This window comes from Talpa occidentalis, unplaced genomic scaffold (genome assembly GCF_014898055.3).
Source record: "Talpa occidentalis isolate TD23 unplaced genomic scaffold, MPIMG_talOcc4v2.1, whole genome shotgun sequence".
NCBI lineage: Eukaryota > Metazoa > Chordata > Mammalia > Eulipotyphla > Talpidae > Talpa > Talpa occidentalis.
In genome coordinates this window covers 62,335,776-62,474,440 of record NW_026555331.1, presented here as the reverse complement: position 1 = coordinate 62,474,440, position 138,665 = coordinate 62,335,776, and the positions used below count along the sequence as shown (strand labels likewise).

The 138,665-nt window shown below is 37.7% G+C and overlaps 2 protein-coding genes across 5 annotated transcripts; one reads left to right on the top strand and one right to left on the bottom strand.

Moving 5' to 3' along the window:
• Positions 1-27,966: 27,966 nt before the first annotated feature.
• SDCBP (syndecan binding protein) lies at positions 27,967-65,120 on the top strand. 4 transcript variants are annotated; one of them, XM_037506346.2, is made up of 9 exons: positions 27,967-28,081; positions 41,134-41,199; positions 45,943-46,021; positions 49,519-49,628; positions 54,103-54,261; positions 56,489-56,664; positions 58,953-59,124; positions 61,236-61,327; positions 63,962-65,120. In XM_037506346.2, the coding sequence occupies exons 2-9, from the start codon at positions 41,149-41,151 to the stop codon at positions 64,014-64,016; spliced, it is 894 nt and encodes a 297-aa protein (XP_037362243.1). In that variant the 5' UTR covers positions 27,967-28,081; positions 41,134-41,148; the 3' UTR covers positions 64,017-65,120. The 4 variants fall into 4 exon arrangements, with proteins under 4 accessions (XP_037362243.1, XP_037362237.1, XP_054548230.1 ...); XM_037506340.2 differs by having other exon boundaries at positions 54,100-54,261; positions 63,962-65,119; XM_054692255.1 differs by lacking the exon at positions 27,967-28,081 and adding an exon at positions 35,003-35,115.
• A 626-nt stretch (positions 65,121-65,746) lies between these two features.
• On the bottom strand, positions 65,747-132,709 carry NSMAF (neutral sphingomyelinase activation associated factor). Its single transcript, XM_054692253.1, has 31 exons — positions 132,611-132,709; positions 114,227-114,316; positions 108,984-109,062; positions 108,834-108,901; positions 108,711-108,747; positions 103,423-103,473; positions 98,367-98,438; positions 97,992-98,039; positions 97,837-97,889; positions 90,142-90,271; positions 87,940-88,011; positions 86,360-86,468; positions 83,914-84,090; positions 81,937-82,016; positions 81,254-81,344; positions 81,096-81,159; positions 80,195-80,246; positions 79,978-80,098; positions 79,490-79,621; positions 78,439-78,481; positions 77,972-78,135; positions 76,437-76,545; positions 74,632-74,690; positions 71,802-71,869; positions 70,953-71,020; positions 70,158-70,281; positions 69,215-69,298; positions 68,132-68,282; positions 67,636-67,738; positions 67,396-67,505; positions 65,747-66,422 (listed from the first exon to the last, which is right to left on the bottom strand). The coding sequence occupies exons 1-31, from the start codon at positions 132,667-132,669 to the stop codon at positions 66,328-66,330; spliced, it is 2,763 nt and encodes a 920-aa protein (XP_054548228.1). The 5' UTR covers positions 132,670-132,709; the 3' UTR covers positions 65,747-66,327.
• Positions 132,710-138,665: the final 5,956 nt, after the last annotated feature.

Here is a 138,665-nt window from a genome sequence, read left to right as displayed (position 1 = left end):
GCAGGTACAGGTCACGGGCAGGCAGGAAGCTCCTGCCCTGCGGAGGGAGAAAGTTGGTGAAAAGAAGCACCAGCATAGTCACAGGTGGGCAGAGGGAGTGCTGCCGAATATAGTTTTTAAATCAAGCACCCAAAGTTACCTATCTCCTCATGGGTAAAAGTCCATCCAAACAGGATTGGCCCAGAGCAAGGCCCAAAAGCCTGCCCAAGTCAAAAGCACCTTTAGCGGAAACCCATAGAAAAGGGTTGGAAATAGCCAGACAAGTCTGGGAGAGAAAGAGCAAAATCAAAATTAAGAGAAAAGCTGCCATTGTTAACCTTCCCTTGGGTCTCTCACCCACATCTGTTTCAACCAGTCCAGGATCAAATGCAAGTGCAGCTTCTTCACATGGTCTCTGCTCTATGTACCTCCTCCAGGTCTCCTTCTGGCTCTCATCCTGCTTCCTTCCTTCTCCAGTTTCCTCTCCAGCTTCTCCTCCCTGCTCAGCTCCACTCTCTCTTGGGTGGGACAGGGAACCTGGAACCTCCCCTTTTCTTGGACACCACCCTGTTACAAAACCACTATGGAAAATAATCTGGATTTACCTAAATAAATTAAAAATGGAAATATCAACTGACCCAAAATTACCACTCGTGAGCATATATCCAAAGGATGTAAAAGAATAATAAAATCATATGTTTTTACAATATTTTTATTATAGCAGTGACTACAGTAATTTTCCTTCAATGGGTGAATGGGTGAAAAAGATGTGGTATAGACATACCGTGGAATGTTACATAGTCAGTAACCAGGAAAGATGAAATGCATTTTCAACAAAATGAAGGGAATTTGGAAAAAATATATGCAGTAGAACAAGAGAGGATGATTGGACATTCATATAACAGACAATCTGACAACATAAAACACTTTCAAGAACTACTGAACATCAACAAATATGCTGAAGACTTTGAGGTTAATGGGATAGTTACAGGAAAAGGGACAAGGGGACATATGGGATGTTGGTAGGGAAAAATGAATTAAAAACAAAGAAAACCATTATCATGGGAAGGCAGTTTGTGCTGTCTTTTCCTACAAACAAAACTTTATCTGTTAGTTTGCTTTTAATTTAAATAACATTTGAGACTAAAAAGTCACTATAAGATTATCTGTACATAGAATCCAAAGTTTTATTCTAGCTTTGGGTAGAAATGTAAATTTCCCATAACATATCACACACACACAAACATATACCCACACACTGAAATGCCACTTCACCTCTGCTGGAATGTCCCATATATTAAAAAACCAAAACCAAAACCAAAACCCAAAAAACAAAAAAAACAGAAACAACAAGTGCTGGGAGGGCTGTGGAGAAAAAGAACCCTGGCACACTGTTGGTAGAAAAGTAGACTGGGCTAACCCTGATGTAAAACATATGGAGGCTTATCAAAATATTAAAATAAATATAGGGCCTCCCTGGTGGCACAAGGAGTTAAGCACAGCACTGTGAAGCTATCCACATCCTCTGCAGCACAATTTCGATTCCCAGCCAGGGAGCAACACACATGGTGCAGCAGACCTCTCCTATCCTGACTCACCCGCGGCTCCCCTCAGCAGTGTATTTCAATCAGTCTGACTGTTCTGCTCCCCACTCTGTCTCTGGTGAATCCTCACACCCCCCCACACACACCTCTGGCCTGTACCCCAGTTCTTGTATGCATAAATAAGTAAATTTTTTAAAAAAATAACATAACATAAAATAAATGTACTATACTATCCACAATTTCACTCTAGGTATATACCCAAATAATATAAAAATGTTACTTCAAAGTGATATGTGCACTCCTATGTTCTTCAAAGCACTATTTACAATAGCCAAGTTATGGAAAAACCTAATTGTCCAATGATAAATGAGTGGATTGAGAAGATGTGGTGTATAACCACAATGGGATACTACCCAGCTATAAGAGAATGATGAAATCCTGCCATTTTCAACAGCATGGATGGAACTGGAGGGGATTATGATACATGACAAACATCAAAAGGAGAAAGACAAATCCTGGATAATTTCACTCATTTGTGGAATAAAAGAAACAAAATAAAGGAACAGACAAAACTCAACTAAAACAAATACTAGAAATCTGACAGTTGCATTAGACTATCAAAGGGAGAGAGAGGGAAATGGAGAACAGAGGAGGAAGGGGACCCAGTGGACGATGGTAGAGGATTATTGGCGCTTAGGTGGTAGGTGTGGCATGGCAGTATACATTTGAAGAGGTGTGAAACTACACCTCAACTCATATAAAATGTTGTAAACCGACATTACCTCAATAAAAAATAAGACGCAAAAATATTTGAAAACAGGGTGTGTATGTGTGTGTGTGTGTGTCTGTGTGAATTCCTTAGGGTTTTCAATATCATGATCATATATTCCAAAAATAGAGGTAGTTTTCCTCTCAAATATATTTGCATTTTATTTCTTTATCTTGCTCAGTGACCCTGGATATAACTGGATATAACAGTGTTGAATAGAATTGACCAAAGCAGGGCCTCCCCTGGTGGCACAGCAGTTGAGCGCTGGGCTGCGAAGGTCCCCAGCCTCTGGGCGAGGGTCCCACATGGTGCGCAGACCTCTCCTGTGTGCCCACTGCTCCCCTCAGCAGTGTATTTCGTCATGTCTGCCTGTTCTGTTCCCCACTCTGGCTCTGGTGAATTCTTTCACCCTCCCGCGCTTCTGACTGTACCCACTGCTTGCATAAATAAAGAAATTAAAAAAAAAAAAGAAGTGACCAAAGCAGATGTCCTTGTCTTCCTGATATAAGAAGACAAGTTTGCAGTGTTTTACTATTAAGTATGATGTTAGCTGTTGGCTTTTCACAAATAGCCACTATAATGTTGATATAGTGCCCTTTTATTTTCAGTTTTTGAGTGTTTTATCACAAAAGAATTTACTTTTATTAAACACTTTTTCTGAATTTGCTCCCTCCTATGGTCATAATATAAGGTATTTCATTATTTTTGTATATTGAACTATTCTTGCATTCATAGGATAAATCACACCTAATGGTAATTTAATGGTGGTAATGGTGCATAATGCTTTGTATATGTTGCTATATTGTTGAGGACATTTCTACCTATAATCATAAAGAATATTGAGCTCTAGTTTATTTTACTTGTAATACCTTTTTCTGATAGTGGTATTAAATAATATTGAACCTATAGTATGAATTGGAAAGCGAACACTTTTACTATAATTTTTGGTGAATTTGTGAAAAATCAGGGTCACTTCTTTAAATGTTTGGTAGAATTTCCCAGTGAAACTATATGGTTGTGGGCTTTTCTTTGTAAGAATTTAAAAAATTTTCAACTTCAATTTTTTTTCTTGTTATAGGTCTATTCAGACATTATATCTCTTCATTCAGTTTTTTTTTTTTATTTTTTTTTAAAGAGGCATGTTTTTATTTATTTATTTGTTTGTTTGTTTATACATGCACTGGGCACAGTCAGAAGCGAGGGAGGGTGAGAGAATTCACCAGAGCCAGAGCAGGGAGCAGAGCAGGCAGAAGGACCAAAGTACACTGCTGAGGGGAGCAGCGGGCATCAGGAGAGGTCTGCGCGCCATGTGGGACCCTCCTCCGGTGGCGGGGAGCAGCCAGGGATCAAACCTGCGCCGCGGAGGCTGCAGGCAGCCTCGCAACCCAGCGCTCAACCGCTGCGCCACTGAGGAGGCCCTCTTCATTCAGTTTTAATAGTTTATGTCTTTCTGGGATGTTTCCATTTCACCTGGGTTATCTAATTTATTTGCATATAAATGTTCTTAGCATTCCCTTATTTCTACTTCCCTTCTTATTTCTATAATGTTAGTAGTAATGGTCCTTCTTTCATGTACAATAACTTCAGTCTTCTCACATTCATTGTTATGTTTTATTTTGATTAGTCTAGCTAAAGATTTCTCTAATGGTGATCTTTTAAAAGAATCAACTTTTGATTTTGTTGCTGGTATTGTTTTTCTATTCTCTAGTTCATCTATTTCTGCTCTGATAATTATTATTTCCTGCTGCTTGTTCTGGATTTATCTTTTAATTTTTCTAGGTTCTGAAGGTAGAAGTTTAGGTTATTAATTTTAGATCATTTTCAGTACTTGCAGTCAAACCTCTCCACTAAACACTGATACCTTGTAATTTTTGGTATGTTGTTTTGCTATTTCATTCATTTCAGAGTATTTTCTACTCTCCGTGATTTCTCCTCTGATCCATTTTTTATCTAAGAGCGTATTAATTTCCATGTTATTATGAATGTCACAAATTTCTATTATTGAATTCTAAGTTTATTGTAACATGATTAGAAAACATAATTTGCATAAATTCAGTACTTTTGAAATTTGATAAATTTATCAAGACTAAATTTCTTGATAAAGAAATTTATCAAGATTTGTGTTGAAGTCTAGCATTTATCTGTCCTAAAGAATGATGAATGTGTGCTTAAGAATATTTATTTATTATTATTGTATAAAGTGTTTTATGTATGTCTACTAGTTATAATTTTCTTATAGTGTTGTCCAAGTCTTCTCGTTCCCTGTCAGCGTTCTGTCTAGTTGTTTTACACACTTTTGAAAGTTACATATTGAATCCTTTATTATTGTTGAACTACCCATTTCTACTATAAATTCTGTCATTTTTGCTTCATGTAGTGCGGGACTTTTGTTAGGCGTGTATATGTTTACACTTATAACTTCTTGAAAGGCTGACTCTTATCATTATGAAACAACCTTCTTTGTGTCAAGGGATAATTTTTGTTAGATTTTTTTCACCATTAATATACATTGTTAGAAAATATATTATCTAACAAACTATAGATAATATAAAAATAAGTTAATTTTTGGGGTTTTTAGAACTCATTCATTAATTTTCCCCTAATATATAAACACATCTGTAGCAGAAATCTGTTAGTACCATAGATTAATGCTCATATTGCCCTCTAGTGGACAGCCTTGTACACTGACACTTCCTCTGTAGTTGAAGCAGGTGACAGCAGCCATAACTCTCACTGATGGAGTCATGAACTAGAATTCTAGAAAGCACTGTATAAATCCAACTCAAAAAAAAAAGAATTTTTATATTTATTGGTTCCTTCTCTCTTGTTTGATATACTTTGCTTGTCTTCCTGAATCCTGTCTGTTTTCAATCTTTCCAGTTTTCCGTTTTTTGTTTTATGGCTATATTTTTATTTGAATAACATTTAAGCCTTGTTATCAAATTATTTTTGAACTTTGTCAAAGATGTAATCGTTCTTTTACAAGACCCAAATTAATTTTTTTCACAAGGCAATGATATTTAGAAAGCCAAGAGACAGGCTGCAGGTGACAGCTGTTTTTTTTTTTTTTTTTAATCCCATTTATTTCTTACTTAAGATCATATAAGATCATTTCCTACTTAAGATCACAAGAGCCAGTATTATTGGCTCTGTTCCTCAACCACCTTATATTTATACTTCACCAATGTCGTTTTAGAGTTGCGGATAGAGAAGAAACTCCCCTTCTTATGACTCAGAAGGAAGTAGACATAAAAAGTTATCTGCATAGATAAGCTCTGTGGACAGTCTGGTCACTGCACCCAGATGTAATAGGCAGTGATGAGAACTAATTGCATGATTTTTTATTTTTTCCAGTACTAGTACCGAATGATAGATTTTCTAAAAGATATGGCCCAAATCACCAAACATGCACCATTTTTTACTACTTAGAGCAAACTATAATGATTCAACAACACATCTCATATTTTCTTTTCCTCTTTTACTATAATAAATATAAATATCCTCTTGGAGAAGGAATGGATAAAATTTAGTGGAATTATGCTCTTCTAAGTAACAATTCATGTAGTTCTCTTTTTCTCCACAAGGTGAAGTAAGTATTGTGAATGGAGTCTTAGTTTGCAAAACAGAATTCCAAGCAGTCTTAGTTTGCAAGACAGAATCTCTAAAGATTCCTTGGAATATTCCACACTTTAGCACTTCTTATTAGTTGGAAATCTATGGTTCGTTATTAGGTCATGACAAATATTTGTTATCAGCCATTATCCAAGACAAGGTAAAATAAGATAGCTATTGCTGGCTCAACAGCAAAATAAACTTAATAAGATAATAAACTTAAAAAAGATAATAAACTTAATAAGATAATGATGAATAGGTGGGTTTACCCAACTGAGAGATAATCATTTACACTGGTCACTAATTTTCTTTTTTTTTTTTTTGAGAGGAGGCAGTTGAGTTTAATAATCTTACATTTGTACAATATGTCAGCCTTTCAAATCATTTACACCTCTCAGTGTATTCTCACAACACCGCTGTAAGATAGGGTGGCCTTTATTAGTTTGCATTAACCAATAAGCATACAGACAAGGATAGAGAAAATCACCCACCTACACCCCCCACCCCCCGACCCCGGACAGCTTGCAGCATGTCAGAATGGGACTGCAGGTCTCCAGACTCCCATAACCCTTGTTCTCTTTTCACTCCCCTGTTCAAACTCTGACATTTTGTTTTTAAAGGGACGTGAAGACCAGCAGCCATCTTTGCTCTCACATTGTTTCCTTTACACTATGCTCTAGTTCTTCGATTCAGAGTAGATCATTTTTATAAAATAAATTGCATTTATGCAATGTGTCTGCCCTGTTGTTAGATTTAATAGATGACTTTATGGCCTCTCTATATTGTATCAGCATTTCGTATAGCATTAGGTAATATTTATTTGTACTTAAACTGATAAAGATGATCTATATTTTAGTCTTGTGAATCAAATGGTATCACTTTTGGCTCTTATGTGCCAGAGTCTAGCTCTGACAGGGCTTGGGTTTCCGGAAGGACGAGATGACACTAAGCGAAGTGGAGGGATGAGGGGAGTGGGAAGATGAGGGAGTGAGGAGACACTGACACTTGATCAGGGTGCGGACATCTCTCACTGATAGCCTCAGCGGGGCTTTATTTATAACATCAGAAATTGTTACTAGATCATTACAGCAATCATGATTGATTTTACTTCTACATTGTTTCAGATATTATTAATGATCATTAACAGTGCACAATCCTTTTTCTATTTTTCCTAGTCTATGATTAACTTGGTCACTTGGTTACATTGACTTGGTTACATATTTTCCTAGGTGATGTGTCTTATTCAGAGAATAGAAACAGGTGTTATACGCAACATGATTTATGCAGTCAAGCTAGGTAACGAAAACAAAGCTAAGCAGGCATTGTAAAATCGAGGGCGGCTTTCTATTTTCTCTATAGAACCAAGTGTCCCGGAGCCATGGGAACAGTATGCGGGGTGTTTCTCCCAGGCCATTTCACCTCCTGGGGTGCTTCAGGGCCTTCTCTAGTGGGGGACTTTTGCCAGGCTCGATTCCAAGAGCTTTGTCAAACGTGGCTTGCTAAAGAACTCAGTGTTACTCATAGTAACAGAATTATAAATTGGAGGACAGTGGAGGAATATTGGAAACCATTTAGTTATCAATCATGTTAGAAGGTACTTTTCTCAAACTACTGAGGTGTGCGGTACCGAAACTGGCGTTGGTGCCAACACTCATTGTGTTAGTCTAAAGCTTATAGAAAAATTTCATGGCTTCAATAACTGCCACAAACAAATGAAAGGAAGTACCAGGAGCCAGCTATGGAGGTTTCTGACTTTTCAGAAACTTTCCTCATGCCCTGACCTTGTCAGACAGCATGGGTAGCATGGCCTGCGCCACGTATGAGGTTTTTTCTTTGTTGTAGTTTTTTTTAAGAAGTGGGGTACAGGCCAGAGTGGCAGGGTTGAGAAGATCCACCAGAGAGTGCAGGGAGCAGAACAGGCAGATGTACCAAAATATATTGTTGAGGGGAGCAGCAGGCAAGACAGGAGAGGTCCGCTGCACAATATGGGTTGCTCCCCAGCCAGCTGGGGATCAAACTCGCGCCGCAAAGGCCATGGACAGCCTCACAGGGCTGCGCTCAACCCCCTGCGCCACCAGGGAGGCCCCTCTTATGAGTTTTGATTAAAACATCAAATTCTTCCTTTTGACGTTGAGGGGCTCTATTTTACTTAATCATTGAAGAGATACTTTATCTATGACATCTATTGGTTGAACATAATTGCCATGTTGAATAACTTACCCCATAAAAGTAGCTAAATATTTATGGGTCCAACACATTGTATTATTCACTGCACATAACTAAAGCCCCACCCAAAGATTTCCACAATTACCCCATCTCTGTCATCTCTACCCACAACCTCTCCCTCCATCCTACCTCAATCCCAGCCCCTCTCACTTTGGATTGAGCTTTACCACTAGGTCAGAGTTGATTGTTTTCTAATTCCAGTTTTGCATTTCTTTAATTCACAAAACTTTAATGATTGTTTGACTGCAAGGAAATGTTTTCACATGTTATTTCTATTTTTAGCTTAAATATGAACCTAAAAAGAATTTCTTCATGGATTCTATCCCTTGGAGTAGTATCAATAAGCACCTTTTTAGGGAATGTATCACCTTGATGAGAGAGATATTTAATTTATGCTTGAATATTGTTGTATATTTTCTGGTGTACATTCTTACTCTGTCCACAATTCAATCAACTAGACATTATTTTAAAGTCCAATGTGTAGATACTGGTTATAAATGTTATTTGTTTCAGTACATTATTGCCCTTATCAATTACTTTAAAGAAGAATTTGATCACTTCTGTAATTGGGTTTTCACCCATAAAGCTTAATCTTTTCTCACAGTTCTCTCCCTAACACATATAAGTAGGCATTTTTAATTAAAGTCCTAATTTGGTTCCCCACATAGAGACTATCCTATAAGTGGAGGTTGGTACGTATTCAGTCTTTTCTAAATATCAGATTTATCACATACTTGTAAGTCATCCCATTAATTTGCCTCAACTTGCATTTTAGTACACCTAATCACCTAATATGCATAATTTCAATATTAACAGTGCTGAAAATTAGGTTTAACACATGCACTTAACTTCTATTCCTCTAGCAACATGCAGTAATATTCAATGTATTTTTGTCTTCTCAAAAATAAGACAAATTGAACATGATTTAGATTTTCCTTCTTCTTATATCCAAGATTCTCCTTTGTAGAGATAATTTGACATTTAAATTTCAGGTTGCTGTCTCAAAGCTTTGGATCTCTTCAGATGCTACACCAACAATTACACTTAACTACATATTTTGCTAGCATTACTCATTGTTATTTTTCATACCCACACACACATCCTCTTATTCTAGTTAGTTTACTTTGTTAGACTATATCTATATCTTCAAACAGTCCTTCAAAGAAGGATGTATGGTTATGTCCTTTGCTTGCTTAAATTTGAGCGCTCTTCAGAAATCAGCCACCTGAAGCAATGTCTGGCTTGCCTGCCTCCAATTTCTCCACTTGGTGTTTTCTGAGAAGATATAGCCACTGCCCTTTGTCCACATAGGAGAACAGGGGGTGATAAATGTGCTGCATTGTACTCAGCTCCCTATAAATAATTCTTCCAAATACTCCAATGACTTTTTTATTAAGTTTTTTTTTAATTTTTTACATCATTGTTCATTTTTAAACAATTTTTGTTTCCCCTCACCCCCTCAGGTGTAGTCCCCATAGAGTTTCCTTCACCAATGCACCAATGCACCCATGCACCATCATCTCAGTCCCCTGTGCTCCTCCCTCCCTCCCTCTGATCCCTCCCCTTCTCTTCCCCTGCAGTATGTCTCTGATTTATAATTATCTGTTTTTGCTTTGTTGTGCTTTGTTGTTATTTTTTACACTGATGTCTTATTTGGTTTCCCTATATTCCTGCTATAAGTGAAACCATCCGATATTTTTCTTTTTCCTTCTGGCTTATTTCACTGAACATATTTTCTTCTAGCTCCATCCACGTTGCTGCGAATGGCATGAGTTTATCTTTTTTGATTGCTGAATAATATTCCATTGTGTATGTGTACCACATCTTCTTGATCCAGTCACCTACTTTGAGGCATCAAATATTCCAATGACTTTTTCATGTATCTATATTTACTTATTTGGGCTTAGAGTTGCTGTGAAATATATATGCCTTTAAATAAGAGCTCTTCAGCATATGCTGAAATAAAATGCTCTTCGGTTCTTTTTCTCTGGTTGGACAATAAGTCATCTCAACACCTCTGCCTGTAGCCTACATGTTTCCAAGTGTCTCAGAGGAGAAGATTGTTCAACTGGGACCTACCTGGGTGTGCTCACAGCCTAGAGGAGCCTGGCACTTGAGTAGGGTATGACTTTAGTGAATTGTGTCCAAAGTAGGGAGGCTAAACAGTCTCTTGTTTTCACAGTGACCATATGTGCCAGGTGGCATGATAGAACAAATTAATTTCTTCCAAAGACATCCATGTACTAATCCCTAGCACTTGTGAATGTTAACTTAAATGGCAAAAAAAGAATTCTGCATGTGTGATTAAGGATTATGAGATGGGGAGATTATCAAAGTGGGCTGATTAATAATCACAATGGTCTTTATAAAAGAGCAGGAAGAGAGAGTCAGAAAAGTGGGTGATGTCACAAAAGCAGTTTGGAGTGATTTATTTTGAAGATGAAGGAAAGGTCCACCTAGAGTAAAGGAATGTGGGTTGGTTCTAGAATTAAAAAAAGGTAAAGGCATTCTCAAGAGCACACAGAAAGGAGTCGACTTTACCAACTTGAATTTATCCCATAGGACCCACTTCCAACTTCTGACCTCCAGAACTGTAAGATAGTAAATGTGCAGTGTTTTAAGGCACTGTTTGTTATAATTTGTCATGGCATCAATAAGATGCTAATATAGGTGGCATCTCTTTCTCTAGCAATAGTAATACTTTAAGTGTGGGTTACCTAATTACCATTCTACTTTCAATGAAAGACAGTTATAGAAAAATAGGCCAGAGCTTTAAATATAAGCTGTTCTCTCCTCTCTTGTCCCAAAATCAAGCATATCAATGCATACTTCACACATGGGAAACCATGGTGATTTACACTCTAATGGAACAATGCTGTTGGGTCTTACTTGTTGCTGGAAAAGTAAGATGGCTCAGGAATGTAATAGGGGCTGGTGAAAGATGAGCTGTTATTCAAGAAAGTAAGAGGCAAAGAAGCTAACAACAGAAGGACATTCTGCCGTGATGAAACCATTGCTGAGAGTTGGGGTTAAAGGCATGGTACATGATTAAGTCTTCTTTTTTAAAAAAAGATTTATTTATTTATGCACACAAGAACTGGGGTACAGGCCAGAGGTGTGAAGATGAGAGGATTCACCAGAGACAGAGTGGGGAAGAGAACAGGCAGATTGACTGAAAGTCACTGCTAAGAGGAGCAACGGGCAAGTCAGGAGAGGTCTGCTGTGCCATGTGGGTAGCTCCTTGGCTGGGGATGGAACTCATGCTGCAGTGGCTGCAGATAGCTTCATAGGTTGTGTCTTAACCCCTTGCGCCACCAAAGAGGCCCCTGATTTAGTCTTCCATTCTAACTGCTTCCATACAAACTCTTGGCTGTGGGTCTACAGGTAAATGAAATCACCAGAACTGTCTTAGAGTTCTACAGCCCAATTCTTACACCTATAAGTGACTTATTCTTTCAGTTGTGCAAGTTCTTTCCAACCACAAGTTGAAGGCTGGGCCAGATCTGGTCCCAGGGCCCAACTTCATAGGACTTATCTCCACATTCAATTTGCTTCCTCTCTGTCTGACTCAATACAAGAGCTGACTCTCCTTCTGACTTTACAGTAAGTCTATTTCAGGAGACCCGTTTATCATACCCAGTGCTGAAAGTTTATGGAAGATCGCTATGGAAGATAGTGATGTTGGATATGGAAGATCGCTATAAATTTAAAACTTAGAGAATATAACTTAGGGCATAATTTCCTTTCCTCCAAGAGGTCTCTGAGTTTTCCAATAGAAGAGCTACCCACATAATTAAAAATTGCTTCAGGGTGATTTTTATGTCCCTGGCTATGATTTCAAGGCAAGTGACTCTTTGTATCTCTCTATAAAAAGTTAAACAAATGCGTTTTTGGTCATGTTCTCTTTGGGTAAGACAATTTTTCATGGTTGGAATGGAATTCTTGTTCTGTGACTTATCATGAACTCTTATGACTAAATTTGTGCATCATATTGTAATACATTTTTAATGGTAGGAATCAAGTTTCACTTATTTTTGAATTTCCACCATTTAACACAGGTATATTATTTATATTCAATATATACTCTATGTATTTGAAATAATCCTGACAAAGAAACATGGAAGCCTTATAGTATCCATTTCCTCTTCTTAAATAGCAGAACCCTGAGAAATGTCCTTGACTATAAGATGATATTTTTCAGACCCTATAATGATATTATAATATAATCTTATTGTTCACTGTAGTTTCTAAAAAGATTTCTTATAAGGGGGGATGGGAACTGTGACCATTTGTTCTTCCTCTTTCTGTGATGTGGATATGATGACTGGGTCTGAGAAAGAATGTTGCATACTGAAATGATTTACTTCTGCATTTCTTTTATGCAAAAAAAAATATGTCTATCTTGTGTAAACCATTTTTACTCTAAGTTTCTGCATGCAATTGAACATAATTCTAAATAAATCATGTACTTTTTTTCTTGATTTCATAGATGGAACCAAAGCAAACATGGAGAAAGATTGAGGAAACTGGAAAAAAGGGCAAATGAAAGATACTGTTAGGAATGTAGGTGTGATGTATTCTATAAAACCTTTCAAAGAACAAAATGTACAGTCTGTTATGCAATCACAGATTTTTTGGCCATGTGAATTAATTTATATATCACTGATAAATGGAGCATAATTATAAGTGTAATAGCATTGACGTTGTTTTGGTTCATATGAAATTTTTCCCAGCATGTGATTTACAAGAAATCAGGAACAAGATTTCTTCACAACTAAAAATAACCACATTCAACAATACATTAAAAGGATCATACACCATGATCAAGTGGCATTTATTCCAGAGATACAATGGTGTTTCAACATACCCACGTGAGTTAACATGATGCAACACATCAACAAATAATAGATGTAGAGAAAAAGTGTTGACACATTTCAACATCCACTTATAAGAAAAACTCTCAATAAAATGGACATAAAGGAAATCACTTCAACACAATAAAGGCTATCAATGACAAACCCACAATTAATATCATACTCAATAATGAAGTCAACAACTTTTCCTCTAAGATCAAGAGCATGAGAAGTAAATCTATACTCACTTCTGTTATTGAACATAATATTGAAAATCCTCACCAAGGCAATTAGGCCAGAAAAAGAAGTAAAGACTTCCAAATTGGGAAGAAAAGTAAAACTATCACTGTACAATGGAAAGATGACAATATAAATTAAAAATTACTAGAAAAATATAAACAAAGCAAATTGGCATGCTACAAAAATCAATATACAGAAATCTGTTGTATTTTTATATACAAACAATAAACTAGCAGAAAGAAAATAAGGAAACCAATTCCATTTACAATCACATCAGAAGTAATTAAATACAGAGGAACAGGTTTAACTAAGGAGGTGAAAAACTGTATATCATAAACTATAAGACATTGTTGAAAGAATTAAAAGAAGATACAAAGAAATGGAAATATTTACAGTTCTCATGGGTTGGAAGAATTAGTATCATTGAAATGTCTATACAATGTGGGCCTTCCCGGTAGTGCAGTGGGTTCAGCGCAGCGCTGTGAAGCACAATTCCCGGCTGGCCAGGGAGCTACCCAGACAGAGCGGCAGACCTCTCCTGTCTCTCCCACTGCTCCCCTCAGCAGTGTTTTTGGTCCACCTGCCTGTTCTGCTCCCTGTTCTGTCTCTGGTGAATTCTCTCACCCTCTAGCGCCCTAGCTTGTACCCCAGCTATTGTATAAATAAAATAAATCTTTTTATAAAAATGCCTATATAATCTAAAGCAATATAAAGATTCAGTGCACTTCCGATCAATTAAAATCCAAATGGCATTCTTACAAGAATACATCAAAAATTCTAAAATGTATTTGTAATCACAAAATCTCTAAATAACCAAAGAAATCCTGGGAAAAAAGAATCTCAATATAGGTATTATACTCCCTGACTTCAAAATATATTTCAGAATTACAGTAACCAAAGCCTGGTATTGGAATAAAACCAGACACACAGAACAAAGGAACAAAATTATGAGCACAGAAATAAGCCCACACACATATGGACAACTAACTTGTGACAAAGGAGCCAAGAACAAAAAGTGGAAAAAGGAAAATCTCTTTAACAAATGGTGCTGGGGAAACTGGGCTACATGCATAAGAATTAAATTAGACTACTATCTTAAAAGATACACAAAATTTCATTCAAAATAGATTAAAAATTTAAAATTAAGACTGGAAACCATAAAACTCATGTAAGAAAACACACACAATAAATATTTCAATGTTGCCAAAACAATGTCTTTGTAAACTTGTCTCCAATGGCAAGGAAACAAAACCAAAAATAAATAAATATGACTGCATCAAGCTTTTTAAAAAAGCTTCTGCACAGGACTCTATGATTAAAATAATTAATTGGGAGAAGACATTCACAAATTGTGTATCTGATAAGGGGTTAATAGCCAAGCTGTAACCTAGAGAGTTCATACAACTCAACAGCAACAAAAAGCCAAACAACCCAATTAAAAAGGGCAGAAGATCTAAGTAGGAAATATCGAGGAAGATAAAATTACAAAACAAACAAGGGAAACAAAACAAAAGCAAACCCTTGGACTCTAAGAACAATATGGTAGTTACCCGAAAAGAAAGGGGGTGGTGAATTTAGTAAGAAGACTCAATTGTATGACAAAATATGGAAATTAGACTTTTCATGGCGATCACAATGTAATATCTATCAACTCAGAATGCTGTACATCTGAAACTTATATGATGTTATAAATGAATTTACTTCAATAAAATGAAAAAACACTAGCAGTATTTGATATTATGCACTGTAAGGGGAAAAAAAATCCTACAGAGGAAATGTCCTAGTGAGGGCTAGGTTAGTAGTTTTTAGGATTTCTGTGCATTTCCTAATGTTAAATTATCTAGTGAAGATTTGAAAATAAAGGAGTTGCAAAAACAATTCCCTCTGTGTTTTAAAGGAGCGATGAAGTCTCCTGAATCAGATTTTTTATTTTTATAATAAATCTTGTCTCTTCAAAGCAAATTTTCTGGTACTTTGAAGAAGGTACAAGGCCCCAAGTTTAAAAACTGCACAGAGCAGACTGCTGGTGGAGACAGAACATTTTTTGAAAGAAAATTAAGAAGTATTTATTGGTTTTTATTGGTGCTCCTGCTAAAGAGTTGAACAGCGTGGTCTGCCCTTGCCCTTATTTATCCCTTCTTCCTGTTATTTTTAGTGCCTGTTTTTGTAGAATGCAAAGCCTTCTATGAAAGTATAGCCGATTTTAAAAAGAATTGGTTGTACTAAGAAGTATGAATAGCTTCAGAACAAACTATGTCTGATAAAATTTCTTCCTTCACCTCTTAACATCAATTCCTCAGTCAAGATATGCTTTCCAGTGTGCTTCCTCGAGAATGCAATCTTGAGTAATGTGAAATCTTAAATATTTTACCTTTCATGATCCCTTTATCAAGAAGCTAATAGAGGCCATGCGCTTCTGAAAGGAGAGAGAGGTGAGGGGAGGTAGGCTTGAGGACTCAGCAGCAGGGTACAGATCTGTGATGATGGCTAAGAGGAGGCTAATGGAACATCACATTGCTCAGAATTTCCCCAGGGGAAATAGAGTGGAGGGATATCTGATCTACTTCAGTGTGTGGAAAAGTCATGTCTCCCTGGTGGCTCAAGGGGTTTGAGATGCAACCTATGAAGCTGTCCACAGCCACTGCAGCACAAGTTCAATCCCCAGCTGGCCAGGGAGCTACCCACATGGAGCAGCAGACCTCTCCTTGCTCCCTGGCTGCTCCCCTCAGCAGTGTATTTCAGTCAGTCTGCTTGTTCTGTTCCCCACCCTCTCTGTCTCTGGTGAATCCTCTCATCCCCCACACCTCTGACCTGTACCCCAGTCCTTGTATGCATAAATAAATCTTTAAAAAAATAAAGGTATTTAACAAGTGTCTTGGGGAACACAGAAAGAATTAGCTAGAAAAACATGGAAAACCAGTTCTAACTGAATTAGAGGAAGAGGAGATATGACAGATCTTGAGCCTCCCTCTATGCAGAGTATATCACAGGTCCAACTTGGCTTTTAGGACTTAAGGATTTTTTTTTTTAAGGATGTCTTCCTGTTACTTTTCAAGAGTTCCAGTAACAACCCTGCACGTTTAATAGGAGATTTACTAGCACAATAGAACACTTCCTGCTTTTGTACTAGTGGCTTAGCTCAGAGGAGTACTCTCCCTCCCCAGATCCTGGACTGAAGACCCCAGCTCTGCAATCTCCCTCAGGCATAAAACCTAGTAATTACAGCAGGATCCTAGTTGACCATGCTCCTCTTACTCAGACTTTTGTTAGTAAATAACAACAGTATTTCTCCCAGTTCCTGATGTCCAGTCCAGAACTTGCTCCTGAAAGCTTCCTCTGTTCATTTTGTTACAGGGCAGCCCCGATACAAAACGGGTTGCCTGACTGTGGGTCCTCACCCGCACGCTTAAAAAGACTTATCAATACTCTCTACTGCAGGCACACACGAAAGGTTAATAAAAGGTTTTATTTCCAAGGGAAGGGCAAATGAGGAAATGTACAAGTCAGGGAGAAAAGTGGGAGACAAAGTTTTAAATGCTTCCTACCCGATCCGCTGACCTGGAATCCCAAATGGCACTCTGAGAGCTGGCCACAAGCCAGGAGCAGTGAAGCCAGGAGGCGAGTGAGAGAGAGCCCCATGTCTGGTTTTTATACCAAACCTGGCTGTTTAACTCCACCCTCAGGTCCCAGCCACCTTCCCTTTGGTGGTGATGGGATTTGTTTTTCCCAATGTCTTGATGGCTTTGGTCTGGAGTGGGGGTGGAGTCCACAAAGTCTGCATGGAATTAGTTCAGGACATCCTTTCCCCCTAACAATTTCATACACCTCTTTAACAGATGTTAGGTTTATTGGGATGTGGGCCACCCTTATAGAAAGAGGATCCTCATAGGGTAAATCACTGGAGAAGAGGAATATTTCAATATATATAGAACATTTCAAATATATGCAGGCAGAAACCCCTTTTTCTGGTTTCATCTCCTTGCCTTTAACTGCCTTAGATAATCTGCTTCTCAGTGGTTTTTAATACCTATTGTGTAATCTTTTTGAAGGTATTTGTGTGTGTGTGTGTGTGTAATCTTTTTTGAAGGCATTTTCATCAACAATAAGGAATTCAAATTTGAGTTAAAAATTCAGCAGTTGAAGTGCTATGAAGGCAAGTAATGCAACTGGCTAGAGAATCCATGTGAGCAGGAAGAGAAAACTTACTCAACTTGCTATTTGAGCAAACGACTGAGAGATTCTTTTAACATTGATTATTACAGAATTTCTTAATTTCTGAGCTGTTGAAGTGTAGAAAAACAATGTGGATACTAGAAGCAAGAAAATAGGTAGTTCTAGAATCAAATATTTGTTTCTCAGGCTTTGTGGCAGGAATCAAAAGCCACTGAGAGCATAGCCTCAGTCCTCAGGAAGTTTCTATAAGAGGAATTATGACTAATAATAAGAAGAAGAAGCAAGAGGTAAGAAAAGACCACTTTTGATTACATGTAAAATTATATAATAAGGACTATAACAAGAGCAGAATGATGAGGGTGAGACCCAAAGTTCAAATTAATATAATATTCAATTATCCACACACAAGGTGCTAAATGAACAAAAGAATTATAGTAATTTCCATATGAGCATAGTTCAGAATATATGCATTTTCCTGGCTGTGTAAATACAGCTAATATGATTGATTCCAAACATCTGGAACACTGCTGGCCTTGTGTAACTTGTAACAGAGCATTTGGCACCCTTTCAAGGCTGTGTATATTCACAATTTAAGAAGGAGTCCCATATAGAATTTCACAGTTAAAAGCAAAAATAATTTTTAACTTACTGAAAGAGTGCTTTCCTGCATGGTTGATAAATACCAGACAATAAATTATGGAACCCAGGGTGGTGCAAAAATCAATGAGACACACTCCTGTGGAATGTGAATGAGTTCAGACGTCATCGAATTTACTTTCTTAATATAACCCAGATGTTCTGAAATATTCCAGATATTATTAAAAATTAAACTGAACAGATGTGGTCTCAAAATATTATAATTAGTATTCCTTCAAAAAATATTTTGAACAATGATGTATAAAGAACTAAATTCATTTACCAACTTGGCTACTTCAAATCTACTATAGAAAATCCAAGGATATTATCTATCACTTCTGTATATTTTGTGTTCTAGCAATCCTGCATCAAGTGAGCTAATATTTATATTTCTCCCCACATAAATATCATTTTTCATAGCCAGTGTGAGAAAGTAGAAAGTAGAAAATAGAAACTTGAAACAAAACAAATATCCCAATTGACAACTGAAACTCTTTTGTTTTAAAAGTCACCAGTCACTTCACCTTTGCTTTAAAATTTTTCAATACCTCCACAAAACAGGAAAGTTTTCTAAATATGGTAAAATTTTCTTTAATTTTTTTTTTTTAAAGATGTATTTATTTATTTATTTATACAAGCACTGGGTACAGTCAGAAGCGCGGGAGGGTGAGAGAATTCACCAGAGCCAGAGCGGGGAGCGGAGCAGGCAGAAGGACCGAAGTACACTGCTGAGGGGAGCAGCGGGCAGCAGGAGAGGTCTGCGCACCATGTGGGACCCTCCTCCGGTGGCCTGGGAGCAGCTGGGGATCGAACCGGCGCTGCAGAGCTTCGCAACCCAGCGCTCAACCGCTGCGCCACTGGGGAGGCCCAATTTTCTTTAATTTTTTAGAAAAGCAGAATTCAACATACACCTTTGAAATGAAGGTCAAATATTATACTGAAAATTAATTTAAAGATTTACAAGTTATGTTTAACTTATTGGTATGCCAACCAACAATATTTTTACCACTTACCAAAGGCATGACTAATGACTTTGATGGGATCTTTAGTATAAATGCCCTCTTCACTATAAAAAAATAACCTATCATGGAAGAACTTTAGAAGTAGCTTTGTAAAAATTTTAAGTTACTAACATGTTTAACAGAGACTATTATTTACCAAGGAGTGTTCTATTATAAAATAGCCACTTATACTAAATTCAAATTTAAAAACTATTATTTACTAAAGAATAAATTGTTCACTTTTACAAGTGTATAGTTTTACAAAATGATTTATTTCAATGTTCTTTCTAACTAGGGTGCATCCTTTGTGCATTGAGTAGATGATTGAATTGATAAAATATAATTTACATTTTCTTTTCAGGAACATGTTCTTTTTAAAGTAAGGTTCTCTACAGTGCACATCAACAAATTTGTTACAAGGAAGTCAGCTGAAGAGTATTTTAAGTGGTGGTTTCACTATTCAACAAAACATGATTCATAATCTTGCTGATATAAAACCCCGAGGAGGGAAATGTGTTCCGGAATAAAGGCTGACATTAAAAGGAGTTTAGAGCAGTCTGGTTTGTCATGTGGCTGAGATTGCAAAAAGGAAGAGGAAGTTACATAATTCAAAAGAGCAAGTGACCTGTGAGTGATCAACTCTTTAATTTTTAAGGTAAAATAAACGCTTTAGAAGAAACAACAATGCTCATTATGCTAGCACTGGTCAGTATTAATATTTCAGCAATCTAAAAAAGGCTACATTCTCAGTTCTGAAAATTGAATAAAAAATGTAGGATGATTATTCATATCTTTACTGCTTGCTATGAACAACACTGTATATTGAGAAGAATTCTAGGATGCACTTTTTGCATTAAGCATAACATGGAATATTAAGGGATGTTAGTATGCAGTAATATCTTGGGTTAGTCATAATTTACCGTGGTAATTTTGCTAGTGCGTATTTGTGGCTCTATTTTTGTATGAGACCACTAAAAGCCCTGATGTGATTACACATTTTGAACAATAGCTACATTTGCATATACAGCTTAGCTCTGATGAACCACATAGAGCTCATCTCTTGGTCAATTTGTGTCAATTTTCCCCCTATTGATTCATACTTTAAATCCTTATTATCCATTCATTTTTCTCCTCCTGTCTCCACCCTGCACTAGCAGCAAGAATCACTCACGCTTCCTCCTAGAGCCCTCTATTATCCAGTTTCAGATGGGATTGCTGTTTGCTTGGCCTCTTCTACAATTGTCATGCCGCGTGCTCCCTCAACATCCTTTAATTCTACCTCTGTTTTACTAAAGTCTCTGTTATGAGAACCCCTCTCTATCATCCAGTGTTCCTGTTGTTTGTATTCTTACTTTTTTTGGAGGAAATGTTCATTAAGTTCCTGACAAAGGGAGAATGGTATTCTCTCTGTACATAAAAATGCCTTTTTTTAAAAAACAGATTTTTTATTTATTTATGGATACAAGAACTGGGGTACAGGCCAGAAGTGCAGAGGGTTAGAGGACTCACCAGAGACAGAGCAGGTAGCAGAACAGGCAGATTGACTGAAATACACTGCTGAGGGGAGCAGCGGGCGAGACAGGAGAGGTCTGCTGTGCTATATGGGTAACTCCCTGGCCGGCGGGGGATTGAATTCGCGCTGCAGAGGCTGTGGACAGCTTCACAATGCTGTGCTTAACCCTTGTGCCACCAGGGAGGCACTAAAAAAGCCTTTATTTTATCACACTTGAATGATAACATTTGCCTCAGTATGGATCTCTAGATTAGAAATAACTTTCCCTGACAAATTTCAGGGTATTTCTCCATTGCCCTCCAGCTTCAAGCACTGCTACGGAGAAGTTCAATTCATTCTGACACCCAATTATGGTTATATGACCTGTGTCTTTTATCTGGAAACTTTTAGGATCTTCTCTATGTTCAAATATTTCCCAGTGATATGCTATTCTCTGAGTTTTTTAAATAAAGAATTGTTCTGGGCACTCAGTGTGTTCTGTTAATCCAGAAATATCTGTCCCCAGCTCTGCTGCTGTTGCTGCATTTGTTTATTAATTTCCTCCTCTTTATTTTTTCTGTAACTTTTAATATTTGGATACTGGACTTCCTGGATCAATCCTCAATCCTATTATTTCTCTTCTGATTACTATCTTTTTAAATTTTAGTTTTCCTTTCTGGAAGATGTCATTGCCTTTTTCTTCTAACCTTTCTAGGAATTGCTTAGATTTTCGTCAATTTTAATTTCAAAGGTCTTATTTTTAAAAACAAAATTTTAAATATTCCTTTAAAACATCATCTTCTTCCTCTTTTATGGGTAAAATAACTTATCTTTGAAGAAATTAATAATATAATTTTAATAATTTTTGTCAGGGATCTTTCCTCACTTCTTTTTTGAGTTCATTTGTTTTTTCATGCTGGAGACTTACATAAAGTTGGGGAAGTCTTTGGTATCTGCTAATTTTTAGAGGAGACTAAGAAAAATAGGGCATGTTAACTGAGGGACATCTGTAAAGAGTGATTACGTTAAATGTCAGTATCTTCAGGTATTTTTTATTGAGTTTCTACAGGGAAGAATCAATCTGTGCCTGTACTAGGGCAGGGGAAGATGTAAATCTGACTTTGAGTGTCCCTGAACTCAATCAGGAGGTGGGGTTTCACTATTTAGCATATAAGATTTCCACTTAACCCTTTTTTCATTTACTCGAGAAGTCTTCGGTTTTCTGCAGGCATAGGTGATGGGTAGATCAAGGGGATTCCGCTGATCAAGGTGTTGACAGATCTGATTCCTTTTGAAATCTCCTGAGGAGAATCTGTTTCTTATCATGTCTAACTTCTAGAGGCTGCCAGACATCCTTTGGCTCACAACCATATTACTTCAGTCTCTGCTTTTTTAAAAAAGATTTTTGTTTATTTATTTATACAAGCACTGGGTACAGTCAGAAGCACAGGAGGGTGAGAGAATTCACCAGAGCCAGAGAGGAGAACAGAACAGGTAGACCGACGAAATACACTGCTGAGGGGAGCAGAGGGCGCGGCAGGAGAGGTCTACACGCCACGTGGGACCCTCGCTGGTGGCCGGGGATCGAACCGGCGCTGCAGAGGCTGCGGGCAGCTTCGCAGCCCAGCGCTTAACCGCTGTGCCACCAGGGAAGGCCCAGTCTCTGCTTCTACTTCTACTCCAGCTTTGATCCTCTAGCTCCTCTCTCTCTCTCTCTCTCTCTCTACACACACACACACACACACACACACACACACACCCTTGTGATCATGCTGGACTGACCTTGGTAATTCGGGACAATACCTTCATCTCAAAAACCTTCATGTAATTATACCTGCAAAGTCCCTTTTGTCATGTAAAGGGACATATTTGTATGTAAATATGTAAAGTAACATATTTATAGATTTTGCAAATTAGGACATGGGCATCTTTGGGGGTCATCATTTAGCCCACTACAACTAGTAATAACATGCTGCCTCAAGTTTAATAAAACCAAAAGGCAGTATTCTCAACTTTCTGGGTTTTTTTATATTTGTTCATTTTAGTGTATCCAATCTCATATTAATGTTCCAACATCTTACAAACTTCCCTGTATTTAAACCATATCAAACCTGAACAACTAAGTCTTTCTGATTTTTTAGACAAATAGGTTTTGATTTCATGACTATTATAATTACCACATCAGGACTGCTGTGGCAGTCTCCTAGTATGACTCCCCTAATCCCAGACTTATCAACATAATCCATCCACCAAGGAGTAACTGGATTACTCATTTCTTAAATGTAAATCTATTCGTGTTATCTTTTTTGGTAGTTTCTATACAGCCCTGTCTCTATCATCATCTTTCTTCTCTTACTCTTGTGTTCTGGCCATAATGGCCTTTTTTGTTGCCTTTCTGAAATGCACTAAGCTTCAATTCAAATGCAATGTTTGCTTTTTGTATTTGTTGTTCTTAGTCTGAAATACTTTTCCTCCTTTTGTCACTTGGCTAACTCTTACTTTTCAACCCAGTAGTCACATCTTAAAGAATGCGTTCCATGAAATTCTACACTGATTTTTGTTCCAATGTAATAGCTTTCTATAATCTTCTCAGCTTGTTATTCAAGCATCCTTTACACCTCTACTTGTGCAATTAAATTTTTAATTAATATATTTTATTTTTAGAATAGTTTTAGATTTACAGAAAAATTGAGTGAATAGTACCTTCACCACCCCCAAACACAGTACATCCTATTTAGAATCTTATGTCATTATGGTACATATTACAATTGATGTACCAATATCCATACATTATTATTAACTAAACTCTATACCTTATACTAGGGTTCAGTCTTCGTGTTGTATAATTTGTTCCATTCCATCAATACCTGAGTGTCCTATGATTTAATTTCATTCTATCACTAATTATTCAGTTAGGGTCAGATCTCATAAGTTAAAGGACAAGGTGCCCCTCTTTGGACAGAAGTTATCAATAGGGTTCTTGTGCTATTTACTTTTCTGTTCGACTTGGCTACAAATTTGGTGGTTCTTACCAGAATCCTCCTTTAAGGCTGATGCTTCTCTAGCATAATTACATACCTTGCTGAAAACACTATAGTCACAATTAAAAAAAATTTTTTTTAAAGGATTCAAATGAACAGTCAGATGCGCAGGCACATCAAGCAATGTCTAGAAGAGTCCTGAGTCTCTGCACCTGTGGAGTTGGGATGTGTCACCTTTCATGTATATGGATACATCTACCAACCAGAGAGCTCCATTGAATCTGGGTGTTCAGGATTTTTATTTTGGGATTTTGTTATATAGGTATGATGTGCATGAACTCCGTCTCTAGCGCCCTCCTCTCCCTGAAGGTGGGAGAGTGGGACTGGAGATTTCAAATCTCTAGTCACTCATGAAACTATCATGAAACTCCAAGTATTTCTGAAATTCTTATATAGGATTAGAGACAAAGACTGCACACACAAGATTTGTTATGCCACATACTGCCTTATGTTTTCTGATGAATACATAATATCGTAAGTATACCATTAAACAATCATACAGAATAGTTTCATCAACCTGAAAAACAAATACTGTATGCTTCACCTACTTATTCTTCTCCATATTCCCTAAACTCCTGACAATCACAGATCTTTATACTGCTACCATAATTTTACTTTGTCAGAATGCCATGTGGCTGCCATCATATAACATACAGTAGCCTCTTTAGAATGGCTTCTTTCACATAGTAATATGCATTTCAGGTTCTTCCTTGTCCTTTCATGACTTGATAGTTCATTTCTTTTTATAGTTTAATAATAGTCCATTGTTTGGATGTATAAAGAACTCATATAACTCAATAGGGGAAAATCAATCATAATGTAGAAATGGGCAGAGGACTTGAGTATTTAGAAAGTACACAAATAGAACACAGACAGTAGAAAGTACATGAAAAGTTGCTCAACATCATTATTCATTAAGGAAATACAAGTCAAAATGACGATATCACCTCATAGTTGTTAGAACAGCTATTTCAAAAAAGAGAAGAGGTAGCAAGTGCTAGTGAGGATGTAGAGAAAAAGGAACATTTATGCACCGTGACAGAATGGAAATTGGTACAGCCACTGTGGGAAACAGTATGGAGGTTGCTCAAAGAACTAAAAATAGAACTATCATACAATCCAGAAATTCCACTTCTAGATATTAAAGGAATCAAAAACTGACTCAAAAATATATCTACATCCCTATGTTCATAACAGCACTATTTACAATAGCTAAGACATGAAACCAATCCAACTGTCTGTAATTGGATGAATGGGTAAATAAGGTGTTTTATATATAATATATATATTTATTATACACTTATATACATTTATTATATATAAATATGTAAAAAAACCTTATTTATATAAGATATATATATCCTTAAAAGGAGGAAATTCTTTCACCTGTAACTATCCGCATATCTTGAGGGCACTTTGCTAACTGAAATAACTCAGGAAATTGAGATAGGAAAGACAATTACTATATGATCTTATTTATATGTGAAATCTGAAAAAAAGGCAAGAATAAAGTAAGCTAATAGGAAAAAACATCAAATTTGCAGTTTCTAGAATCAGGGAATGGGAAGATAGGAAACTGAATGAAAGTGGTCAAAAGTTGCAAACTTCAATAAACATAGGGATGCAGGTGCCCTTCGGAATTAATGTTTCTGTGTCCTTTGGATAAATATCTAGGAGTGGAATTGCTGGATCATGTGGAAGCTCTATCTTCAGTAGGTCAAGAAATCTCCACACAGCTCTCTATAGTGGTTGGACCAGTTTGCACTCCCACCAGTGCAGGAGAGTTCCTTTTTCTCCACAACCTCACCAACATTTGTTGTTGCTAGTTTTTTTAATATGTGCCGTTCTCACTGGTGTAAGATGGTATCTCACTGTAGTTTTGATTTTCATTTCCCTGAATGCAAGTGATGTTGAACATTTTTTCATATGCCTGTTGGCCATTTGCATTTCCTCTTTGGAGAAGTTTGTTTTTAGCTCTTCTGCCCATTTTTTGACTGGATTATTTTCTTTGTTTTTGTTGAGTCTCATCAGCTCTTTGTAGATTTTTGTGATTAGTGTTGTGTGCAAAAATTTTTACAATAGCTAAGCTATGGAAACAACCCAAATGCCCAAAAATAGATGACTGGATCAAGAAGATGTGGAACATATACACAACGGAATATTACTCAGCAATCAAAAAAGATAAACACATGCAATTTGCAGCAACATGGATGGAGCTAGAAGGGATCATGCTTGGCAAAATAAGTCAGAAAGAAAAAGAAAAATACCAGGTGGTCTCACTCATAGCAGGAATTTACCTAAATAAGGGACCAGGAAAAAGATTAATTAATACAAAGTAAATATCAAAATCAACAAGCAACTATAAACCAGAGAAAACACTGGGGAGGGAAGGGGCGAGGAGAGGAAGGATTAGGGTCAAAATAAGGGGGAATGCAATTGTATGGGGAATATGACCAAAATGAAAATGCATACATTGTGCAAAAATGAAAAATGATGTAGGAATTATATAAAATAAAATATTAAAAAAAGTTGCAAACTTCAGTTGCAAGATAAGTGCTACGGCTATAATTTACAATGTAATGATTATAATGAACAATGCTATATGGCACCTATAAAACTTATTAAGTTCACCTAATAATGTAAAGTAAATACTGAGTGTTTTCATAACAAGGAAAAATAGTTTTTCTTTTTCTTTTTTTTTTTTAGTATCTATATGAGATGATGGATGTAAACTTATTATGGCAACTATTTTGTGATTTATGTAAGACAAATCATTATGCTGCACACCTTAAACTTATACAGTGCTGTTTGTCAATTATATCACAAGAAAACTGGAAAAAATCCTAGAAGAAATTAAAGAAATAAAAAATATTTAAAACATTTCATGGGTTTCCTTATATAAATCTTGTACACGTTTTCTTAGATTTATGCCCAAATATGTCTTTTTGAGCTAATATAAATGATTGTGTGTCTTTAAATTCAAATCCCAAGCATTCATTGCTGTTTTACAGGAAAGAAATTGGCTTTTGTATATAACTTTGTATCCTGCTTCCTTGCTATTATTACATATTAGTTCTAGGATTTATTTGGCAAATTTCTTGGTCTTTTTAATGACATGATTATAATCCCGAAGAATTAGCCAAATAAGCCCACTTACCAGTCTTCATGCTGCTTTGTCTGATATTAGACAACAATATAGTATTGTCAGTCATAATTTCTCTTATTTTTTGAAGTGTTAACTTGGCCACAACTTTCTGTAACTTGAATATAGCATTTTCCAGATCAGTGGTTTTCACCTGAGGGTTCACATCACTTATCTCTTAAGTTTTATTACTATATAGATGATTAGGACCTACTAGACTTATAAAATCTACGTATCTAATATAGTTCATCTCTTTGTGCTATGATATGTCAGAATTATATAAAAACTGATTTTTTTATCTGTAAAAACTTTCTTCAGTTTTATAAATTAAATGTAATGTTACATATTCATAAAAAATAAGTAATAATTTTATTTCTTCCTTCTCAATCTATTGTGTAATAATTTTACCAGCTAGATCATAAACACTCTAAAGACCAAACGATTCATCTTATTTACTTGTTCTCTCTTTTATGTTCAGATTTTTATTAGTTCTGCCAGAGGCTAAATGATTGTGGCACTAAATAATTTAACTGAAAATAAAATCTAGGTTAACGCTATTTTGGGAATGACTATATGGTAACTACGGTACTCTTAGGTAAAGTGTCTCTGCTTCTTTGCATGCTAAATGATGTAGTATCTATCTTACAGACTGATGTGAGGATCAAATAAAACTATATAAATCTAGGACAACGTCTGAACTGTAACTACTCTCAAGAAATATAGTGTTTAAGTTTTGGATCAGGAAAGTTGCTGCTTTATTGTAGTAACATAGCCTTCAATTGCTAGGCCATTAGTTGAGATGGACAAAAAATAACAAAGGATAAAGGAAAAACCTGTAACACAAAGAGGACAGGCGGTTGAGAGCGTTACGTGGGAGGAAAGTTTCTGAACCTGTGCGCGGAGAGGTAAAGCAGGGAGTAGAGGAGTGTAGGACCGCGAAGGTCAAAGTCCCAGGCTGGGTTAGGAACTCTCCCCAGGATAGGTTCTCCGGCCTCTCCTTGTTTTGGAAGTGATGGGAACCAGCTCCCAAGAGCGGAGGTGAACACCTAAGAGCAGGTGGCACCCCCACCTTGGGTAGGAACTGCCGTGACGGTGGTGAAGGTCGTCCTGCTAGCCCTGGGCAGCCAGAGGGGCGCTGCATTCCCCGACCCCCGAGCGGTCCCACCTTCGCCCCCGCCCCCGCTCCGCTGCCCGGTTACCACGGCGACGCGGTCACCTGACCGAGCTCCGCGCCTGCGCCGGCGGAAGGCGGGGGCCGCGGCGTGACGCGCCAGGCGGGCGGACCCGGAGCGCTCCTCTCTTCCTTTCGGGTCGCTCGGAAGTCGGAGCCAGTGACAGAACGCGGCGGCTTCGAGCGGTTTCCTGCGGCCTAGGTGAGCCGTCCCGGGGAGAAGCACACCCTTCTGCGCCCTTCCTAGTCCGGCGGGGACGGGGGCGGAGGTGTGGGGACTCCCGCCACTTAGCGGGATGCGGCCGGAGCGCAGCGGTTTTCGGCAGGCGGCGGCGACGCCCTCTCTGGAGTGGGCTCTGCGCCCCACCTTGAGCCCCGCGGGGCCCGGGGCGAAAGTTTGCGCTGGCTGCGCGCGCTTCTGGCCTGCGCCTCTTGGGTTTCCGCGTGCGGGTCCGGCCAGGGGTGGGGGCCAGGGGGCGTTGGGGGCACGTTCCTGAGGCCCGGCCTCTGGCGACGCCGGCAGCCCCCGCCGCAGCTCTGGGACTCTTTGTGGGGCCGGCCCCTTTCGAACCTTTTTTGTTCCTTTTGGATTCGAGTCCCAGAAATCTGGAGAGGTTGCCGCAGGCTGCTGTTGTGCCGGACGTTCGCATTCCTTGGGCTGCACTCATCACCTTCTGGGGGGCTTAATGGGGACGTCCTGGATTTGGAAGGAGGAAGGAGGTGTTTGTAGAGTGGGCGAATCCTTGACTTTGTGGAAGGAGTGGGGGAGAGGTTGTTTGCTCTGCCCTTCTTTCTGGAGAAGTTGGAGGAAAGGGAGAAACATTACCAGTTGGGTGTGTTTCGAAGGAAATAGCCCTTGAGATTTAATGACTCAGAGGTTTCGTTTCAGGATTTCCTTGTAGTGGAAAGTGAAGGCATATTGTGAAGTTTTCATTTTTACCAAAGTGGAAATATTTAAAGATGGAGTCTACTAAAGTGCCAGTGTTAAAAAGAAATGTCCAGGTTTATCTAGTTTGTACGTATTATTTGCGTATACATGTACTATTATTCTTTTCCATTATCTGAGTTATGTTACTTAGGAAGTACATTTGTTTAACCAAATTCTTAGCATGCTCTTGTTTCAAAGAAAAACCAATAGATTAAAAAGGAAAATCTTTGAAAACAGCTGCAGCTTATAAGCTTTATCTCAAGTATATAAATGATTAATTTAAACTCAGATTTGTCCAGTCTTCTTTTTTTTTTTTTCTATTCGAGATTAAGGGCAAACAGTTTAAAAAAAAAAAAAAGCTCTTGTTAAATTTTCTCTGTTCCCAACTTAGTTCGATAAACTTACGTGCTTTAAGTAGTGCATAAATATTATGGTTCAAGTGGTTTGTGCTACAGAATAGAAATAAGGAAGTGGACTGTCTTAAAATGTTCAGGAAATAGTTACTTTACTGTAGTACAAATTTAACGTGGACAGTGTTGACTTTTAGTTATGTTTGGGCGTCCTAGAAAAATATAAAACTCATGACCAAAAGAGGAAGATTTATTTAATAGGTAGCAGTTGAATGTAGTGTTCAATAAACAGTTGCTCAAATTGAACATGACTCAACTGTTTTTTTTCCTATTTTTACCAGAAATAAGTACTTTTTTTAAAGGTGGTAAATGCCAAGAGTTTCCACAATGAAAAAGAAACAACTTTACAGTGCATCGAACACTTTTAGTAATAGTTATCATTTATTTGTTTTAAGTGCTGCTAACATTTTTTTTATAGTTTTTGAGGAGGTAAGTAGTCAATGCTTAAAATTTCAGCACTAAAAAAGGTGTGTAGTATGAAGTCTTTTTCCTTTTAGTTCTCTCGGCCAACTGTGTTTCCTTTCTGTAGAGGCAATTGTTTTATATTTCTTAGGTATTTACCCAGGGATATACATATACAAACATATACACGCATACTTAAAAATACCTTCTTTTCTTTTCTTTTTTTAAATTGTGGTAAAGTACATGAAAGACAGCTTAACCTTTTTTAAGTATGCAACTCAGTGGTGCTAAATACATTGATGTTGTGAAACCATTGCCACCATCCATCGGTCCTCTTGTAAAACTGAAACTCTGTGCCCATCAAACTATATATAACTCCCCGTTCTTCCCTCCCTGGGGCCCTGGCAATGACCCTTACACTTGATTTGTGTTATTTTGATTACTCTACCACCTGGAAGTGGAATCTTCCAGTGGGTTTGTCTTTTTTTTTTTTTTTTATGATTGGTTTACCATTCTGTGTAATGTCTGCAATGTTCATATATGTTATTGCAGAATTTCCTTCCATTTTAAGGCTGACTAATAAATACTCCATTGTATGTATATACCACATTTTGCTAATTTGTCAGTGGATTCTTGGTTTGCTTCCGTGTTTTATCTGTTACTGCTGTGAGCATGGATGCACAAATATCTCTTCAGACCTTGCTTTCAAATCTTTGGGGCATATATCCAGAAGTGGAATTGCTGGGTTATATGGTAATTCTATCTTTAATTTTTTTTAGGGAAAGCTATGCTGCTTTACGTAGCAACTATATCATTTTACATTTTCACCAACTGCACAAGTATTCCTTTTTCATTATCCTCACCAACATTCATATGCTTATTGGCCATTCTGTATCTTTTTTGGAGAAATGTCTGTTTAAATTCTCTGTCCATTTTTGAATCAGCTCATTTTTTTTCTTTTTTTTTTTTTGGTTTTGTTTTAGGAGGTCTCTAAATATTCTGGATGTTAATCCCTTATCAAATGTATGATTTGCAAATGTTTTCTCCCATTTTGTGGGTTACACTTTTATTCTGTTGATAGTGCCTTTTGATAAACAAATTTTATATTCTCAACAACTCCAATATGTCTGTTTTTTTCCCCTTTTATTTTGTTGATGTAGTATATAACACAGGTTTTTGTATTTGAATCATCCTTGACAGTCTAGGATTTAATTACACTTGTTGAAAGGTATGTAATCCTCTTTAAATGCCGTTAAATTCTGTTTGCTAATATTTTCTTGAGGATTTTCACATCAGTGTTCATACGAGATCTTACTAAAGTTTTGTCAATTTTGTTGATCTTTTTGAAGAATCAACTTTTGGTTTCATTGACTTCTGTTTTTTTCTATACACTTGTCTCTGGGTAATTATTATTCCCACACTTCTACCTTTGTGTTTAATTTATATTATTTTTCTAATTTCTTAAGTTCTCTCCTTGCTTTTAACACAAATACTTAACAGAAAGTTCCTTATTTACTGTTTGCCTCGTGCCTTTGTTTTTTCAGTTAATGATAATACTCAATATTAGTGTACATAGAACTTCCTCCTTTGTTTCAAGTCTTTTGTTATTACAGTCAGTACTTCAGTGAATAAATTTTTATATATGTCACTTCCTATATACAAAGTAAAGACCTAAAGTGGCATTGCTGGGTTGGAGGATATCTGCATTTATTATTTGGTAGATATTACAGACTCTCTGTGAAATTGTACTAGTTTACACTCCTACTCTGCTACTCCATGGATGTTTTTGCAAAGCTTTACTCTCAGAGTTATTAAACTTTGTGTTTTTGCCAGCCCTGCTTGTAGGTGAGAAATGGAATCTTATGGGTAAGAAGAAATTACAGTACTTAAGAGTGAATTTCATATGACCATGTTTCTCAATGACTTAGCAGACTCTCTGGAGGTTATCAAAGGGAATAGGGGGACAGAGGCAGATGGGGTATCGGCATGGGTCATTTGGTAGAGGGAGTAAAAAAAGAAATGGTAATAAATAAGAATCTGGGTATTTATTAAAAGGAAGAGTTCCTAACTCCTTCCATGGAATTCATGTCAGCCTAGAAACCACAGTTCTTACCTTTTCACTTTAACGATGGTTTCTTTCACTTTGCAGTAGCTTTTTAGTGTGATACAGTCCTATTTGTTTACTTGTTTTTGTTTCCCTCTTATTGGAAATGTATCCAAAGAAATTGCTAAGGCAGAGATCCATTAGCTAATCACCTATTTTTTCTTCCATGTATTTCATGGTCTCAGATCTTATATTTAAGACTTTTGATCCATTTTGAGTTGATTTTTGTGTAAGATAGTATTTTACTTTCATTCTTTTGCATGTGGCTGCCTGGTTTTTCCATTGCCATTTATTGAAGAATTATCTTTTCTCCACTGTATGTTTTTGGCTCCTTTGTCATAAATTAATTGACCATTTGTGCTTGGATTTATTTCTAAACTCTCTAGTCTGTTCCATTGACATAAGTCTTTTTATAAGTGTTATGTTGGTTTGATTATTACAGTTTTGTACTATGGTTTGAAATTCAGAAACATGATGCCTCTGGCTTTGTTTTTCTCTCAAGATTATTTAGGGTCTTTTGTGGGTCCATGCATATTTTAGGAGTGTTCTATTTCTGAGAAAAATGCCATTGGAATTTCAACAGGGATTGAATTGAAATCTGTTGATGTCTTTGGGTATTGTTGACATTTTAACAGTGTTAATTCTTCCAATCCATGAACGGGGCTATCTTTCCATTATTTGTGTTTCTTCAGTTTCTGTCCTCAGTGTTTTTCAGCTTTCAGTATACAGGTCTTTTATTTCTTAGTTAAATTTATCCCTTGGTATTTTTTTTTAAAGATTTATTTATTTATGCATAGAAGTGGGTTGTAGGTCAGAGGTGTAGGGGATGAGAAGATTCACTGTAGACAGAGTGGGAAACAATGGGTAGAATTTATTCTTTTTGATGCAATTGTCAATGGATTTTTTCTTAATTTCGCTTTCTGATATTTTGTTATTATATAGACATGCAACTGATTTTTGTGTATTTTGTGCGCTATAACTTTACTGAATTTACTCTAACATTTGTTACTAGAGTTTTTGGGATTTTTTACATCTAATATGTCATCAGCAAATGGGAATAGTTTTGCTTCTTTCTAATTTGGATACCTTTCATGTTATTTTCTTGCCTGATTTCTCTGAGTAGGACATCTAATACTATTTGAATAAAAGAAATAGTTGACATCCTTGACTTGCTCTCAATCTTGGGAAAACTTTCAGATGAATGTTGAATTTTATTTACAAAATGCTTTTACTGCATCTATTGATATTTTTATTTTTCATTTTGTTAATGCGGTGTATCATATTAATTTGCAGATTTTGAATAATTTTTGCATCCCTGGAATGAATATATCCCACTTCATCTTGGTTGGTGCTCTTTTTTAATATATTGTTGAATTCATTTTGCTATCATTTTGTTGAGGATCTGTGCATCTCTTCATCAGGGATATTGTCATGTAATTTTATTTTCTTTTGTTTCTTGTCTAGTCAGCATCAGTGTAATGCTGACCTTGTAAAATTTCCAAGTTAGCAAATGTTTCTCTTTTATTATCTGGAAGTTTAAGAATTGCTGTTAATTTTTCCTTAAATGTTTGGGAAAATTCACCAGTAAAGCTGCCTGGTCCTGGACTTTTGTTTATTGGGTTTTTGCTTTTTTTCATTACTATTTCTGATAAAATCTCCTTACTGGTAATTAGTCTGTTCAGATATTTTACTTCATGTTTGAGTCTTGGTGCATTGTTTGCAGGAATGTATCCACTGCTTTTAGGTTGTCCAGTTTGTTGACATATAACATTATCTCTTAATGATCCTTTGCATATCTGTGGTATCAGGTGTAATGCATTCTCTTTCATTTTTGATTTTATTACTTTAGTCTTCTCTTTTTCTTCCTTGGTGGATCTAGTTTGTCAATTTTGTTTATCTTTTCAAACAACCAGCTCTTAGCTTGCCAGTATTTTTTTCTGTAGACTTTTTAAGTGTCTTTAATTTATTTTTACCCTTGATTTTTGGTATCTCCTTCCTTATAAATGGGCTTAGTTTCTGTTTTTTAATTTTTTTAAATTGCATGAGTTGTAAAATTAGATTATCTGAGGTCTTTCTTCTCTCTTAATGTAGGCTTTTATCATTATGAACCTCTTTCTAAAGCTGTTATACTACATCCCATACGTTTGGTATGTTGTATTTTCATTTGTCTCAAGGTATTTTTTTTTCTCTTTTTACTCAGTTGTTCAGTAGCTTGTTGTTTAATCTGTACATATTTGTGAATTACCTAGTTTTCTTGTAACTGATTTTTTGCTTCATACCATTGTCGTAGGAAAGTAGGCTTGACGTGATATCTGTTGTCTTTTTAAGAATTTTTTTGTGGCCTAGCATATCATCTATATTGGAAAATGTTTCTGTGGATGCTTGAAAAGAATATGTATGTTTATGATCATTAAACCCCTTATCAAGTAAATGTCTTTCTTTAATGTGGGTCTTTTTCTAAGGTTTTATTATATCCTTTCCTTTGGGACTAAGCCTCTCTTTCTTCATTTCCCTTGATACTCTTTGTTGGTTTTAGTGATTACATGAAGCAGTCATATCTCCTAGCCTTGAAGGAGTGGCCTTTTATAGGAGATGAACCTTATTCAACTCTGCTCTAGCTCTTGCTTGTCTCTTAATTGTTTGTAATTGTCCACTCTACCGTATTGTTAGTGTCAGTGTCCCAAAGGGGAGAGTGTCACTGCACACCTCATTCAGCCTGAATGGAAGTCAGACCCACAGGAAGAGCTTTTGAAGTATGCAAATACCTCTTTCAGAGAAAGACTGAGATGAATGTTTCTGTCTACTTCCATTACACTCAACCTTAGGTTGATAATCTAGTTAAGAGCTGTTTCTTTGTATGCTGCTTTCTGTGGAACACATGAACACAAGCCCTCCTGGTCACTAAAGCCAGACTATCAAGCGATGTGCACTTTGGGCAGCAGCAACAAATGCTTTTTCTGAAACAACTGATCTGGGACCAGGCAAAAAGATCTAAGGGGCAAAGGTGGGGGGTGGGGTTCTTTCATCCTGCTGTTCTTGTACTATGCCTGTAGTATTTTAAGATATCTCTCTCTCTCTCTCTCTCACCATCCTATGGGAACCTTGAACTATCCTATGACCAACAAAACCAGACAATCCCTTAGGTAGCAACTGCAAAATCAAAACATCAGATACATTGTGCTATACTTTTTTTTAAAGATCAGTGATTCTGCAATTCTGAGTTACTATTCTAAGAGGTTTTTTTTTTTTTTTTCAGTAATTCAAATGAAAGAAGAACATTTTTCAACTTAAAACAGTCACGTGTTATTGTTAAGGGAGAGCTGTTTGGTGGATGGTTTGAGAGAAAGGATGAATTCTACAGCTCAGAAAATAATGAATATTGCCATTCTCAGGTGATAATAGCAGGAAAATTTTACTAGTATGTTACTTTCATCATTAATCGATGTATCACCACCATGAAGTAAATTAAGTTAGTGTTTCAAAGTATTACATACAATATTTGCATTATGGAGCTTTTGCTTGTACGCAATCTAAAGATTCAAGGGAAGTTACTCTGACATTGTCTTGAGGGTTGCATAGTCAAATTAGAAACTTCAAACAAGGCAGAACTGTCAAGGGTTGGTTGTTTGCAACTTAAGTCATTGTAAGGAAATCCTGAACCAATTTCTAAGCACTGAAAAACTTAGTAGAAACTAATTTGGGGGTTATTTCTAAGGCATAGGGATTTTCTGATTGCGGAGGTCTTGTATAAGGAATGAAGAGAGTCAAGGAGGTTGCAAAGAGCAAAGAATGGGTCAAACTTGGTTTAGGAGTAAGTGCAGAGCACCAGTTCTTTCCAGAAATTAGGCCAGTGAAACTAACCTGTTATAACCAGGAATATTTTGATCAAACTCTGATAGATTGGCAAGGTTTTTTGTCTACTGATCTCAGGAGCAGTGGGAACTATAATTTCTTACTGATCACTCAGCTAAAGGGAAGGCCTTGAAACAAAATTTTGTAGTTGGTATAATAATAGTGTTTTTGTATGCTTTTTGGTGAGCGTGAAATGAGAATTCTCACATTGATGTAGTAGTTATTTTCTGAATTCCCTTAAGTCTCATTAGTGGTCGTTCTGAAATTCCAACCATAATTGAAAGTATTTTTCAAGGGTAGGTTTGTGGTTCTTCAAAAAGTAATAAATGCTTTGACACTTGACATCAGGTCAAAAATTTTAAATATGTATATAAGTGAGTTCACAGAAACCTTCGAAAAATAATATAAGCATTTGTTATTCTCTTGGAATGCTTTTTATCAATGTTATTCAAAATTATAGGAATGCAAAATAAGAATATTTGCACTTATTTTGATAATGCTGCTAGAAATATTTAATAAGCATTTGACTTCTTCTGACATAAAGCATCATGTTAGATAAGAAATAAGTGAGACACTACATCAGAAATAAAATGTGGACTTTTACCTCAAGTAACAGAAATAAGTAAATACATACTTGCTGTAATGTAAGAGAGTGAAACTGCCATATTAAGACTAACATAATGTCAGGCTGAGCTATTCAAATGTGTCCGCACTGAATTGACTCTTTAAAGTAGGCCTCAAGGCTTACTTACGAGGATTTTGATAGAGAAATCCTGTAAGTACATTCCAGGAAGATAAATCCTGTAAGGACATTGCAAAGATAGTGGAGACACAGAAGCAATTGAGGTGGTATAGCAATTGAGGGGAATAGCAAATAATTTGTGACTAGACCATTGTAATGATTAAAACAAATGGCATGAAATGAAGTCAAGAAAAATATTTGAAGTAAAATTGAGGAAATCTTTGTATTTAAGAAGAATGGTGAGAGTTATTTAAGGTCATTTATTTATTTATTTATTTTGTCATTCAATGTTTTTATTTCTCTTGGATAAATACCTAAGGAGTCAAATTGTTGACTCATAGGGTAATTAATGGTAACTTTTAAAATTTTTATTTATTTTTTTAATTTAAATTTTATTTTTATATTCCCCATAGAATTACAACCTCCTTATTTTGACCCCAATCCCTCCTTTCCCCGCCTCCCACCCCCCATAGAGTGTCTCTTGTTCATAGTTATTTGTTGATTTTGATATTTTCTTTCTTATAGTTATTCTTTTTCCTGGTCCTTTATTTAAGTTTTCTAGATTCCTGCTATGAGTGAGACCATCCGGTATTTTTCTTTTTCTTTCTGGCTTATTTCGCTGAGCATGATCCCTTCCCGCTTCATCCATGTTGCTGCACATTGCATGTGTTTATCTTTTTTGAATGCTGAGTAATATTCCATGGTGTTTATGTACCACATCTTCTTGATCCAGTCATCTATTTTTGGGCATTTGGGTTGTTTCCAAATCTATTTAAGGTTATTTAGAACAAACTTAAAACTAAATTTTTTGAAATGCTAAGTTCGGGTGATACTTTTTATTTTTAGAAAATTCTGAAAAACCCATTTGTCCTTTAGACTTGAGTGTGTGGGTATGAGTGACTTTAGAGCTGTTCAGACAACTTTAACATTTGTTTGAAGAAACGCTTCTCTGGGGAGAAAAATTAAGAAAACTACTCATTCAGTTTTGAAATGAGTCACTCATCCAGTTAACTTTTCATGAGGGAAATTGGATCTTATAATTAGTGCAGAACCAAAACTAGAAATAGTACTAGATTACCAGTCAGTATTTGTTCCAGTGAATTTAAAATGGTTTTGTTTATGATGTTGATAAAATGGCTAAAATTGTAAGTGTGTTTAAGGGCAAGGCTCCTAGGGAAGTGATCCTTTGAGATACAGAAAGGCACTGCTTTTGCTACCCTGGATTAATAGAATTAAGCCACAATAGATTTGTTTTCTCAAGAATTTTCACTTTATTCACAAATGTAGATCCAATTTTCTTCTTAAAAACTGTATCAGACCACTACTGTCTGATGTTTACTGGCAGTTCTGGGTTAGGGCTCTGCATAATTAGTCATTAGGGAAATCCAAAGGAAAGCTACATATCTTCTTCATATCTGTTAGGATGTGACCTCTGAAGTGACTGAAGTGAAAACTGTAGACAAAGCAAGTTATTAGTGAGGACATGGGGAAAACAGAACCTTTTTTCATATGTTGCTGGTGGGAATATATAATGGTATAATCACTTTGGAAAGCAGCTTGGCAGTTCCTCAGAAAGTTAAACATGGAGTTACCATGTGACCCAAAGATTCTACATAAATCAAGAAAGTTATAAACATGTTTGTTTTCACAAAAACTTGAACATAAGTGTTCATTATTAGTATCATTAGCAGCATTATTAATAATAGTGAAAAAAGTGTAAGCATCCTCAAATGTCATCAGCTGCTTGAATGGGTTAAAAAAATGTGGCTTTTATTCAGTGAGATTTTATTCAGCTATGAAAAATATGAAGAACTGGTACATACTCTGTAACATGGATGAAACCTTGAAAGCATTATACCAAGTGAAAGAAACCATATACAAAAGGCCACATATTTTGTAATTCTATAATGTCCAAAATAGGCAAACCAGGAGACAGAAAGTAGATTCATAGTTGCCTGGAATCGGAAGGAAGGGGAAATGAGGAAGTGTGGGATTTCTTTTTGGAATGATGACAATGTTCTAATATTAGATGGTAGGGATGTTTGCCCAACTTCATAAATATACTAAGAACGATTTAGTTACTTTAAAGAATGAGTTTTATGGTATGTGAAGTAAATCAATTAATATAAAAAATCACTTAATTCAGCACCCAATCAAGAGAGAGGGGGTCTCCCTGGTGGCATGCGGTTAAGTCTCTGGCCCACTGCCATGGCCTGAGTTTGATCCCTGGCCAGGGAGCTGATCCACATTGTGCAGGAGACCTCTCCTATCTTGCCAGCTGCTCCCCTTAGCAGATATTTCAATAGATCTGCCTATTCTGCTTCCCACTTTGTCTCTGGTGAATCCTCTCACCCCTGCACCTCTGGCCTACACTCCAGTTGTTCTATGCAAAAATAAAATCTTAAAAAAAGAGAGAGAGAAGCCACATAATAAACTTGAACAATGAAAGTAAAATACAGAATTATTAATTATAACATGATTGAAGAAATGGTTCACTATCAAGAAGTAAAGATAACTTTAATACAGGAAGAACAAATTGAGTAAGTGTCCATTTGTGCCCCAAGAGGGAGGAAGAGTGCCCCGGGAAGAGATTGCCTTCTTTCTGTATCTGAGCTGCAGGTGCAGCCATTGTTCAGTGGATGGTGAAGTTACTGATCATGAAACTTAACAGAAATTCTTTGTGCTGCTGAGGAAGGCCATTCACATGGAGGTGCTGTCCCTTGGAACTGGCTGCACAGTCACGAGACAGGTGCTGGGGAAAGCTGCTTTCAGGCTTATGCATTACTGTTGGTATAATGTTAGGCAGCTGCTTAGTGGAGTGCTGGCTGCTGTGCAGTACAGGAGCTGAGATCATCAGAAACTGCTCCCCAGGGCCAGATGCTTAGAAGCTGGTACTGCAGAGGCCTGGTGGGAATAGTATTTTGGAACCTGAAGGACAAAACCCTTTCTCCTCCAGTGTACCTCCAGCTCCCTCTACTGACAGAATTTAGCATCATGCTAGTTGGCAAAAAAGCAGTATTTAAAGGGCCCAAGTCAGTTTTCTCAGAGAACCCAATAATGGGTGGATTGGGAGAAGGAGGTGATAAATTGAGAGCTAATTCAAGAACCTGTGTCAAGCATTGTACTAGTTTAAGATATATTGTTTCATTGGGTTGAAAGAGAGTACTAGGTGTTCTGAAAATACCAAAACAAAATTTCCAGATCTCAAAATTTCTTGTCCTTTTAGAGAACTTTGTTTTAGTTACTATAAAAAGCAATTCATGATCACTAAAAATATTGAACAATATAGAAGTATTTAAAGTATAAAAATTTCTCTATTATCCTTCATCTTATCTTCTTACTCTTATTTCCTGAAGATTAGGACTATTGTTAACAGCTGGTTTATGTATTTTTTCTATGTGCATATGTGTGTGTACATGAATATATTTTTTCCTGTGGTAATACACAGGTTTTATAGATCGTGCATATGAGCTGGGGTTTTTTTTTTGTTGTTGTTGTTGCTGTTACAAGGATATAAACCTCAGTTGCTGTTAAGCACTTGTGTACACACAGTCACATAGTTATTCTGTCCGATTTTCAAAGTTTATGATTTAAAGGGACTTTTACTTGATGGCAAGGTTAAGATCTGTGATGGATTTAGTGTCACAGTAGTAAAGGAGGGAAAAGGGGGAATGGCGCGGGCCATGCTACCCATGCTGTCTGACAAGGTCCGGGCATGGGGGAAATTTCTGAAAAGTCAGAAAGCTCCATAGCTGGCTCCTGCTACTTCCTTTCATTTGTTTGTGCCAGTTATTGAAACCATGGAAATTTTCTGTAAGCTTTAGACTAACACAATGAGTGTTGGCATCGATGCCAGTTTCGGGAATGCACACCTCAGTAGTTTGAAAAAAATGTACCTTCCAACATGATTGATAATGAAACGGTTTCCGGTAATTCTCCATGTCCTCCAATTTGTAATTCAGTTACCACTAGTAACATTGAGTTCTCTAATAAACCACACTTGATAGAACTGATGGAACTGAGCCTGGTAGAAGTCCCACAAGAGAAGGCCCTGAGGCGCCCCGGGAGGCAAAATGGTCTGAGAAAAACACACCACATACTGTTTCCATGGCATCGGGACCTCTTGGTTCTATATAGGAAATAGAAAGCCACCCTCGACTTTACAATGCCTGCTTAGCTTTGTTTTAGTCACCTAGCTTGACTGCCTAAATCACATTGCATATAGCACCTGTTTCTACTTTCTGAATAACATACATCACCCAGGAAAATATGTAACCAAGTGACCAAGTTAATCATAGACTAGGAAAATTAAAAAAAAAGGACTGTGCACTGTTAATGATCATTAATAATTTCTGAAACAATGTAAAAGTGAAATCACATGATTGCCTGATGTAATGATCACATAAAGAATTTCTGATGTATAAATAAAGGCCTGCTGAGACCCTCAGTAGGAGATACTTGCACCCTGATCAAGTGTCGGTGCCTCCTCACTACCTCATCTACCTCATCCCCCCCCCCCCCAATCCCTCCACTTCAGCTTGCGCCATCTCATCCTTGCAGAAACTGCCCCGTCGTTGTCGTTGTCGGAGCTAGGCCTCAGGCAGGGGAAACCCTTTTAACAAAATATGGTAACCATTACTAAGTTAACATTTGTTGTACAGGCTAGGTATTCATATTTTCCCATATGTTATCCAATGTAAATGTTTCTTACCTGTGTTAAACATTTATATATTTTTATGTGTTTGTTGCTGACTACACAGGCTGTTTAAATTTCAATGAAATTTGAATCATAGAAACCGATTTTTTTTTCCTTTAGGAAAAACCTGCAACAATGGCTCTGTACCCATCTCTTGAAGACCTGAAGGTAGACAAAGTAATTCAGGTATGTTTAAGCTGTTTAAGCACGTTTTGTTTTTTGTCTTTCAGCTGTAGTTAGAAATGAGTGAAGCAAGACATTTAAATCACAATGCATTTGTTTATTTTTACACTTTGTAAACCTTTTTTATTTCATTACTTGCTGTAGGGGCAGGAAGCCCGGGGCAGGTTCTCTATGATCCTAGCGGACTGGGTAAAGGTGGAGTCCTGCAGCCCTCAGTGGCTTTTGCAGCCTTTTATTGGGATTTAACGGAGTACATGGCAGGCAGGGGTGCCGGGAGGGCCAGGAGGCTGGCAGGCCTCCCTGCCCCCAGCAAGTCTTCACCTTCTCTAGGCTCTCCAACATCCTCTTGTGGCCTTTGCTTCTCTGCTGGTGGTTTCTTTCTGCTCTGCTCCTTTCACTCGCATTCTTGTCACTTTCTTTCACTCTGTTCTTACGCTCCTCTGGTGTCCCCGTGACGCTGCCCTTATAAGCCCAGTCTTAGCCCAGGTGAATCCACTTTCGCATGCATGTCCACACCCCACTCCAGGTGCCCGCCATCAGGCATGCGTTCAGGACCACAGATCCATCATCTATCCTAATGGTGGGAGGGCAGAAAAGCCTGATACTTTTTTACCTTACCCTACACTTGCAAACTGAAAAGTTAATGATTGTGTTTCTTTCCACTGTGAGTAGGCATGGGTTATTGTTTAAGAATTGGACTTAACCGCTTTAACATAGCTTGATTGACTAAAATTTAAGCTAAATAAGGCATATTTAAATTGGCAAAATAGCCCAACTTTTTAGCTATTTATAGGTGTGTTTATAATTCGTACATTGTTCTTTTGGATCCTCAAGTCTTACCAGTTTTTAAAGTAATTTTCTACTATTATAAAACAGTAAAGTTCTTGCTACTTTTAGGAGAGCAGTTGTAGAAAAGCACCGTGAAAGCGTAGTAATTTATTTCCTTTTAGATATAAGCAACAGATACTTCACTTGTTCACATGCTAAATGACCTGGTTAGAGATTATTGTATTTCTAATATTAAAAAGCAAAAAAAACAAAAGTTTTCAGTCCTTCCTCTAAGTATTAGTTTTGAAGACAGATGCTTATGCTTAAGAATAAAGTTTGGGATTGAGATCACATCTTGCTATTTTGTAAACCTTATTATTTTTTTAACTGGAGATAATTTGGAGTTTATAATGAACCATCTGTTTCCAGTTATCTCAGCTTGTTCTCTTGTAAACTCAATCTTTTTCCCTATTGTTTATTTTTTCAATTTGACATGATAAACTGGCTGTTGTACTTCCTTATTCCTAAGTCTTTTAATATGGTATGATGAAATTCTTTTGAGTTGTTTAGTTCTTACCCTAAAGATTATTTAACTTGATGCCTTGATTTAGTTTACTATAAGTGAGATTTACTTCTTATTTAGGGAGTATAAAAATGTTAATTACAAACTTGTGAAAAGTCTTAAGCAACCTCAAACATACCTCAGGAAATTTTTCAGGCAAAATGTTGGCCTTTTTTGAAGGTGGAAGAAATGTGGCACTAATAAGTGTTGTGCAACTGGGGTGATTGGATAAATATGGGGACGATCCTGAACATACATTTCCCATCATAGATCCACTGTGGATATAAAAATGTGGTTTGTCAAATCTCTGAAATCTACTTACGGTTCAGCTGCCAAGACTTTGCTGTCTTTCAAGTGTTTGGTTCAGTCATCTTAAATGCTTCATCATTTCTTTCTTCAGTATTTTTCTCATGCGGTTTTTATTTCCACAGAGTTCATCTGAGCAGCACACTTTGAGCAGCATGCTTTCTTTTTAAAAAGCTTTTATCTCAAATATTTAGCATTCAAGAATAAAGATGAAGCCATTACTAGGACACCAGAGTACCTTGTGCTAAGGATTTGCAGATGGATCTGAAGGAATGAACGAATCTGCTTTCATCCTTTTAGTTTTTTATGGAGTTAATCACAGAATTAACCATAGTTGACTTTGAGCAGAGGTTTTTGATTCTGAAAACAGGAAAAAGAAGGAAAGAGTGAATATTGACTACTGACAAGTGTTGGACTAGAAAATAAAGAAGGCTAAAATCTACATGAGGCTGACCTCTTTTAGAAGCAAATTAAATGGCTATTTCCATTAGAACACCTTTCAGGTTCCTAACAGAAAGCTAGCTGCTCAGGTATAGCCATGCGTTAAGGAGGAAAAAATACTTTTTTTTTTTTTTCCTCACTAGATTTATTAAAGTATTCCTAAACTAAAGTCCTGGACTCCATTTTTATTATTTTTCTTACAATTTCCTAGAGGAGATTATATTTCAAAGGTATTCATTTTCTAATCATCTGACTAAAATTGCAGCAGTAAGCTGGCAGTTTTCATTTCGTAAACTCCTTTACAGTAGCCATTAGGCTGTGGCTTTTAGTATTATATAATCCTTGATTCTTTCTATCCATTTTGAATCCTTCATAGGACTTGTAGATGCTAGATATATACAAAATAAGCTAGAGAGAAACAGTGATATATCGAGTCAGTGCTCATCAATTTCCTTATACAGTGAACCCAGAGTTGACAGCGGTGACTCCACTAGCATGGTCTCGCCGCGGACTTTGTCTCAGGGCAGAAACTGTTACAGGGCAGGAAGAGGGGCAGCCCAAACCCCACAAACCTGCCTATTTTATACAGGGTTCTGCCATCCGCTGCATCAACATAAAACATATGAGACTTTAATGGGAAGGAACTTTAATAAAACTAGGAAACAATACAGGAAAGGCAAAGAGTCTAGTTTCTAAATAAAGCACCCAAAGTTACCCGTCCCCTCATGGGTAAAAGTCCATCCATATGGAATTGGCCCAGAGCAAGGCCCCAAAGCCTGACACAAATCTAAAGCATCTTCCAGTGGGGACTCACAGAAAAGGGTCAGAAACAACCAGACAAGCCCGGAAGGAAAAGAGCAAAATCAAAATCAAGATAAAAGCTGCCCATTGTCACCTCCCCTCGGATCTCTAACCCACATCTGTGTCACCCAGTCCACGACCAAAAGACAAGCAGTTTCTTCACGTGTCTCTAGGCTCCATGCGCCTTCTCCAGGTCTCCTTCAGGCTCCATCCTGCTTCCTTCCTTAGTCAGTCTCCTCTGCAGCTTCTCTCCCTGCTCAGCTCTACCCTCCTTGGGTGGGGCAGGGAACCTGGAACCTCCCCCTTTCCTGGGGACCACCCTGTTACAAAACAACATGCCTTGTCAGCACCTGGTCCTTGGGGTGAGAGGATTCACGAGAGACAGGGTGGGGAGCAGAACAGGCAACTCTACTGAAATACACTGCTGAGGGGAGCAGCAGGCTGTGTTTCTCCCTGGCCGACTGGGTATTGAACTTGTGCTGCAGTGGTTGTTGAAGCTTGACAGCGCTGTCTTTAACCCCTGCGCCACCAGGGAGGCACTTGACCCCCTTTTTGAATGATTCAAAATTTCAAGTAATTGTGAAACAAGTTGCTACATATAATGGCATATATAGTTTTTAACCTTATTGTACCATCTTTTTTCTACAAATCACATAATATGTAGCTTTGTTTACAAAGACCTTCCTATATATATTCTTCAAAATTCCTTGGAACAAGAACACTAGCAGTGAATGAATGAATAGAAAGTAGTAGCCAATGTAAAAAGGAACACTTTTTCTAATTAATTAATTAGGTTCTTTGGAGCAACTATAGGTTCGCTGCAAAATTGAATGGAAAACACAAAAAGCTTTCAGTTACCCTGACCCTGTACACTAATATCTTCTCCCATTATCAGCATCCTCACCTGGATGTACATTTATTTATAGTTTATTAAACTACACTGACACGTTTCGTTGTCACCTAAAGTTCATAGTTTACAGTATGTTTCACTCTTGGTGGTGTACACTTTGTCGGCTTTGACAGATGCATATGCAGTCACCACTGTAGTGTTTTATATAGTATTTTATTGCCCTAAAAAATCCTATATTTTGCCTGTTCCGCCTCCTCTCCCATGGTTACCACTTCTTTTTAAATATTCTCTTAGTTTTGCCCTTTCCTGAATGTCATGTACATGGGGTTATATAGTATTCAACCTTTTCAATGTTTTTTTTTTTGCTTAGTAATAGTGCTTTTCAGTTTCTTCCATGTCTTTTCATGACCTGGTCATGTTTTGGTTTTTGCTTTTTTTTAGTGCTAGGCAATGAATGTGTTTTTTTTTCTAGAAATTATCCAAGAAGTAATCCACAGGCCATTAGCTCCTTGGGAAATGTATACAGAGTGCTATTGGCAAGTTTATTTAACAGTTATAAATACTTTATCATTCTTTTATAGTCATTGATAAAGTATACTTTTTTGCATACTTTGTATTAGGTGTAGCATAATCCTTTGTTATGCTTATTAGAATGAAAATAAAGACTATTTCAGTGGGATATGCTAAAATAATAAATGAAATAGTAACATAATAGGTAATTAAATTTTTATGAATGAATTTGAGAATATTAATTTATAGCAGCATTATGAACTATTATAAGATACATAAAATGTTATGTAGTGAACTTTTATGATAGTATTAACATTTTGGAATGTGAAAAGTTTTCAATTTTCAGATTTCTTTTGAAAAATATATTCACAACATGCTTGAAATTAAACTTTCTTAAATAAAATTTCATTTTTCTAGTTTCCTTTTGGAAGTAATGAACTTATAAATTATATAAGAATTTTAACTAAGGGTATATATAACAGTGTCATCAGTACATCTTCATTTTCAGGCGCAAGCTGCTTTTTCTGCAAACCCTGCCAACCCAGCAATTTTGTCTGAAGCTTCTGCTCACATTTCTCAAGATGGAAGTAAGTTTATACTTTGAATTCATTCTTCTTGAACAGAAATATTTGTCAAGCCTTCTGCTGAAATAGGAAGTCTGAGATTTTTTTTTTTGATGGACAGCATAAAATTGGTGGTTAAAGCTGTATTAGTAAGAAGGAAAAAGAGTTTATTCCTAAAAGCAATCCTGTAATCAAGAAAAGAACTATGAGTATGAAGATGTGTTTTATGACTTTATGAAAATTAAGTAAATTAAATTCCAGCCCTCATAAATCCCTAACTTAGGAGTAATTCATTTATGAGAAAACATTGTGTGTGAACTGTGCCCCTGTGGTGAACTTTCTGAACTACCCAGCAGGAGATGTGGGAGTAGGCCATTGAAATTTCAGAGGATCTCATTTTGAGAGGAGATTCTCAAATCCTGGATTTTATGTCTCTGTGTTCGTTTCTTTGTTCCCTTTCCTTTCTAGGTTTATAGGGATTCACAACAGCACTCCTGAATAATATGACAAGATACAAAAAGAATATTAAGTAGGTTTTTATAATCTGTCATCAAACAAGTATTTGAAAATATTCATTACAAGTATTTTCTTGCATTTTAACTCACAAAAAAATAATGTTAAAAAGAGCTTTTGGAAATAGTACCTCATTTGATTAGTAAGGTGAAAACTGTTAATATTTAAGTACACTGTCCAGTATTTCATTGGAATGTGGTAAATGTTCTTAAAATGAGATGACTGAATTTATAAGCTTTGATTATTTTTCAATTGTAGTTAGCTGACAAGAGTTATTTCACAGTTATATTTACTATTTAGTAAAGTTATGAATTAACTGGCTTGACTAGACATTTTTGGTCACTTCCGAATTTGAGGATCAGTGGTATAAAATTTCTAATAAGACAGGTTAATTTTAAGAAAAAGGAAAGGCAAGATTTTGGAAAAATTATTGCTGCTATTGAGTATTTAGAAATCTGAGGTGGTTTCAATTACAAATGTCTTCATATATATGAGATTTGCCTTAAAACTTTTTCTGTATTTCCATTTTTTTATTGTCATTACAAACGTGGTGGGGATTGAAAGGTTTGGCGCGGTAAAGAAAAGGAGAGCCAGGCTAAATTTCTCAAAGGGAGGGAAAGTTTATTGCTCCCGGGCAGACCTCATGCACCCAAGGTGGGGGTCAGTGAAGCCGCTCCTGTTGTTAGGGGGATGCAGGGTTTTATAAGGTAAGGAGAGGTCAGGTGGGAAGTTGGGTTCTTAGGGCCAGAAATGTTTGTAGGGCGTGAAAAGGTTCGTGGGGCAGGTAGAGGTTCTTTGTCTGAAAAGAGACTTGTAGTGGGAGGGAGGAGGCTCATTGTCTGAATCCTCCAGGCAGGTATCCGTATTCCTGCCCCCATGTGGGCTTCCTGGTAGGCTTTTGCATTCCGGCCTCCTGCATGGACCTTTCAGGGATGCTTTCCAAATCGCCACTTTAACTTTATCCTAGATTTTATAAATTGTAAGATCGAGGCCGGGGCAGCTATGAGGCAGAGGGAGGAACTTGAAACTGCGGCCACTTGCATCCCAGGGAGGAGCTGGCTTTACCCGGTTTGCACCACGCCTTATAAGCAGCCATGAAAGAACAATAAGCTGCAAGAGAGAACAACTTCTTTGAAAAACAACTTCACTCCATCTCCCACCAAGGCCAGACCTCGTCCTATAAAAGATTACCATCATCCCCTGAGAGATGCGACTTCTCTGACCCCCGCGGAGGTCGGTGAACTTCGCAGGGGTGCAGTGAACTTTGCCTTTGAGAAATTTAGCCTGGCTCTCCTTTTCTTTACTGCGCCAACCCTTTCATAAATAAATACAATTTTTTTTTTTTGCAAGTAATAACACTTTATTTTTTTTTTAAATAATAAATTTTATTTTTATATTCCCCCATACAATTGCAAACGCCCCATTCTGACCCCAATCCTTCCCCTCCCGCCCCCCACCCCCCAAAAAGTGTCTCTGGTTCATAGTTTTTTGTTGATTTTGATTTTCACTTTCTTATATTCATTTTCCTGGTCCCTTATTTAAGTTTTCTAGATTCCTGCTATGAGTGAGACCATCCGGTATTTTTCTTTTTCTTTTTGGCTTATTTCGCTGAGCATGATCCCTTCCAGCGCCATCCATGTTGCTGCAAATTGCATGTGTTTATCTTTTTTGAATGCTGAGTAATATTCCATGGTATATATGTACCACATCTTGATCCAGTCATGTATTTTTGGGCATTTGGGTTGTTTCCAAAGCTTAGCTATTGTAAACAGTGCTGCTATAAACATAGGGGTGCAGGTGCTCTTTGGAATTGATGTTTCTGTGTCCTTTGGGTAAATACCTAGGAGTGGAATTGCTGGATCATATGGAAGCTCTATGTTTAGTAGGTCCAGAAATCTCCACACAGCTCTCCACAGTGGTTGGACCAGTTTGCACTCCCACCAACAGTGCAGGAGAGTTCCTTTTTCTCCACACCCTCGCCAACATTTGTTGTTGCTAGTTTTTTTAATATGTGCCATTCTCACTGGTGTAAGATGGTATCTCATGGTAGTTTTGATTTGCATTTCCCTGATGACAAGTGATGTTGAACATTTTTTCATATGCCTGTTGGCCATTTGCATTTCCTCTTCAGAGAAGTTTCTTTTTAGCTCTTCTGCCCATTTTTTTGACTGGATTATTTTCTTTGTTGTTGTTGAGTCTCATCAGCTCTTTGCAGATTTTTGTGATCAGTCCTTTATCATTAGTGTTGGGTGCAAAAATGTTCTCCCAGTTGGTGGGGTTTTTCTTTGTTTTTGTTATTGTCTCTTTTGCTGTGCAGAAGCTCTTTAATTCGATGTAGTCCCAGCTGTTTATCTTTGCCTTCACTATCACTGCTTTGGGTGATGTGTCTGTAAAGATGTCTTTGATTCAATGCTATTCCAATCAAAATTTCAATGTCATTCTTCAAAGAAATAGAACAATTATTGATGAAATTCATATGGAATCACCAAAAATCCCAAATAGCCAAAGCTCTACTGAAAAAAAAAGAAGGAAATGGAGGCATCACACTCCCAGACTTCAAACTATACTACAAAGCCATAATCATCAAACTGCATGGTATTGGAACAAGAACAGACATACAGACCAATGGAATCGAATAGAAAAATCCAGAAATAAACCCACAGATTCATGGTCAACTAATCTTTGACAAAGGAGCAAAGACTATGCATTGGAGCAAAGAAAATTTGTTCAATAAATGGTGCTGGGAAAACTGGGTCGCTACATGCAAAAGAATGAAGCTTGACCACTACCTCACACCATACACAAAAATCAACTCAAAATGGATTAAAGAACTAGACATAAGACCTGAAACCATAAAATACATAGAAGGAAACATAGGCGAAACACTACGGGATTTGCACATCAAATAAATACAATTTTAAAGCATAGGTAGAAGCTCATGACAACAGGTTTTCATTTTGAGTATTCTATCAGTGTTTTTTCTTAATGTATTTGTTCATTTGTTTTAGATCTCTATCCTAAACTGTATCCAGAGCTCTCACAATACATGGGCCTGAGTTTCAATGAAGAAGAAATACGTGCAAATATGGTCATGGTAACTGGAGCACCAGTTCAGGGGGTATGTATAATGTAATTAATTTTGAATTATGTAAAATCATACTTTACATATAGAGTCTCCTTTTTGTGGCACACAAGTTTATAACCTTAACATTGATCTCTCTCTTCAGAAATTTTAGACTGCCTTTGGGATATCACTTCTTAAATATATTTTGTACTATCACCACTTTTCTAAGTTACTAGCAATTAAAGATTCAGATGCCTTTGACTAGTCTATCCTTTGTTTTCCACATTTAGTCTTGCTAAGACCTATTGATCTGTTTCTGCCATGTTTCATGTATTCACTTTACACGTTTCAGTTGTACTATAACCCTGTTCATGATATCTGTACTTCTAGATTGTTGTAGTACTTTCTTCCTTTAGTAACTTCTTTCATATAGTACTAAACCGCTGCTACACTAATCATTTGAAAAATGGGCAATTGCAGGGGGGTACTAGTACTTAGGAGGAGTTGCAGTGAGACTGTCCAGACAGCCTGTATTTGTGAAAGCTGTGGGGTGGAATCTACGCTGCCACTGGGGTTATGGGCTAAAGCTTTACTTACTTTTGTTTTCTTTGTTTTACAACCTTTCAGAAATACAAGAACCATTTGTAACTCACAAGTACACAAAATCAAGCCTGTTATCTCTGATAGAATGAAGTTACTCTTAATTCTTTCCCCAAAAGGGAACAATAATACCAGTTATTATTGTCTGGGCTATGGTTTATGGTATTGATTACTCTGTGATACAAATTATCCCTCTAAGTCTTTCCCAGCTGAGTATTTTTAACTTAAAGACAAAAGTATAAAGTTAATTACCACCAATAGTTCATGTATAAAGACAGAAGAAAACAGGGAGGAACAAAAAGATTAATTGCTATATTTACAATTTACAGATAGAAGCGGAGAAGATAGTCATAACTGTTGTGATTCTTTGGTAATTGGTCACAAGGCCACAGTTAACATGACTCTACTCGATGTCACTCCTTTGTCCTTGGCTAGGTCTTTTGCTTATCTTTTTTTTTTATACTTAGGGTATACCTTTTAAAACTTCATTTTTGAAATGCCTCAATTTACAGGGCTCTTTAGTACCCCACCTTTCCCTTTTTTGTGTATTTTAATTTGTTGCTGGGGATTTTCGGTAACTTTCCACATACAATGAATTCTTCATTATACATACTGTATTTTTGATCTCCAGATGCTCCATCTGGTTTTTCTTTGTTCTGTATTTCTCCTCATTTCTTTCAAATCCTTGAGTATACTGAGCATGTTTATAGTTGCTATTTTTAAATCTTTCTGCTAATTTCAAGATCTGTTATATTTTTAATATATTAAAAATATAGTGCTTGTTGATATGCATGCATTGTTTTAGTTGGAGCGGGACATTCTGAATTTTACATGGTAAGGTAAAATTACGCTGTAATTTAAAGAACATTGGCACTTTCTGGTAAGAATTTAAGTTGCATATGGTCAGTGTGATCATTCTGAGGTTTGTTGTGCGTTTTTTGGGGTAGGTCTAAAGCCTTTCTTACAAGGGTAGGGTTGCCCGACTGCTAAAGAAATATGTGCTCTCTGGTTCTCTACTGAATGCCCTGTGTATTCATCCAGCATACTCCATCCTTACTGGTGGGAACTTGAATGCTTTCCAATCCTCTGTGGTTTCCAAGAACTGTTCAGTGTGTTTTTTTCCTGGCCAATGGAGCTTTACCTCACACGTATTTGTATGCGTGTTCAGCTGTAGATTTGAGTCCCGTGAACAGATTTTAGATCTCTTTCTCTGTGTAGCTCTCTGTTCTCTGGGGCTTAGCCCTGTAAATGCAAGCTGCCTTGCTAGCTGCTTCAGCTTTCCTAACCTGCTCCTTGAATCCTCAACTTAGTGAGAGCATGTGCTCTGGTTAGGAGTCATACCTCTCTGCTGCAGTCTAGATAGTGCTCTCGGCAGAAAGCTGATGATCACTGGGCTCACCTCATGTTTTCCTTCTCTTAGGAATCACCGCCCTATACCGCCTAATGTCCACAGTCCAAAAATCGTGACCACCTGTTTTTCCAGTTTTGTAGTTCTTCATGGTAGGAGGGTAAATCTGGTCCCATCCCAACTGTAAGCAGAAATCTGTTTTTCCTCATAATTTTACTGTTGGACATGGAAGACCTAATAGACATCCCAAAGAAATTTCAGGGTTTCAAATATGATCTAGAATGTATTATCTAAAAGCAACCCAGTTAATCTTGGTAACCAGAATTAATCAACCTAGCCAGTAGTTAGTAACCTTTTCTTGCTTTGTTTCAGTGGCATGTGAATCCAAAACAGTTAGCTAGAGATCCTCTAATTCAGGGAAAAACTTTGTCCCTTAGTGGAGGCATTCCTCCCCTGAAAATAACACCTCCAAACTACAGAGCTCAGTGAGAACAGGATGCTGGAGTTTTGTGTGTGGGTGTTGAGAAATAACAGGGAGAGAAGAACCATTTCCACAGCCACAAGTTAGTGTTCAGACCTTGTATTTCAAGCCTTGGTGGCAGCTGCATCATGTATTTGGTTACTCATTTAAAGCATATCCTGTATTCTGTAATATAGAATCCAGCCTTCCAACATGTTGTCTCCCACTGACACCTTCATTGAATGGAGGTGAGAACCGATAGCTTAAGAACCTGCAGTGCTCCAGGCACTGTGCTCTGTGTGGTTAGTAAAGTAGTAATCCACAGAGCACCTCAACCACCGCAGCTTTAGTGCAGCCCATGTTCCAGATAAATAAACCAGTATTTATGATATGTCAAATAAGGAAAGTTAGTGAATAGAGTGCCAGGGCTGTATTTTCACATCATGATCATGTATATTCTCTGAAATGTTGATATTTGAGCAGAAAATTGAATCAGATAAGGGAATGAAACGTGAATATCCGGTAGGAGAATATTGCATGTAATATAGACAGAGAACTCAAGTGTCTTCAGGCAGAAATGAGCTTGGTAGACCCAAGAGGCAAGGCAGAAAGTGGTAGGGGATGGCATTGCAGAGGGAGTCAGGGCCACATGGTCTGGATTGGGATCTGGGTAGTGGGAGTGGTTTAATTGATTTAACCAAAAAATTTTAAAATGATTTCTAGCGTGCTGTGTGGAGAATGGATAATAGGAGGGCCAGAGTAGAAACGGGGGATGGTAGGTGTTTTTAGTACCTTTTGCCAGAGATGGTTTAGTTTACTCTCTTGATGTGGGGGAGGAGGCAGAGGTAAAGTGGTATTAGTCATAATTAGTCATAAAGAAGAATACATAGTAAGTACTTAAAAATACTTGGTGGAAAAATAAAGATTTATTTTCCCAAAGTAAAATCCACTCCAAAGCACGCTCCCTCCTTTGCCCTCTGTTCTGGCTAAACAAAATAATTTGCTTCTGAAGATCTTCTGTCCCATTCCCTAGTTTTCCTGTCTCTTATAGTTGTATTTATTTCGTCTTTAAACTTTAGTCATTCACTGCAGTAATTTCTGGCATTGTGTTCTGGTTTATAAAATTGTGTGTGTGTGTGTTCCGTTATATTGTCACCTTTAGATTATGCTGACTTTAATTACCATGAATTCTGAACAAACAAATTTGTGTATGTGTACCTGTGGTCTGTGTGTAGCTCTTTTTGTACAATTGATTCTCTTGCCATAATTATTTTTTAAAATTTATTTGTATATATTTTACATCATTGTTCATTTATGTATAGTGTTTGCTTTCTTCTGCCAGTTAGGTGTATTCCCTGTAAAATTCCCACCACCAGTTCACCTGTGCACCATCACCAGGGTGATGATGTCCCCGTGCTGTACCCTCCCGTTTTGATTCCTCTCCCTCCCATGCAGAATGTCTCTGATTTATAGTTGCCCATTAATTTGTATTTTTATTTATTATTTTTTTTCCTGATCCCTTATAGTATCATAATTCTTAAGGTAGAACAGAGAGTTTTCTCTTTCTGTAACAGATTCCTGTTAAAAAACTTTGGTAAATTCTTCCTTGATACACTTTTTGGTTGAGGAAAGGTTCCACTTAAAACAAGAAACCAGTTTTAGTCAAGAAAACTTGAAGGAAAAATGAGAGTTTAAATCATGGTATGTGCCATGAGTCCCTAGTATAACTTTTAGGATGGTCTGGTTTGTGCTTCTCATTGGCTAAGGCATATTTATTTATTAAAGAGGACAAGAGACACTATTTGATTGTCTTTCATGTGCCAGCACTCATCCAACATTTCAGTTGAAGACTAGCTAAAAGTACACGGGAAACAAATGCTGGGAATTCAGAAGATGACAAAGTAAGTCATTGTATCTGGAGATAATAAATGAAGCGTAAATATGATGAATTAGTAAATAAAAACCAAGGTCATTTTTGCAAAAATCAAACTGTCTAAAGGAAGTAATTTGCAGATTATTTTCTATGAAACCACAATTGAGTACATTCAAATTAGTTATTTAATATTTTTTTCATGGAGAATGTTTCAAATACTGACACATTTTGTATGTTTTGTCAGCAGTTGGTACCAAGACCTTCTAGTATGAACTATATGGTGGCTCCTGTGACTGGTAATGATGTTGGAATTCGTAGAGCAGAAATTAAGCAAGGGATTCGTGAAGCTATTTTGTGTAAAGACCAAGATGGAAAAATTGGGCTCAGGCTTAAATCAGTAGATAATGTAAGTATTTTTAATATCTATTGGACTTTGTCTAAATAGCTTATTGGATATTAAGTGGCCAATGTTAAAATAATTTGAAATAGAAAGAACCTTAATTCTTGTGGTACATTTATAATTGAGAGTATTTTAAATCTAATAACTTAAATCTGTCCACTGGGATAAATTCTATTTTGAAGAGGGAAAGTTGGGACTTCCAACATTATCTTGAATGAATGTCTTTTTCTTTTTGAGTCCTCTTAGTGGCGTTCATTGTCTGCAACATACACGTTTGTATCATGTTTGTATAATTTTTTTTTTTTTTTGGTGTAATGTTTGTATAATGAAACCCTGACATTTGAAAGAGGACATATGGCATTTGTGGAAGTTAAGAAAAAACTAATGAGATTAGTGAGAATCAGTGGTTGTCTGATGTGTTATTTTCTTTTCTTTTTTTTTTTTTTTGAGGTAACATTGATTCCATCTCTTCAGATATAAGATATCACACCATACCCACCACCATGGCACCCACAATCCATTGCACTATCTCCCCTCTTTGCTTTCCATTCGTCCCTTGTGGCGGCTTCCATTTTACAATTATCTTTATAGGGTTTGTTTTTAGTTTGGTTTCTCCTGTTTTGTTTGTATTCCACCTCTGAGTGACATCATTCAGTATTCGTCTTTCTCCTTGTCTTTTTTCACTTAGCATAAAACCCCCTTCTAGCTACATCCATGTTGTCTTAAATGGTGAGAGTTCATCTTTTTTTTTTTATAGCTTTGTGTACTAATACTGCATCTGATGGGTCATTTTAAAACCCATGATGGTCATTAAACTAGTGAAATGTTTGCAGTTTATTTCCATCCTTCACTTTGAATTTAATCATTTTCTAAGCAACAGTGATTTTCTCATTATGTCAACCATTACTTTGCCTTTACAATTATTTTATCTCTCACCTTACTATACTGAAGTAATGAAGCCAGGTTTATTCTCTGAGGAAGCATTTTGAATAGTATAAGGACATGCTGTTTCTACCCTGATGTCTGCTTTTGATCAATACCTTTGTCTGTTAGATCCCTTTTTATTAAGACTTGTTTACCTCAGTGTGAAAATCTTTTCACATAAAAAATGACCATGAGAGCGGCGGTGCGCTGCAGTCAGTGGTTAAGACCAGTTTTGGCAGGAAGCTCTTAACCCTGGCTGCTTCCCCAGATGGTTGAATCTTTGCACACTCATGGTTTATTCAAGACACAGTGTTACTCACAGAACACTGAAGTTCTGACTTCAGTGCTTCCCTTCCTTTTCAGTGAGTAGAATATATGCTGCCCCTTATGCAAATGTTTCTTCTCTGCTCCATTTTCTGTCCTAAAGAGACAGGATACACTTCACAGGGTCCTGCTTGCTACTGCACTCGTCCTTGCAGGGGATTTGGTCCACTTGGCCAAAGGTCATTGGTCTGACCACTTTGCAGACTGCCACCTAATTTCCAGGTACTGCCCTAAACTAAAGTATAAGATACATGACAAAAATCATGTCTGGCCCACCTAGAGATGGCAAGAGAGTCTAACCTTGTAGATGCTTTTATATTTTACCAAGTTTACTCCTTTTTATACTTGTTTGTTTGTATTTTGTTCAACATCTGATTTCAGAATTTATGCAAGTAGAAGTGTGCTTGTGGGTTCCTAATGAACTGTACTTGAGTTTTCTTTATTTCACTGTAGATTCTTGAGAAGAACCAAAGTGGTATTGAATATGCCCACTTTTATTGGCTACTAAATAAACCCTAATCTTATTTGTTTATTTGTAATTTGGCACCTTTAAATAGATCTATGACCTTAAAGTACTATCATTTAGTAAGCTATGAAACAAATCACAAAATTTCTAACACTTGACTCCTTTCCCTCAGGTAATGATCTTATGCTAATAAACATTGTTATCAGATGCATAGCTTACCTTTGTTATAGTAATCTCACTTGAGTCTTCTTAGCCATTTTATTCCAAGGTGAAGGGTATGGTTGTGGTTGGTCATGATTTGAGGTAGAAATTACCAATGAGATCTCATTTTGTGACCTAATTTCTTCGGATTATTACCTTCATAAAATTTTTTGTTTCTTTTTTTGGGGGGGTAACAATAGAGACTCATGTTTTTTTTCTTTTTTTAATAGGGATAGAATCCTAACCTAAGCAATTTGATCTTAATTTTCCAGCACTTAAAAACTGTGGTAAATGACTAGTTGTTTTCTTATCCTCTAGGGTGTGTTTGTTCAGCTAGTGCAAGCAAATTCTCCGGCCTCATTGGTTGGTTTGAGATTTGGGGATCAAATACTCCAGATCAATGGGGAAAACTGTGCAGGCTGGAGCTCTGACAAAGCACACAAGGTGCTTAAACAGGCTTTTGGAGGGAAGATTACTATGACTATCCGTGACAGGTAAGCTGTTCCTGAACAGTTCAAATTGTAATTCCAGACTAGTTTTCCAATTTTTTCGACTTCTAGGGTTTTTTGAGTGTAGTATTTTGTTGTAGAAAATGATCAGATTTTTTTTTTTAAAGATTTATTTATTTATTTATATGAGACCTGGGTACAGACCAGATGCGTGGGAGGGTGAGAGGATTCACTAGAGACAGAGCGGAGAACAGAACAGGCAGACTGACTGAAATACACTGCTGAGGGGAGCAGCGGGCGCGACAGGAGAGGTCTGCCGCGCCATGTGGGACCCTCATCGGCTGGCCAGGATTGAACCGGCACTGCAGAGGCTGCGGACAGCTTCACAGTGCTGCGCTCAACTGCGCTCGCCACCACGGGAGACCCTGATCAGATGTTATTGATTAGCCTTATATCCTTTCAGTTACTGAGGTGCAGGCTTTTCTTAAGTAGTTTTTACTTTTTTTTTTTTTTTACTAGTACTGTGGTTTTGCATAAACATTATAGTTTCTAGAGTTCATCCTTTAAGAAGATACTTTCCTGCCTTCATTTATCTAGAAAATAGGAAATGTATCTTGAAACAGTAAGCAGCATGGCAGCTCTGGCCTCACTTTCCAGTTTACTTCTTAGCCCTTTAGCCGAGGGTGTTCACGCACAGTCACAGCGTCTCTTCAGAACTACTAAGACGGCCACAAGTTCTGAAAACCAAAACTGGCCTTTTGGGTAGCTATAAAGCTCTTGTCAAGGTGGGAGAGTGGGACATTTTAGTTACGACATTTTATTTATAAATAAAGTTTATTTATCAGTAACTTTGAGCACATGAAGTCCCTCTGTTTTCTTGCCCCAGCCCTTAGACAAGGCTTAGGGTAGACCCTTAGCACATTGTTAACAGTTAGCTTTTCGGTTTTATTCTTCTTCTTTAAACTTTTGTGTTTCCATTTTCCCACATACGTAAGTATTTAATATTTTGTAGGTAAATGCTACAAAGTCTCCAAAGCGAGACTTGGGCCAGCAGGAAGATATGACTGTTCTGAATTTAGATATAATTATAATGTATGATGTAAACATAGATTTATCAGAAACCTCATATAGGAATGATGGCAGGGTTGTAGAGAGGTAAGCAAGCGTACCCGGCATGACAGCTTTTGAGAGAAGATAGTCTGGCTCCCTTCTGTGGTAGCTGTGTTGCCTTCCTTTCAAAAAGGCCCTCAGGAACTTAGGTGTTCTTTCTTTTACAGTTCTTTTAAAATACAGCAAAAATATCTTCTATAAAATTTCCAATATCAATATGTAAGAATTACTACATTTTTTTTTAAGATTTATTTTATTTATATATACAAGAGCTGGGGTACAGGCCAGATGCGCGGGAGGGTGAGAAGATTCACCAGAGACAGATCAGGGAGCAGAACAGGCAGATCTATTGAAATACACCGCTCAGGGGAGCAGCGATCTGCCATGTCATGTGGGACCCTCCCTGGCTGGCCGGAACTGGCGCTACAGAGGCTGCTAGCAGCCTCACAGTGCGGCGCTCAGCCGCCTGCGCCACCAGGGAGGCCCTACAAATTTTTTTTTTTTTTTTTTAAGATTTATTTTTACTTATTTATGCAAGCACTGGGTACAGTCAGAAGCGCGGGAGGGTGAAAGAATTCACCAGAGCCAGAGCGGGGAGCAGAGCAGGCAGAAGGACCGAAGGACACTGCTGAGGGGAGCAGCGGGCGGCAGGAGAGGTCTGCGCGCCATGTGGGACCCTCCTCCGGTGGCCGGGGAGTAGGCGGGGATCGAACTGGCGCTGCAGAGGCTGCGGGCAGCTTCGCAACCCAGCGCTCAACCGCTGCGCTACCGGGGAGGCCCCCTACAAATGTTTTTAATAAAGGAAATACTTCCTAAGAATAATTCATCTCCAGGAAATACTAGAAGTTAGTAAAAGATACAATTTAGTTTTTGTTGAAACTGATTTTTGTTCAAAGCCTCGCTCATTCTTAATATTAAATTACAGTGAATTCTATAGGGAAAGCATACTCAAAATGCATGAAGATTTGTGTTTTTGATACTTTAAAAGAAGGAAATCCTCGATTAGAACTAGGCAAATAGTAATAAAGATTAAAAAAAAAAAAAAAGAACCAAAAACATTGATGTCAAGATGCTTTGTGAATGTACAGTATCAGAGCCAAACTAAGTTGTTATTAGTGCCATTTAGAGTTTATTATTACAAAGTATCTGGTATGGCAGAATAAAAATCCATTAAAATGTTTACCTTGGATTTAAATTTTTAATTGAATCCATTATATTTGTAGGCCCTTTGAACGCACAATTACCATGCATAAGGATAGTACTGGACATGTTGGCTTTATCTTTAAAAACGGAAAAATAACATCCATAGTGAAAGATAGTTCTGCAGCAAGAAATGGTCTTCTCACAGAACACAACATCTGTGAAATCAATGGGCAAAATGTCATTGGATTGAAGGTAAGAAACAGACGTGCTGCTACAGTTTTATTTTAGCAGATGTCTTTTTCATGTCTGTTCAGGTGCCTGCTTTCATTCGATCTCCAAATATAGAAACCCCGTGGGATGAGCAATGCCGGGACTGGGGCTCTGGCTGTGCTCTGTGTAAGCTGTGTCTCAGGCCAGTCACAGGAATTATGTGGGCGATTATCTATTCCTATAACACAGGGGCTGGACTCTAGATGAGCTCTGAAGTCCCTGGAGCTAGAATTCTGTAAAGGAGGGGCACTGAATGTTTGGATGACATTCTAAATGACTGATTGCCCAGTTTTAATCCAGGAATTGTAGGAAATGAAAACTAGCTTATGTATACATAAGATACATCATTTTATGTATTTTATTTTATTTAAAATTTTTTATATCATTGTTCATTTTTAAATAATATTTGCTTCCCCCATCTCCTCAGGTGCAGTCTCCATAGTTTCCTTCACCATTATACCCATACACCATCACCTCAGTCCCCTGTGCTCCTCCCTCCCTCTGATCCCTCTCCCTCCTCTTCTCCTGCAGTATGTCTCTGATTTATAATTGTCCGTTTTTGCTTTGTTGTGTTTGTACTGTTGTTATTTTTTTTACATAGATGTCTTATTTGGTTCCTCTATATTCCTGCTGTAAGTGAAACCATCTGATATTTTTCTTTTTCCTTCTGGCTTATTTCACTGAATATAATTCCTTCTAGCTCCATCCACGTTGCTGCGAATGGCATGAGTTTATCTTTTTTGATTGCTGACTACTATTCCATTATTTATATATACCACATCTTTGTGATTCAGTCATCTGTTTTTGGGCATTTGGGTTGCTTCCAAGTTTTGCTATTGTAAATAGTGCTGCAATAAACGCAGGGGTACAGGTGTTCTTTTGAATCAATGTTTTTGAGTCCTTTGGGTAGATCCCTAGGTGTGGAATTGCCGGGTCATATGGTAGCTCCATTTTTAGTAGACTGAGGAACCTCCAGATAGCTTTCCATAGTGGTTGGACCAGTTTGCACTCCCACCAACAGTGCAGGAGAGTTCCTTTTTCCACCACATCCTCACCAACATTTGTTGTTGCTAATTTTTTTAATATGTGCCACTATTACTGGTGTAAGGTGGTATCTCATTGTGGTTTTGATTTGCATTTCCCTGATTATAAGGGATGTTAAACATTTTTTCATATGCCTTTTGGCCATTTAGATTTCCTCTTTGGAGAAATGTCTTTTAAGTTCTTCTGCCATTTCTTGACTGGATTGTTTACTTTTTTGTTGAGTCGTGTGAGTTCTTTGTATATCTTTGTGATCAGTTTTTTATCAGTTGTATGGAGTGCAAAGATTTTTTCCCAATCAGTGGGATGTCTCTTTGTTTTGGTTAATGTCTCTTTTGCTGTATAGAAGCTTTTCAGTTTGAAGTACATCATTTTAATAGTTTTTTTTTTTTCCCTTCCACAAATTACTAAAGATTTTAAGGACTTACGGTTTTCATTAAGACTTGTTCATTTCCTAAACTGAAGAATACATAGTTGGGCCTCCTTGGTGGCAGAGGGGGTTAAATAACGTCTCAGCGCTATCAAGCTATCACCAGCTACAGTGGATGAGTTCAATCCCCAGCTAGGGAGGTGACCCACATGGTGCAGCAAACCTCTCCTGTCTCGCCCACTGCTCCCCTCAGCAGTGTATTTCAGCGGATCTGCCTGTTCTGCTCCCCATTCTGTCTTTGGTGAATCCTCTCACCCCACCCCCCACCTCTGGCCTACCTTCCAGTTCTTGTATGCATAAATAAATAAAAATAAATCTTTAAAAAAACTACATAATTAACTGAAGGGATATGGTAATATTGTATATTGGGAAAGTTATTTTGTTAATGAAAGGACTTTGCTAGCAATTTAACTCAGTTTATGTAAGCAGTTTTATTGTCAGCTAAGTATTGTAACTGTAGAATTAAATTTGGTAAGCAAAATGATAAATAACAAGGATCAGGATTTTAGAGGTAATACATAAGAGGGTATATATATTGTATATATATTTTTTTACTGAGAATAACAGTTTCACATTTATAAGCCTCAGTAGAATTAATTTTCATTATGTGTTTTTTCAACAGGACTCTCAAATTGCAGACATACTGTCAACATCTGGTACTATAATTACCATTACAATTATGCCTGCCTTTATCTTTGAACATATCATTAAAAGGTAAGTAAATCTTCAGCCTGATGCTTGTGGTCATGTGTCTTAATATAAGCACTACACTTTTCTTTTTAATTCCCAAATCTTTTTTTTTTTTTCCCAAAAATCTGGACATGTCAGTAGGTAGAGCTTCTTTTCTTCTATCCTTTACACTTGCACTTTAAATTTATTTTTTTAAGATCCACCACCAAACCATCCATGCCCATACCTCTGCCTCCCTCCCCCATCCCTCATCCTTTTCTCCTGTTCCCTCTGGTAACCATTGTCTTCTTTTTGCTGAGTTCAAATTTTTATTTCGGGCCTCCCCGGTGGCGCAGCGGTTGAGCGCTGGGTTGCAAAGCTGCCCGCAGCTTCTGCAGCGCCGGTTACATCCCGGCTGCTCTTGGCCACCGGAGGAGGGTCCCACATGGCGCGCAGACCTCTCCTGCCTCCTGTTCGCTGCTCCCCTCAGCAGTGTACTTCAGTCCTTCTGCCTGCTCTGCTCCCTGCTCTGGCTCTGGTGAATTCTCTCACCCTCCCGCACTTCTGACTGTACCCAGTGCCTGTATAAATAAATAAATAAATATTTTTAAAAAAAAAAATTAGTCCTTGGATTGTTTGCATGTAAATTTTTGGGTGTTTATATTTCTGTGGATGAGTGAAACCATCCAAAATCCGTCTTAAATTTTTTGACTGATTTCCCTCAATATAATCATTTTCATTAATCATTTTGCCCCACATGCCATCTCATCTTTCTTCTCAGCTGTGTAATAATTCATTGACTATATACTCCAGTTTCTCTTCCCTTCATCTGGTGAAGCGCACTTGGGCTGGTTCCATGATCTGGCCATTGTAAATAGTGCTGCTATTTACAATGTAGAGAGATCTTTTTGTATTATATTTTTCACATTATTTGGATAACTATCTAACAGAGGTATTACTGGGTCATACAGAATCTCCATTTTTATTTTCTTATTTCCATACTGTTTTCACAGGGACTCTACCAGCTTGCATTCCCACTAACAGTGGATGAAAATTCCTTTTCACCACAGCCTCACCAACATTTGTGAATTCCATTCTTTTAAACATGGGCCATTCTCAATAAGGGTGAAGTGGTATCTCGTGGCTTTAGTTTGTATTTATTTCTCTTACAGTAAATGTTGTTGAACATTTTTTTCAGATGTCTGGTAGGCCATCTGAATGTCTTTATAGAGAGGTGTTTGTTGGGGTCCTGTCCCCATTTTTTAGTTGGATTGTTTGTTTCTCTGTTGTTGATTTGTGTAAGTACTGTGTTAATTTTGGAGATCAACCTCTTGTTAGATGTATGGTATGCAAATATTTTTTTCCCATTCTGTAGGTTGCCTTTTTGTTTTAGTGATGGTTTCTTTCGGAACCAATTAATATATTCCCACTTGTTTACTTTTGCTTTTGTTTCCCTTGCTGCTCGGATTGTATTCCCAAATTTATCTTAGTGGTAGATGTCCTATAATGTGTCCCCTGTGTTTCCTTCAAGTGCTTTATGGTTTTGGTTCTTATGTCCAAATCTTTAATCCATTTTGAATTAATTTTTGGTTTTGGAGTTAAATATGGATCTTGCTTTTTTTTTTTTTTTTTTTTTTGCATGTGGCTATCAATGTTTCTCAGCACTAAATCGTTAGTCCTTTTACCTAAGGGATTAAATTGCTGTTTATAGAAATCTGAAGTAAATTATTTAGAGGAATTGTTTTGTAAGGCTAACCCCTCACAACTTCCCAAGTATAAATTTCACTATGTGCTTCCTATAAATTTTGATACTTCCTAGTAGGAAATGAGGTGCACAGGTAGAATTGGGTAGGCTTTCATTCCAGCTTTCAGTTTTTCAGTAAAATTATCTGTGGTTATACTATGCCTGTCACTCCTTTACTCAGTAGAAACCTCCTTATGATCATTTATGATGGGAGAATTCTTGCCTGTGGGTTGTTAGCAGTTAATTTTTTGTTCTCTGGAGCATATCAAGAGGGAAACAGGAAGTATGTGCAGGTGCATTGCTAGTTCAGAATTGTGACCTGGAAAGCTGAATAGGAAGAATAGAAAAGGGGCTGCAAGAGTTGTTGTTTTTAAAAGCCAGACTTAACATCATGGATATTTTTGCCAGGACAATTTGGAATCCCTCTTTCAGAATCTAACTTGCATGTGAAAATCAAAGAGATTCAAAAACAAAACACTTGTAGTGAAATTTTTGGTTCAGCTTTAGGTAAAATTGATAGCTAGCTACTCTTGGGGGTGGAGCTGGGAGAGGGAATGAATTACTGTGAGGACTAAACTAGTTGGAGAGTTCTCTGGTGGAGAGTTTTCTTAAACCATTGATAGTCTCCTCCCCCCCTCCCCATCCCATTTTCTCCTCAGTTCATAATAGCGTCATTTTCTTTTTTTTTAATCATTAACATGAAAAGCTTTGTATCTTGATTTTTCTAGCCAAGACAGCCTTTCACACTAGGTATCAGTAAGCAGTTACGATATACCTGTGACCCTTAGATCTGAGCTCACTAAAAAGAACCTCCCCATCACTCCACTGGGTGCTAATAGGTCCCAAGATTGAATTGGAATTTTCTAGTCTCCACATAGTATTTTTGGAAAAAGAAAGCCAAGTTTCAGCATTTAATAAAAATGCCTCTCTTGTAGGATGGCACCAAGCATTATGAAAAGCCTGATGGATCACTCCATTCCTGAAGTTTAAGTCATGGCACAATGGAACCTTCGGTGACCTACTCCAGTTTACTTCTTTGACAACTTCTTTATTATGCACATGAAGCTTTCTAGGAGCCAGAGAGCATATGCTGCATGAGGACCTTCCTGTCTTACATTATGGCTGGGAACCGTACTGTTTGATCTCATATCTTGTTCAGACTCCAAGATAGTTGTAGCCTTATCTGGGTTTTACAGATGTGAAACTGAAAATATTTACTAACTTTCATAGAATAGTTTCTCTACTGGAAACCTGATGCTTTTATAAGCCATTATGATTAGGATGAATGATACAGGCTTAGCTTTGTGTTAGAACTGGTCACCTTTATTCTAGATTGCCAGTAGTGCTGTTCATAGTACTTTAGTTTTATGGTACATTTGCATTTTTACTATGCTCTCAACAGCACGACAATAGTGATTGCTTTTGATAGTTTTTAGTTCTGTGTATGTGCATAGTGTGCGTACGTAAAACACCAATACATAACACTGGTTTCATTCCACATAAGCATTATACAGTGTATGTATGTTGCAAGAGATTGTGCTGATTATCATTAAATTTTAACTACCTTCACTTAATATGCTTCAACTGTCGCCTTAACTTTGTTAAGCATCTAGAATTAAAGCCAAAATATAACTCTTGCTGCCTTTCTGAAACCTAAAATACACTTCTAGATTAAGCTGACATGTACACTAGCCCAGAACAGTGTAACGGTGTTATATACTGAGCTCTAGCATAGCTGCTTAGCTGCATTTGAGATTTTCTAGTCATTGTGTAATGGAAACTTAATTTCTTCTACAAGTTACTGTATCACTTGCTCAGAAATATATCACTGTATTATTTAATGTAAAAATTATAGTAAGTAGGATAAACTTTTGACTCCCTTTTTTCAATCAAGTGGGATAATACCTAATCTTGGCATTTTATTCTTAACATTATGTAACCTAGTTACTTTGAACCTTACAATAATGTCTTCCCGATAATCAGTCCCATCTCCTGACTCCCCTTCCTGCACACAGAATGGCAGTGACACTTTATTCTGATTTTTGCCTATTCTATTTTAATTAAATATGATAAATAAAGTTAAATTTTAGTTTGTCTGTTATTGCTTCATTTGGAAACACTCCATAGCTTTCACCAAACTCATCTATGACCTAGAAAACAGGTATATAAAATTCATGTCCCAGAGCAGCAGACATCCAGGGGCCCTGAGAAAAGCCCTCTTGCTGAGGGTGTCTGGAAAAGTGCTGCCAGCTCAGCCCAGCCTTGACTTGCAGGAGACAGCAGCAGTTCAGTGCAGCTATTCATTCTCCCTGGCAACACCCGAGAGCTAGGCATGTTTAATGACACTTAAAACTGACTTTGAAAATTCTGTTGCCTGGTATCATTCAAGGGTCCCCCCAGCCACACTGCCTACAAGATAGAGGAATGTTTTTAAAAGATAATAGAAATATTTTAAATTACATAATTAATGTGGTTCAGAAGCTGACTATAAAAAGGCTACCAGTGTTATTTCTCTATAGCTTACCTTCTTTAACATTTAGGAAAGCAAACAAGGCAACGTTTCCCGTTTATCTACCTGGGTATCTGGATTTGGGTCTGAAGAGAGTTTTAAAACTATTAGAAGAGTATTTACATCACTAAGTATACTTTTCTAGAAGGATCAATACTTGATTTGCTTAAAAGGTACTAGTTGTTTAAATAAGAAAATGAAAACTACTTTCATTACAGAAAAATACTTTTAATGTCGTAGAAAAGATGAGCATTTAATAACTATAATGAAATAAACTGTCCCTATACACAGCAAACTTACTGTTACAAGAACGGCTAGTCCTTCCCCAGGTTCTTAGAATCTGAGGACAGCAGGTTTTAGAAAGTAACCACTCCATGAAACACATACCCAAAAACCTAATGGGCAGCAATTGTGTAGATAAGGACAACAAAATAGAGTGACTCAGAATTAGTAGAGAATACTGCACATTTTCTTGGAAAATTCTAAATTTTTCAGTGCTTTCTGAAAGTTTCTCCAGATATTCTCTTTGCCACCCAGACTTCTGATCAGCCTTGTACTGGGATGATCGTCTGCCTTACAGATGGGATGTTTTCTCCTTAACACTGCCATAGCTGTATGTCTTAAAGGATGGCAACTAATGGCTTTGAATGAAGTCATCGTGGTTTAGACGGCTTAAAACCACAGTGGTAAAACTTCTAATTACTATCATTGCACATTCACCAGTTCACTTAAAAGTTTGGCTTAAAAATACATTAAATAGAGTTCAATTTAATATTCGAAAGGAAAAGGCACTTAATACTGCAATTTCCAGAACATGATTTGTCTGTCTTCCCCTCCTGTGATGATACTGCTACACTGTTCGTTCATCCATACACATGTCACAGCACCTGGGAGAAAGAGACACTATGGTTAGGTAGTAAGTTAACAGGAGGTCCCCAAAGATACACTGGTAAATACTATGTTGTACTGTCTCATTCTTTCAATAAATAAAACTTTGTTGTTTATTACAAGGGACATTTACAGAATAAGAAAGTATTTCAACATAAAACTAATGCCAAAATGACTGGGAGATATGGGGACAGAGCAAAATGCTAATAGTTATACACCCCTGCAACAAAAGTCAAAAAACACAAGAAGGGAGCAAGTGAATTAGTGTAAGTTTCCTATTTCCATTTTTATTGGAAGGAGGGTCAAATGTTATTTGAAACTTGTAAGTTGAAGGGAAAAGCATAGGCATATCATTTTAATATTAAAATATAAAATGGGGAAGAAAATAAAGGTGGGAAGTTACTGCTCATACTGGAGGTAACTACTTACAACTGTAACAGAAGAATTAAAATTCATAAATCCTCCAGATAGGAGGAAAATATGCAAATGTTCAAAATGATAAAAACAAGGGGCAGAACATTTATATACACTACAAACACATCCTCTCATCAATAAAAGGACATGCATCCCAAAAATAAACTAGAGAAAGTTGTCTAAAAACTGGGAAGTAGGAATTGGTGTGGGGGGAAGATTTAGTTTTCACTGTAATTCATTACATTTGTATTGTTCTTTTCTCAAAACATTCTGGGTGTATATTATCTTTTTAAAAAGCTGATTACAGCTTTTACAATGTTTTTCAATTCTCTACATGGAAGTTTATGTAGAAAATTCCTTTTGGAAGTCTTGTTAACATAAATCTAAATCCTAAAGTACCCAAGAGATACAGATTACCTGGCCAACCAATGCTGGAGGGAATGTTCCAGCACGGGTAGCTCATGGGAATGGTTTCTGCTCAGAGGAGTTACTCCCTGATGGGAGAGACAGGTTTGAGTTCAGTGTTTTAGAATGAGATAGAACTGCATAACTGCTCACCTGTGTGGCCCTGTATTCTCTCACTGATTTTTCCTCCAAGGAGGTCCCAAACAAACAGTTCACCAGACTGACTTCCAGACAAAACAGAATTTCCATCCCAGACAAAGCATCTGCAAGAATATTTTCAAAAACAATTATCATGCAGAAAGGGTTCTCTCACATGTCAGTGCAAGCAGAGATGACATGATCTGATTGTGAGCTTGTAAACATCTTCACCACTAGTAACTCAAGAAGATATACCTCTGGGGCTCATCTGAAGGCAAAGAAGAGATGAGCATTCCTGTCTGCACATCTATGACATTTAGACAGCCATCTTCTCCTGTGCTGAGGACATGGCGACTATCTGTAACACGAGGTGAAGCAGATACAGGTTATAGCTTGAGATGTGTATTTTAGATGACTGAAATTTTTATTTCTGAATTCAGTGGCTTAATCGCCACTTGCAATTTCCTTGAGCTATCTGTACTCAGTGAAAGACTTCCTGTCTTTAAATATTTGAGATACTAGGATGCTATGACTATTTGGTCATGAGTTCATTTGTATCTTAAGATTTATTTAGTGAGTTGACAAATTAATAACTATCCAACATAGCTTTTCTACTAGGTACAAATTCTGCAGCCTTAGATATAGGCAAAAGTTTTTATAAGCAAAGAGTGTTTTTTCTTTTTACATTTTTGTTGTTTGTATTATGAAAATAACTACAATTTCCCCTGGTATCCTCTGTACTAAAAACTACCTGGGCTAAAAGCAGTATCATATACAGTCCCTGAATGGCATGAAATCTGGTGCAAGATGGTTGCCTTAGTGAGGTCCCAAATATTCACTGTGCCTTCTTTGGTGCCTGAAACCAACAGTGTACTTGCGGCGTTTAAGCTGATTGTATCTACCTAAGAAAGAAAACACACTGTTAAGTACTGCATTTAGAAGTATGGTCATTAGCTATATTGTCCTAGGCCAATTCAAATACATGGATACAGTGGTACAGTTACTGCACATGCATTGCAACATCACGTACTGAATGATTATTTAAAAATAAAATACTTGATATGTTGGTGATATAATGAATTATTGCTATGATAAATATAACACTTTTAAAATAGCCTAAAATTCACAGTCTCAAAGAGCTAAAACTTCATGAATAATAATTTGTGGCTAGGAGCCAGACTTCCTGGAGTCAAGTCTGATCCATGATATTTGAGGGATTATGGGGATAAGGGAAATCTCTCCAGGTTATACCTGCAGACCCATCTTGAATCACACACTGAATATTATCTCTCAATCTCAGTCTATCAAAAATGCAAATTAGACAGCTATTTGTGACCTTAGAGAAAGGCAGTACTGAAAACTGCAGAAAATCCAACAATGTGACCCTGTAGAAACAGAACAAGTGAAAAGAACAAAGTGCCAGCCTTGATTCTGCCCCAGGCTGCTTCCTGGGTATCAAGTCAGTGTCCTCAGCTGTTGGGTGGGTGTCATCCTACACAGATGGTCCCTTTCACCTTCGGTGTCAGAACACGGGACAGATGATGTGCCCAATCTTGCCCCAAATAGTTTTAAGATATCCAACTATTCACTGTCATGCTCAAAAACTGGTATTCTGGAAATCTAGTTGGATAGTAGCTAATTCTCAGAGAAAGAGCAAACTGCAGAACAAAAGACAAGACTTGGAAATGCAGTCAACTCAACAAAACAGAGTATTTGATAGCTTCCAGTAAGCAAAATTTGAAAAAAAGATCATAAATACACAAAACCAAGAATCTCCACCTTGTAACCCCACACTTAAACTTAGCTTTTGAAAGGTTTTGTTGTTGATACTCACACCGACATCATGTTCTAGCTCAGCCAGCAAGTCAAACTGGTGTTTTTTGGTGCCTGGCATTTCTGCAGGAACACCAGACCACACCTGGATTGGAACATATTGCAGAGGCCATTTTCAAACATTTATAAGAACAACATTTCTCACACATTCAGGAAAAACTCTCTTGACTAACCAACTTGCATTTAACATAATTGCCAACAAAAAGCAGCTGCCGTGTACTCTTGGCTCCTCCCCTGGCACATGGCTGCCACCACGTGTCTACCAAGTGTCCACCATTTGTACCTGTGTGTTTCTATTACTTGTACTTGCTATTGTAATCATGTAGTTTTTTGTGTGGATGAGGGATTATGTGTGTAGAAGTGTAGTGTCAATGTTTTCAGAAGACTAAAAAAATGGCAAGTTACCAAAAATTTACTGAAATCAGATATAGGGAAGATCTAGAACAATGGGGGAGAGATTCTGAAAAACTAAGAAATTTTAATGGTTTTCTTTTACACATATCAGAAAGTGAAGATGATGAATGCATGTGTCGTCTATGCAGGAAAATTGTGTAGGATTGTAAAGAAAATGGTAAGAATGTCCCTACATAATAGAATGGCGAATGGATGTCCATTTGTATGTTCTAACGTTAAATAAAATGCTCCATCTTTTATTGATTCCCCATGTTAACTTGAATTTTTCTGATCAACTACTAGTTCCAATCATGTTACCTAAGGACTGATATTACACATTTCTCTGTAACCCTGCTATCTAATGTCTAATGAACTTATTAGCAAGAGCACATATTGAAAAAAACCACAGGCAATAAAATTCAATATTCTTACATATAACTTAACATCTTTGTCATATACAGTGAAGTGACTGAATACAATAATATGTAGTTGAATGATTTATAATGTTTGTATAACCCCAATTTGTATTAAGTTAGAAATTATATATAAACCTTCACTGTAGAGTCCCATGATGCAGAATATAGCCTGTTGTCATGCCAACAGATCTTACTAACAGCATCATCATGTCCCATCAATGTGTCTTGGCATCTTCCAAATGCTATGGAATAGAAATAGCTAACATAATAAAAGATAAAAAGAATGATCAGAACAGGATTCCAGCTCAATTTTAAGACTCTTAAAACACATACTCAGGAAACATCAATTCTATACTTACTAGGTATCAGTAGAATTATATATTACTTGTCATGTTATTAAACCAAAATACTCAAAATCTGAATTTAAAAGTAGAAGTGGGCCTCCCTGGTGGCACAGGCAGTTGAGCACTGCACTGTGAAGCTATCCGCGCCACATGGCGCAGCAGATCTCTCCCGTCTCGCCTGCTAGTCCCCTCAGCAGTGTGTTTCATCAGTCTGCCTGTTCTGTTCCCCACTCTGTCTCTGGTGAATCCTGTCACCCTCCCGCACATCTGGTCTGTAGCCCGGTTCTTGTATAAATAAATAAATATTTAAAAAATAAATAAATAAAACTAGACGTTTCCAGGTCTGGTTGGTTCATCTGTGTTGTTTAACTCCATTTAAAACTTAAAGAAAAAAACTCCAATTGGAGACTGTAGATTCAAATAATCATATTCAAATCCATCAGTACTGTCCTCATCTCCTATTATCTGTTCCTTTTTGAAAACAATACAGTAACCTGCCAACGATTCTGTCTTTTCCTGCCTCACATCCACAATAGTAGTTACACTGCAAGTGCAATTACAAAGTTGTGCAGACAAAGATACATACACATTATTATCCCATGAAGAACTTATGACAGTGGCATCTCCTGGTAGAAGTAAACAGGATGATAGAGCCTGAAATACAAATGATTCCACACTAATAATTTACATTAGCAAATTCCTAACGTAGTAAAACTAGCTGTTTTTTCAGTTCCCCTAAAATTAATGCTCAAAATTCTGGAGATATTGGCATTCCTCATATTTTGCCAAGTTTTCTCAACTGGCTAATTTCAGATGCCCAGTCGTCTCCCAAATGTAGGAAAGAAGGTCAAAGTGTGCCAGATGCAGTAGGATCTAGCCTGAGGATTTCCAGGTCCTTCCTGCCCTGCACTGGAGGGACTCCTATCAACGCTGAGTACTTCTCGTGGGGGAGAGTGGGCTAGGGGTGAACCTCACAAATACAAGACCCTCTCTGGCTCACAGACCTATGTGGGTAAGGAAAACCTCCAAAATGCTTTAGGGAGTTTCAAGATCTCTCAGATGATTTATATTAACGTGTTTTTTCAGAAATTGGTTTTCTACATTAGGCATCCTACCAACGCAAACATGTGTTAAGTAGTATAAGTAGCCCATAAACATTTAGTCTGTTAGTTCCAAAAAAGGAATGATTTATTGAGGAGAATTCTACTAGGTAACTCTTCCATTTAGGCTATAAGGGAAATCACAATATTATGAGAAAGAGGCAACCTACAAAAATATAAATTTTATGTAGAGGTGATCTAATTAAGGCATTCTGTAGCTATCACAAAGAAATAAACTAATTGTTTTGGAAGAAGCAGAATATCATTATATGTGTGTGTATAAAACAGTTACATGAATTTCTTTGATAACACATTTAAAATTAAAATAAACTTACCATATTAGAAAAAGATATACTTCTTTGTAGCATTTTAGATTCTTTAGAAAACATCTTCAAGGTTGAATCTAATTTAATAATGAGAAAGGAAATATATCAGAAAGACTTCCTGAGCCCTAGAGTTGACAGATGGCTTCCCATCTTGCTCTTTAGGACAACAGGCAGTAGACTCCTGAGGAGTCTTGGGGGTGGTGGGCCCAGATGACCTAAGGCCTCATCCAACAGTAGAACTCCATGATCTAGTCTCTGTATTACAAGGAAATAAATCTCAAATCCTGTGCAGACAAGGAGTACCGGTGATATTTCAACATGAATGAATGCAGAGGTAAGCCTAAATAATTGATATAAGCCAAAGATTGGAAGAATAAAATAGCAATTCTAATATTAAGGAAAACAAAAAGATGTTGGCAATGTAAGTTTTCCTTAAACAATAACCGTCCAATTCTTATGCTGAATTAGCATTTACAGGAAAAAAAACCACTAACTTTGTAGACAATAAACTAGCAATCAAAATGTCAAAGCTTTTAATGTCCTGGCCTAAGAGAGGCTTTCAAAATTGTTCACTACAACCTCAAAATCACAACAAGATACCATCGCATATCTGTGAGAATGGCCCATATCAAAAAGACCAGAAACAAGGGGTAGTGAGGGTGTGGAGAAAAAGGAGCCCCTTTACACAGCTGGTGGGAATATGAACTAGTCTAGCCCCGATGGAAAGGTGCATGGAGGTTTTTCAAAAGTTTAAAAATGGATCTGCCATATGACCCAGCAATTCAACTCTTATGTATGTACCTGAAGTGGGGGTTCCTATACTTTCAAAATATTAGCAATGATGTAAACCAATGATAATTCAATAAAAAACTAAAATGAAAAAATCAAGTCTTGCAAATCACAATATGCTCCAAACATTCCACATTTTAAATATACAATAATACATGTCTAAATTTGTACACATACAACATAAGTAAAATATCAAAACCAAACTTTAATTTCTTCTGCACAAACTTAATAGTTTAACCTAACTTTTATAATACCAACAAAGTCTTGAGACTTGAACATCAATCTAAATAAGACATTCTCCAGCGTTAGCTTGAAAAAAACACCAGGAGAATAAGTACAATATCACCTGAGCTTTTCTCTAGTGGGTATGATGAATTCTGATATTCTTCCTAACTTTGCTTTTGATTCAATAGATGTCCTTTCTACTAGGCAATTCTGAGTATTTACCACAAGCTTATTAACTTTGGGCATGCATCCTACTGTACCGTACGCCAGCCCAGTCTGTAAAGGTGCTTTCCTTTAAATCACACTCCCTCCCTATGCTAGTGGGGATCCTATCAAAGAATGCCACGAGTGCTAGTCTCAGGCGGTGCGTCCCCACAATTGCTCTCCTAGCTAAACAGAAACTGCAGATCTGAGGAAGAAATGTAACTTGGGGTGATGATCAGAATACATATAAACCAGTATTGTAAAGTATTAAAATTTACAAGTGAGAAGAACAGGAAAAAAAAAAAAGTTTTTATCTTGAAAAGAAAGCAACTCTTTGTATTTGGCAAATTCATAAAAAAGCAATACAATGCTGAGTAAGTCTCAGGGGTGTAAAGCCCCGATTCTTCCAGATCTCATGTTTACAAGGTTATACAGCACGACAAACTTAAGGATTAACAAACCGTGCTACAGACAAATTCAGCTAAGAACACAGACTGCTTACAGAGAAAGCATTCTGCTTTGTATTATGCTTGCAAACCCAACAAGAATCTTGGCAAACACGGGTGTTCCTTCTTTCAGAACATCATCTTAGTGACCCCGACTGAACTGGGTGTGAATTATTTACTCTGGTCCACAGTAGAATGACTTTTTATTCTTTGTGGAAAATTGTTTCATGAATTCTAAGATAACATTTCAAAGAGAAAGGAATCTATGACGCAGATAATAAACCTATTACAGAATCTGAGGGGATAACTGACTTAACTAGAAGTGCTTAGTTGGATCAGCACCATTTCTTAACTTAATGGCTAAAAATTATAATTGCCTGTGATAAAGACCAAACATCAAGTAGCCCCAGAAACAGTCAGCTATTAACTCTGTCAAAACAAGCTGTCTGAAAACCTAAGCAGGAGAGCTGAGACATTACTCTTCACCTTCACACCTTCAAGAGCCCTACCACGGTGACCTGAATGTAACAGGGAGAAGATATCCTTTAACATATGATATAGACTATCAGGGAAAGCAATGATGTCTATATAGTAAGAGAAGTTTTATGCTTAGTCCTTTTTAAGATCAATATAGTCAGAAACAAGTCATATCAACTAGCTACTATAGGAGTTTTTCATTATTTTGATAATGTATAAGCATATGAACAATGTATGAATTAGATTTTGAGCAGTCTACCATAGACACCCTGAATTATATACTGAATAACAGAAGCAAAAAACTAGACAGCAAATCTGCATGTTTACCCTCTACACTGCGTTGTCTAAGGTGCCCATGTCAGACAAAGCTGTTGCCACCCTCTGCCCCTTCTCTCTGCTCACAGACAACTGCGGCCGGCACACAGAACTCTCCCAGCAAGGGGAAAGGCCCTTACAAGCAAGAGATTGGGAGACAAGATCTTTCTGTCATAGCCCTTAAATTTGGGGGAATTATCAGCAACAGAAAGGCATTTCATTATTGTTTTTGTCAAAGTAAAATAAAATAGCATGTAATATGCCACAGATTGCTCAAAATTTGTTTTATATGGAGGCAGCACATGCAAGTATAATACTTGACTGAGTGGAAATCACACACTTTATGATTCTAGGTAAATCACTCTTTAGGTAGAAACACATACCTTGAGATGTTGTAAAGACTGAAGACCCATTGCAAGAGACAGCTATTCCAGTAACTGCCCTGTTTATAAACAAAGTTTTATAAATTATTATCAACCACATACTAGGTAGGACACTGGTCTGTTTCAAATGCTGTATTTAATTTTACCAATTTTTTCTTCACAGCTGTCTGCCAGTTCTGTCCCTGCATATACCTGCCAATATATAACTGCTTGGTCACTTCTACTCATGTTTTGGCAATAACTGTGGCCAGAAAACATTCCTTCTCTTAGCTTTGCCAGATGCCAATTTACCACTCTGGTAGTTGGAAAACTAGTAATGCTTCTTCAATTCCACCTTACTGGACAACACCAAAATGACTAAAAATCCTCTTTATAATCACATCACTTGCTTCATTACTGAATTGAATTTACCTAGCTCTGTTCCATGATATCATTGTCTCATTCTAGCACGTCCTCTGAAAGGTTAAAATTCATGCCTTCCTTGACTTGAATTACAAGGCTCCTTTCTATGTGCCATTTAAAGAATTGGGAAGAGGGTCTCCCTGGTGGCGTGGGTTAAGCACAGCACTGTGAAGCTATCCGCAGCTATTGCAGCACACGTTCAATCCCTGGCCGGCCAGGGAGCTACCCACATGGCATAGCAGACCTCTCTTTTTTTTTCAAAGATTTATTTATTTATACAAGAACCGGGGTATAGGCCAGATGCGTGGGAGGGTGAGAGGCTTCACCAGAAACAGAGCAGGGAACAGAACAGGCAGACTGACGAAATACACTGCTGAGAGGTGCAGCAGGCGAGACAGAAGAGGTCTGCTTGCTATGTGGGACCCTTACCGGCCGGCCAGGATTTAACCAGTGCTGTAGAGGCTGCAGACAGCTTCACAGCGCGGCGCTCAACTGCCTGCGCCACCAGGGGAGGCCCAGACTTCTCCTGTTTTGCCCGCTACTCCCTCAGTAGTATATTTCAGTCAGTCTGCCTGTTCTGTTCTCTGCTCAGTCTCTGGTGAATCCTCTCACCCTCCTGCACATCTGGCCTGTACCCTGGTTCTTGAATGCATAAATAAATAAATCTTAAAAAAAAAAAAAAAAAGAAAGAAGGAAAGAAAGAATTGGGAAGAAAAAAACTATTGTCATAATGAATTAGAGGGAACTACTCATTTCTTTTTAGGAAGCTATGCTGTCGAAGCAGTACAACTGGTCTTGTCTCTGGACCTGGGTTTTCTTATCTGTAACCGGAACGAGAAGGCGATGTCAGTGCTTCTCAAGCCTTTCTATCAAAGTACATCATCACCCTTAAGGATAGAAGACAGGGAACACTCATAACCCCTTTGGGACAGACAGCAAGCCTGATTTCTAGGATGTTATATGTATTATTTTAAAAATTCATGAACTTTGCAATCTACTCCCTTCTCTATGTTTGTTAACATTTTTTAAAAGATATAATTTCCCTATAATATCAGTCTATAAATTCAAAAGTTGGGAAAACTATACCATATTTCTCCCATGGCCTCACACCATCAAAGAGAGCAGGTACCCCAATTTGAGAGGCACAAAACTACCTGCTATGCCTGTAAACCCCACCTCATGCTCTAGAACAGCAGATGTGGCAGTGACAGCATGGCAGGTCAGCTCAAATCCTTTTGTGGACTTTGCCTTACCACATGGACTGCAGCTGAGTAATCACTATAGATATTTTGGAAGGCAGAAAATAAGACAACACTGAAAAGGAACCTTTCCCTTAACTTAAAATGGCTTCACCCAAAGTCATAACCCTAATTTTTGTGAGGATGGTGCAGAGATATTCTTACTCTTTGTGGATTTTATAGTGTTCATGCAACTGCAGTTTGGTGATATTATTCCAGGCCAGGGTTTTACTTTCTTCTGTCAGGTCTTCAAATGACTCTTCACCTGGAGAGACTACATTAGATTGTTGCTAAGTGAGTCAACTCAATTACTCACAAGCATCAGAGGCACAATATTTTTTATTAAATTTAAACAAGGAAGAAAACAAAATCCCCCACCAAGATAAAAATGACTTAAAATGTACTTGTTATATAGCCCCATAGTGGCCAAGGAAAAACATTAAGTATATAATTTAATAAAGCAATCATGTGGAGAAAGATAAAAAAGTATCTGTAAATACTACATTCTTTTCATACTTTTATGAATGTTTGTGATGTTTTCACTTGGTCCTTAACTTAGGAAATTCTGGAACTATAAGAATGAGCAAGCATTTCCTCACTGGTAATCTCAGAAAAAAACTAACAGTTGCTTAAAAAGGCTGTAGTTCTGTTTCAGTTTTGAGGGGGAGTTAAAAAACAAGAGAGATAAAATGAATTACTGTAAGTACTTTTGGATAGGACTATCTAATCGCTTGTGATTTAAGAAGGGCTATAACAATCACCTTTTTAAAACATCACAAGACAATGATATGGGGCTGGTGACTAAGCAGACCACGGGCTAAGTGGCATCACAAGGTATGGTCTTTGTGACTTAACCCCTTAGGACAACTACTTCCTAGAGAAGTACTCCCAGCTAGCTCTGGGTCACTGATTCCAGCAAACTATTCTGTGCTTGCCAGAGTGCTTAGTCATGTGTGCTGAAGAAGCCCACATGTGTCTGGAACAGATAGCAGAATAGGAGATACTACTGATCAAGTGATTTTGTCCCAAGGTTCCATACAGAGTGAGATTTCTTCCATGAGAGTCTTAAGTGAAATGAAAAACATGGATAATTAGATGAAGGTGTGTGTGCTTTCCCCCTTTCCTAAATACTAGGTGTGAAAACAGAGTCAAGCTCCATTTTAGTACCCCCCATATGACAGGCACAGAACAGATACTCTGTAAATACTTGTTACATGATTGAATAAGAAAACAGAATCAAAGAAAGAAGAACCCCATTAGCTCCAGATTTGTATGTGGAGGTGAGAGAGGAGAATTAGGGATGGAAGAATTTCTGGGCAGGAGTAGGAAAGAGTGGAGAAGATGGTAACAAAAAAACAGCCATAGCTGGGACATGTCAATATGAAAAAGTGAAGAGCTAAGAATCAATCACCAGTTTGGAAAAACAATGAAAAAGAAAGAACTGTAACAAAAAATTCTGCCACATTGCATAATAGATTACAGGAAAATGAAAATGATTAGATTTCCTTTAAAGCCAATAGTTAAAAACAAACAAAACAACAAAATAAGACAGGTGTTCATCCCGCCCCCAGGAAAACCACAATTAGACAGGAAAACACAATCATCTCTTAGCACAGCAGTTCATGCTTCAGAAGTTCAGAAACATCTTTATCACAAAAAAGACAAAAGGTGCTCACATTTATTCTCCTTACAAACTTTACCTGGAGAATCTGCTATGGAAGTATTATAACTGGAGGTTTGGGAAACACTTTTAAACTTTGGTGTGATCCTCTGAGGATGTGGGGTCACAAACAGTTGTTTTGGTGTCTGTCCAAATTCCAAGATTTGGGTTAACATGGCTACTTTCTCATCAGGATCCTCAATGCTTTAGGAGAGAACACAAATAATGCAGTGAACTACTGGGCTCAAGTTCCCTGAAAACATGCATTTCCAATAACACAGATCATAGGAAAGAGACTGACCCTGCTACAGTAATAACAACTCTAAGCCTCATCATCGATCTTTAAATAATTTCCTGAGGCTCAGTAACGTCAATAATGGTAAAAGCAAGATATAATGAATTATAAACTTTCCTCATTTTAACATCATCAAATAACTGCATTAATATAACTTAAATAAAGAGCTATTTTGTAATCCAAGTAGAATTTCCTTAGAGATATATAAGTACCTGTTCAAGTTTACACCTCCTTCATAGGTCAAGGGATGAAACACTGAAAAGAGAGATATAAAACACAGTTGAAAGATGTGCTGTTTAGTTATAATGCATACACTGTTCAGATTTTAAACAATTCAAACACTTTAAACCTTTATTCAAAGAAAATGATTTTCACTTTGCAAGCAGACTAACAGCCAACTTGAGTAAATATCCGTTTAAATTGTTATCTCTTGCTGAGCAGGTAGCTCGGCAACCTGCTATCTCAGTGTACTCCTTAGTCAGCATCATTTCCCCTTAGGAGGAGCAGAACCACTCTGCACTTCTGTGTGAGGAACCTCACCGGAATGTGCAGCTGTACTCCTCTGTGGCAATGCTGACAAACCAGGAGGCAGGTAAGAGCTGAAACTGAAGGGGAGGTGTACTGCTGCTGGCTTCTTACATGCTTTTTGCTCAACTAAAAAGAAACTCTGAGACCCTTCAGAGGAACTCAGGTCACTGCTTAACCTTATTCTGATTGAGTTTTTTTTTTTTTTTAAAGATTTATTTTATTTATACAAGAACCGGGGTACAGGCCAGATGCACAGGAGGGTAAGAGGATTCACCAGAGACAGAGCAGGGAACAGAACAGGCAGATGGACTGAAATACACTGCTGAGGGGAGCAGCAGGTGAGACAGGAGAGGTCTGCTTGCCATGTGGGTTGCTCCAAGGCCGGCGGGAATTTAACCGGCACTGCAGAGGCTGCAGAGAGCTTCACAGCGCTGAGCTCAACCGCCTGCGCTACCAGGGAAGCCCCTATTCTGACTGAATTTTAATTGAAATTTTTGAATGGGATGGAGAGTACATACTAAAATTAGAAGAGTTTAGAAAAAGACTTTTGGTACCATAGTGAAGTTGGTATTCTTTAGGCTAAAGTACTTTTTCCTCGGTTACTCAGGGTCTAATCCAGGGTCTCTGAGCCGACTGACACTGCTGATTTCATACACTTCTGAAGCAACAGCTTGGCTACTCTGGGTGCATTGTTTTCATCATATGCTAAATGCAATTTCAGTGAAGATGACCTACCATTATGGGCACCAACGGCATCATCACCCCTTTGCTTATAGCCAAATACTAGGTCAATCCACTGGTGAAGGTTCTCCGACACATAGCTGCTTTCCAAGGCATCTTTGCTCTTCTGGAGAAAGTCCTCGGGACCTATTAGATCAGACTTGATTAAAACATGAGTTTCCATTTCATATTCTCACTTTTCTTTTGTCTATCCATCTGTAGAGAAAGCTTCTAGAACAGGCAAGGGATACATCTATAGTTCTTAATGAGATTGTCCCCCTTTAATATAAATTATTGAAGGAGGAAAGTGAAAGGAAACATTTAGGTCTCTCACATACTGATTTTTGACATCACAGACTCACAGAATGCTTCGATATGGAATGGGACTCAGGTTGAGAATTATACTGCTATTTTTTTTTTTAAATCTAGGTAACTAATTAATAATACTGAAACTGTGCTAGCAAGTAAAGAATTTCCATCATTTAATCTAAGGTGGTACTCACTCTGTGCCCAAGGGGGAAGCTCCACATCATCAACCATCTGCCCTCCTTGTCTCTTTCCCAAATCCAACTTCAGACTATTAACTAAAAAGCTTACATCATCACCATAGAATTCTGGAGTTAACTGAAAGTCACAGGAAAAAAAAAATGACAACACATTTTTTTTACAGGAGTTAGAAAACACAAGACCAGTGAGTCATTAGCTTTGTCAACTGCTTACCTCTTTAAAGTCTGTTGCGCCATCCAAACAGTTTTTCCAAGTTTCTGCAATGCTAAATAAGAAAAAAGTCAACCAATTTCAACCCTAGGGGGTGGAAACAGCAACAGTGGTGCTCTTTCTTCACCTCAGTGTTGTTCTATACTACCTCATTCTTCTTTTTAATTTATTTCTGTCTCATTAATTCATAACATGTCAATCATGTAATTAGAGAAAACTACTCTGGAGTCACACTGGAATGGGTGGGGAGCTGGACATGGACCCAGATGAAGTGACTCCAAATCCATGCCAGGATCTCCACGCACACACTGTCCTATCACAAAGCCACAACAGGCATGTGCTTTAACACTGAAAGTTAAAGCACAAAGGTGCTTTAAAAGTTAAGGCACAAAGGTGATATAACGGTGAGTTATATTCAAATCATAGCAGACTTATTTAGAATAATGAAATATTAGAAACAACCTAAATTCTTACAATAGAGAAATAAGCAGTTGAAATGAACTATTGCTTAGGTTGGGAAGTGATACAAAAATACCTCAGTTTTAAAGAACAAAATCTAATATGAGGTTGCAAAAGGTAGAATTAAAAAAATTGCATTTAAAAATTCTCACATTTATACATACACAAAGACACACAAATGACTAGAAAAAGGCTGAAAGGTATAGATATAATTAGTGATTTTTTTACATTTCTTTATATTTTTGCTTATCCCTAATTTTTTTAAATATTACACACATATAATTAGAGAGTTTATTCTGTTCCTCACTCTGTCTCTGGTGAATCCTCTCACCCCCCACATCTCTGACCTGTACCCCAGTTCTTGCATGCATTAATAAATAAATCTTAAAAAAAATTCTTATAATTAGAGAATTTAAAAATAGTAAGTGAAGCATGTATGTCAAACCTGTTGAACATTCGATCAGCATTATCAAATCTTCCATTCTGTAGGCACAGCATATACTCTGGCGCTAGAGGGGGAAAGATCAGTTAAGTGAAATCACAGAGTCAGTGAAAGAATTCACATGAATGACATTTACTTGGGGTGGTGATAAATAATCTTACCAATCCTAACAAGGTAAAAGAGCACATAGCCAGGGGAAGAGTAGTGACTGCCGTACATGAACTTCGGCTCTGGCATTTCCTGGTAGCGTGTCTATGATGTATGGAAGAAAAATACAGCTAAGTATTGGTTATGAATATAGTAAGTGGCTCAAGTAGTAATAAAAGAAATCATGTAGCCTAAAAGAAATCATGGCATATATATATATGTGTGTGTGTGTGTGTGTGTGTGTATATATATATATATATATATAATTTCTTAATTTCTTTCTTAACTTGAATAGGATGAGATGAAAAGAGGAAAAACAAAATTTCATCCATAAAGCCTCCTGTGACATGTATTTGGTTTTCTTGACTCAGTAGTAATAATGTTAGGATGGATTAAGTAGATCCAATTTTGTGTGTCTCTTGTGGAATTTACTGGAAAGCACTTTCGTGAAAATAAGTCAGTAAATTTGTAGTACAATCAAGTCTCCCAGTTCCTGCCATATAGGCAAAGTGCAAATGGTGAGCAGCTAAATTCATGAGGGCCAGTAGTGGGAGAACTAGAAAAAAACATGGTATAGATCCTTGTGCCATTCCTGATGCACCTGCCTAAGTCTAGAGACATGATCTTCAGCAACTGAAAAAAACAGTCCATGGTTCATGATGCAGGTTAGAAACCAAGAATCTCTAAACCCACGTACCAGTAGTCTCTCCAGTCGTTCCTTGTTTAGGGCCCCTACTGGCTTACTAAGATCCCGGAAAGTTCCTGGATTTGACAGATCTATATAAAGAAATATAAAAATCGAAAAATAAAGCAAGCAAATTCAGACATAGGAACACTGACCTAAACTCATTAACAGGCACACTTTTAAAAAACTATTTATTTTTAGTTATTTATGCATGCAAGAGCTGGGGTGTAGGCCAGAGGTGCGGGGGTGGGGGGAGAACTGTGGGAGAGGAGAGGATTCACCAGAAGCAGAGTGGGGAGCAGAACAGACTGATCTACTGAAATACACTGCTAAAGGGGGGCGGCAAAGTGGGGCAGTGGAAAAGTACCACAAAGCAGAAAAAAGCCCCTGGAGCTCATAAGAGCAGTAGAGAGACCCCAAGAACACCTATAAAAAGGGAGCCTGGGCCTCCCTGGTGGTGCAAAAGTTAGAATCTCAGCACTATTATGCTATCACGGCTGTGGACTGAGTTTGATCCCTGGCCGGAGAGCTAACCACTGCCTCAGCAGAGCTCTCTTGTCACACCCACTGTGCTTCAGCAAAGTATTTCAGTCAATCTGCCTGTTCTGCTCCCCACTCTGTCTCTGGGAATCCTCTCACCCCTTGGACCTCTGGCCTGCACCCCAGTTTTTCTATGTGTAAATAAATAAATCTTTTTTTAAAAGACCTAACTCAAAAACTGTATTACAAGTAAAGCAACAAAAAACTAAATTTTCATATCAAGATTTACTTTAAAATTTTTATTAAAGTGATAATTATTTTTTTTTAAAGATTTATTTATTTATTTATACAAGCACTGGGTACAGTCAGAAGTGCTGGAGGGTGAGAGAATTCACCAGAGTCAGAACGGAGAGCAGAGCAGGCAGACTGACGAAGTACACTGCTGAGGGGAGCAGCGGGCGGCAGGAGAGGTCTGTGTGCCAGGTGGGACCCTCACCCAGTGGCCGGGGATTGAACCGGCGCTGCAGAGGCTGTGGGCAGCTTCGCAACCCAGCGCTCAACCGCTGCGTTACCGGGGAGGCCCGATAATTATTTTGTGATAACAGCATAATTTGAGGCCTGGAGACCTAAATATGTTATCAGAGAAATAAATATTATCACATTTGGAAAACCTGAACTCTTTCAAAGACAAAGGCTTAATTAGTGAATTTCTCAAAAGGAATTTATCTTTCACTATATATAGTTTTAAAATATTATAAAACAAATTTATAATAAAATCACATTTTGGTTAATCTGACAGTACCACTAAGTTAAAATATCTCTTTCAGGGGCCTCCCTGGTGGCACAAAGGGTTAAGTGTCAGCACTATGAAGCTATCTGCACTCACTGTAGCAAGAGTTCAGTCCCTCCAGGGAGCTACCCATATGGCACAGCAGACCTCTCCAGTCTTACCCACTGCTCCCCTCAGCAGTGTATTTCAGTCAATCTGCCTTTTCTGCTCCCCACTTTGACTCCAGTGAGAGTCTGGCCCCCGCAAGTCTGACCCAGACCCCAGTTCTTGTATGCATAAATAAAAAAAATATTTCAGGAAGTTTTTTTTTCTATGTAACATTTTCTGTTATGTTTAAAACATAATATTTGTGAATGATGTAATCACAGTTTAATGTGAATTTAAAAATAAAATGAAACAAACATAAATCTCAAAGTGAGAAATTTAAATATTTCAAAATATGGTATGTAGAGGTAATAACACCAGATTAAAATCATGTGCATATTTTCTGAGCATCCTTTAAAAACGATGGGATTACCATTATTTCAGATTAAAAAAAAATTAAAGATGGTGGAGAAAAATAAAACACAGACTTTCCATAACATCCACTATATTGAAATGGAAAACTGACAATCTTTAGCAGTAAATTCAAAATGGGTTCTAACTTGTTCACATGACAACATTATCATGATGCTAAAATGGAATTTATTCCCTTTGGGAAGCAACTCTGTGGCACTTGCCGAGTTCTGGACTGCTGTAATCGCTAATTATCCACGGGAACACCGGGTACTGGGAGAGGTCATTGCAGCTGCGATCTGCCAGGTTGTTGAGGTGCAGGAGGTACTGGCGGTTGGAGAGGTGGCCGCGCTGCCACTGCAGGGTGTAGCTCTCCGCAGTGCGCTCAGCCACGTGGTGCTCTGAGGAGACACAAGGTTGCCGCTGAACTTGGCAAATAGTTCTAGCTAAATTACATTTAACATATAAAAACTAGATGCTTTAAATGTAGACCTTCCAATGCATTTTTGAAAACACATTTCAAGAAAAATGTTTGTCTTCACCAAATAGTTGTCCCGTTATATATGAGTATCTCCAAGACCCAGAGTGAAAATTATATATATATGTATGATATAAAACATATCACATAGGTTAAATGTATAATATAAAACAAAAATGAAACGAATCCTTCCAAACGTGCTGGAGTTTTAAGTCATTCAGAAACCAAGATCCCTGTGAAGTTTGACTTGTCCCATTTTTTACGAAATTAAACACCACCATATTTTAGTTTCCTAATTTTAGATCTAAAAAAGGTGTACTATGTATTACTTATGCATGTTAGAAATAAGGATCAGAAAAGAAACTGTCAAAGAAAAACGTATTTTGCAGGAGGACAAGATCTCTCAAGGTGGAAGAACCAGAATGATCCCCAGAGATACCACAGGAAAAACTGAATCTCAGAATACATGGCACCAATGATTAACTTTTCTTTCAGAGTATAGGTTGCATCAATTGTTCCATTTTGTTTGGAAAATTGTTTTCAACTTTTTACTGGCTATATCTAGTAACTTACTCATTCACCTGTTTGTTGATTCCACTTTAACAAGTTTCTTCTCTATTCACTTACTAGGAAAGGTTTAAACAAGTCAAAACACTTATTCTGCTCAGTTAGAACTCTCTTAAACTCAGAAAGAATGGATTTTATATGAGATAGACCTTTTAGGTCATGGTAAGTCTTTGACTTGAGATTTTGTGACTCACCATAAAAGTTGAGTTTTTTAAATGATTATCTTGTTACAGATAGAAAAATAAAATGAAAAAAAAAATTCTAAACCTATTCTAAAATAAAGTATATTCCTTAATGAAAATTGGCTATTCCTCAAGGAAAAATCTCATTTCTAAGAGAAGATGTACTTAACTATAGATCTCATAAATGGTTTCATTATACACTAGAGCAGTAAACAAAATTAAGATATTAATTCCAAACATCTGTTTTTAAAAAATCATTCCATTCACCTGTGACTGGTAACAATAATTTAATTTAGCCATACAACTTAATATTTTTATACCTGAAGAAAAAAATGTAGGTATTATCTGATAAAAGTAGGAAATTCATATTTTTCATGGAAAACTGAGATAATGTTAATTTAAAACAAATGGAGTCTCATATTGATCACAAAAGGTTCATGTGCTCCTTTTGTATTATTGATATTTCTTAAGTTTGCTATTAAGGCTACAATGAATGATGACAAGCATATGAGATAACACTGCCTCACATTAAGAAACTGAGCCTTGTTTTTCATAAACTAACATGAGATATAATGGACATAAAAGTAATTAGATGAATTCTTTATAATCTATTAAAATGAGGGTTGTTAAAGTATTTTAAGTGAAATTATATTTACTAAACATTTTATTTTTTATTTTTTATTTATTTTTTTAATCTTAAATTTTATTTTTATATTCCCCCATACAATTGCAAACGCCCCATTCTGACCCCAATCCTTCCCCTCCCGCCCCCACCCCCAAAAAGTGTCTCTGGTTCATAGTTTTTTGTTGATTTTGATTTTCACTTTCTTATATTCATTTTCCTGGTCCCTTATTTAAGTTTTCTAGATCCCTGCTATGAGTGAGACCATCCGGTATTTTTCTTTTTCTTTTTGGCTTATTTCGCTGAGCATGATCCCTTCCAGCGCCATCCATGTTGCTGCAAATTGCATGTGTTTATCTTTTTTGAGTGCTGAGTAATATTCCATGGTATATATGTACCACATCTTCTTGATCCAGTCATCTACTTTTGGGCATTTGGGTTGTTTCCAAAGCTTAGCTATTGTAAACAGTGCTGCTATAAACATAGGGGTGCAGGTGCTCTTTGGAATTGATGTTTCTGTGTCCTTTGGGTAAATACCTAGGAGTGGAATTGCTGGATCATATGGAAGCTCTATGTTTATATTTACTAAACATTTTAAAAGCACACAATTGGAGTGAACTATTATCAAAATTCATTTATATTTTTCTTAGTTTTTAAATTCTATTTAAGCAACTATAGTTACTGATGAGAAGAAATAAGCAGAACCACAGAAGGGTGAATTCTAGAAATAGCATTTTTCTCCTCTTGTCTCTTATCCCAGTTACTCAATTGAACTTGCCTTCACATGAACAGATAGATACAAGGAAGGGTAAACACCAAACCTAGATATGTAGCAATATAAAAGTAGAGGTCATCTCTATCTTGAGTTTCATAGAACTTCAGGTAGATGTCAGAACACAGATCATCTTCTGTGCAATATACTTCCAAGCCCTAAAAAGGCAGAAAGAAGAAAAAAAGTGTCTTGTAATTGCAATGTAAGTTACCTAACTAACAAAAATCTCTCAATTACATTTGTAGATTTTATATTTGTAGATCTTATGTTCATATTCTCCAGCTAGAAATTTGACTCAGTGATGCATATTTGTACAATTTTCCCCAAGAATATCTTAGCTAAACTTTGAAAATCCCTTTTGCTGCTGAATATTTTCATTCATAGTAACTTTCTGAAATCTATAATTTTGAAATTCAAAAAATGGTTAGTCCATGTGATCACACCCTTTTTTCAAACACAAATATTTAGTTTTCCTTTATAAATTAAATAATTATGTTGACCTAACAAAATGATAATTGAATAACCCATCCAATAAATAATTTGAAATTCTTTTAATTGTGAAATGTTGTTTTGGCAAGGCTGGGAGAAGCAGGAATAGACAAAGAAAATTTGAAAGCACAAATACAGACTCAAATACAGACTTCCACCATTTACTAGCTAGCAGGAACACAGGAACTTAACTCTTGGAACCTCAATGTCTTAGTAACATAGGCTATAATCTACCTCACAGTGATTGTGATGATAAATAAGTGAAATATTGTTTATAAAGTGATTGGTACACAGTAGACACTTAATCAATGTTAATTTCTTCTGTTTTGTTCTAATTGTATTTCCATGACCAAAAGAGAAGATTCTTAATAGTACGTCTCCCTAATCCTCCATTAGCATTGGAAAGTCACCTTCTAAAAAAAAATGGAGCAAAATAGTTACATCTTACAAGAAAAAACATAAAAAATGTGACGCTTAAAATTCCATAATGCCTTAATAATGACACCAAATTATCAGCTACTCTTCACAGAATAAATTCATATAAATGCTAAATTACAACACCTTAGAAACACCCCTTAAGTGGGGATTCATTTCTACGGTGTAAATTAGTGTGTATATATGTTTATTAAGGGGGATGGTGGGAAGAACTAGCCATATGATTTGAAAGGGTATGTTATCCATTTCTCTCTCATCGAATCTGAAGGTTGAATTAATATGTTAGCTATAAATATACTATAGTTCCATTGAAGAGTTAATTTTAGAATATATTCCAAACCTTACTTTGAGACTTATCTGCTATGAATGGGTAGTGGCAAGTAGGACTGGATTGATTCTGCATACATCACCCCAGAGAAGCTCAGAAATTCTGAGAACACAGAGGTGAGAAACTTGAAGGCACTCAAATCCCCTTGCTCTTGGAGCCAAAAACATTTTCCCAACAGCCTTCTTACCTATAGAAAGGAGTTACTCCTTTATAAATTTTGAACCACCCAAAAAAAGAGCAGAAAAACTCAGAGTCCATTTGCTTGTAAAACAACATACATGCACTTTTCAGTACATGTCCTATATGTCAGTAAATCACTGGCTAAAATGAAGCCCTGACAAGTGTCCACCTAGAACTGACATTCCAATGGAACTCACCAAAGGCATGAGACCGTGCCTCCTTTTGTAAATTCGGCGGACATCCTGGAGTGTTATCTGGACCACAGGTTTCTTTAAAAGTAAAAAGACAGTCTCAAACATCAACATTCTGACACAAATAGAAGCTGTCTTTTAGTTACAAGTGAAGTCTTAGAACAGGCATTTGTACTTTTCATTCTGGTCTGCCCTTTTTCAAGATTTTGGAAAAGTCCCCAAAACCCCTACTGGATAGTTAAAAAAAGATGCAATTTTGCATTTTTCAGTTTTTGCAAAGCTGTTGAACAACAAGGGATATTAAAGGGTTGATATAAATTCTCAGGATTTTTGCTTTTTAATAGACTAGTGATGTGCTTAGTACTGACACATTGTTTTCTTAGAATCCTGTTTTTAATCTTCTTAAAAGCACAGTGTTTCAAACCTCATGACTAGAGTATAAAGCTGGGTTCTCAAATTTTTCTTTCATTATGAGGAGGAAAATTTTCTTCTTTCTCTAGAGTCTTAAAATGCTAGTAAGAGAAGGATGAGGTTAGAAAAGGCACTGAGATTGGCTAAAAGGCACCACATTCACTTTCCTCCTGCTTTGAAATTCGTTGAGGAGCCTCACCTGGGGGGAGGGGGGCAGAGGAAATGATAAATGCTCATACTATGTGTGCTGAAGCTATGGCACATACATATTTTTCCAAGTTTTTACTCAAGTCATAGTAACAGCAGTGGCCACGCCAGTTTATATACCACTAGTGAATGCCCTCCACCTGGTGGACAGAATTGTTCTAGCATCATCCTTCATTTGGGAAAATATTGAATGTTTTAGTGATTATAATCACAGACCAACCTGGAGAATTTCCAGGCTGTAGCTTTCTACCACTGAACACACTCCTATTCTTTAAGCCGACTGCCAAATGGTCCAGCTGCATATCACAGTGTATTAGGATTTTGTTCTTTAATGTACCATTCCAAAATGGGGCCTTATCTAGACAGACAATAAAACTCTGCAAGTTTTAGTAGAAGTCTGAGTTTATCTTTACATTCTGCCCTCGTAAATCTAAAGTCATTATGAAGAAGAAGACTGTTTCCACCCTCATGGTATTTGCTCTACAGCTGCCCATTACAGCATCTCTAACGCACTTCTCCCATCTAGAAGAGGGCTGCTTGTACCATTCAGGAATGATTCAGATCTACCAGTTTCATTTGGAATTAAGAAGACACAGAAATACTAACATGTAGGATACATATAGCAGATATAAATAAAACATCCATGTTTTTTCAATCTTAGTATATTTCATTAGTCTCTTCTAGAAGTGCTTCCTAGTATAAAGATACATACTTTCAATGACCCTAAAATCAGAAGAAGTGGAATTTCTGCATCAATTCCACTACTTGGTACTTATCCAAAGAATACAAAAACACTAATTCAAAGGGAAATATGCACTATTAGGTTCACTGCAGCACTATTTACAATAACCTAGTTATGGAAACAACCTAAGTCCCCAATGACAAATGAGTTAAGAAGATGTGGGAAATACATACAATGGAATGTCAGTTATAAAAAAGATGAAATCTTGCCATTTGCAACAACATGGATGGACCTGGAGGGGGTTAAGCTAAGCAAAATAAGTCAGGAGATGAAAGACAAATATTAAATGATTTTACTTATATGTAGAATATACAAAAACAAAACAAAGAAACAGACAAGACAAACCAAAACAAACCTTTGAGCATACCAAAAGGGGGAGATTAGAGGATGGGGAGCAAAAAGGGGAGGAGGCCCAAAGGACTATGGTAGAGGATTACTGGTGCTTTAGTGGTGGATGTGGTGTGATAAAATACATTTGAAGAAGTGTGCATTTATATACTCCTAAATAGTGTGTTGTTAAACAATATTACTTCAGTTAAAAAACTAATACAAATAAAAATTTAAAAAAAAAATAAAATTGTGAGGAACAGGGTTTCTTTTCACAACAATGAGAGTAAGTGGTCCCAAAAGACTGAAAATAGATCATAGTTACTCGAACTCAGGTGAGTGTGCATAGGACTACATAGGGGTTCTGTTAAATACTCAGATGCTGGGGAAGTGGTTGGTGATATTGAGCCTCACCAAAATGTGAGGACATTATAATTGTGAAGTTTACAGGCAAGAGAACTTAAAGATGAGTACAGCAGTGCTTACGTAGCTCTCTATCTGAATCTGTAGATTTTACTTACTGGGTACCCATTGAGAGGTTGAAAATACAGGTTTGTATCGGTGATGCACACGTGTCCAGGGTTCGTCACCAGAGGGGTCACCATTTCTGCTTTGCATTCCATGTGCAGCTTTTCAGAAACACTTTGGAATCTGAGAATATATGTTTCAACAGAAGCAAGAAAAATCAGAAGGCTATCCACTCTCCAGGTTTAACTTTATTTAAGAAGATAAAGTGTGACCTTGTATAAGATTCCTCTAATCAGTACTTACTTAAATAAATTGAGTCAAAAAGAAATCTCTATAAGTAACAGGAAAAAAAACATAGGAATAGTCTCCACTTCCAGTTAGGATATGAAAGAGATCCGAATAGCTGTCATTCTAACAAAAACCTGCTAGATAAGTTACACAATCCTCATTATTTTTAAAAACCCATCAGAAAGCTGAAGATGTAAAGAAACCTAAGTCAAGCAACCAATGGTTGAATAACAGGAGAAGTAACCTTCAAAGAAGGGGGTAAGAGCTGCAGGATGAAAAGACATCTTTAGAGAAGTAGAGAGAGTCAGGACTGGAAAGCAAAACTCCCAGAGACACAAAAATGCTAACTGGGGCAGAAAGCAGAGCAAAATTTCCCCCGTTCAAAAAGCTGGTTACCCAGCTATAAAACACAAGAATATTACCATGATTCTTCAAGTGTTCAGATACCAAGCAAGCCCTGTTAAAGAATGTTTTGATCACTCCCCTCAAGAGTTGTAGGCAGTGGACATAAATTTAAATAAAGCTGCAACAAAGCTTCAAACTAACTCTGTTACAGATTATATTGACAGAGCCTGCAGTGCAAGTAGACTTACAAAATAAAGGGTGTGTATTCTGTCCTGAAATAGTACTTAGTTTAGTCTGTATTTATTTTTAAAACTACCTGTACAATAAAAAAAATGTAAGATACACAAAGAAGAAAGAAAATATGACCTATACTCATAAGAAAAGAGTCAATAGAAGATGATGCAGATGTTGGATTAGGAGATCTAAGGGTAACTATAATAAATATGCTAAACATTCTAGAAGATGGACAACATATATGAAGAAAAGGGGTATTTCATCAGACACACAGAAATTACAAACAAACAACAAAAAACAGAAGGAATTGTTAGAAGTGAAATCTGGATGACAAAAATGAAGAATTAATTAAACAAGCTTAACAACAGAAGGAATTCATCGGAGAAGTCCAGTGAAGTTGAAAATAGGTCAATAAAATGTCCTAATGGAAAAAAGAATGAAAAAAACACAGAATGTACAATGAGGTCTGAAGGAATACATAAAACATATTGACATAAGTGTAATCGGAAAATTACAGGAGAAAATATAGAAACGAGGCAGAAGAAATATTGAAGGAAAATATGGTTGAGAAATGATGAAAGAAATCAATTCGTAGGCTCCTGTTATTCTGAAATCCCCAAGCAGGATAAGCACAAAGAAAAATCATACCTTAAAAATAGAAACAATGATACAAAGTGAAATAAAAATATTTAAAGTGGTGGAGAAAAACGTCAACCTAGAATTCCATATCCAACAAAAGTACCCTTCAAAAATGAGGTAAAATTAAGATTTTTAGAGACAAAGCTGAAGAAATTCATCTTGAACAGATCTGCTCTGTAAGAAATGCTATACAAAGTTCTTTAGACTGAGGAGAAATAATACCAAATGAAACACTGGGTCTGCAAAAAGAAAAGAACACCAGAAAGTATAAATATTTAAATACATGAATAAGGAGAAAGGATTTTTCAGTATTTTAAATTTACCTACAAATATATATAATATAAATCCTATAAAAAGCTAGTGATTCTGAAGTAAAAATAACAACACTATATGTGGGGGCCTCCCTCATGGTACAAGGGTTAAGTCTCAGTGCTATAAAGCTATCGCCAGCCACTGGGGTATAAGTTCGATCCCTGGCAGTGGAACTAACCCACATGGTGCGGCAGACCTCTCCTGTCTCACCTGTTGCTTCCCTCAGTGGTGTATCTTAGTAGATCCGCCTGTTCTGCTCCCCACCCTATCTCTGGTGAATCCTCTTACCATATCCCCACACCTCTGGACTATACCCCAGTTCTTGTATGCATAAATAAATAAAAATAAATCCTTAAAAAAAGAACACACTATGGGTTTTATGACATATGTAGAAATTTAACATAGGCCCACAAGACCATAATGGGTCAAAGTGCTAAATAGAAATATACTGGTGGAAGGTTCTTATATTGTTGTAAAATATATATACATATTATAATATTATGTGAAGGTATGCTGTGGTATAATGCCATATTTTATTTTCAAGAGTGTTCACTAAAAGTGATAAAAAGCATGGCCTCCCCCGGTGGTGCAGGCGGTTGAACACAGTGCTGTGAAGCTGTCTGCAGCTTCTGCAGCGCCGGTTCCATCTCGACCGGCTGATGAGGGTCCCACATGGCACGGCAGACCTCTCCTGTCTTGCCCGCTGCTCCCCTTAGCAGTGTATTTCAGTCATCTGCCTGTTGATTTCCCCACTCTGTCTCTGGTGAATCCTCTCACCCTCCCGCTCATCTGGCCTGTACCCGGTTCTTGTATAAAGAAATAAATCTTTAAAAAAATAATAAAAGTGATAAAAAGCAGTATAGCTAAACAGTAAACAGAATAGATGAAATACTTAAAAATACTGTATTTCGCAAAAAGAAGGCAGGAAGAAAGTATATAAGAAATGAATAACAAATGAGATGCTAAAAAACATAAATACTAAGGTAGTGTGTTTAAAACCAAGGGTATCAATAGTTTCATAATTATAAAATAAATATTCCAATCAAAGAGCAGAGATTATCAGACTACATAAAAAGCAAGACTCAACTATACATGTAAAGTACATGTTTTTTGAGGCAAAATAAAGACAGGTTAAAAGCAAAAGGACAGAAAAAGATGTACATTTAACCACAACACATAAGAAAACCAGCATGGCTACATTAGGAAAAAATAAAGACAAAGAATATGGATCAAGAGGGATATTTCACAAATGATGAAAAAATTAATTAAGTACACATTAAGCATCTAAATGTACTGAGTTGCCAGGAAAGTCCTGATGCATTTTTTCCTATGTTTTTCAAAGATAGAATAGGTCATGATTTTTCCGACAACCCAATATATAAGCCTATTCCCAATCCACAGGCATAAATGGACAAAAATTAGGTGGAAAATAAACAATTCCATAATCATCATTGACAATTTTAATGCCCTTTTCTTGTAATTGATAGAACAAGTTAAGAAAAAGTCAATAAATACAAATGACCTGAAAAACCATCAACCAAATGGGACTAAAGGACATTTATAGGGCACTATATCCAACAACTGCAGAATTCACATTCGTTACAAGGGCATAGGGAACATTCACCAAGATAGACCAAATGGTGAGTCATAAAACAAATATTAACAAATATCAAAAGACTAATATATACAGTATATCCTCTGAACCAAGAGAAGATCAAATTAGAAATCAGTAATGATAATAACAAAATTCCTACATGGAAGTGAACCAACATACTTCATGGATTCAATCCATGAATGAAAGGAGAAACAACAAGGAGAACTACAAGTTGAAAAGGAAAACATAACACATCAGAATTTGTGGGAAGTACAAAAAAGTGGAAATTAATTATCTATAAAATATAAAGAAAGGAAAAAAGGTCAATTAAGTCAAAAGTTGATTCTCTGAAAAAGTTAATAAAGTAGTAAACCACTGGCAATACCATTAAAGGAAAAAAAGAAAGCATCAAGATATGGAATGAGAGACCATCACTACAAATTGTACTGATATTAAAAGGATATTTAAAACTTTATACCAATAAATTTGACAATTTAGATGAAAAGGATTTTTTAAAAGAAAACTTACCAAAATAGGCAAAAAATTCTTTACAAAATACCAGCAAAGTCAATCCAACATTATATAAAAAAGATAATCTATCACGATCAAGTTGGTTTAACATTGAAAAATCAATGTCGTCCATAATATTAACAAAAGAAAAAAATATGATCACCCCAAATGCAGAAAAAGCACTCTAAACGTATTATTGAAAATACTCTGAACAAACCAGTAACAAAAAGAAACTTTCTCACTCTGCTAAAGGGTATCTATAAAAAATCTAGATCAAACAACATCTTCTTTAATGATGAACCTTAAATCTTTTCCCTTTACATCTATCAAGAATAAGCTAAGGCTGTCTGCTCCCACCAATCTCATGTTAAATAAACAGTACAATGAGGCAATAAATAGAAATAAAACCGATGAGGATTTCTATGAAATTGTGATTATTCACATTAAATGATTAAATATTTATATATGTGTATATGGATGTATGTATATATGTATGTATCTCAATGGAAAAACCAAACTATTTCTATATACCAATAACAAATAATGGCAAATAAAATTTCAGAAGCACCATAAAATCACATATCTAGAATGTGGCCAAAAAGATGGCAGCATCTACATACTAACTATACAACAACAGAGAGAACTGGATGGTGGGTTTAAAAAATAATCCTTTTATACTATCTTTGCATGTGTTCTTTAAGTCTCATGTTATTATAAAATAAAGTATTTTAAAGAGGACATTTTGGGGTAAAAATGGAAAAACATTACTATGGGCCTACATATTACATGATATTATGGAATTATTGCTAATTGAGTATTAATAGTTTGGTGGACCTGGAAGAATATCTTTTAATGATCCCCCCAAAATATATACTACATATATACACTTGTATACACATTATCTACACGCATATACATACAGGCTACATATTATATGAACACACATACATATAACATATATACACAAATAACAAACAAATGAGCAAGAGTATAAGCAGGCAAATTTGACAGTGTTAATACCACCTGGAGACTCACAGGGTATCTGTGTTCATTATATTACTCTTTCAACTTGTAAGGATATGAATTTTCAGAACAAACAGTACAGAAAAATATAGTTCCCCTTTATTTCTTCAATAAAATGCATTTCTTCAGAAATATGAGTTTTATCTTTTAGCAAAAGTTTATCTTCTTTCTTTCGAGGAAGTATATACAACATTGGAATATCTCATTTAGCACTGCAAAAACTCCTTCACCAATCTTTTCAGCACACCATTTCAGTCTGAATAAATTAAAACTTTTATAGTTTCAACTTTTAACTTTAAGTTAAAGTCATGCTGTAGCCCCAAATTAAAATCTAAATGGCTACTTAGAAAATTTATGTAGTCTGAGGTGATCAAAAGAAGTTAATTCTGCTTATTTCTTTTCATTCCTAACATGGAACCTGTCCCTCCCCTAGCAATTCATTTACCTAATATATCTTGTCACCAAGAAAATGAATGCTACAGAGATAAAACAGAAAAAGAAACTAACATAAACACAAAAAACATTGGTCCAGTGGCTTTACTGTTAAGTTCTTCAGTGTTGTAAGGACTGAATAATTAAATAATGCCAGGTAAGAAGCAGGATGATCTCAAAGAGTAGCAATAAAATATTACAAACTAATCTCCTTTATAAACATAAGCTTCTAGCAAAAGCCTCATATATAATAATCCATAAATGAATCTATTTAACAAACATTTACTACTCTGTCCTAAGCAGAATGATTTTAAATGTAAAAATCCAAAATGAAAATGATTTCTAATGAATAGAGACTACAATAATTCATATATATAACATTTTGTCATATTAAAGAATCTAGGTAAAAAATTAATGGAATTCATTACAGAGATTAGCAGAATTGCTGAAAAAAAATGAGTACAGAAAAATCTATCACATTCTACATATCAACAATAAAAAGAAAATGAAATATATTTGGATATAATGTACAATACCTGCAAAAATAAGAAGCATTGAAATAAATTTAGCACAAAAGAGGAATGACTTTTATAGGGAAAGTTATAGGGAAGGCATTCAAGAAGACCTAAAGAAATAGAAGACCACAGATTGTCAGCATTAACAATCAAATCCCAGCAGGCTTTCTTTCATGGAGATTAACAAAATGATTCTAAATGTGTATCGAAGCACATAGGCCAAGAACATTGAGGACATATGTTAAGAAGGGAAACAAGGTGCACAACCCTGCACTACCAAATGTCAAGAGTTACCATAAAGATGGAGTAATTAGTACAGTGCTGTTGGAGAAGTAGATAGAGACAGATAGCCCAGTTCTAATTAATATAAGGCAAAAATGAGAGAACAGATATTAAAATATAATTATTTATAGAAAAATTATTCTGGACTTAAAAAAGACCAGAAAATCAATGAAAAAAGATTGGAACAGGAGTGCAAACTCTTGGTCCCTACAGGGTACCTTAGGAGGGTTCCTATCTCAGAATCATAGCTCAGAAAAAAGAACTGATCGCTAAGCTGAACTGAAAAGGATAAATAAGAGTTAATCAGATGCAAAAGACAAAGAATGTTTAGTATTCTCGGTACAGGGAATATGTACAAAGGTTCAAAGATAAGAGACTTGGCACAATTAAGAACTGCCTATTAGGCAAAGAGCTGGAGCACAGAATTCAAGAAAAGCAATCATTGACTAGAAGCAGGGACAGAACATAAATGGTCTGTGTACATCAAGACTAAGACTTGATCTTTAATGCAATGGGTTGCCTGGAAGAGTGTTAAACTGATAAGTGATGTAATTAAGTTCTTTAGAAAGAACAACACAGAGGCATACCTCTTTTTATTGTTTCACCTTACTGTACTTTTTTACAGTTTGAAGGTTTGTACAGTCCTGTGTTGAGCAAGTCTATTAGCATTTTGCAACAGCACTTGTTCACTTGTTTCTGTGTCACATTGAACTAAGATATGTATTTTGTGTTTTTAAACATAATGCTAAAAACAGACTATATAGTATGGTACAAACATAACTTCTACTCACACTGGGAAACCAAAATATTCATGTGACTTGCTGTAATGCAAAATTCTTTTCATTACAGTGGTCTAGAAGTGAATCTCCAAGGTGTGCTCACCTTTTAAAAGGATATTAGGTATGGTGGAGAAAAGAGGACTTTGGAGAGGAGACTGGAGTCAACTTTTAGACAACCTAAAAGTCGTGATGGTGCTTTGAGTGGGCGGGGCCCGTGACATAAAATGAGGCAGCAACAGTGTGCAGAGAGAGAAGCTGACAGACCAGAAAGACAGGAGGGAACATAAGTCAACAGGCCCTTTTAACTGACGGCTGTCAGGATGAAGAGCACCCAGTGAGCCCTGGAGATTGCTCCTGCACTAAGGTTGGACCATTCCTTAAGATAAGCAGGTTTAGGGCCTCCCTGGTGACGCAGGTGGTTGAGCACAGTGCTGTGAAGCTGTCCGCAGTCTCTGCAGTGCGGGTAGGATCCTGGTCGGCCAGGGAGCTACCCACATGGCATGGCAGACCTCTCCTGTCTCCCCCACTGCTCCCCTTAGCAATGTATTTCAGTCAGTCTGTCTGTTCTGTTCCCCACTCTGTCTCTAGTGAATCCTCTCATGCCCCGTACCTCTGGCCTGTGCGGGGTCTTGTATGCATGAATAAATAAATCTAAAAAAAAAAGATAAGCAGGTTTGGCGGGGGGCTGGTGGTGGTAGATGATAACATTAATTTTGGACATGCTAAATGAGGTCTACAGATGAAAATGGTCAGTGTGTGAACATTTTGTGTGAAACAAAACCATTAAAAATTTACCTGTTTTTGTCAAATGATGTTCTAGCCAAACGCGACTGCAGAATAGCTGTTATCTATTAAACAGAACCATTTAAAAAGTACGGGCATAAGTATTTATAAGTAAAATACCAATACAAGTTAATTCACAAAAGAGACAGATCTTCAGAAACTCTTACCATCGCAGTTTGGTCCCCTAGTTTGTCAAGGCAGGATGCTCTGTGAAGCTACAATATTATAAATATACATAAAATTATTTTTTCTCAGATGATATGAAGATATTTCCTTAGAAGCAATGAAAAATACAATCATTCTGTGATTTATTAACAGTTAAGATTGATTCCGATATAGCTTGTTTATAAAGTAGTTTCCAAACACAACATATTTAAGTAGATTCGCTTGATTTTTTAGAAGGAGATCACAGTTTAGATAAGATGTGAAAACTTCTAAAAAAGTTTCCATTTGCTTTGAGTTGAAAAGTTTCCATTTTAAAAAATTTCAAGTTAGCATTGAACTTTCTGCCCAGTGAAGGCGTGAGCAAGGCAAATGCTTACCTGAAGCAATGTCTCCACAACATCTTCAACTTTCCCTGAAACATCCAATTCAAAGACATACTCCATTTTGCCCTAACAAAAAGGGAAACAAATCAAAACAAGAGAAGTAATGTCAAATAGCATTACTTTAAGAATTCTTTAGGGGCATCCCTGGTGGCACAAAGACTTTAAACACAGCACTATGAAACTACAGGCAGCCACTGCAGCAGGAGTTCGATACCAGGCTGGCCAGGGAGCTACCTACATGGTGCAGCCGACCTCTCCTGCCTCGCCTACTGCTCCACTCAGCAGTGTATTTCAGTCAATCTGCCTGTTCTGCTCCCCACTGTCTCTGGTGAATCCTCTTACCCCCTGCACTTCTCGCCTGTACCTAGTTCTTATATGCATAAATAAATCTTTAAAAAAAAAAAAAGAACATATCTGCCTCGTGTGTCCTTCCTTACTCCACCCTGCAAACAGAGGTGTAGGGAGGCATGGTCTATCAGATTTAGTGCTGTATTTATTATCTCCTTCCTACTGTTTAACTTTGGGCCTAGTTTGCTGCTCTTTTTCTAGCTCCTGGAAGTGTATATATAGTTAGGTTTTTTGTTTTTTTTTTTAAGATTTATTTAATTATACAAGAACTGGAGTATAGGTCAGAGGTGCGGGAGGGTGAGAGAATTCACCAGAGAGAGTGGGGAGCAGAACAGGCAGACGGACCGAGGACACTGCTGAGGGGAGCACCGGGCAAGTCAGGAGAGGTCTGCCACACCATGTGGGTTTCTCCCTGGCCTGCCAGGAATCGAACCTGCGCTGCAGAGGCTGCAGACAGCTTCACAGTGTGGCACTCAACCCACTGCGCCACAGAGGAGGCTCATACAGTTAGGTTTTAAAATTTGAACTCTTACTTCTTTGTAATATAGACATTTACCATGACAAGCTTTCCTCTTAGTACTGCTTTTGCTGCCCCTATAAGTTTTAGTATGATATATTTTTGTTTTTATTTATCTGGACATATTTTTAAATTACCCTTTTTATTTCCTTTTTACCCTACTATCAATAGGAGTGTAAGAGTGTTAATTTTGATATATTTGTGATTTTTCATTCTGTTACGGATTTCTTGTCTCATTCCACTGTGGATGAAAAAAGGACAGGTGGTATAACTTCAATTTTAAACTTGTTAAGATTTGTTTTGTGACTTCCCATGTAATCTATTCTGGAGAAAGTTGCATGTGTCTTAAGGAGATTGTGTTTTCTGTTGACATTGGGTGGAATGACCTGTATGTGTCTATTAGATCCATTTGTCTACAGTGTTCAAATCCTCTGTTTCCTAACTGATCTTCTATCTGGTTATTCTATCCACTATTGAAAGTGGTGCTTTAAAGTATATTATGTTGCTGCTGTCAATTTCTCCCCTCAATTCTGTCACAATGTTTGCTTCATGTATTTAAGTACTGTGAGGTTGGGAGCATATATATAAATATATATCACATGATGGTTAATTTTCTATTTTAATTTGATGCCCAAGTAGTTGGTTAAAAGTTATTTCTGCGTGTGTCTGTGAGGGTGTTTCTGGATGGGAGTCACATCTGAATTGGAACACTGAGTAAAGTAGACTACCCTCCCCATTGTGGGAGGTCTCATCCAATCTGGTAGATGCCTGAAAAACTAAAAAGCTGAGCAAGAAAGAATTCTTTCACAGCCTAGTTGTCACTGAGGTGGGACACATGTCTTCTTTTGTCTCTGAACTTGAACTATAACTTACAACATCAATTATCATGGGCATGGATTTCATAGCCTCCATAGTCATGTGAGCCAATTCCTTATAATAAATGTCTCTCTCCAAATACATATACACATATGCATACACACACACAATTTGTTTTGTTTCTCTGGAGAACCCAAGTACAGAAATTTATATCTTTCTCATAAATTAGCCCTTTTATCACTACGTGATGTCCTTGTCTCTTGTGACAGTTTTCAACTGAAAGCTTATTTTGTCTAACACAATTGTGTATACACACACATATATAACTGATCTCTTTTGCTCACCATGTGCAAAACTGTGAGGAAGGGGAACTACTGTATTTACTGTAGTCACTGCATTTGACCAGTGAATTTTATATTTTTATTGCTCTTGTGTTGCTGCTAAAAGTCTTTTTCTTTTTAAGTTAAAGGGCGTGTTTTATCATTTCTTGTAAGACAGTTCTAGTGTGGTGAACTCCCACAGCTTTTGTTTATGTGGGAAGTCACTGCTTTGTCTTCATTTCCTCAGCACAGATTTGCTAGATACACCATTCTTAGTGGGCAGTTCTTTATTTCAGCACTTTTAATATATCATCCCACTCCCTTCTGGCCAACAAGGTTTCTGCTCAGAAATTTACTGATGAAAATCTTACTACGTTTGTTCTGTGTATGTGTGAGATGAGTTGCTTTTCGCTTACTGTTTTCAAAATTCTCTTTGTCTTTGACTTCTGACCATGTGATTATAGTGTATTTCAGTGTGGACTTCTTTAGAATTATGAGATCCACTGGTCTTCTTAAACATGAATATCTATTTCTTTTCCCAGATTTGGGAAGTTTTAGGCCATTATACCTTAAAGTGAGCTTTCTGCCTCTCTCTCTCTTCTAGGATTCCCACCTGATAGTGTCCCATAAGCCCCTTAGGTTTTCTTCACTCAGTTATTCTTTTTCCCTTTCTGTTCCTCTAATGGCATAACCCAAATAACATCTTTGAGTTTGCTGGTTATTTCTTCTCCTTGATCAAGTCTGCTCTTGAAATCTGGTTAGTTTTCATTTCAATTATTGCATTCTTCCACCATTTCCAAAACTTTTGTTTAGTTCTTTTAAGTATATTCTGTCTCTTTGATGCAATTCTCATTTTGTTCAAACATTATTTTCTTGAGCTCAGTGAGTAACTTTATGATGTTTTCTTTGTCAGGTTATTTATAAATCTCCATTTCTTTCTCATCTCACATTCTGGAGAGGATTCTGTATATTTGATTGGGCCATTTCTACTGTTTCTTCAGATGCATTGTAACTCTGTGTTGGTATCCATTCATTTGAAAAGAGTTACCTCCCCTGGTCTTTATGAACTGGCTTCAAAACGGGAAAGATTTTCACCAATCAGTTCAGCTAGCAATTGGGGGCTTCTCAAACTTTTTCTATAGTTGACTTTTCTCTGAACTTGTGCGAGTAGATTCACAGAGAAGGATTAGCCAATGTCCTTGGGAAAGAGCTCACATAATCTTGTTTTCTCTGGTGTTGATTTGCGATTCTGCAGGTTTTTTTGAGCTGCTATGAGCTATCCAACTCTTTTTGGTTCCCAGCAGCCTGTAGAATCCAGAGTATGCTAATCAGGAATTCAGGAAAGGTGAAGCAGCAACCAGTCCCTTGGTTGACCACCTGAAAAGCCAAATCACTGAATACAGATTCTCTTTCCTTTCCCCTGCAGTAGAGCCTGCTGTATCCACCTCTGTCCTCTGTGCCACAGGTCCTCTGAAAATGCAGCCACTGTGTTTTTTTTTTTTTTTTTTCTTCCTGTTTTAGTGGCACCAAGGCATCTGGAATATGCCAATCCCTGTCAGAGCTCCAAGGAAGGTAAGACTGAAGTCAGTTCCTCAAGCAGCACACCGAAAAATCAAAACATTGGATGAATGGATCCAATCTTCTCTTTCCCTCCCTAGGAAGCAGCTCAGTGCTGCTTCTAATTACATGTCATTGTGCTGGGGGTAAGGACTAAAGTGAAAGGGTGTCACAAATTTTCTCACTAGCTTTGAGGCAACTGGTTTCTTGTCCACCTACAGTGCAGGGGGCTTCTTAATTGGATTCTGGATTTCTCACAAAGGTCCATGTATTGTTAAAATCAGTATCTCCATGAAAGGAAGGAGGGACTGGGGCTTACTATTCTCTCATCACTATCAATGTCATGTTTCCTCCCTTTTTAAGATCTGAGAATCCTTTGTTGTTCTAATTCACAGTGGAACAAAAGAACTTTTCTTTGCTCAATCACTCTTATTTCTTTTACATAATTGTTCAACAGACTGAGTGCAGCTTTACACTTCAAGTGGGTATCCAGATAGCCTTTAGAGGGGGCCCACCCCAGGCAGTGTTTATCAACTTGGGGGAGGGGTGTGTGACTGCCTCCAGGCGGGGCTTTTGTCAATGTGTAGAGGGGTTACTACAGCAAAGAGGAGAACAGTGTAGTAGGGTCATTAGCAAGTAGGAATGGCTGTAATATAGGGGATGGTCCCACAATGAAGAATTATGTTGCTCCAAAAGCCAACAGCACCACCTGAGAGTAATTAAATCTCAGTATTAGTAGTTTCTGAATAACTGGCACATGCAAGTGTTTCTTATACATAAATAAAAGGCCACTTCATGCAGTTTGTGAATTCCACAAGTTGCAAGGCTGAGAAACCACAAGCTTGCTTGTGCTGGGACTGAAATTCAACCTGTGGGATGATATTTTTCCAGAGAGGGTAGGTTTTCCTAAATCATAAAGGTGTCATTAGGAGCACTAGGCTAATCCCTAGGTTCTGTAAGAACGTTCTTTTTGAAGTAGTTATCCATTTAATCTACATTATGTTGAAGCATAAAGGATTTAATAAAGCACAGAGTGGTTAAATGTAATGTCCATGCTTCTTGACAAGTCCTGGAAAAACAGATATTGTATTCAACTCTACCCATAGCTTCTACCTAATTATACATTAATGAATTATTATTGAACTCTGAAATATTTTATAACCCATATTCCTCAAACATTAAAAAGTCAATTATCATTAATATTCAATACATAATCTTATAAATGTATATTCTAACTGCAATTTCTAATGTAATCATTTAGCCTTTTTTTTCCTATTAGACACATTTATTTTTTTGAAGTCAAAAAGTTAATTGAAATTTCTTGGACTAAAATCTGTGGCTCTCCTGGGTAATTCTGTTATAACTGCTAAATAACAAGCTTTTAAATATCCATTGTTATTATATTTGATTAAAGATGTTAATGGAGTCACAAAGCCTTATTTCTCAAAATTACAATATAAATTACTGGGAATAAATGAAAAGCTTTACTTACCCTTTCTATTTTATATGGTGCAACAATATTGTGTTCTTTAATGAAATATACCTGATAAAGACAAATCAACACTTGTAAAAACCCAAAATTTTTCATGTTACGAATAAAATATAAATCAGGGTATTACAAATAGACGTTAAATCACAAATTCTACTTCCAAAATTATTTGCATTAATGTTACTATGACTTTTAAAGTTCTAATGTTAAAAATAATAAATATTAAATTAAAAAGAGACTCAAGACAACAAAGCAGCAAACATTACCGATGAACAAAACATCAAAGAAGTTTTATGAATGTCATCTCCTTGTACTAAATAGATAAGAAAGCCTAGTCTTAGTGCTAGTTTTCTTAAAAAAATATGTAAAACAGCGGCCTCCCTGGTGGCTTAAGGGGTTAAATCTCAGCAATGTGAAGCTATCAGCAGCCACTGCAGCAGTTATTCAATCCCCAGCCAAGGAACTAACCCACATGGTGCAGCAGACCTCTCCTGTCTTGCCCACTGCTCCCCTCAGCAATGTATTTCAGTCAATCTGCCTGTTCTGTTCTTCACTGTCTCTGGTGAATCCCCTTACCTCTACCCCAAACCTCTGGCCTACACCCCAGCTCTTGCATGCATAAATAAATAAATCTTTAAAATTGGGTAAAACAAAGTCACTGTGATATGAAATATATTCACTAACAAAGATATTTCTTTTGATGCTCTCTGGTATTTTCATATGGTATTTTCTCATGTACTGACCTGTGTAATATAAATATATAATAACTATATCAAACAAGCAATACCATCCACAAGCCACCAACACCTTCTAATTTATCTCTGCCTTCCCTCCTATTCTAATGGACTTGGGCTCAGTTCTGCTGGGATCTCAAGACTAGCCACCCAAAACTCTGCTTCTACAATTAAATACTGCGTTCTCTTGCACTGAAACAAAATCACAGATAAGAAGTCTCCCTTGGTCTCATTCTCCTTCTGCAGTTCTGTTCCTTTTTTGTGGCAAAAACCTCTTTGAAAGAGCTCACTGTACTTTCTCCAGAACCCACAACAGGTTTTTACCCTTCACCTTTCACCACATTACTGAAACCATCCCTGTGAGGGGCATAAAAGGTGCACAGTATTTCCATGTTGCATTATCCACTGGCCAAGTCTCAAGATTTGATCAACCCTGTTTCTCAGGTCATGTGACAGAGTTGATGACTTTTCCGAAAGCAGATTTCCACTTGGCTGTCTAGCCGCTACTCTCTCCTGGTTCTCCTCGACATCACCAGCTGTTCCTTCTGTTCTCCTGCAGAACCGCTCTCTTCCCAACCTCTAATATTTTGGGCCTCCCTGGTGGCATCAGGGGTAAAGCACAGGACTGTGAAGCTGTGCGTAGCCTCTGCAGCATGAGTTCAATCCCCGGCTGGCCAGGGAGCTACCCACATGGCGCAGCAGACCTCTCCTGACTGCCCACTGCTCCCCTCAGCAGTGTATTTCAGTACATCTGCCTGTTCTGCTCCCCACTCTATCTCTGATGAATCCTCTCAACCTCCACACCTCTGGCCTGCACCCCAGTTCTTGCATGCATAAATAAATAAATCTTTAGGAAAAAAAACAAGAATGCTGCAGGGTCTTAGTCCTCTGACCTCTCCTTCCACACTCCCTCACATGGAAAGCTCATCCAGCTCCAGGGCATTAAAAAAAATCCATCTTTCCAACCTCAGTCTCCTGTCAGACACCCCCATCCACTAATGCTTCTAAATGCCTGCCAGACTTCTTGCAGAGGTTGCATTCTCAAGCCTGCCTAGTCTTCCCTAAGCTTCTTTACTATAATAAAAGGCACTACTATTGACCCAGTAGAAGCAAATTCCTGATTCTGTTTTCCTTTATACCATGAACTAATCCATCAGAGTGACTTTTCTTCAGAATACATCCAGACACTGCTCACAACTCATCCTTCTGTTGCTACCATCCTGGTCCACAATACCTGGATTCTGAACACCCCTAAAGGTCTTCCTGCTTCCACACTTGACTCCATGAAGTATGTTCTCTGAACTCATACTCCAGAGAGATTTACAAACATGTACAAGTCAGACTGGGCCCCCTCTCTTTCAGTTCTTTAATGGTTTTCTTCTTTTGTGTTTTAACTCCTTACAGTTGACCCACAAGGTCCTCCACGACATGGTCCCTGTCATGTTTTATCCATGCATACAAGAACCAGGGTACAGGCCAGATGCGCAGGAGTGTGAGAGGATTCACCAGAGACAGAGCAGGGAGCAGAACAGGCAGATCTACCGAAATAAACTGATGAGAGGAGCAGCGGGTGAGACAGGAGAGGTCTGCCACGCCATGTGGGATTCTTGCCGGCCGGCTGGCCGGGATCAAATCTGCACTGCAGAGGCTGTGGACAGCTTTATAGCTCTGTGTTCAACACCCCATGCTCTATACTTTCTTCCTAGCACTCTCCCTTATGGCTATGGCCCAGGTGTACTCACCTCACTGCACCTTCTACCTGAGATGTTCACATCTCAGAGTTGTGGCCCCTGCCATGCTCAGTAACTGGAACATCACACTCGGAATAACTGCATGGATCACTCCCACATGTCTTCAAGTGATTAAGAAAGGCAACCTGATATTCTGTCCTTTATCCTGCTTTCATTTTCTTCATGGCATTAACCACTTACTGACATTATAGGAGATCCTTGCTTACTGTCTGTTGCCCCCATTTAAAGGTAAAGTCTATGGAGAGAGATTTTGTCCTTCCCAACATATACAAAGCCTTGAATATAACACTTACTGAATATATGAATATTCAGTAGTGATGCAGGAGTTAAAGTCTCTGTGCTATCAAGCTATCACCAGCCAGTGCAACCTGAGTTTGATCCCTGGACAGGGAGCTGACCCACATGACATAGCAGACTTCTCCTATCTCACTTGCTGCTCCCCTGAGCAGTGTATTCCAGTAGATCTGTCTGTTCTGCTCCCCACTCTGTTTGTGGTGAATCCTCTCACACCCTGCACCTCTGGCCTACACCCTAGTTCTTGTATGTATAAATAAAAATAAATCTTTAAAAATAAGTAAAACTGCTATGTTTACACACACATGCAAACCCCCCTGTTTATTCTACTCACAAAAGAAAGTTTCAGGGGCCTCCCTGGTGGCTTAGGAGTTAAGTCTCAGTGCTATCATCGCTATGGCCTGAGTTCCATCCCCCAGCCAGGGAGCTAATCTACATACAACACAGTAGAATTTGCCTGTCTTGCCCACTTGCTCCTTTTAGCAGTGTATTTCAGTAAATATTCCTGTTCTATTTCCTGCTCTGTCTCTGGTCAATTCCTCTCAACCCCCTGCACCTCTGGCCTACACCTCAGTTCTTCTATACATGATCACACAAACGCACGCATACCCCTGTGCCCACGTGCACACATACACACACACACAAACACAATTTTAAAGCAAAACTCTAAAACTTAGAGGTAACATATTTCTGAAACATTGTAACCTAGTAAGCAATCAAAAAAACCAATAACACATAAACTGCATTTTCTGGTTGTGTACTTAACCCAGGAAGCTTAAAATAATACTTGAAAGAGTAGTTTGTGTCTATGCACCCTTGACATTAACCTGATTTCCAGTTTAATATAAGACCTATTCCATAAACTATCAGAAGTAGCTGAGGTTAGGAGGCTTTATTTCTAAGCCTAAAGTTATTAAAATTTTACTAAAATGTATGTATTTTAATGGAACTGAATTGAAACCTCCTTTCAAGACATGGACTTTCTAGAACAAGGCCCCAGTAAAGAATGATACCAGAAATGACAGCACATGTTCGGACAATAATTGTTAATAAAGGGGTTCCTTCTCTAAGGTGATACAGGTGCTGTAACTGTTCTCATATGTCAGTTAAAAAAAAAAGTGAAGTGAAAAAGAAACAGAAATAGTACCTTTCTCTGAACAAACAGAATCACCTAATCTGGTAACTCTTAGCTTTCACAAAATAATTTTTATTATCATTAAAAAATGTTCCATGGGTGCCTCCGTGGTGGTACAAGGAGTTAAGTCTCAGCACTATGAAGCTTTCACAGCCTCTATAGCATGAGTTCGATCCCTAGCCAGAGAGCTAACCCACATGGCACAGCAGACCTCTCCTGTCTCGCCCACTGCTCCCCTCAACAGTGTATTTCAGTAGATCCACCTGTTCTGCTCCCCACTGTCTCTGGTAAATCCTCTTGCCTCTCCGCACCTCAGCCCTACACCTCACCCTTTGTATACATAAATAAATAAATCTTAAAAAAAAAATCCTCCATGAACTAAAAGTTCAGTGATCCAAATACCCCTGGAGAGACTTTGCTCCTAATGATTTCCCTCCTTGAGGCCCTCAATGCACTGTCATATGTTAAGCCCAGAAGTAAAGAAATCTTTGTATCTTTGTTTCCCATAGGTTTTCCCACATTTAATATGTCACAGGATTTTCTTTGAACACTTCAAGGAATTAGAGCGCTGCAGAGAGTTGAGACAACATTCACCTCCTCAACTCTTTCATTTTATTTTTAATTTTATTTTTATATTCCTCACACAATTGCAACCCCCTTATTTTGACCCCAATCCCTCCTTTCCCCGCACCCCACCCCCCATAGTGTGTCTCTGGTTCATAGTTGTTTGTTGATTTTGATTTTTTCTTTCTTATAACAACTCTTTCATTTTAAAGATGAAGAATATAATGGCAGGTGACAGTCTCAACTAATTTTTTATAGTGTTTTAAAAATCTATAGTCCTTAACTATGGAACAGGAGTAAAACCATATTTTCATTTACCTCTGTATTGTAGCATTAAACACGGCACTGGGTACATAAATGTACACAGTTTAAATGTCAAATGAATAAAAGGTCATGGCCCCAAGTGACATAATTACAGACTACACATCATGAGTAGCTAGCTGTCATCTTGAGTTAACCTGAAATCAATTTAGGAGGCTTGCACAGGCCTCCCCTTCTAAATGGCTAGGAGGCCACCAGGGGAACTACAGTCCTATTGAACTACAGTCCAGCCCTCACATAGTATCAGTACGCTCTTGAGGACAAAACCACAAGCCTTCAGGAGTCACATATGTAATAAACATTAAGGATCTCATTAGGGATTATAACATTTTTTATTTCTCAGTTATTAAAATTTTAAAGCATTTAACCATCTATTCCAATGGTCTTCATTGAGAGCTCTACAAAATTAATAACTTCATCTTGCAAAAAAAAAAAAAATGTGTGTATCTGTGTTTATTCAGGCTAGGAAAAAATAATTACTATGTCTCTTACCTGACTGAAAATAAGTGAAATTTCCCCAGATTTCTCCCTAAAATACAGATAAAAGTGATTAAATACATACAATTCTTTGGTAGAAATAAAATTAAACAGTTAGTATTAGTAACAATGGCATACTTTGCAAGGTGTCTATTGGCTCCATCTTCTCCATGTTTTCCTATTTTTATACAATCTCGCAAAGGAATCTGGAAAACATTGAGGAAATTTTTTTAAAAAAAGCAAAGGTAAAATGTAGGACTATCTCTGTTCATACTTAAATGCATTTACCTTAATGATGGGCTGGGATATTGCATCCGGTTCAAAAATAACTGATTTTGAACATATTTTTAAGGAACCTCTGATTTTCCTAGAGATCAAAGTACAATGGATTATTATCAATGAACATAAGAAAAGTCACCAAAGAATAATACATTTTAACAAGAAAGTAGATGACTAAAACATCAACTAATAAAAGATGAACAACCTAATTAAAGAGAAAAGTATGAAAGGTTGGAAAATATAGAAAAATAATTTTCCTTACCTTTACCTCTCTAGAGGTTAATGAAATGTGCACAGATTGTAATTATGGTTTCATTTATTGAGCTCATCTCATGCGTTTTATTTTTATTACCTCATTTGTACCACATAACTACTCTGAGAAAGAAACAAAGGATCAGAAAACTGATTTTTTAAGAAATACTGTTGACTTTTAGCTTCTTAAATCTGAAAGGACTATTCAAAAGGCAATAATGAATATCTAAAATTCAGAGGACAATGCTGATTAAAGGAATTTTTAAAATCTATAATTACGGAAAAACAACAGAGTTTGAATTTAGCACATCAAATACTTTAATGGTGATTTTGGGGTATGTTGGAATTCAGGAAAAAAAAAATTCCAAGGTAACAATTTTAAAGACTGCCTAATGCTAGACCATCAAGTAAATCAGTTGTAGACTTTACCATTTTTATCCTTTCCTGGGATGTTTATATGGTTTCCATAAGTTTTTGGTAAAATTTGTTTATCATTTTAGAGACAGTTATTAATTGAAACCAATATGGATCATTTGCCTGAGGCTAATAAAAATCTATACTTTTTTATTGATTGTATGACTTATTAATGATTAAATCAAGGCAACAGTTCATAATCAGAACACACGTGATGCAAATATTAACTTATTAAAAAATCATCTAAAAATTAATATTCAATAGTACATTTTGTCTACAAATAGAACTTCAAGACTTTTAGGTTCTTTAAAATAACTTTATGGCATTGGAATTTTATTCTAGCCATCCCTCGGTGCCCTAGTAAACAACATAGAATCTTCTTAACTGAAGCATTTATTTCACTTATATTCTAGAAAGAACCTGACTGCTTTCCTAGCTTCTATACCTTCTTACTTTCCCTCAACTCATGTAAATTCTTCCTCTACCAAAACAAAAACAAAAACAAACAAACAAACAAAAAAAAAAACAAAAACTAGGGCCTCCCCGGTGGCCCAGCGGTTGAGCGCTGGGTTGCGAAGCTGCCCGCAGCCTCTGCAATGCCCGTTCGATCCCCGGCTGCTCCCCAGCCACCAGAGGGGGTCCCGCATGGCACGCAGAACTCTCCTGCCGCCCACTGCTCCCCTCAGCAGTGTACTTTGGTCCTTCTGCCTGCTCTGCTCCCCGCTCTGGCTCTGGTGAATTCTCTCACCCTCCCGTGCTTCAGACTGTACCCAGTGCTTGTATAAATAAATAAATAAATCTTAAAAAAAATCGATATCCTTCCTTGCTTACAGATATGCCAATAGCTTCCTGCCCTACAGGATAAATCCAAAACAAAAGCCTCTCCATCTCATTGTCAATATTTGTGATATATTAACTCTATAATCTAATCAAAATAATCTTGCTCATTTAGACCTTTTAGCTTTGTATATGCTATTCCTATCCCCACTGTCTGGAAAAATACCAATATTTATCAAGATCTAGTTCAAATACCTCATCCCTGAAAAATTCACTCCTCTATCCCAATATGATAATACTTTTTGAAATCATTATGTGGGGTAAGAGGAGAAAATGGGGCTTTAGTTCATATTATTCTGTGGATTAATTCTGATAAACTAAACACAAAATAGTGGTTCCTATTGGCATTTGCAATTCACATGCTGTATTTGGAAACACAGTATTTAAAAAAATCACACTGAGGAATTCAATTTTATAATATAAGAGCACTGACCATCTCCTCCACCACCAGAGCAATCCTCCCTGTTTTTTTTATGGGTAGAAAGTATTTACTTTAGCTTTCTTGCTTCAGTGCTCAATATAGATATACTTAAAGAATGTGAACACTCATTATGCTGAAGGTCATCATTTAACTTAGAAGTCTTCCTCAGAGGATTTTTTTAAATTGCTGATTTTATATAATTTTTCCATACCATTAACAGCATTTATTGAATACTTTTCTAACACCACAAATTATTAATAAGTCATTTTATAGAAATTTCTAAGCATATACAAATTGAAAGAATAAAAAATTCCCAAGTATCAATCACCCAGCTACTGCAATTACTATGGCTTATAGACCCCTGATATACTATAGATCCATTATTCTTTAGGAATTGAAATCTTGAACATTCTTTCTATATTTATTAGTTAGAATTTGTCAACAAAGAAGAACTTTACTTACCTACAATTTGGTTACCCTGAAGTACACTTTGTATTAGAAAAACAGGAAAAAAGCTTCATTTTTTACATTTAATTGTCAAGTTTCAGAAAAATGAGTTGGTGTCCTAATGTCCTTCAAAGGTAACTGTTTAGCGTATGTATGTGTATCCATTGGGTATGTGTGTGTGTGTGAATTCATGGTTTTAGCACTTCTGATACATTTTAATTCACTGAAGGCACTTATTTTTTTATGCTCAATTTATCCAATTTTTGCCTGTTAACCTCTTCAAGTTGGCCCTTGTGACCTTTTAATTCAATTTTCAATTGCTTTTGATAGCTTCCTTTCTTATCAGTATGACAAGATGTTTCAGAGTCATCTCACACATTTTCTGCCTCAGACTCAGACTTAGTCATTTCTCCAAAGAGCCCTCATTCCTTTTAGTGGAAAGTGGTATTCAGAGATCATAATCACTGTGCTCACTGTTACCAGGTTAGTTCTAGGCCTTTCCAGAGGATAGAGTTAGAAAATACTTTCCCTTAGAAGACAAGTATACAAATCCATGTAAGTATTTTGAATTCAAATGAAAGATTATAAGGCTTTCACTTAACTCCTTTATTATTAAAAAAGTATATGAATCCATGTAAGCAATTCTAGTTCAAATTGAAGATTATAAGGCTTTTACTTAATTCCTTTATTATTAGATTTATGTCTCTTTTATGTGGAAAAGTTTGTTCCTGAAATTAACATATTATCTGCTTTATCCAACTATATAAATCTATGTGCATGTATATATGTTTCAAAATAATAATGCCAATAATTATTAATAATAATATGACTACCAAAGCAATTTACCACATCTTTTCGATTCTTTTCTACTTTAGGATATATCTTACCAGGGACACAGTTAAAATACTGTGTTGTGATGTTGATAAATACAATTCTTTTCTGTGGCTAACCTCCAAGTTTATGAGGAGTTAAGTTCATTTGTCTCATTTTCTTTTTGATTTTTAATATGTACTATTTCTCTTAAAATTTAATTCCATATTAAAAGATACATATAAAATACTTGTTGTTCCAAAGTGAAGATTACAAAATAAAGTAAATTTAGAGAAACCGAGTCTTCATGTTATCCCCCCAATCCCTCCCTTTTCTGGGTTGAAAAGTTCATGTTTTCTAAAATATGTAATATACAATATTATTAATTTTTTTAAATATACTAAAAAAACTGTCCCCCCTTTCTATTATAAGAAAGGTAGCATAAAAATACACAGTATTCAGCCCCCTATTTTTTGCAATTAATATATACCAGGGAGCACTTCTATATAGAACTTCTTCATGTCAATACTACAGCTGCATAGTACCATATGTAGACAACCATGGTTTATTCTATCAGTTCCCTACTGAAATGTTTCCAGTATTTTGATATTATAAGTAGTGCTGTAATTAATAACCTTTTGTGTATGACCATTTACATATTTTCCAGTGTATCTTTGAAATATTCCTGGAAATTGCATCACTAAATCAATAGATTGATACATATAAGACCTTGCTAGATATTAACAAATTCACTTCCATAGGAATGTACCATTCACACTAATAATAACTTTTAAACTCAAAAACAGGTTATGGTTTTCTAGGTTATATTTGCATTTTAAAAACAAACGTATTTAATTTTAAGCAACACATTTTTACAATATAGGACGGAGGATACGAGATAAAAAGTTATGGAAGTAGGAAAAAGAATATGTTCAAGGAATAGTAACTATCTAATCTTATTGAAATGTTATGGAAACAGATATGTCCCGAGTTCCTGAACAAAAAAGCTAAATAATTTTTACTTTTTTATTTAAATACTACTCAGTCTTTATCTTTTGTTATCATATAACAAAATTAAAGAGTTTCTCTAACATGAAAGCAACTTCCAAGTTGTGGCCAACAGTTGCCAAAGGGCCTCTCAAAGGAAATTATTAACAGATACACTTTTGCTGAAACAACTTTTGTTTTAACAAAATACTAACAAAACAAAACATTAACCAAACAAAACATTAACATTAACAAAATGAAACATTCCAACTTGGCATTTTAAACAAACAAAACACTTCATTACTTCATTACACTCTTTTGCAAAAGATATGACCAAAGAAACAAATCTGTTTTTGTAGTAATGAGTAGTAGTTACTAAAATAGCAAGAAAGCAGATTTCGCTTCTAGTTTAAGTTACTCATTTTGAAAGTGCTGATTTTTATACCACTCTGTGTTTTATGGTCATTAATTTGTAAGACCATAACCCAAATATTTGAGAATGTAATTACAAATGGGATGTAAGAAAAAAAGTGATGAAATGAATCAGAAACCTACTCAGGTGATTTAAGATACCTAAACAGTTAAAGAAATGAGAACAGGGCCTCCCTGGTGGTACAAGGGGTTAAGCACAGCACTGTGAAGCTGTCTGCAGCCTCTGCAGCATGAATTTTTTTCCGGGCCAGCAAGGGAGCTACACACATGGCACAGCAGACCTCTCCTGTCTCACCCACTGCTCCCCTCAGCAGTGTATTTCAGTCAGTCTGCCAGTTCTGTTTCCCACTCTGTCTCTGGTGAATACTCTCATCCCCACACATCTGGCCTGTATCCCAGTTCTTGTATGCATAAACAAATAAATCTTTAAAAAAAAAAGAAATGAGAACACACTGTTTCCTAGATTTGAAGTTATAACAACAAATTATAAATCCCCTCTTCTCATTCCAAATAGGAAGAAAGGGGTATTTACATGATTTTAAAATATCAGACAATATTTAATTCTAATAATTTTAATTTCAGACATGTTTAATTTTAAAATCTTAGACATCAAAAGGCTTCTTAGTCCATGGAGATCCAAAATCTTCCTTACCTTTCATCCTGACTGCCCTTATGTTGAACATGATTAGCTGTATGCTGTTCAAAGTAGTACTCCTCCAAGTTAAGCAGCAGCAAGGAAAATCTAAATTTAGACAAAAAAAAAAACTTTAATGTTTATTGTTCTTAGAAAGTATAAGGATATATATAGTATATTAAAAGTGTCTTCCCAAAGTGCTTTTCCATTCATTAATTCGCCAAGTACTTATTAAGCCTTCATTATCATATGTTGGTGGGGAGGAGGCTACAGAAATATCTGCCTAGCAGGACTAATAACCACTATGCCCAAAACAGGAAGATTTACAGTTTTTTTTTTTTTAAATTTATTATTCCTTTACAGAAACACCAGAATTCATGAACTTAAACTTATTCTTGCCTGAACAAAGCTTGGAACTTTCCCTCCTATTACATTATTATCCTTTGTTTCCCTTGAATGACACACGAGGCTTCCCCACCTCCTGTTTCCACCATATATTCCACCCTCCAATGTCATTTTTCAGGGTTATTGGGTTATTGCAGCCACATGCCTCTAAGAGAGACAGATCTTTAGATACCCCCCTGCAATAACCAAATCTAATGCTTTGTACACAATGGGCATTTAAACTATTTCTTTTTAAAGTTTTCACTCCTTTAAAATTTAAAGACAATTTAAAATATTAATTTAGTCACATGGCCACAGAAACAAATCTAGAACAAAGAGCTGAAAACAAGGGTTTTGTTTGTTTCATGATAAGGACCAGGAAACACCAACACATTTAGAGTTATAAGGGCAAGTGTTCATGAAATGGGTGGGACTTGAGATGGGTCTTGAGGTCCTGCGTGCTATAGAAAGATATTTACCTTAAAAATGGCAGGTTAAAGATAGGTTTTTATTTCTGTTGTTTCTGGGGACATTATTAAATGTAAGCAAAAATATTTTTAAATGGTAAAACCCACAGAACAAAACAAGTTGGGGAGACATAAAAACAGGTTACAGATACCAACAAATTTGTAAGAAAAGGAAAGCAGGTGGAAGAATGCAACCGTGTTCAGAAACCAGAATAGCAAATACCTCCTCCAAAGAAGGTATAACCATGAGAAAGTCAACTCAAGTCACAATCTTCCAAAAATTTCCCAAATTATAGCTATCTGATACTAAGAAGGCCGGGGCGAAGTGCAGGGAGATGATTCCAGGTCTTAATGAGAGCAGCGGCTCAGATTCCTCCCCTGACAGCTATGTTTGCCTCACTCTGGTGCATGGTTTGTCTATCTAAAAACTTAAAAAAAGGATCCAAGTGTGAAAAGAGGGTGACTATGCAGGAAAAAAATAATACATGAACACTATCAGGAAGATATATACCACTTTAAGTAGTAATCTCATGGATTATTTTTGGAAAAAACAAAAACAGCCCCACAGAAAAGGGCTACAGATATTGGTATTTGAAAGAGTCAGGCCTCTACATCATCTGTTAGAGAAGACGCATGCCCACAATGAAAAAAATTGCATGTTTTAATTATACTTACAAGTCAATGAACAATTCAAGATCACCACTCAGTTACATGAAGAATAAAACAAAACAAACACGAGAACACAATCTGAAGGAATAGAGAGCATGCAGATAATAGAGGAAAAGGTCAAAAGGCTTTAATTAATATCTTTACAAAGAAGAAATTAGATCCATAAAATAAGAAGAAATTGTTCATTAAAAAAACTGAATCCAAGGACCTCACCTGGTGGCGCAGGGAGTTGAACGCAGCGCTGTGAAGCTGTCCACAGCCTCAGCAGCACCAGTTCAATCCCGGCCGGCCAGCAAGGGTCCCACAAGGCATGGCAGACCTCTCCTGTAGTGCCCGCTGCTCCCCTCAGCAGTGTATTTCGTCAGTCTGCCTGTTCTATTCCCCACTCTGTCTCTGGTGAATCCTCTCACCCTTCCCATGAATCTGGCCTATACCCCGGTTCTTGTATAAATAAATAAAATATCCTTAAAAAAAAAAAAAGTTGAACCCAAAGTAAAATAACTCATAGATTTAAAACATTGATAGCAGAAACCAGCTTTAGTATCTTCTTTTTTTAAAAAAGATTTATTTATTTATACAAGCACTGGGTATAGTCAGAAGCGTAGGAGGGTGAGAGAATTCACCAGAGCCAGAGCGGGAACAGAACAGGCAGATTGACAAAATACACTGCTGAGGGGAGCAGTAGGCATGGCAAGAGAGGTCAGGAGAGGTCTGTGCACCATGTGGGACTCTCGCCAGTGGCCAGGGATCGAACTGGTGCTGCAGAGGTTGCGGGCAGCTTCGCAGCCCAGCGCTCAACCGCTGCACCACCAGGGAAGGCCCAACTTTAGTATCTTAATCGGTAACTTTTATTAGGCGCGCTTTCATTTTAAAATCCATGAACTGGAATTAATCATTGAAAGCTATGATTGTCACAACTAAATCTAAAATGCTCACTATTATGTATTCTGAATTTCAATATAATCATAAGAATTAGGATTGCTAGGAGTAGTCCTTTGATGCATCAGGTAATTTGAAGGAAGTTATAAATCAGAGGGATACTTACGGATCACCTTGTCCCTTATTTTCAGCTTCTATCTTAATGACTCAATACCCTTTGTGTGAGCTGAAGCAATGTAGCTCTTCCTTTTCCCTTTTGATGTCCCCCCTCCTTCTCTTAGAGAGAAAGTAAAATAAGTATTCTTCAATAAGACAACAGAATATACAAAGCACAAAGACCTATATAAACAACTAGTTCTTCCATATAGTTATTAAAATATACCATATCCTTAATATTATTAAGATACCCGTATTATCAAAAGCAATCTACAGGTTTAGTACAATCCCTATCAAAATCTCAGTAACATTTTTGGAGAAATAGGAAAGTCCTGAAATTCATATTGACTCTCAAAGGACAATAAATAGCTAAAACAATCTTGAGAAAGAAATGCAAAGATGGAAATCTCACAGTTTCTGATTTTAAAGCATGTTACAAAGCTATAGTAATTAAAGTAGTGTGGTATAGGAACAGAGACAGAAATAGAACAATGGGCTACAATAGACAACACAGAAACAAATCTTCATGTATATGGGCAAATGATTTTTGATAAGGGATCCTAGGGCACACAATGGAGAAAGGATATTATCTTCAACAAATGGTGATTGGAAAACTGGATAGTCACATGAAAAAAAATGAACTTGATCCTTACTATACATCACATACAAAAACTAACTAAAAATAATTAAAGAACTAAATGAAAGATTGAAACTATAAAACTTCTTGGAAAAAAACACAGGGAAAATCTTCATGACATTTGATTTGGCAATGATTTCTTGTATATGATACTAAAAGCACAGACAATAGAAGCACAAAAATAAACAAACATGACCATGTCAAATGTAGTAACTTCTATGCATAAAAAAATCAACAGAGAAAAGGCAACCTACAGAATAAGAGAAAATATTTACAAACCATTTATCTGGTAAAAAATTAATACCTACAATACATAAAGATTCCTACAACTCAACAATAACAAAACCTCAATTAAAAAATGAGCAAAGGACTTGAACAGGCACTTCTTCAAAGATATACAAATGAACAAAGAGTATATAAAATAATACTTAACATCACCGAACATCAGGGAAATGAAAATCAAAATAGCAATGAGATCAATGAGATATCACCTCATATGCTATTTAAAAGTAAACAACAGGGCCTCCCTGGTGTCGCAGTGGTTGAGCGCTGGCTTGCGAAGCTGCCCACAGCCTCGGCAGCGCCAGTTCGATCCCCGGCTGCTCCCCGGCCACCGGAGGAGGGTCCCACAGACCTCTCCTGCCGCCGGCTGCTCCCCTCAGCAGTGTACTTTGGTCCTTCTGCCTGCTCTGCTCCCTGCTCTGACTCTGGTGAATTCTCTCACCCTCCTGTGCTTCTGATTGTACCCAGTGCTTGTATAAATAAACAAACAAATAAATAAATAAAAGTAAACAACAAAAATAGAAAATAACAAAGATTGGTAAGGATGTTGAGAAACTGGGATTGTAAAATAGAACAGCTGCTATAGAAAACAACATGGAGTTTCCTCATAAAACTGCTATATGATCCAGCAGTCCCACTTCCAAGGCAGAGTTGAAAAAAGGATCTCTAAGAAATATTTGCATATCCATGTGTTCACTGCAGCACTCTTCACAATAGCCAAGAGGTGAAAGCAACCTAAATGTCTATCCACTGATGAAAAGACAAAAAAAAATATGGTTTATATTGTCATACCTTGCTTAACAACGTTTTGGTCAACAACAGACTGCATACACCATGGTGGTCCCAGTTGGCTATCCCATGTAGACTAGGTGTGTTGTAGGCAATACCATCTAGGATCATATAATTTCACTCTACGGTGTTTTCACAAATAACAAAATCACCTAATTGGTGTTGTTAAGCAAGTCATGACTACACCTACAGTAGAAATTTTTGTTTGTTTGTTTGTTTTTGTTTTTTTTTTAAAGATGGAAATTTTGAGGTCCTCCCCTGGTGGCACAGAGGTTGAGCGCTGGGTTGCAAGGCTACCCGCAGCCTCTGCAGCACCGGTTCGATCCCTGGCCACCGTCAAGGGTCCCACAAAAAAAAAAAAAAAAAAAAGGAAATTATGTCATATGCACAATACAGATGAACCTTGAGGACATTATGCTAAGTAGAATAAGCCAGTTGCATAAAGACAAATGCTACATGATTCCACTCATATGAAGTATCTGAAGTAGTCAAATTCTTACTAACAGAAAACAGAATGGTGGTTGCCCAGATTTGGAGATAGTAGAAAGAGTGAAGCTGTTCAGTGGGTACTGGCAAGATGAAAATGTGCACACAGTGGGGCCTCCCTGATGGTGCAATGGATTAAACACAGCACTGTGAAGCTGTCCCCAGGCTCTGCAGCACAAGTTGGATCCCCCGGCCAGCTAGGGAGCAACCCACATGGCACAGCAGACCTCTCCTGACTCGCCAGCTGCTCCCCTCAGCAGTGTACTTCGGTCAATCTGCCTGTTCTGTTCCCCACTTTGTCTCTGGTGAATCCTCTCACCCCCCCCCCCACACCTCTGGCCTGTACCCCAGCTCTTGTATGCATAAATAAATAAATCTTTTAAAAAAAAAAAAGGAAAAAGAAAATGTGCACACAATGTAATCACACTTAGTGCTGGATTATACATTTAAAAATGTTTGAGAGGGTCTCCCTGGTGGTGCAGGGGTTAAAGTCTCAGCATTATCAAGCTATCACCCGCCACTGCAGCGAGTTTCATCCCTGACTAGGGAACTAACCCACATGGCACAGCAGACCTCTCCTGTCTCACCTGCTGCTCCCCTTAGAAGTGTATTTCAGGGCCTCCCAGGTGGCGCAGTGGTTGAGCGCTGGGTTGCGAAGCTGCCCGCGGCCTCTGCGGCGGTTCAATCCCCATCCCCGGCTGCTCCCCGGCCACCAGAGGAGGGTCCCACATGGCGCGCAGACCTCTCCTGCTGCCCGCTGCTCCCCTCAGCAGTGTACTTCGGTCCTTCTGCCTGCTCTGCTCCCCTCTCTGGCTCTGGTGAATTCTCTCACCCTCCCGCGCTTCTGACTGTACCCAGTGCATGTATAAACAAAACAAAGAAACAAATAAAATAAATAAATAAAAACATGCCTCTATTAAAAAAAAAAAGTGTATTTCAGTCAGTCTGCCTGTTCTGTTCCCCACTCTGTCTCTGGTGAATCCTCTTACTCCCTGAACCTCCGGCCTACACCCCAGTTCTTGTATGCATAATTAAATAAAAATAAATCTTAAAAAAATTAAAATGTTTAAGATAGTAAATGTTATATGCTTTTTAACCACAATAAGAAAGATTATTATATCAACTATTTTATAGCTAGTCACTATTTGGTAAACTAATTAAATCTTCCTTATTTGGAAAGACATGTAAAACATATGATGAAGGGATAAAAACAAACCATAGTAAAAAAGAAATAATGGAATAAAGAAATTTTCTGAGTCCTTTTCTTTGTGCTGAAATGTTATACCTTAAAAGTTTTAAATTTTGTGTTAAAAAATTACAATGAAGTTTCATGGTGTTACAAATGATTTTACTTCTATGAAGTAAAAAGTTCCATACTTAAAAAAAATTATAAACACTTCTATAATCTTATTATCTTTCTCAGTATTGTATCAAACCATACATTATTTCTTTAGGAGACTACCAGGAGGCTCTGACCCTGGTATATCTTAGTTTTCTCCATCTTTACAAATGTGGTGGCATTCTCTTTAAATAAATTTCCTCATTCAGCAACTCGACTTTCCTAAGAAGATGCTGTCTCATCGTCATGTCACCCATATTTTAAAGCATTCTACTCAACACTTAACCAACAACGTGGGTCAGCCCTCATACTTGCATTCAAACCCACTCAACAATTGCTCAGCATACAGTTGATTAACAGTACTTATAATGGATCTAAAAGACTTTGCTAGTGAATCATTTCTCCAGTTTGGAGATCTAACACAGGCTTCAGTGTGCTGAGGACTGTGATGTGGGCTGGCTGGGGTCAAGTGCTTCGTGACACATGCACAGACATAGGAGAGGGCACACATCTCTACTCAAGTAACCCAACACCATTCTTGGATAAAGACTGACTTTAGAGCATACCACCTGATTTAATATGTTTGGGTATTTTTTATAAGCTTCCTAAATGATCTCTGAAACAATGAAAAATATTTTAAAATGTTGACCAGATAAGGGTAAGAACAGTCCTGTGACCCACCATTAGAAACATTCCCTTAGAAAGACATTTTGAACAGCAACCTCCAATAGTCATCGAAACTATTATTTCACCTAATATTAAAATTAATGTCTTCTCAATTCTGCTATTCAGACACCACAAAAACAAACATTATTTTATTCTCTGTTAATGTTCAGATAAACTAAATTTACTGCATTTTTGAACTACCAGACAGAACTCTGTCCAAAGAGATTAGATTAGCATGACATGACTTCACACTGAATTCATACAGGAGACTGGTAACAACTGCTGTCATAGTGGTTTATAAATAATCTGTCTGATCTAGAATCAACACCAAACCTTATTCACATATTTTTTCTGAACCTTTCAAATTTCCTAGATCACTGAAACAATTTTGTGGTTCCACACTCAAACTCTTGCGGGAGCTTATTGGCAAGAGACACAAGCACATGGATGACCGCTGCAGCTTCACACATCTCATCAAAGTGCATCCTGTCATCTTCAGTCTGATGGTCAGTATCACTGACAGATAGAAAATTACAGCCACTTCCTCTGTCAATGATCAATTTTACACTACTGGGCAGAGTAAAATTTACACTATCTAGGTAGCACAGCCTAGTTTTAAACACAACTTTAGGAAACTTTAAGCTTCTAAAAATTTATAGTATTTTTTTAAGCCACTAACTATTTGGGGCTTTAACTTTTATTATGCAAATTACATAGGTCTGTGACACCCTCTTACTCTGTCCTTGGTTGTTGTCCTTTGTATTTAAAAAAATAATAACTATAAGCTCAGGAAACACTACCTGTGCAACCACTGAAAATTTATTTGCTAGTCTAATTTTCTGTAACTTTTCATCAAAGATCATTTGGAGGTTCTAAATTATATTTCTGACAGTTTCACACACTTCCTCTGTGAATAGCCTTTCTAGAACTGTCAGTTCTCACCTATCTTTTTTTTTTTTTTTTTCAAAACTTTCCACATCTATCTTCTTAAAATCTAGATTCACTGTATAACAGAATCCTCCTTAATCCCCCCCGGGTTTCAACAATAAATAGCTTCATCTGACTGCTTTTTCTGAAGGTTTTTGGTATTGCTACTTGACTAATTTCTCTTTAATATTCAGAATTTAAATAACATTTTTGTGTTTTCTGCCTAAAATACATTAAAATTTCAGCAAGGGAAGTCAAGGAGCTGTAATTATATCTTACTGAGCATTAAGGTCTCTGTCATTTTCTGTATTGCCACTTCCTGTTTTCAATCTACATCAGGTACATGTCGGCCATTTTTTCCACCCACTTGGGTGGCCTGTGAAAAATGAACACAATTATCTCTGTTCCTCTTTCCAATAAGTTCTCTGGGTTTTCTCCCTCTGGTTCATGGATTTGCCTGCCCATATATATCTTCTTTACATGCAAAGCCCACAGCCTCCCTGTAGGGTAAAGAAAATATCAGGCTTTTCTGCCCTTCCGCCATCAGGATAGATGATGGATCCTTGTCCTGAATGCATGCCTGATGGTGGGCACCTGGAATAGGGTGTGGGCATAGGTAGATGGGATTCAGCTGAGCTAAGACTGTGCTTTTAAGGGCGGCGTCACGGGGGGACGCCAGCAGCCCCAGCCAGCAGCAGCAGAACCTGAAGGAGAAGCCGAAGCAGAAGCAGAGAACGCCAGAGAGCCCAGATAGAGTGAAGACTTGCTGGGGGCTGGGAGGCCTGCCAGCCTCCCAGCCCCCCAGCCAGCACCCCTGCCTGCCATATGCCTGGTGAACCCCAAATAAAAAACCTGCAAAACTACTGAGGACTCTGACTCCTCCTTTACCCGATCTGCATGGGATCAGAAAACCTGCCTTGTGCCCTGTCCTGCCCCTTACAATTGGCGTATGTCGGCAAGATCCATGCAGACGGGTATTGGAGCCCTCCGAAGACCTGGAGGGACTAAGGAGAACAGACTTTGCCTGTGACGACGCTGGAGGCACCATGGCGGTATAGAAGATGGATACGTCCACGAGCTACAGGATGAGACCTGGCGTGAAGGAGACGCCCGAAAGGACCAGCCAACGACACCAGAAAGGACCAGCCAACGACACCGGAAAGGACCAGCCAACGACACCGGATAGGACCAGCCAACGACACCGGAAAGGACCAGCCAATGACCCCTGAGGCAGCAGGCCATTGCTGAAGCAGGGAGAGGCCAATGGACTGATAGACTGATGAACTGATGATTTTGGACTGACAATCCCGCCAGAAGGCGGAGGACCTTAGCAGGTTATGTTTATTTTTTGAGAAACTGGGGGTGGCCAGTGGGCCTAGATGGCCAAAAGCAGCCTGTGTATGCCCAGTGGCCAGGTGGAGGAGAAAAGCCAACTAAGGTGGCAAAAGCTGGTACTGATGCTAAGTTGAGAAGCCCTAAGCGGCTGTTAAGCAGCCTGGGTATGCTGAAGCCCTGTGAGTCTCGTAAAATCACCTGTGGGTGATGCCCTGCTCATTCTTGAGTGAGGGTGAGGAGCTGAGGAGCCCGTCCTTGGGGACGGGTGGGGAATGTGGCTTGGGGTGGAGCCCAAGCCAAATGCAAAGTTTGGATCCCCAACCCATGTGCTTGTGCAGTGGGTTGGCTTGAGAGCAGGGGTCTGTGAGTCGCATGGGTGGCTGTGAAGGCCGAGTGTTGGAGCGACTGCAGACAGAAACCCTGAGGGTTGGCGATTACCCCCAACAGAATAAAATTGCCAATCCCAGAGCTAGTGCATCCTGGGGGTGGATGCTGTGTGTGCCTTGTAGCCGAGACTACAGCCAGAGAAGGCCAGGAAGCCTGACGGCTCCTGGTGTGTTATAGCAGATGCCGTGTGTGATTTCCCCTCCCTCGTATGAGCAGTGCCTTCGGCAGCAGATTTGGTGGCTCATCTGCTGGTACCAATAATTGTCTTTTGCACTTGGTTGGTGCCCTGCCTGGACTTATTTGTGTTCTGTTGTATTTTGTTATGTTGTATTTTGTTATTTGATGTATTTGCTTTTGTGGGCCATGGCTGCATTGTTTGTTTGCTTAGAAAATTGTGTATATATGTATAGACTGTATGGCAGAAAACCCTGAGGGGGTGGACTGTAGGGTAAAGAAAATATCAGGCTTTTCTGCCCTTCCGCCATCAGGATAGATGATGGATCCTTGTCCTGAATGCATGCCTGATGGTGGGCACCTGGAATAGGGTGTGGGCATAGGTAGATGGGATTCAGCTGAGCTAAGACTGTGCTTTTAAGGGCGGCGTCACGGGGGGACGCCAGCAGCCCCAGCCAGCAGCAGCAGAACCTGAAGGAGAAGCCGAAGCAGAAGCAGAGAACGCCAGAGAGCCCAGATAGAGTGAAGACTTGCTGGGGCTGGGAGGCCTGCCAGCCTCCCAGCCCCCCAGCCAGCACCCCTGCCTGCCATATGCCTGGTGAACCCCAAATAAAAAACCTGCAAAACTACTGAGGACTCTGACTCCTCCTTTACCCGATCTGCATGGGATCAGAAAACCTGCACTGTATCCAGTCCTGCCCTTACACTCCCCTAGCAGGTCTTTCCTTTTGAATAGGTCTGTAGCTTTTTATCACAAGATGCCGATCTTAAGGACCATCCTAAAAAAAAAACTTCAGTAGCACGTATTAAATCATTTTATTATCCATGTTCTACACATTTGCATAGAAACATCTGTGGGACCAAATGTTATTTCTAGTCCCTGAACAAATTGTTTTCTCATGTAAATTTCTGCCCTCCCCCACTCCAAAAGCTTTTCTTCTCTTGCCTGCTATACTCCAGTGTAACCAATTTCACTATTTCATCTGGCCTTTTGATCTCATCACTTAGGAGTAAGTTTAAAGCTCTCTGTATCACCAGCTCAGACTCTAGGAAATTACATTATCCTCTGGCTATGAGATGCAGCTACTTCTTGACAAATATGGTTCAGATACTGAATTCCCTTTCATAGATACTATCTATAAAGCCAGCTGTTTCTATTTTCAAGTCTCAACTAACAAAGAACAAATGGCGAAAATATCACCTATACTCTCATAGTCTTTCAATTTCCTCCTCATCAAGGGTCATAACCCCAGGTGATGCTTCATGCACTTTGCCTATACCAGGAAGAAGATAAAGAATGTACTCTGAAAAAAAACAAACCAAAAAGACGAATGTATAATCACATTATGTAAAATGGTGTTTCTCAAACTTTCACGTCTGCACAATCATGTAGGGATTTTGATAAGCTGCAGATTCTGGTACAGTAAATCTGGGATGGAGCCTGAGATTCTGCACTTGTACAAATTCTTAGGCGATGCAGATACTGCTGCCCCAGGGTCACACTTAGAGAACAGAGTTCTAATACCCACAAAACTCAGGCACCAATCATTGCTGACTCAGTTTAAACTTCAGAGGTAACATTAAAGCAAGCCCTAGTCTAGTACTGAAAACAGCAGTGGCATGTCATGGTGGAAAAGGGGTTGGATTTAGATCAGTGAACATTTGTTCTAGCCTTAGTTAAGCTATGAATTAGCTATTGGACTTTCAGTCCATTTACTTTATTTACTTAGGAGTCAATTATAAAATTAAGGGGAAGGAGGTATAGATGACCTCAAAGGTTCTTTCTTAACCATTGAGTTTATAGATTTATTAAATAAACCTGGGTTTAAAGAAATGAGTAGGCATTCCATTCTAGGCTTTATTTCAGAGTAATGTTCAGAGAAACAATCTCAGTACAGATCTCTAAAATTGCAGGCTATATTATTAAAAAAAAACTTTTCAAATGCATGGCTGAGAGGATGGAAAAGCAAGGGAAAGTCTTAAAAGAAACAAACACAAACAACCAACAGTGGAGCAGTCTTTTGCCCTGGGAACTTTGCCCAATACTTTGAGTAGTAGAGTTCCTAAATTTATTAGGGCCCATGTGCCCCCTGAGGAGAGTTAGGGGGGTGAAGAGGCATAGGATGGAGAAAAAGTCAGGTGGAAATAAAGTCAACCACCCCACCTACCCTAGAGGTAGTAGGCTGGATCTTGATTATGGGCTGGGAGCAATTAAGTCTTTCTTGATACTCATAAAGCAAATGAGGGAGTAAAATTAGTGAATGATGGTCAGTATAGACAACAAATTTATTTTTGGTGTTTGTTTATTCTGAAAGGTATGTTTAAAAAGAGAAAAGAGGACCCCTGATGGTACAGGGGTAAAGTATCAGCGCTATCAAGCTATCGCCAGCCAATGGGGCCTCTCATCATGCCCCCACGTCCCCTGCCCCCACTTCTGACCTGTACTCCAGTTCTTTTTTTTTTTTTTAATATTTATTTACACAAGAATGGGGTACAGGCCAGATGCACCGGTGAGAGGATTCACCAGAGTCAGATCGGGAAACAAAACAGGCAGACTGACAAAATAAACTGCTGAGGGGAGCAGCAGGCGAGAGAGGAGAGGTCTGCGGTGCCAAGTGGGACCCTCCCTGGCCGGCCGGGATGGAACCCGCGCTGCGGAGGCTGCGGACAGCTTCACAGTGCGGCGCTCAACCGCCCGCGCCACCAGGGAGGCTCTATACTCCAGTTCTTGCATGCATAAATAAAAATAAATATTTTGAAAAAATAAAAAGAGAAAAGAACATCAAAGGTATAACAATGGAACAGACTTTTTTCAAGAATGAACAGCAGTTATAAATGATCCAAACAGAACTATTAATTAAAAAATACAGTAACTGAAATTAACTTAATGGGATAGGTAACTAGAGAGAAGATGAGAACATTGTAAGACCAATTTAACCCACAATGCAGTGCAGAAAATAAGGATAATTAAAAGAGTCATTATGAGGCATGAAAAAATGGGGCAGAAGCAACAGTCCAAGAGTTAAAGTCTTGGGCCAAAGTTTGCAAAACTGTTTGTTTTAGGAACCCCAATCAGGGCAGAGGAGTAAAAAGAAATCTCTATATAGACAAAGAGTAAAACAATACAAAGAAGAGATCTTAAAAACAGTCATAGAAAAGACAGGTTACTTACAAAGAACAATTGAGACTTAAAATATTATTGGTTTGTTTCAGACTGGCCTCCCACAAAGCTCCATGGAAACCTACTATGGTCTGTGTTTAAGTCACATTACTGTGTTCAACCACAAGGTTTGGAACCCAGTACTTAAATCATACCAGAGAAAAAGCTGGTGGTTCTCTAACCATGACCAGTGACAACAAATCCTGCTGCTATCCTGCTACATCACACAGGCTCGGCCTCAAACCAAAAATGGTGAACCGAAGTTCCATCACAGGTAAGCTCTACTGCATTCTGGCCCTTGATCACTCCAAGAGATCCTGGTGTCTCCTGGAATCTGAAGCCTGACCCTGCCAGGTAACTAAGTGCTACATCTGGGGAGTATGTCATACCAGTTACTGACCTTTTCTCTATTGAGTTTCCCCCTGCTGCTCCACCAAGACTGGCACATATTCCCTGGCCATTTGCACAGTCTTCAAAATGCTGAGAGATCTTATATGTCTAGCAAAACAAGGGCAACAGAAAGACATGTTCAGGGCCTCCCTGGTGGTTCAAGGAGTTAAGTCTCAGCACTCTGAAGTTAGTGACAACCACTACAGCACAAGTTCGATACTGGCCAGGGGGGTGACCCACATGGTGCAGCAGACCTCTCCTAACTTGCCCTCTACTCCCCTCAGCAGTGTATTTCAGTATATCTGCCTGTTCTGCTCCCCACTCTGTTTCTCCACACCTCTGGAAGCCAGTTCTTCTATGCATAAATAAATAAAAATAAATATTTTTAAAAAATGCTTCAAAGCTAAAGACACACACACAAAACCAAAGTAAAACCATGGAAAATTCTATAAACTGTAAATAACAAAAGAAAAATTGATGTAATTATGTTAATATATAAAACAAAATAGAAAATGCATCATTACTTAGAATTAAAAACATCACCATTATTGCTAAAAGATTCAATTTGTTAAGAAGATATGAATTCTAAACTTACATAGACTTTTAATAGCTTACCCTGAAGTGTAAAAAGCAAAAACTGACAAATACAAGGCAAAGGTTGTATCAGAAAGCATACTGATAAGTCAATCAGAAAAAAATCCTTAAGGAAACAGAAGATCTAAATACAAGTCTAACATAATAGACATGTAGAATATTATACCAGTATTAATAATATACATGTATTTTCAACTCACATCAAATATTTGTGAAAACTGATGGTATACTACATAGATAACTTCAAAGAATTAGTACTATATTAACCTTATTCTCTAAATACAAATTAAAAAATAAAACATAATTTTCAAAATCTATGGGTTAGAAATATTAAAATAGTTCTAAATGTCTGATGGGCATATGATGAAATCAAAATATTTAAGGGCAAACAGGCAAATGAATCAATTAACTGGCTAGTCTCATTTTATACCATGTTAAAAATTTTTAATTAAAATACTGCAAACACACTGAGAATCCATTAATGGGTAGGTTTGTGTGTCTTCTCAAAAGGTGGCCAATTTAACAGAAGTTAATTTGAGAGAGAGAGGGAAATAAGTTCATAGACTAGTAATGCATCTTGAGTAAAGTCAAGGTAAATTCTAAGTTAATGAAAATATTTACAACATTTATTTCTTCTCCCACTGTTTTTCTGATAGTGTAAGAAAAATATGCCTTTATCAATTTAACTTATAGTTAGATAGATTTCTTTGACCCATCAGCATTCCTGACTACTGACTACTGATTGGGTAGATTATCTTCATTTTCAATACCTGGCAATTCCCATGTCACTATCAAAAGAATGGGATGCTCAATCTAAGAACGATTAAAAAGGAGTAAAACAACTCACTTTGCCATTTCAATAAGTATTTTTACATCAATTGATAAACACATTAATGGATATTTAATATCAGCCAAGAAACTTAGTTTTTGCATAACCAAGAAAATTATACACACATGGTATGGTTAGAGTAAAGCTGAAATCTAAGAAATGCCTATAAAGAAAAGAGGCAACATAAGTATGACTCCAATACAGAATTTATATTTTCTCCTGAAATGAGAGCTTATAAGCCACTACTAAATAACTAGCTCTACATTATAAGAGTAGGAACAGGCTGCCATTATCTAAATATCTGTATCACCCGAGAAGAAAATAGCTGTCATCCAACCACACCATTCCTAGATATGAAGAGAAAATATATTTAACAATTAGCTTGCTCCTAAATCTTAAAATAGAATTCTCTTCAATAGCAGCAGCTTGTAGAATAAGCTCAGCTGCTAACCAACAGTAAACAGCTGTTGTTTCCAACAAATCTAAAGAAGTTACATAAATTATCTATTTAATTTTTTCCCATTTACTTTAATACTTACACAGGATATTTTACCTAACCAGTAAAATCATTGTGATTCCTGTGATTAAGTCTTAACCAGGGTACAAGTGTACTTAATATGAATGGCCCAGTATCTCTTGGTTTTCTAGTTCTACCACAGAATTTCTGCACATCCTCTATTACCAGAACCACTGTAGAACTATTCAAACAAGAAACCAGAAAGTAGGACTGCTATGTTTACCCCCCAAAAAATTACATGCCTAGTGAAATTTAAATTTCAGATCAATTACAAAAATGTTTTAGTATAATTATGTACCAGATATTGCATAGCACATATTTATACAAAAAATTATTCATTGTTCATCTGAAATTCAAATGTAACTGGGTGTTTTGCCTTTTATCTGACAACTCTACCAGAGATCCATCCTCTATTACCTCTACTACATGTAATCTCCCACACCAAGACCTGTCAATTCTACCTTCTAAAAACACCTAAAATCCATCCATTTTTCTCCACACCTTTGCCACCAGCTAGGTCTAAGCCACCAATCCAAGGAACTCCCAACTAGTCTCTCTGCTTCCACTTCATAGAAATGCAGCAGTATTTTAATACTGAACAAAATAAATGCTAACCTCAAGTTTCTTCTTTTCTGGGGTTGTAATCTGGTAGCTGTGGAAATCTAAAATCTTTAAAGTAGCAATGAGAAGGGTCAATGAATTCACAACTCTGTTAAGGTGAAGCCTTTCATGAATGATGTCTGAAACAGTCCCAAGGAAAGTTTTCTTCATGCTGCAGCCAATGACCTATATCAATTATTTTGCTTTGATGTTTATTGCCACAAAAGAACGACACTCCAGCCCCCACAAAAGGTACAGAAATGATAAATTTGGGACTCAATAAAGTTGTTTTAAAATATTCTTGTCTTTCAGAATGAATGCTAAGATTTGTAAAGAGACTGGTTGAGCCTATCTGACTCTCAAAGTCCTGTCATTCAAATTGATGTGCTTGGATAATATCCTGAGTAGAGCATGCCCATCAGCCCAAGATTGCAGAGTCACCAGAAAAAGCAATAAAGAAGATGGGCAGTCAGCAAGCAGAATGCAACTTTTCAGATGACTGCTGACCAAGAACAGTTGCTGCCTCCTGCCTGACAAATAAATGTTTTGGTTATGAAAGCTACAGTTATCTCAGAGTGCTGACCGCCCGCCTGTCACACTGAATGATCAATAGATGCCTACAAAGCAGACTATACATAGAATGCAGGTGCAGGCTTTAAGGTCTATGTGACAATGCAGAACTGCACAAGCTAACCAAACGAAATGCAAATTATTTCCATGGAAATAACTAGCAGATCGAAAGAAAACAGGCTTTACTGTATATTAAGGAGGTCACAGAATTGTTACAAATGAGCCTCACATCATAGAACATGAGCAATTCAAGTGTTTCAAAGTTCTTACAGTGTAAAACTGAAAGTTCATCTATTTAATACAAAATACTACCGTGTCTTAATGTTCTTGGTACTGAACAAGGGGACTCTTTTCACATGGAACTAGCATTTCAAATTAACTCAGTAGAGACTCAAAAGTGTTGATTCAGTTATTATTTATTAAACAAGTCTTTCTATGGCTAAAATCTAATCACACACCATAACTATTCTTAGGAGCCATATCCAAGCTATAGTTTTTGGTGTACCTTACTTTCTCTACAGTAGGAGAATGAAATTTCCAGACTATAGATATCCTAGCCAGGCTAACATCAGAGATGACAGAAGAATATTACTGTTTGGAAGAAATGTATGTAAAACATCTATAAACAAATGTGAATGCTGCCAAGATCACACAAGCTGTAAAGTCTGCATTTGTGTTTCCATGTATAATCTGTTTTAATGTGTCCACTGTGAAAGAACTTCAACTAAAATGGAATGCAATGATATAAAATGGAAAATCTCCAGCATGTGTCCTCAGGAAAATAAAAAACTTGAGGACTGAGAGCTGATTTCCAATGTCTGATCCAAGGACATAAAGAAAAAAGGGCAGGTCCTGTTGGTCTTGCAAAACAGGCTGCGTTAAGCTTCGTTTGGCTGGGCTGATTTTGCCTGTTCCCAAAATTTTTAAAGGTGCTCTCTTGTTTTTGATTCTAACAGGCTCTAACTGAACTCTACCTTTTGCATTCCTACATAAATACAGACTACCCCAAATCCTCAAAAGAAACCCGCAAATTGCCTACAATTTGCTATAGTTTGCTTGTCCAGGACTGCGGTTCCTATTCTATTCCCAAGCTTATTTTTAAATTTTGAACTTGCCTCAGTTTACTTTTTTGAAAGTTGACACCCCAATCATACAATATGAGGGCACTTGACCATCTGCTGCTAACAGCACTCCTAGGAAAGTGGCTTGCACAACCAAAATAATATTTGTATAATGATTAATTCCCAGTTCATTTTCACACCTGGGAACACAGACTCAAGGTTCAACAATTAGTCCCCATCACCAGGAAAGCACTGGGAAGTACACTCAGCAGAAGTGAGTTTCATATCATTCCCTTGGAGACTGAGCATCCCAAACTCTGAAACAGCACCGCTGCTGTTCCAGGACCCCAAATCCCCAGATACCGGTGATAAGGACTGCCACGCCTCACAGTGCTTGCCCACGCCAGCCTCCAAACACTTATAATTTGGTCCGTGGCTCGGAAGCAAACGTCCGCTTTTCTCAGAATAAGCTTTCCCGCGGCCCGCCCCGTGGGGCAGGGAGCTAGTCAGGCATTTGCGTTGTATCAAAAGTTTGCAGAAAAAAGACGCGGTGCCGTGGGGCACCCCCGTCTACCCCCACAAGTGGGGATGGCGCCTGGCTTGCCGGGACCCGCTGCGGGTTAACTGCGGGAGTAGGGGGCGTCCGCCGAACCCGCTAACTTACACCCCACCCTGCCAGCCCCTCCAGAGAAGGCCGGGGCTCCGGTGCCGGGCGGCGCCCCAACGCCCCTGGCCCCAAGCCCGCCCGAGGGGTCGGTCCCGGGCCCCGCGCGGCCTCTTCCGGGTGACCCGCCTGGGGCTCGCGGGCCGGCCAGGCTCCGCCGCGAGATCCGGAATGGACCCAGGCCTCGGCCTCGCCCTCGGTTCCGGTTCGGGCTCCCGGCGTTCTCGGGCCGCGACCAGGCCCCTGGCCTCTGACCCGGATCCTGGGCCCCGCACCCGCTGCGGCCCCGGGCTCTCCCAGGCTCCCCACGGGCTCCCCGACGCCGGCTCCGGTCCCTCAGGTCTCCCGCCTGGGCCCCCACTCCCAGTCGGCAGCCGGGCCCCCGGCCTTTGACCCCGGCCCTCCCGCCGCCGCCGCCGGCCCGCTGGCTGGGCGCTCACCTCTCCTTAGAGTAGAGCTGCAGCTGCTGCTCCTGCTGCTTCTTCCGGATAAACGCCATGGAGGGAGGGCCGGGCGCGGGCGGGCGCGGGGCGCACGGCTCAGGCCCCGCCGCCGCCCGCCGAGGAGTCTGGAGGAGTCGCAGGCAGGTCCGGCCGCGAGGAGAGCGAGCTACCGGCCTGGCTTCCCGAGCGGCGCCGCTCGGCGGCCGAGCCCCCGATGCTGCGCCCCAGGGCCCGCGGCGTCCGGGTCGCCTCACCGCAGCATCTTCGCGTGGGGACTCCGGCGGCGCCGTGACTCAGGCCCGGAGGAGGGGCGCGCGGTGACCCAGGGCGTCCCGAAACTCAGGCCAAGCCCAGGTGCTGGCCAAGAGGCCGGCCTGGGATGTGTCCTTCCCACTGCACTGGCCGCCGTGCTGCGCCTCTTGTAATATTTTATGCAGGAAAACAGATGCTTGCCCATCAACCATAGACAGCACTTTCTGGCCACAGGGACTCGAAATAAATGTTTGGGGCCTTCAATCTCTTGGTATTTGAAATTATCGGTCGCCTGACTGCTTAGCTTTTTCTAACTATATAACATATCAAGCAATTCACCCATTTAAATGGTGCTGTTCGGGGGTTTTAGTATAGTCATTGATGTATACAACTATCATTACAGTTTTGGGATCTTTTCATCACCCCAGAAAGTAACCTATATCCTTTATTAACCCCCTTACACCCCCCACCCTCCATAATATCCTTCAGTTATCTCTCATTCAAATACACACACATGCCCCCCCAATTCAAGTTCCAGCGAACACTAATCAACTTTCTGTCTGCATGAATTTACCCATTCTGGACATTTCATGTAAATACAGTCATTTTAGTAGCCTTTTTTTTTTTTTAAACGTAGCCTTCGAAATCTGGCTTCTTTCATTTAGCATAATGTTTCAAGGTTCATTGTATGTCAGAATTTCATTCCTTTTTATTGCTGAAAAGTATTCCATAGTATAACACATTTTGCTCATCCACTCATCAGTTGACGGATATTTCCAATGTCCATCGTCAGTTAATTTTGAACAATGGTGCTATGAACATGTGCACAAGTTTTTATATGGACATATGTTTTCATTTCTGTTGACTTCATACCTAGGAACAGAATAGCCTACTCATATAGTAACTTTTTGTTAAATGATGGAGAAACTGCCAAACTATTTTCCAAAGTATATGCCAGTATTGTATTAGGATTACAATTTCTTCACATACTCACCAACACCTGTTATTATCTAATTTTTTATTTTTCATTATAGTTATCCTAGTGGGTGTAAGTGGTATTTCATTATGATTATGACTTCTAAATATATCCTGAGAATGAACCTATGATTGTTTATCTTTGGGGGATTCTTGAATAACAAATTTCTAAAATGCGTATTTGAGAACACAGATCAAATATTGTCTTACAGACCTGGATTTGCAGGGTTATTTTTGCAAGGTGAATGTATATTTCAGCCCTCTAGTAGGTGGCAGGACTCTGGTAGCAAGGTGACAGAACCAGAATAAAAGCTGGGACTGGGTTTTATTGAACTTGATCTCTAGCAGCATTGAAAAATACTATATATAGACACCAATTAAAATTTTTTGAAATGAATGAAGTTTGCATGAATACCATGTGACTGGAATGAATTGTGTCGGTGTATCTAAGCACTTTATAGACTCTATAGCTGGTAAAAACATATCAGCCAAATATTCTTATAATAAGTTGTGAACCATTTTGTTAGCCACAATATAAATACATGTGCAAGTATACCATGAAATAAGATAATAAAATTTTCCAAGAAGTAAAACACAATAGCTTTCTACATGAGAAGTACTACAATAGATGCTGTGAGTTTAGAGACAAATCATTTGGGTTGAAATTGGATGAGAAAACAAAAATGTGCATTTTCTTATTCTGGTTAAACATTAAAGGATGATGTGATCCTGGTAGTTGGAGAATGACAGATTCTCTCATTGACCAGACTTTAGTCAGGCCCTCTTCTTCACTAGGCCTCAATCTTGGCCTAAAAAAACTGCACGTCTAGCACTAGTGATTTTTGCACCACCTTCTTCCCCCACTTAAACACAAATAGTTTCTAACAGTTCAACCCTACATCCCTAAGAAGACACTAGCATGCCCCCCTTCTTTAAAATCCCTAAATGAGAAAGCTCACAGTTACCAAAAAATTGTTTGTTCTAGCCGACACCTGACATAGGCCCTAGACTACTGTTTCTTAAAGCTTCAAAGTGTAAATTCTTTCTCTGTGCTTTTGTGTACATATCTCCTACAACTCACTAATGTCTTTCTCAAGGACCTGAAAGCATTCCTTTGAAATGTAATCATCAAAAAGGACAGAGCCTCTGTTTCCCTGTCTCTATAGGAAGGTAATTGCCAGCTAGCAAGTAGAGCTGGTCTCATCACATTCATATTGATCCACCCTTTGTAATTTTTCACTTCCCCAGCTTTTTCTTTGAAAAGATGAGAGAACAAACACATTCAAAGGATTTTCTTGAAAATAATTCCAAAAACAGATACTTCTACTGTTAAAGAATTTGTGTTTGTGGAGAAATTAAGGGAGGTCTGAGAAGGAACATCTTCATCCTTCCACTGCCAAATCATCTAGCCTACTAGCATCTGTTATCGTCATTCCTAAAACTTTGAGGCATATTTGCTCTTATAAAAGAGCAAATTTTGCTCCTTCACAAGAACTTAGCCTTTCTTGCTTATCCGCATCTCTCTCTTGCTTTGTCTATTTCTCTCTTACTATTGAATCATTCACATCTGAATACATATATTTTAAATAAATGTTTCCTTTATCCCACATTTCCCTTTAACTATCCATCTCAGCAAAAATTTTTGAACATCTGCCTACACATGCTCTCTCCTTTTTCTCACCGTGCAGTCACTTCAACCCATCCAATTAGATTACCATTTCTACCAATTCACTGTAATGGTTCTGATCAAATAACTACATTCATTGTTCACTTTTCTGGCTTCAACTTTTCTGAATTCTCAGCAAAATCTAGCATAGTTGAATATAGCATTGATGTAGCTGATGTCGTTTTGTGGAGTTGTGGGGTCCTTGGGTTCACTCTGGGAATGGTTTCAACAGAGGTCCTGGTTCAGCAGCACACGGCGAGTTCCCCAGGCGAGTTTCTCCGTGAGACAGAGACGTTAGTTATATTTAAAGAGCAGGTTTATTAGGGAAAGGGAAAGGGACAGGTTTTGCTAAGAGAGGCCTGCTTGGTTGCAGGCAGATGGCCTTGAGGAAAGCTGCCTCCGCTGAGGGAGGTCAGTGAAGAGAAGTCCTGGCATGGTACAGATCATGGGCAGCCAGAAAGCTGCTGCCCTGTAAAGAGAGAGAGTTGGTGAAAAGAGGCACCTGCATAGTGACAGGTGGGCAGTGGGAGTGCTGCCCTGAGCCTGTGCGGAGACTGCACTGATATAGTCCTTTTCTCTTTGGGAGGGGTCACTCCTCCATGGAGTGGCTGCTTGTTGCTGATGTTGGGTAACAGGCAACACAAGAAAGGGACCAGAGATTTCAGGGTGGGCCCAATCGCCATATCTTTACCCTTAGGCCTGTGCTCCACTCCCTGTAGCATCTGACCCCGCTTGGGTCTCCTGCCTTGTGATAAGGCACTGGTGCCTAAGGGTCAAGATCTCTACAGCTGGAAAGCAATTCCATTAAGATCTGGAACAAGACAAGGATGCCCACTCTCACCACTGCTTTTCAATATAATACTGGAAGTCCTAGCCAGAGCAATAAGACAAGAGAAAGACATACAAGGAATCCAAATAGGAAAAGAAGAAGTCAAACTATCACTATTTGCAGATGATATGATAATATACATAGAGAACCCTAAAAACTCCACAGAAAAACTAATTCAACTCATCAATCAATTCAGTAAAGTGGCAGGATACAAAATCAACACGCAAAAGTCAGTAGCCTTCCTATACACAAACAATAAATCTGAAGAAGAAGAAATAAAAAAAACATCCCTTTTAGTATTGAAACAAAAATATAAAATATTTGGGAATAAATCTAACAAAAGAGGTAAAGGACCTATACAAAGCAAAATTATAAAACACTATTAAAAGAAATAGAAGAAGACACAAAGAAATGGAAAGACATCCCCTGCTCATGGATTGGAAGAATAAACATTATTAAAATGGCCATCCTACCAAAAGCAATATACAGATTCAATGCTATTCCAATCAAAATTTCAATGTCATTCTCAAAGAAATAGAACAATTATTGATGAAATTCATATGGAATCACAAAAAACCCCGAATAGCCAAAGCTCTCCTGAAAAAAAAAGAAAGAAATGGCGACATCACACTCCCAGACTTCAAACTATACTACAAAGCCATAGTCATCAAAACTGCATGGTATTGGAACAAGAACAGACATACAGACCAATGGAATCGAATAGAAAATCCAGAAATAAACCCACAGATTTATGGTCAACTAATCTTTGACAAAGGAGCAAAGACTATGCAATGGAGCAAAGAAAGTTTGTTCAATAAATGGTGCTGGGAAAACTGGGTCGCTACATGCAAAAGAATGAAGCTTGACCACTACCTCACACCATACACAAAAATCAACTCAAAATGGATTAAAGAACTAGACATAAGACCTGAAACCATAAAATACATAGAAGGAAATATAGGCGAAACACTACGTGATTTGCATATCAAAGACATCTTTACAGACACATCACCCAAAGCAGTGATAGTGAAGGCAAAGATAAACAGCTGGGACTACATCAAATTAAAGAGCTTCTGTACAGAAAAAGAGACAATAACAAAAACAAAGAGAAACCCCATCGACTGGGAGAACATTTTTGCACACAACACTAATGATAAAGGACTGATCACAAAAATCTGCAAAGAGCTGATGAGACTCAACAACAACAAAGAAAATAATCCAGTCAAAAAATGGGCAGAAGAGCTAAAAAGAAACTTCTCTGAAGAGGAAATGCAAATGGCCAACAGACATATGAAAAAATGTTCAACATCACTTGTAATCAGGGAAATTCAAATCAAAACTACCATGAGATACCATCTTACACCAGTGAGAATGGCACATATTGAAAAAACTAGCAACAACAAATGTTGGCGAGGATGTGGAGAAAAAGGAACTCTTCTACACTGTTGGTGGGAGTGCAAACTGGTCCAAAAACTATGGAAAGCTGTGTGGAGATTTCTGGACCTACTAAACATAGAGCTTCCATATGATCCAGCAATTCCACTCCTAGGTATTTACCCAAAGGACACAGAAACATCCATTCCAAAGAACACCTGCACCCCTATGTTTATAGCAGCACTATTTACAATAGCTAAGCTTTGGAAACAGCCCAAATGCCCAAAAATAGATGACTGGATCAAGAAGATGTGGTACATATATGCCATGGAATATTACTCAGCATTCAAAAAAGATAAACACATGCAATTTGTAGCAACATGGATGGTGCTGGAAGGGATCATGCTCAGCGAAATAAGCCAAAAAGAAAAAGAAAAATACCGGATGGTCTCACTCATAGCAGGAATCTAGAAAACTTAAATAAGGGATCAGGAAAAAGAATAACTATAAGAAAGTGAAAATCAAAATCAACAAAAAACTATGAACCAGAGACACTTTTGGGGGGGTGGGTGGCGGGAGGGGAGGGATTGGGGTCAGAATGGGGGTTTGCAATTGTATGGGGGAATATAAAAATAAAATTTATTATTAAAAAAAAAAGATCTCTACAGCTGGGTTTATGGTCATGTTATTCCCCTCAACCCCCACCTACTTGTGTGAGTCAGGTTTTAGTCTTGTGAGGCCTCCTTTCCAGTTTTTCTATTCTTGTCCTCCATCATAGCCACTTGCTGAAGTAATGCCCCACCCCAGTTATTTCCAGGTCCCTGTGCGTCTTACCTTGCTTCTGACTCCTTTTAGTCTCTGTTGTCACTCATGTTTAACTTTTTCCCACTTGCCTGTTTGGTCATTTCAACCACTACCTTGACTGGAGGGGAAGGCAGAGGACTGTAAAAAATTCC

Bases quoted from the DNA above. Each gene is read 5' to 3' on its own strand.
- SDCBP (XM_054692254.1), top strand. From the start codon at position 41,149: ATGGCTCTGTACCCATCTCTTGAAGACCTGAAGGTAGACAAAGTAATT. The intron at 41,200-45,942 runs GTATGTTTAAGC...CTTCATTTTCAG, and splicing joins AGGTAGACAAAGTAATTCAG to GCGCAAGCTGCTTTTTCTGC. The intron at 59,125-61,235 runs GTAAGAAACAGA...TTTTTTCAACAG, and splicing joins AAAATGTCATTGGATTGAAG to GACTCTCAAATTGCAGACAT.
- NSMAF (XM_054692253.1), bottom strand. From the start codon at position 132,669: ATGGCGTTTATCCGGAAGAAGCAGCAGGAGCAGCAGCTGCAGCTCTAC. The intron at 78,482-79,489 runs GTAGGTCATCTT...CTCTCTTTTCAG, and splicing joins TGCCGTTGGTGCCCATAATG to TGTTTCATCCCTTGACCTAT. The intron at 71,870-74,631 runs GTATGTGTTTCT...TTATTAAATTAG, and splicing joins AGTCTTTACAACATCTCAAG to ATTCAACCTTGAAGATGTTT.